The sequence below is a fragment of the Camellia sinensis genome, chromosome 5 (genome assembly GCF_055761805.1).
Source record: "Camellia sinensis isolate YWXY chromosome 5, ASM5576180v1, whole genome shotgun sequence".
Lineage (NCBI taxonomy): Eukaryota > Viridiplantae > Streptophyta > Magnoliopsida > Ericales > Theaceae > Camellia > Camellia sinensis.
Window position 1 is genome coordinate 31,785,114 of NC_138965.1, and position 144,179 is coordinate 31,929,292.

At 37.2% G+C, this 144,179-nt stretch overlaps 4 protein-coding genes and 1 long non-coding RNA gene across 20 annotated transcripts; 1 reads left to right on the forward strand and 4 right to left on the reverse strand.

Moving 5' to 3' along the window:
* Window positions 1-21,616: 21,616 nt before the first annotated feature.
* On the reverse strand, window positions 21,617-36,823 carry LOC114281772 (patatin-like protein 2). Of its 2 annotated transcripts, XM_028224334.2 has the most exons (7): window positions 36,634-36,823; window positions 33,235-33,485; window positions 30,624-30,903; window positions 29,423-29,566; window positions 25,477-25,767; window positions 22,841-23,049; window positions 21,617-21,994 (listed from the first exon to the last, which is right to left on the reverse strand). In XM_028224334.2, exons 1-7 carry the CDS (start codon window positions 36,742-36,744, stop codon window positions 21,943-21,945), a joined length of 1,338 nt encoding a protein of 445 aa, XP_028080135.2. In that variant the 5' UTR covers window positions 36,745-36,823; the 3' UTR covers window positions 21,617-21,942. The 2 variants fall into 2 exon arrangements, with proteins under 2 accessions (XP_028080135.2, XP_082724640.1); XM_082868514.1 differs by lacking the exon at window positions 29,423-29,566.
* A 1,445-nt stretch (window positions 36,824-38,268) lies between these two features.
* LOC145790068 (uncharacterized) lies at window positions 38,269-39,848 on the forward strand. The gene is made up of 2 exons (XR_014328710.1): window positions 38,269-38,308; window positions 38,590-39,848. It is a non-coding gene; the product is annotated as an uncharacterized LOC145790068 (long non-coding RNA).
* Window positions 39,849-45,853: 6,005 nt separating this feature from the next.
* On the reverse strand, window positions 45,854-77,052 carry LOC114281774 (uncharacterized). 15 transcript variants are annotated; one of them, XM_082868518.1, is made up of 10 exons: window positions 51,438-51,784; window positions 51,238-51,279; window positions 51,001-51,140; window positions 50,098-50,158; window positions 48,747-48,807; window positions 47,607-48,087; window positions 46,949-47,055; window positions 46,633-46,732; window positions 46,351-46,447; window positions 45,854-46,041 (listed from the first exon to the last, which is right to left on the reverse strand). In XM_082868518.1, exons 2-5 carry the CDS (start codon window positions 51,267-51,269, stop codon window positions 48,762-48,764), a joined length of 279 nt encoding a protein of 92 aa, XP_082724644.1. In that variant the 5' UTR covers window positions 51,270-51,279; window positions 51,438-51,784; the 3' UTR covers window positions 45,854-46,041; window positions 46,351-46,447; window positions 46,633-46,732; window positions 46,949-47,055; window positions 47,607-48,087; window positions 48,747-48,761. The 15 variants fall into 15 exon arrangements, 8 of the variants coding, with proteins under 8 accessions (XP_082724644.1, XP_082724643.1, XP_082724647.1 ...); XR_014329324.1 differs by lacking the exon at window positions 50,098-50,158 and having other exon boundaries at window positions 46,633-46,827; window positions 47,607-48,111; window positions 51,438-52,990; XR_014329328.1 differs by lacking the exon at window positions 50,098-50,158 and having other exon boundaries at window positions 47,607-48,111; window positions 51,438-51,533.
* A 2,867-nt stretch (window positions 77,053-79,919) lies between these two features.
* LOC145791305 (uncharacterized) lies at window positions 79,920-80,225 on the reverse strand. Its single transcript, XM_082871656.1, has one exon. The coding sequence runs from the start codon at window positions 80,223-80,225 to the stop codon at window positions 79,920-79,922; it is 306 nt and encodes a 101-aa protein (XP_082727782.1).
* Window positions 80,226-80,274: 49 nt separating this feature from the next.
* On the reverse strand, window positions 80,275-80,997 carry LOC145791306 (uncharacterized). Its single transcript, XM_082871657.1, has one exon. It carries the CDS (start codon window positions 80,995-80,997, stop codon window positions 80,275-80,277), a length of 723 nt encoding a protein of 240 aa, XP_082727783.1.
* Window positions 80,998-144,179: the final 63,182 nt, after the last annotated feature.

A 144,179-nucleotide genomic window follows, 5' to 3' on the forward strand; every position in this document is an offset into this window, starting at 1 on the left:
TTTGTTGAGTTTTGTTTGTCGAGTTGTTGTTTTGTTTATCGAGTTATCGTTTTGCTTATCGAGTTGTTTGTCGAGCTGTCGTGTTTCTTGTTTTTGAGTTGTTACTCTTTGTTTAAGCAATTTTTGTTTGAGTTTTGTTTATTGAGTTGTCAACACTATTGTGTTTTGCTTATCGAGTTGTAAACTTGCTAAGGTTTTGTTATACCTTAGAAAGTTAGGTTGTTGTGTCGGTTCACTACCTGACTGGACAAAATGCACAATGCACATTTCCATTCAATCTCATTATGGTGCAAAATGATGCGATATGATGCTAAGAGTTTAAAAATACAACACTTTTTTCAAAAGCTGTTTCATTCTATCATGTCTCGCTTGTTACAACATTTTACAGACTAAGGCACAAGTTTTACAGAGAATAAAACTACCTGATAATGTACAATGTGCTACAACTACTAGCAAAAAGATAAATAAAATAGGAAACAGCCGCATCTGTGCTCTCAAGAGCAGGAGTAAGAGGCCCTCTTCGCCCTCTTCTGCGGGATAGACTCTCTGCCACCATCACCGTCATCATCATCTGAATCGGAGTCGTCATCCTCGGGATCCCCCTCAGCCTTGCCTCCACTCCCGGAACCAAGGCCTGAGCCGTCCTCTCAGTCAGCAGATGTCTCTGACTAACGATCTGTGGCCTCCTCCTCCTCCTCATCCTCATCCTCACCAGGCTCCTCCTCTACAATGTGTGCTCTGCTTCTACGAGACGACCCCCCCTCCAGCTCCTCGAAAAGGCCCGGATGGCCCAGCTCCTCGAAAAGGCCTGGATGGCCCAGCTCCTCGAAAAGGCCCAGACGGCCCAGCTCCTCGAAAAGGCCCAGATGGTCCACCTCCCTAAGAAGGCCCAGGTGGCCCGGCCTGCGGCTAAGCATATACTGGGGGCATATGAAAATAAAGAGTTCAATTCAAATACATCAGTCCAAATATGTACATCAGATGCAGATACAAGAAAACTACATGAAGTGGGTACGTGTAAACACAGTATATAAGTGAGGTGTGTGTCAGATGTGCTCTACACAAATGGCCTATCAATGCAGCAGAAATCAGCATATCATCAGAAGTATGATAAATGCCAGAAAACTAAAGGGTACCTGGAAGTCCATGATGGACAACTGCGCCTCCCTCCGCAGGACCATCCCATCAAGTGAGGCTACCATCTCGAGCACCTGATCCATGTACTCAATAGGGGGCTGCAGATGCAAAGGCAAAGGTATCAGTAAAGGAATGAACGTCCAAGTATCTGAGTAATGAATCAAAAGCCGTAAAACATACCGGTGGTGAGTCGGGGTCTCTGACATATCGATGGCTGGGCATCGGAGGCTCTATCGGGATCGGAATCGGAGAGGTAGTCCCATATTGCCACCCCATCAACTCGGTCGGCATGTCCGGCCATCCAGGATGAGGATAAGTCGGAGGAATCGGAGGAACCAATCCACCCCCACCTCTAGATGTACTAGCCCTGCTGGTGGAAGGGGCGTCTGCAGCCCGAGCCCGGGCCTGGCTCGAAAATGGCATGCTAGCAGGCCTCATCGTCAGAGTACGAACTCCCGTCAATGGAGGCATCAGGTATATGTGACGGTAAGTAGCGTAATCCCCCTCCTCAAGATGTAGCAAAGCATCAGTACCCAGCATAGCACTAACAACATCCCGGGAAGGGAGCCTATCAGCTATCCGCATATCAACTGGGGGTGCTGAGGGAGGGTCCTGAGAAATGTACCCCCAGACCTGACGCAAGAAACGGTCCCCCAAAAACCAGGCCCTACCAACTGGCCCTTCGAACAGGATCCTGTACCGGGAGACACCCCACCCTCCGGCAAACTGGAATCGGAGACCTTCACCTAAAGGCGCCCATGGCTGCCATGTAATCTACAGATAACAGACGCATAAATCAAGCAGAAATCGAAAATGTACAGGAAAAATCAAAGATGAAAACAGAAAGAACTGAGAGTTCTGAAATACCTCCGTCGGCCGCATTGTGTCGAAGTACTGCCGCAGATAAAGGAGAGACTCCCGAGGTCTTGGCCGGTGCTGGCCTTCAAATACAAGTGAGTACGGGGTCACGAGAGGTCCCTCTACCACCAACTCCGGGGTCAATGTCGGGAAATACACATAGACCCACAACTGTGGAAAACAAAGCAGAATACGAAGTGCTGAGGGCAAAGTGCACGATACAGAGTATAAAGTGCGCCATGTGTGCAATATGCAAGTAATGAGGAGCAGAAATGTAAATCAAAGAGGGCGGAAAGTACCTCCCAGGCTCTCCAATAGCCGCCAAGTAAGTCCCCCCATCCGCGGGAAGTCACGCTCATGTAGCAATAAAGGGTAGCCAAGCCGGCGCCACCCCAGTCGTATCGTCTGACCTGTGATAGGTCCACCAAAGCACTCAGCAGATAGAGCCCAACAGTGTTCCCCCTGTCGGCAAACAAAGTGGTCCCGAAGAGGAACATCAGAAAACCGCGGGCATACTGTGCTTCCTCCTCAGGAGTCCCGGGCTCCATCTCCACCCGCTGGAAATGGGAAGAGAACCAAGTGTATCGGACTCTCCCCGAAGCTCTATCAACAGGCGGGCGAACCCCAACAAATATATCCAGGCAGCCTCCCACTGGCCCATGTCCTCGTCGTAAGGGATGGGCCAACCTCCCATGTCAAGACCAGTCAGCACAACAAAGTCAAACGGGGTCATAGTCAAGTCCCCCATGGTAGAAAAATGGAAGGAGTTGGTGGTGTCCCAACATCTCTCCACCAAGGCAGCCATCAGCGTCCTCCTGGCAAGACAACGAGATAGCCCAGTACAGAAGGGCCCAAACCCCGCCAAGTCAACCAAATCCCGAACAGCCTCCGGGAGCTCGGCATACCAATCTCTCGCCGCGGTAGAGCCATATCCCCGCACAGTGAGAGAAGTCACCTGCATTCTGAATGAATACATGTTTCAGCATAAAATAAATAAGCTGCGTGCAAATGAAATGTATAAGCTATATGCAAAATCAAATCAGAAATCCGTGTTTGGGCTGCGTGTTCAACTCTCAATCAGTGTGTGCTGCGTGTTTACCTTCAACTTGGGCTATGTGCTCAGAAAATCCGTGTTTGGGCTGCGTGTTCAACTCTCAATCAGTGTGTGCTGCGTGTTCACCTTCAATTTGGGCTATGTGTTCAGAAAATCAGTGTTTGGGCTGCGTGTTCGGCTCTCAATCAGTGTGTGCTGCGTGTTCACCTTCAACTTGGGCTGTGTGTTCAGAAAATCCGTGTTTGGGCTGCGTGTTCAACTCTCAATCAGTGTGTGCTGCGTGTTCACCTTCAACTTGGACTGTGTGTTCAGAAAATCTGTGTTTGGGCTGCGTGTTCAACTCTCAATCAGTGTGTGCTGCGTGTTCACCTTCAATTTGGGCTGTGTGTTTAGAAAATCAGTGTTTGGGCTGCGTGTTCGACTCTCAATCAGTGTGTGCTGCGTGTTCACCTTCGGTTTGGGCTGTGTGTTCAGAAAATCAGTGTTTGGGCTGCGTGTTCAACTCTCAATCAGTGTATGCTATGTGTTCACCTTCGGTTTGGGCTGTGTGTTCAGAAAATCAGTGTTTGGGTTGCGTGTTCAACTCTCAATCAGTGTATGCTATGTGTTCACCTTCGATTTGGGCTGTGTGTTCAGAAAATCAGTGTTTGGGCTGCGTGTTCAACTCTCAATCAGTGTGTGCTGCATGTTCACCTTCAACTCGGGCTGTGTGTTTAGAAAATCAGTGTTTGGACTGCGTGTTTAACTCTCAATCAGTGTGTGCTGTGTGTTCACCTTCGATTTGGGCTGTGTGTCCAAAAAATCAGTGTGTGAGCTGCGTGTTCAACCCTCAACCGGTGTGTGCCGTGTGTTCACAATCAATTTATGGGCTGAGTGTTCAGGAATTCAAGTGATTGAACCGTGTGTTCAGAGTGTAAACAGAATGCATGAAAAAAATTCATAATATGTTACAGAAAAGGTAAGAACGAGGTAAATACCTCTCGTGCCTCATGGGAGAGGTGATACTCTAGCTCCCGCAGAAAGAGATCCCCGGGTGCTCGCTCGTCGAAATTAGTGAAATGATAGAAAATAGCCCGTAGGAGGATATGAGCCTGAGGGGCGTACCTCTCGGGAATAAAGGGGCGAACCCTCGGATGCAAAGACATGATGTCAGGCTCGCCTCCGGCGCCTGGAGAACCTCCGCTATGGGGAAAGTTACCCGCCATTTCAAGAAATCTGCAAAAAAAGGGCAAAAATGAGCCAAAATTGGAAAAAGTCAACAAAAGTCAACTCTCGGGAAATGAAAAAGTCAACAAAAGTCAACTCCCGAGAAAATCTTCCAAATATTGAGACAAACTCACCTCAAGTGGCGAAAATGAGAAAAGAAGCCCCGAAATCAAAATTTAATCGGTTCAAAGTGCTTAAAACTGAAAGATTTCGCGAAAACAACTTGCGTGGGACGTTGGAAAACGCAGCACAGATCTGAGGGAGAAAATGGTTTGGGAAGCTAGAGAAGATGTTTTCGGAGCTACACTTGTGAGCCCGAAGTGTTTGGATGAATGTATTTAAAGAAAAGAGGCTGAAAAGACAAAACTGCCCCGAATCTGGGCTAAGTGGCCGGCCGGCCACTTTTTCTGGCAGGCCAGCCATTCTCTTTTCAAAAACTGGCCGGTGGCCTCCCTCTCCCAATAAAACTGGCCGGTGGTGTTCCCCACATGCCCTCCAAGGTCCTTGCAAATTTTGGGGAGGATTGGAGTCCCCGAGACCTGAAAAAGTACAAGAGAAGTGCACTTTCTGTCGCGAAATCGCTCCGCCGGAACCTCAACTTCAGCTTCCGATGTGTGTCTCATCATTACTCGTCGAAAGTGAGATGTATCCTTTCGGACATGTTGTAACCTCTCCGGGAGGTGAACCGGAGGTCGCGATCGAGTCGCCCCCGCCGAAACGCGCATTTCCTTGCTCGTTGTTTTGTGACAAACATACATCCTGGTTTACACTTGTTCTGCATTATCATGCACATGACTTGCATTCTCATGCACATACTTGCATTGTTATGCACGTCTCTTTGACATCACCGAGCCTTCGTGCTTAAACTTGCGTTGTCACGCGCGTTCCTTCCCGCATTGTGATGCACTTTTCCATCGACACCGCGATTGTCTGCATTCGATATCACATTTGAACATATGTTGTTAGATATGTTGTGCTTGTTGAGTTTCTTTCTTTTACAGGCACGATATTGTATGTACGGTTCATTTGAAGCTGGTGCGACTAGATGAATCGCGCAGGTATCGTATCTTTTCCGTGTGAGACATGGCGAGGATTGAATAATTCTCCGCATTCTTAACTGCATGAAATGTAGTTGTTGCTTTGTATTCTTGCTTAAAACTGTTGCATCTATTTGTGAATATGTGCTTCATTACAGCTTGCTGCATTTGCATGATCATTAAGTTACCTTCGGCTTCTTACATTGTCGGTTGCATTTTGCCCCTGCCTGCGGGCATGCCTGTGGGCACATCTTTGCTATTTTGTATGTTTGTCTAAGTCTTCGGCCTTGTCAAAAATGGGTCGTCTCTGGGCTTTGACATTCACCCCCGTCACTCATGACTTTCGAGTTCTGTCAAAGAGGGGCAACTGTAGACACCCCATTTTTGACCGACCTTAAGGCTCAGACGTCACCGATTGAGCGCTTGGTGATGTTGCATATCGTGCTCGTTCAGAGGTTTCAGAGTCTCGGCTGCGAGCCTTGCCTCTGGACTTCCGGACTCTTTCATGCTTTGCCTCGGTTTGCGAACCAGGCTCTGTTTTCTCTATTTTCTCTTCCCGAAGGGAGCGAGAGGTCTCGTAGATCATCTCTCAGTGGCCGTAGGCTACATTTCGTGGTCGTAGGCCATTTTGCCCGTTTGGAGTCCGGTTTTCGATTTTTTTTCGGAGCCGTTGGTCGTGTGCCTCGGTTCGGGACCACTTAACCACCTCCGTTTGCTCCGGTTTTTGGCATGCATCTTATTTGCTCCCTTTTGAGGGACACTGATCAGATAGCAGACATTCTCACCAAGCCCTTATCAGTAGTTCGCTTCAAATTGCTTCAGTCCAAGCTATTGGTTCTTCCATCACCTACCAGCTTGCGGGGGAATGATAAACCACCATGTATAGCTCAACCCATCTCAACAACTTCTACAGCTCTGCCATCAAAATAACTGATATAGTTGAGTCTGTTAGGTTGTTAGTTTACTATTGTCAAGAAGTTGTTAGATGTTGAGTTAGTATAAACCATAGTTAGATTAAAGACTCTATTGCACATATATAGATTAGTGACTTCACTGTATTTTACTCAGTGAATTCAATAATACAAAATCTCTTTAAATATAATGATATTAATAAGTATAATAAATCTTAATTAATTAACCTTATTATTTTTATAGCCTAAATTTGAAAACTCTTATTATATATAATCTTAACTCTAACTCATTATTCTTGAAACCTTAGTATATTTTAACTTTTATTTTATTTATTTATTTATTTTTGTTAATTTAGGAATTGAAAAGTATTTATTAAATGGATAGATTGGATATGTTTAAAATGGTGGGCAAATAACTAATTTAATATTTTTATATAGATTAGTGATTATATTTAAAAGTGACTCAAGTTTGAAAGGTCCTAGACCGATTAAACCACACCAAATCAAATTGTTTCAATCGGTTCAGTTCGGTTCAGTGCTATTTGATGGGAGAAGCGGTTTGTATCGGTGTTTAAAATAATATAACTGAAATTTATTGGTTTGGTGAAATTTTTTACCTAAATATCGAACGTACCAAATTGATTACATCTCTACATACTGTGTTCATCGATGATCTACTTGAGTTTATGGAGCCAAAATGACTGTATACACTATTCTCCAACTTCGAAGTTGAAAGATGTGTTCATACCAAAAAAAGAAAGGAAAATAACGAGATCAAGATTTGTATTTGTAAGGTATGATGTCCAGTTGTGGCAAGTATGGCTGTTTAGAAAGAAAATGGCTTTTGCTGTGAAAACAAAGCACTGAAAGTAAAAATAGTAGAGTTTGTTAAGCAAAATAGAGCGAAGTAGAGGTTAGCAAATATACTAGTTGAAAATAAGGAAATGGAAAGTAAAATAGGGGTGCTACCAGTATGGTACAAGAGAAAAAATCAAATGCCCAGGCTGTATGTGGCAAAAGAACCAATGGCCAAAACTAGTATAACCATAAGAGAGAATTATGTGTATGTCCTACTAACTGGACTTATTGTCCAGTATGATCTATGATAATTAATGATATTTTTCAACATACATTATTAAAAATATCACTAGTTGTTAATTTTTAGTGACAGTTTGAAATTTTTGTTACGAAAAATATTACTAATTTTAAGTTTTAGCAACAGTTTAAAAAAATTGTCACAAAAAGTCATTAATTTTCAACTTTCAGCTACAGTTTAAAAAATTCGTCACAAAAAAATGTCACTAATTGTTAATTTTTAGCGATATATGTAAAAAATCATCATAAAAATTTATTTTTAGTAATGATTGTACTAGGACTTGTTTTTAATAGGACTTGATGAGAATTAAGCCCAATTATGAGGATCTATTGATAGTTTACCTAACTATAAAGGCCTATGAAGAAGGAAATGGATGGTTGTATAATAGTGTGATAATACGACTTAAACCAATGTATTACATGGATGACCTCAAAAAGGAGTTTGCAAACAGGGGCATGGGGGATATCCAGATAAGGGAAGTTGAGGGAAGAGACAGTCCTATCATTTGAATCTATGGTGATACACTTAGGATGAAATCTCGACATTGTGGGAAAGTGAGCATAGCCACAAAATGTATGGAATTCATCAACAAAACAATCAATTTGGGTTGCAAGGGGGTGATCTACCCAATGAAAGTTTGTAAGGAACAAATTGTTATTTCAAAGGTGGTGAACAAACAATGCAAATGTCAAGACCATCAAGGGAATGATGATTATCACAGCTCCAATGATGATGAAGATGCTCAAATGTTAGAGCTGGAGAATAAGCAAGGTGAAGATGATGATGATGATGATGATGTAGAGGTCCAGGTGGGTGATGAGCTGGACAAGGCTAGTGACATGGCAGCAAAAGAGAAATAAACAAGATATGATGATCACAATGTCATGGAAGGCAAAGATAGGTAGATAAACACGTCATTGGTGGGAGAAATTGACAGCAACATGGAAATGACAAATATTGAGGGCGTATACGAGAGTAGGGTTGCAGAAAAGGTGGTGAGCTCCTTGCAAGTTCGAAGTGGGAGAAGCCAAATTGTTGATGATGAGATATTTATACCAGGCTTCATGAAGAGCTTGAGTGGATCTAAGCTAAGTAGGCTTGGGCTCAACCTTTAGATAGTACTAAGTAAGGCCCAAAGTTTGGAGTGTGTGGGTAATACAACCTAAATGAAAATTGAAAAAGGTGTCCATTACAACAAAGAAGACTCTATTTAGCATTGTTGTGGTCAGGAAGCTTTATATCATCACGAACAAAGAAGAAATGAAGAAGGAAGGAGAAAGTAAAAAGGAACTTCAAGAAAGCTTTGCAACAAGAAAGGGAGTTTGCAAATGGGTCAGAATATTGTTGGAGCTTTTTTGAATTTTTTTTAAAAAGGCGCTATTTTTAGGTCGATGGTGGTAGCAATATCGTTATATATGGAAAGTGAGTCGAGCAAAGAGCGAAGGCTATTAAATGAAGCTGAAGTAACAGTGCAAATTGGTAGATTTCTTGGGTTGAACTCTGAAGGAAATTAGGAGGAAATAGTTAGCAAGCTAATGGAACTAGAAGCAAATGATAAGGAGAAAATGAGGAGAACGGGTGGTCAGGCTAATTAATTAGCAACCACAGGAGGATTGGAGTGTTAAAGTATGTCTTAATGAAGTTATCTTGGAATGTTAGAAGGCTAGGTAGGCCTCAAAAAAGAAAAAAAAAATTCAAAGAGTTATTCTATGAAAGGAAGGTTGATATGGTGTTACTACAGGAAACCAAAAAATCATCAATGGATGAAGAAATTGTAAAATCAATTTGGGTTGGAGATAGAATGGAATACATGGCAGTTGACTTAGAAGGATCAGTAGGTGGCTTGCTTTGCATATGGAAACCAGAAGTATTTTAGATGGTTGATTGCTGTTGTAACAGGAAATTTATCATTCTGTCAGGTACTCTCTATCATAGTTTTAATTGTACTATTGTAAATGTGTATGGCCCTAATGATCATGCAAGAAGAAAAAAGGGGGTAGAACATTTTGTTTAGTTTAAAATCATTGTATGAGAAACCTTGATGTTTGGGTGGAGACTTTAATGAAATTAGATACTTATCTGAGAGGAAGGGATGCTCTAGGAGACATAGTGGTATGAAGGAATTCAATGAACTGATTGAACAACTTGAAGTGTCTGACATACCAATGTTAAGAAGGTGGTGTAGGATTGACAGATTTTTATTACACCCAGAATGGATGCAAAAATTTAGGTTTAGGCTCTAGGGGCTACCAAGAAGATTGTCAGACCATTGCCCTGTTTTACTGATGGAGGATGAGAGGGATTGGGGTCCAAAGCCATTTAGATTCTTTAATGCTTGGACCCTCCATCCCAATTTTAGAACCTTTGTGGAGAAAACATGGTAGTAAATATTGAGGGGGGTTGAGCTGGTTTTAAATGTTTAAGGAAGCTTAAACATTAAAATTGGCCTTAAAACAATGGAATAATGAAGTATTTGAAAATGTGGAGTATAAATTCAAACTTCTTGAGGAGGAAATTCATTCTCTTGAATTAATAGTTGAAGATAGACCATTGACTGAGGTAGAGGCAAGTAGAAGAAGGGAGGCAAAAGGGGAAGCATGGAAATTAAGTAAAATGGTGGAATGGATATGGGTTCAGAAATGAATAGTTAATTAGGAAACAAAAAGGGATAGGAATACATAATTCTTTCACATTTTGGCAAGCACCAGAAACAACATAAATGCTTTATGCTCAGTTATGGTTAATGGAACTATCATGGAGGATCCTGAAGATGTAGGGCTGCAGTAAAACAACACTTTATGAATTAGTTTACTGATTCATGGTCTAGTAGGCCTAATCTATCTACTCATTTTAAAACCATAGGGGGCATTGAAGCTGTAGAATCATTGGAAACTATTTTCACTAAAATTGAAATTGAAGCTGCTGTAAAGAATTGTGAAGGGAACAAGGCCCTAGGCCCAGATGGCTTTAATTTAAACATGTTTAAAAAATGTTAGTAGGTGATCAAGGCAGATGTGTTTCAATTCATGAGGGTTTTCACCAAAATGTTAAGTTGGTGAAGGGGATTAACATTTCCTTTATTGGTTTGATTCCAAAGAATGAGAATAATTCTTGTTTGAATGAGTATAGGCCTATTAGTCTCATAAGTTCTTTATACAAAATTCTCGAAAAAGTTTTATCAAATAGGATCAAGCTTGTTTTGCCAAGGATAATTAATGACTCACAATCAACATTTTTAGGGGGAGAAACTTCTTGGATGGGGTGTTAATTTCTAATGAGATAGTAGATAGCTGAAGAATATAAAGAGTGGAATTGTACTAAAACTAGACTTTGAAAAAGCATATGACTCAATTAATTGGAATTTCTTGTTCTCTATGCTGTCTAATTTTGGTTTTGGGAATAAATGGGTTGATTGGATGAAGGAATGTGTAACTTCAGCTAGAATATCTATCTTGGTTAATGGTTCACCAACCTCTAAGTTTATTCCATGGAGAGTTCTAAGATAAAGTGACCCACTGTCACCATTTCTTTTGAACATTGTGGTTAAGGGTCTCAATATCTTGTCGGTAAGAGCGATACAGATGAGATTAATCAAAAGGACAGCTATTGGTTCAAGTGATCTCAAAATTACTCACTTGCAATTTGTAGATGACACAATTCTATTATATGAAGCTGATTGGGTGGAGATAACCAATATCAAAAGGATTTTGAGATGTTTTGAAGCCTTGTTTGGGCATGGAATCAACTACCATAAGATTGTGGTGTGGGGTTGGGATCACTGATGAATTAGCTCAAGGTTTTATTGCAAAATTAAATTGCTTACATCAAAGGCTGCCACTAAAGTACTTAGGATTGCCTTTAGGTGCTAGCCCAAGTAGAAGGACTTGGCAGTCAGTGATCAATAAATACAAACAAAAGCTTGCTTTTTGGAAGAGAAGATTCCTGTCTTTTGCAAGAGGATTGACATTGATAAAATCTATGCTATCTCGTCTACCAATCTACTACCTATCTTTGTTCAAGATACCAGAAGGGGTAGCAAAGGAACTTGATAAGGCACAATCAAACTTCTTATGGGGTGGCAATGAGCTTAGAAAAAAAGTCCATTTGTTCAGATGAGAAAAGGTTTTAAAAAGCAAAAGTCAAGGAGGATAGGGGTTAGAAGGATGAGACTCATGAATGATTGTCTTTTATTGAAATGGTGGTGTGGTGATTTGGACCTGAAGAAAAATCCCTTTGGAAAGAGGTGATATGAAATAAGTAAAATATGGTAGGAAGGGGTTGATGCCCACTACTTGTAAGAGGCCACAGAAATTCTAAGATTTGGGATGACATAATGGGTGTTGTTAGATCCAGACTTGAACTGATTGATTTCTTCAAGAGCAACTCTATTCAGTACTTGGGGATGGGAAGAGATCATAGTTTGACATATACTATTTGTTTGGCACAAAGCCTCAACAAGTGCCACTGTACTATCTGTTTGGCACAAGCCTCAACATATACCTTTTGGTATGAACCTCAGCAGGTGTCCTAGTTGCTACAACACCTGCCTTCTCAGTTCAATTTCTAAAAACATATACTCTTAGGACTTATGACCTGCTATTAGCCATACTGGTGTCTACCTCAACGACAGCTCCACCCTTAGCTATCTAACTACAAACTCCCTAGGTTCCTAGTGCGTGGGCCACAGCAAGGGTTGTGCCTCATACCAAGCCTGAGGGGGTCTCCTTGGTCCTGTTTGTGCAACCAAGGCAAGTCCTTAACCTGGGTATATGGAAAGGGAGTCCTTTGCTTTTGGCCGACCCTGCTCCCATCTTCACGAGATCGTCGTGGTATATTGGCATCCTTGGTGTCTGCTAACAGTTCCAACCAGTAAGCTTTGGGGCCTACTGTCAACATTAAGCTATATACGCTTCGGGCCTACTATCAATCTTTTTATGGAAAAACTATTCTCCACCCAAAGCCCAATTCTTTGGGTGGTTGGCATGGAAAGAGAGGATCAAGACATTTAGCTATCTTCAGCGAATTGAAATTCTTAGTGATGCTACCAATGTGAATTGCATTTTTTTGCAATGAAGAGATGGAGAGTGTGAATCATGTGATGTTATTTTGTTGTACTGAAGGTTTGGTCCCATATTATTAGATGGTGGGGTTTGCAATGGGTGATTTATGGTTCTGTGAGTAGTCTTCTACACTGGTGGACTAGTGTTAAACTTAAAAAATTGGAGAACAAGATCTTGTGGACCATCCCTTTGGTTGTGCTTTGGTTCATCTAGAAACAGAGGAATGATTGTATTTTTAATGGAATACAACCAAGTTTTGAAGATCTGTGTGAAATTATCAAAGTAAGGGTTGCAATGTAGGTGAAGGCCACTTGTTCTTCTTTGGAATATTCAGTCAACGACGTTATTTGTAACCTATAGCAAGTTAAGTTATGCATCAAGGGAATAGGTTGATCAGTTCAGAAGGAGAGCAATTTGCCGAGCAGTGGCTATTTGTTTCTTATGAGTTTGGACGAACCATCACTTAGGGAAGATTTGTGGTTCCTTATAGCTGATTGGGGTTTTCCATTGTATTTTAATTTTTTGGTTGGATTCTCACCAACTTTCGATGGTGTGCTAGCAAATGATAGGGCGTGCTTATCGGTGCCAACTTAGTTGGGATTGGTTTGTATCATTGTGATACTTTTTGTACTTATCCTTATTCTTTATTAATGTAATACTTCATTTTCATCAATAAAAGTTATCTTTTTTACTGATTATAAAGATAAAAAAAAAAAAAAAACTCTACATAACATTTATTTTCATTTGGAAATGTAGTTTCTTCAAACTTTTGATGTTTTGTGTTTTATGTTTATTCATGAGAGTAGAAGAATGATGACTAGAAATACCCAGAGGAGTTCATTTTTGTTATTTTTGTTTTTTTCACTTGTTATATTGTTCTAAACATTGTCTCACCTTAAGGTTTATTTTTTTACTGTTATTTTAAAAAATATGTCACTACTACAAAATCATAAATAGATCATAGATTTTAAGTGTGATTGTCATTTAATCACAGATTTTTTATTTTGTCAAAGTGTGATATTTGAGAGTGTGATTATTAAGGGTCATTTTCGATCACACTTTTTTACTGTCATAAAAAGATAATTCCATTACATGTTTTGGCCATGATGTGTGTTTGGTAACGTTTACGTTTTCAGTTTATATTTATAAAAATTTTATAAACTGGTTTTTGTTTATTTTTTGTTTATTTTTAGAAAAACATAAACTATAAACGCGTTTGGTAATTAACAAAATGTTTAAAAAAATTTAAAAATATAAAAAAGAGTGAGAAATGGCAAGTGGCGGCGGAAGACAGTGGTGGAAAGTGGTGACGGTAGGTGGAGGTGGGTGGTGACGGGTGGGTGGTGGTGGTGGTGGGTGGTGGGTGTGTGGGTGACGGTGGCGGGTGGTGGGTGGTAGCTAGTGCCACACAGTTGTTTTGGTCAGCTTCACCTTGGTCTATTTGTTGGTTACCCCACACTATGGTCTACAAGGAGTCCAACGTTTGTTATCTTCCTCTTCAATGTTTACTAAAGTTGAAGTAGCTGTATTGCATATTCACAAAAAAATCCTTTACTCATTAGTGAAGTGTACAAGGAGTAAGGCATATTCACAAAAAAATCCTTTACTCTAAAAATGAAAACTCTTCATGGGTTTCTTTGGAAGAATATACGAGTATACCATCTATAAATGAAGTTGATGATTTGTTGGTTGTGTGTGTTGGTCAAATGGCTGTTATAGCTGGCAATGACCTTCTCTGGAAGCCCCTGAACCATGAGGTGAATGTAGAATTTTTTCAGACTTGACCACATTGCATGTTGTCAATGCTCTTAGCTGTGGACCTCAGCTTTAGGTGTTTAAAACTTAAATAATGAGCTGTTCTTATAAAATACAAAGCAAAAACTTGTTTTGGAATCTCAAACAACAAAAGAACTTGTTTTTATAGCAACTCAAACAATAAAAGAACTTGTTTTAACGGTCTTATTCTTATTATTATTATTATTCTTTCCCCTATATTATTATTATTATTATTATTATTATTATTATTATTATTTCATGCATAGGGTAATTTGTTATTAGTTGCTTTCTTACTAGAGAATAACAATGCAAATGTAGGATTATGCCATGGAGTTAGATGAGACACGCATACGTAATGCAGCACACTTGATGGTTGCAAGTTTGGCTGGAAGTTTAGCTCATGTAACATGCAAGGTTTCATCTCAAACTGGAGATCTCTTTTGCTGTTCTATTGTCCTGTTTTGTTATCTGAAAATATAACATTCCTATTTGATTAGAATCTTATGTTTGTTTGCCTTTGTTACCTGGTGTTTGACAATGATTGTGTGATTGCTGATAGGAACCTTTATGTGGCTCAATATCAAGTCAGCTTAGGAATTCACTTCGGGGTTTAAATATTGCAAGTGAACTTGAACAAGCTGTGCAACTTGTTACTAATGATAACCTTGATCTGGGTTATGCATTGATTGAACAAGCAGCAACAGAAAATGTTAGATTGCTTTCTATTTTCTTTCACAAGAATGCATTTATGCATATATTTATTTATCTATCCATTAATGCATATGTTCACTTCAGTGCTTTTGATTCACATTATGCTAAATTGATAATGCATGCAATAACAGGTAACAGTTTTTACTTTTAATATTTGGAAAAGCTGTTTTAGAAGTTGTATAGAAAATCGAAGAATTTTTGTTGTTGGATAAGGTTCTAAAATGGCCCTACATGTTTCTTCTTGAAATGAAGCTTGCTACACAGGCGAAAATATGGCTTAACAAGTGTGGATTGAGAGGGAGAGTTGATCAATCATCCCTAGAAACTTAGAATTCAAGGTGTTAATGCCCAAAAATCACCAAACGGCGTCGGAGTTACACGAAACTTGACACACACAACTGTCTAGGCACGAGAGACTTGTGGGAGAAGACGAGACTCGAATCGGGTTCCCGGTTTGGGAGTTAGAGCCAGATTTCACGCTAGGCAAACTAGTTCCTTAGAAAACTTAAAATTCGAGGTGTTGATGCCCCAAAATCACCAAATGACATCGGAGTAGCACGAAACTTGGCACACACGACCGCCTAGGCATGAGAGACTTGTGGGAGAGGTTGAGACTCGAATCGGGTTCCTAGTTTGGGAGTTAGAGCCAGATTTTACACTAGGGAAACTAGTTTCTTAAAAAACTTAGAATTCGAGGTGTTGACGTCCCAAAATCACCAAACGGCGTCGGATTAGCACGAAACCTGGCACACACGACCGCATAGGTACGAGAGACTTATGGGAGAAGATGGGACTCGAATCAGGTTTCTGGTTTGGGAGTTAGTGCCAGATTTCACTTTAGGCAAATTACTTCTTTAAGAAACTTAGAATTCAAGGTGTTGACGCCCCAAAATCACCAAACGGTGTCGGATTAGCACGAAACTTGGCATACACGACCGCCTAGGCACAAGAGACTTGTGGAAGAAGACGGGACTTGAATCGGGTTCTCGGTTTGGGAGTTAGAGGCAGATTTCATTCTAGACAAACTAGTTTTGAGGACCAAAGAGTAAGAAGAAGCAAAGGGAGATAATGGCTGATGTTGTCAACTTTTTGAGAACCAAAGAATTCACTGGACACTTTAGAAGTGGAAGGGACTCATCCGCAAGTGGACATACTTCTTGATAAAGTATATTAACTTTAATATAACAAATTTTATAAAAAAATATATGTTTGAAGAATTAGAAAGTAATGGAAACATGCATAGGACATCCAATTTGTACAGGTGCACGGGATGTATAAATTGTGAATTAGTCTAAAAAATATTTCTTTTTCTCTATACTTAAAGCTTCAAAAAAGGCCGCCGAAAGGCTAAATTATCACACAACTACAGATTTAGAAACACCTTAGGAGGGACCAATATAAGTTGTATGAACTTACAACACATTAATGGGATGCACCATTTGTGAATTAGCCTTAAAATTAATTTTTTGTTCTCATAATCTCGAAAAAAAGTCTATTAGATGGATAAATTATATAATTGATCTAATTGTAAATTGATGAGTTACTAATGTTGTAACGCCCTCAAAATAATAACATTAAACCCATTGATATAAACATACATTTATATACAAAAGATCCACATTTCCTCAACTCATCAGAGTACTTCATCGCAAAAGTATTACATGTTAACAACAAAAGTAAATGCCCTACGGGCTTACAGCTTTCCAAGTTAACACTTGGTTACAAAGAGAGTAATGACTCGGTTACACATTAAGCCCTTGGCATTGAATTTACATGTAATACATCAAAAGGAGATAAGAGAACAGAAGTCTGTCCGCCTCTAGCCTCCCAAGCTATGTCCTTGGAGGTGACATGCTACCTGCACCTGAAATGATGTTCCCATCTAGGGTGAGCCACAGCCCAGCAGAGATATACTAAACCAACTATAAACAATGCCTAAAAGATTAGCAACTGAAAGATGGTCAATACTTATACCTCCATTTATATCTTATTTCAATTCCATGACAACCAAGTCTATGTTACAATTCACTTTTCATTTCTTATTCAACTTTGAGTTTGAAAACAAGGCTCAGTACTCTGGCCAAAACATTTGATGAGGTTATAGTTCATCACTAGAACACTTTCGAAATTCATGGCAGATACATATTTTGATGTTATATCAATAACACATAAACTACTTCCATACTTTACAAACGATGATGATATACATTTTAGTGTTATATCAATCAAACCAACTTTTCAATAGATAAGCATATGAGCTATATCAATACCACAACAGATAAGCATATGAGCTATATCAACATTCCAATGGATAAGCGTATGAGCTGTATCCACACTTCACTAGACAAGCCTATGAGCTATATCTACACTTCACAAAGACAAGCATATGAGCTGTATCTTCACTTCACAAAGACAAGCATATGAGCTGTATCTTCACTTCTCTAGACAAGCATAGGAGCTGTATCTACGGAGTTCATCCCCCATCTCCTCCCAATCCTATCCGGTTTAGAGGTACATCCCCCATCTTCCCCTAAACCGCGGAGTACATCCCCCATCTCCTCCTCTACACAAGCAATGCATGTAAACACAAAGGTTCTAGACACAATATAACGTATGTAAACACAGAATCACATACTTAATCAATCAATACATAAAGTTAATGTATTCTACCAACTGTCTACACATAATGCATATAAACACATTGGTCATATACACAATCATTCAATACATACAGTTAATGTATTCTATCAACCGTCATACTCTATGACACATTCCATTGATTAGTTTTTGTTTGCCTAATCATCATGCATTGTCTACAACAATCACGACTATCCTCCACCGGTAGCCCCAAGCAGATATTTCTAAACAGAAAATAAATGCACAAATGGATAATTATCAATATTTCAATTCGGTGAGTGATGAATAATTCAACTACACCGTTTAACCCCATACATTCCCAATCTCAACATTCCCATTTCATAACTTCCTTTCTCATGATTAATTAACCCAATTAATCAAACAATGTAATTAGGTTATTTGCCATAATTAACATTTCAACCCTTAAGGTCCCGTTTTCATCAATGATTCAACATTTATACCATTCCTCTATGCCAAACATGCATCTAGGTTTATTACGAATAAAACCCCAACTTTTGTAAAATTACACAAAAGCCCAAACTCTCACAAAATTACCAAACCAACCCCAACATCTCAAAATACCAAAATTTAAAGACAAAATTCATAGAGAGGAGTAGGATATCCCTACCTCAAATTCGGAGCTCCAAGGGAGAAGATGGCAAAACCCAACGTGCTCCAAAACCCAAAATTTTCAGATTAAAAAGAAGCCCTCGACGATCAACAACTTTTTTGTAAAGGCCAAAGGTGAGCAAATCACTCCTACTAGATCAAAACCTAGAGAGAAGGTAGAGTCTAGAGTGAGAGGCTCAACAATGGTGATTTTGGAAAAGTAAGAGAGAGAAGAGAAAGTGAAAAAGTGATTTGAAAAGTCACAATTTCGGGACTTAAACCCAGTCGCCCGCTCGAGCGTAAAACACCTCGCTCGAGCGTTACTCACAGACTCCCGCTCGAGCGGCCAAACTTCCGCTCGAGCGCCGGATGCACTTCCCCAGCACTTATATAGAACCAGGCCTCCGCTTGAGCGTCCAACTCCCCGCTCGAGCGGCCAAGCCCATGCTCGAGCGTACAACACTACACAGGAAAATACTGGATGGGTGTAATCTCCGCTCGAGCACCAAAACCCCCGCTCGAGCGTACAGGCCAAAATCTGGGCAACTAGTTTTGGTTTCTAAACTCAACCAACCTATAACAAACCCACCCAACACATCCTATAACTCAATTACGAAGTAAAAAGGGATGTAAACAAGATAATAATCAACTACCAACATCCACGGACACATGTCCGGATCACTGTACAACAAGGGTAAACCCGGGATCGCTATAAATGTTTTTAATCTTTTGTATAATTAATTAATTACTAAAGCTTTTAATTTTTTTTTGTATTGCAGATTAGATTGGGGTGGCGTTTTTGACGTGCAACAATGATGTAATTTGCTTGAATGTTCATTTTGTTTGATAAGGATACACATACTTTGTGGAGTTGCACTAGTTATTGTTAGATGTTTGGTGGAATTGTACAAGTTATAACTTTTGGATATTTTGTGGATATTGCACTATTTTATTGTATTATGATGAAATTATTTGTAATGATGAATGGATATTTTTATTTTGTTAATTCGTAAATGTGTTGATGACAGGTTAGGTTAAGTTGTGAATGGAACAAGTTTCAACATGAATAGGGTTATATTGTTGAACTAAAATTCAGATTTTGATAAAATAGGTATATAATGTGGAAAAAAATATTATGAAATTAGTGACAAAATTTTCCATCCCTAAAGAAGGTTTTTTCGTCTCTTATTTGGCTTAGTGGAAGATTAATTTTGTCATGAATTCTTTATTTCGTCGCTAAATGAATTTGTCATGACGAAAAATATTGTCACATTTTGTCACTATTACCCTCAATGTGTGACGATTTTTTTGACATTATTTCATCATTTTTAATGATGAATTTGTTTTTGTCTCTATTGGTAGCTTTTTTGACAAAAATTTTTCGTCTTCGTTTATATTAAACGTGACAAAATTATTTCATCTATATTTCTTATATTTATGACAAAATACTTTCGTCTCTAATTTATTTCTTTAATGACAAAATATTTTGTCGCTAATTACTTATAAGTATGTTCCCAACAGAGTGTATTGGAGACAAAAAATTCGTTACAAATTTATCATTTTTAATGATGAATTTGTTTTTGTCTCTATTGGTAGCTTCTTTGATAAAAAAATTTCGTCTTCGTTTATATTGAACGTGACAAAATTATTTCGTTTCTATTTCTTATATTTATGACAAAATGCTTTTGTCTCTAATTTCTTCCTTTAATGACAAAATATTTTGTCGCTAATTACTTACAAGTATGTTCTCAACAGAGTGTATTGGAGACAAAAAAATTCGTCACAAATTTATCATTTTCAATGATGAATTTGTTTTTTCGTCTCTAAGACCCTTTAGCGACGATGCTTTGGCAACAAAACGGGTGACAAAAAATTTTCGTCGTAATTAGTTTGAGTGACGAAATATATACATTTTTTGACAAATTTGTTTCGTCTTTAAATCCCAAATTTGTTGTAGTGTTTGGTGGATTCTGGAGAACTAGGAACTGAAGCTTTGGTGGATTCCAAAGTGGCTCATCATTGTAAATTCGACATCAGCATTGTGGATTCAATGTTGTGCAAAGCAATTTCGAGGTCAAGACGGTAGTGGAAGAGGCACGACAGGTTTGGTTCAATTCAGGCATGGATTTGCTAGGTAATTAAGGATACTCATTTGTAATTCCTTTTTGTTTTCTTAATGGATTGTTTTGTGGCTTTGCGCTGTGATTTTTTATCCCAATTGAAGGTCCTTCAATTGTGGGTTTTTTTACATTAAATCGTTGTGCCGATTTGTTGTTGATTGTTTGATTAGGATTGATATTCCTTATTTAAAATTGAAACATAATCACGAATCAATATCTCGAGTGTTTTAAGAGTTTTCACACCTAAATATCTGTCTAACAAAATGGAAAATGCATGGCTAAAACTTTATTAAACAATTATAGCACTTAGTTTTATTTTTTTGGATCATGATAGGATATTAGTAGGTTAGTAAATTTGAATATTACAAAAGAGTCGCAATCAATTTATCGGCTTGAATCTTAAATCTCTAACTTTCACTGTCCCAAAAATAACTACATGAACTATTGGGTAAACTAAAGTGTCTGCACTTAGCCTCAATACATAACAATTAACTCATGCAAATTATAATAAACCATTTAAAGCAATTGAAATCCTATATCCATATAATAAGAAAAGGGTTATGCATGATATCACAAAATATTAATAACAATATTTTGTAAAAACTGAACCTTGTATTTTGAAATAAATTTTATTTAAAAATCCCAACAGTCCCTTAATTTCATTAAGTTGATGAATTGAGCCACTACAAGAAATTACACATTCGGCAACTAAAAATGCCTACCAAAAAAAATTTAGTCACCAAAGATACATACTTTCGCTACTAAAAAAAATCTAGTCGTCAAAGATAGCCACTTTAGCTACTAAATAAAAATTGGTTGGCAAAGGTAAAATCATCAGCTACTAAATATAGTTTAGTCGGTATTTCTCTTACTTTTGGTGACAAGGGAATTTTTATTCGTTGAAAATATGATTTTGGGCAACCAAAAACCAATTTTGGTCCCTAATTCATTGTACCTATTAGGGACTAATTTTGGTCCCTCATACAATCTTTAGCTAGTAAGAATAATTTAGTCGGTATTTATTTTACTTTTGGCGACTAATTGAATTTTAGTTGCTGAAACTACGATTTTGGACGACTTTAAAAAATTTTAGTCCGTAAAACCATTAATCTATAGCTACTAAAAGTAATTTAGTCGGTATTTCTCTTACTTTTAGCAACTAAAATGTAGACGGCAATAGTTGAATTCATTATTATGTAAAAATTTTCGGCGACTAATATTTTAGTAGTTGAAAGTTGTAAATTAGCAACCAAACAAATTTTAGTCACCAATACTATTGCCGACAAGGTATACCCAACTACCTGGGCAACAAAACGTTTTAGTCACCATTGACTTTCGGCGACCAAAAGATTGGGCTTTGGCGACTAATATTTTAGTCACCGGATGTGTAATTTTCCGTAGCGATAAACATGAATAAGAAGACATAATTAGAAGAAAGCAATATCTTGTTACACAGATGAATTTTTGACATTCAATTGATAGAGAGGTTATCCATCTCTCTCTCTCGTTTTATTTATGATAATAAAATAATAAAAAAAATACCAAACCAACATCATTAGTAGCTATAGAGATAAATGAATCCAACGCGACTCTTTGAGTCATATGAATCCAACACTTATTTTGAGTCAAACGAATCCAACACGACGAACTCCAATGCAAACCATAAACATAAAACATATCAGTGCCATAATTGCCACCAAAGCTCAATTATTAATGAGGCCAAACACTTCTTAATTAGATGGCATACGACGTCTCCTTTCATCGTACAATCTTTTTGCAAAACTGCAAAGAGTTAGGAAGACTTTGTAAGCTAATAAAAAAATTACAAGTCCAAAAATCAGAAAAGTTATTAGGAATAAGAAGTGTGTGGTGTAAATTTAAATCTAGCCCACATATTTAAGATGAATCTAGTTCACGTACTTTAGTTTTTTTTTTTTTTTTTGGATGGCTTTTCAAGACTATGTAGCATCACTGATAATTTATTATAGAATATTGTTGACTATTCCAGTTGCCGTTGCCTATGGAGAAAGAAGTTTTTCAAAGTTAAAATTGATCAAATCTTACATTCGATCAACAATGTCACAAGAAAGATTGAATGGATTAACTATGTTGTCTATTGAAAATGATTTGGTAAATAAATTAAATAATACAAACTTAATTAGTGGTTTTGTAGTTAAAAATACAAGAAGAGTAGTATTTAAGTGATCATTGGGTCAATTGTAAACTAGATATTGCTAAATTATAAAGAAACAAAACCAGGTTTTAATGTTTTTTAGTTATTGTACTGATTTCTTCCTATCTTAATATATGAAAGTAAGTTTTAGTTTATAATTTTAATAATTATATGTGCAAGTACTTAAATAAAAAATTTGTTGATACTTATCATTTTATGCATAAATTTTTTATTTAAAAAAATATTTATTAGAGGAGTCCTATTTTCATAGTTCACCTTAGTCCTCACAAATCTCAGGGCCGGTCCTGAATTTGTATAAATGGTGATTTCATTGGCACACCAAGCTAATTAATTCACGATTAACATTATATATTAATTAGAAATATATATTCATGAACTTGATCATCATATAATGTTTTGTATGGTAGTAGCTGATGAATGACGATAAGTCTTACCGTTTGAGCTCATCTTGATTTTTTGGGGGAAGATTGTTGGGGGAATGGTTCTTTTCATCTTCTTTAAATATTACGTTAGGCAAACCAGTTTCCGAGTTAGGAATTGCAACATATCTGGAAATAAGGTCACGACCAATAAGTTTTAGAGCATCAATGTTCTTCGGATTCACATTGTCGATCGCAGCATGCTCTGGCTTCAATTCGTAATCCTGTTAAGTCCATTTATTTCATTGTTAGTATCTATCCATGCATGAATTAATATTATTGGAATTCCAACTATATATATATATATATAGGTTTTGCCCTTTATTTCATCTTTATAAGTTATTCGTGTGTTCTAATTCTGTATTGATAGAGTTTTTCTATGTTTTCTTGGGAGAAAGAGTTAGCCCACTTACGGAAAATGCTAGTGAATATAGACTTAAAACACAAATAAAACTCACAAAATGACTAATAGAACATCATACATTATGTGGGCACAAAATCATGGGAGTATCTGTGACCCATCTTAATGGCACTACTCAAAGTTTAAAATGGAAGAACATGTGACTTCTTGTGGTTTGTCTTGTAGTTATAGTACGGCCAATTATAATTCTAAGGTGAACTACATTTTTCACTTTTTTTTAAAGTTTGATTTAAATTTTATTTTAATAATTATTATTTTAATTTGAATAATTTAATCCTTACATATCCAGTTTCAATTTGGTCATTCCGTCAACATTTTTGTTAATTTTTTCTATGTCAACACCTTAAGAGGTTAAAAAGTGTCTTAAATGTTAATTTTAAACTTTAACTTAAATGGATTGACCAAATTGACACTAAACTTAAAATGTAGTAATCAAATTGTTAAATTTAAAATAATAGAAATTTAAATCAAATTACAGAGACTAAAAGTATAATTTATCTAGAAATCTAAAATAACCTCGAAATGATATGATTGAAATAGTAAAAGATAAAATAATAATAATAATAATTTCATTGGTCATATTTTTTTTTTTACCATTTATATAATATAAGATGGTGTTGGACTCAATATTTTATCGGCAACGCAATTTGTGTAGATGAGATTTATTTTAGACGTGGCTTACAATACTTTAATTCTTTATCTACACCACATTATTATTTTCTTCACAAATTTTGGATAAATTATAGTTAGTACTCTATACTTTAATCAAAATTTCATTTTTAATTGTAAATGTCAACTCTCTATATTTTAAATCAAATTCCAATCTCACCATTCTGCTCACCGACCGTTAATAAAGCTAACGAAAATTGAAAGTTGAGGAACTAAAGTGAGATTATAGTAAAATTGTGACAATTAAAGTGGGATTTTAATAAAAATGTAAAGGTATCAATGTGACAACAAAATGTCACATGCTTCAATAACAAATTATGTCAACTTTGTTAACGGTAGATGGATGAAAGAGTGAGATTGCAACTTAACTTAAAATATAGAGAATTGACTGTTGTAATTGAAAATGGAGAGATTAAAATAGATTTTGATAAAAGTGTTAGGGTATTACAAATAATTAACGGGACAATTTTTATGGTTTATAAATGGATAAATTACAATAAATCTCTTTAAACTATGATTCATTTACATTTTGTCCCATTAAACTTTAAAACTCAACAGTTAATCTTATCAAAATATTATCTTATTACATTTATTATTTTTGTAAAAATCAAATAATATGTAAAGCACATGACACATTTAGTTAATCTTATCAAAATATTATCTTATTACATTTATTATTTTTGTAAAAATCAAATAATATGTAAAGCACATGACACATTTATTAAATTCTTAGGGCAACAATGTTATTATCTGGTGACCTCATGTTCAATTTGTCATTAAGATAAGCGAGACAAAGTATAAATGCAATCACTTGATAAAATTATTATTAGTTTTTAATAATGATTAACATGTATTATTATTTTAAAAATTCAATAAATAGAAATGAGTCATAATGTAAAGGGATTTATTGTAATTTACCTTTCATAAATCTAGGACAACAACATTTGGCATATTTCCTCCGTCTTAAAATATTAATTTATTAATTTATTTTTTATTATTTTAAAATATTAGTCATTTTTGAAAAAAATTAAAAATTAAAATAACATGAATCTTTTATTTTGCCATTATTTTAAATTTATTAACAACATAAAAAATACAATTATGACAATTGATATTTTTTAAAAAATATACTCCCTTCATCTCAAAATAATGGTCTCTCTTGGAAAATCTAAAATTTTTTTTAATAGTACAATTATTGCACTTAAAAAAAATTAATTTTCTAAAATTACCCTTTGATATTACATTTTTTAGGAAATATCAATTGTCATAATTGTACTTTTTATGTTGTTAATGAATTTAAAAGAATGGCAAAATAAAAAATTTATATTATTTTTGTCCTTAATTTTTGGAAAAAAGACTAATATTTTGGGATAATAAAAAATAAAATAAGAGACTAATATTTTGAAAGGGAGAAAGAACTATTAAATGATAATTTTAAAAAATTAATATTTTTAAAATGTAATAATTACATCATTAAAAAAATTAAGTTCGCTAAAAAAAATAAAAAGATATTAATATTTTGAGACAAAAAAGTATTAGAGCGAGGGAGGGAGTGGTGTACCTGGATTCTGAGGTAATTACGGAGATTACGTTCTCCGAGGGTGTAAGAAGTCATCATAACTGTAATGTCCTCTGAGACTCTAAATAACATATCCACTAACGGCGGAATTTTCAGGCTGAGATTCTTAATGGATTCTAAACCACAGAACCAATCAAAGATTCCAGCACCAGTTAGAAGAGGCCTACCACCTGAAAGCTTTTCCTTTCCGGTTCCAAGTGATAGTATTAGATAATTACTGTAGTCCCCTGCTTCTGGAAACAACTTGCTTGCTTCTCTTATGGCTAACATTGTCTGCAACCCACCCACATCCACATTGTGTCAGCCATTACACCAAAAATTATAATCAAAATTACATTATTGGTATCCAAAGTAAGAAAAAGGGATGCTGTTGTGCCCCTTTTGTGAGTCAATATTTATATCAGTTTTATCTCGATGATTTAAATTGTTTATATTGTATAGTCTATCAAGTAGATCATCTATTAAAAAAAAATAAAGTCAGTTGGACATATGTAATATGATGTCACTTTTTTTCCCTTGAAGTAAACGGTAAATATGATTTCGATAATAAATTATTTATTTTTAAGGCTTTGATCATGTGGTTACGAATGTCCGATTAACTTGATTTTTGTTATAAATCTTTTATTTTACGAATTCTACAATATGAACCGTTCGAATTATTCGAATATATCCAGTACCGACTCTAATGAGGCAGCCTAAGCACAATCGTATTTTCATTCCCTTTGGTGTATCATGTGGCATTATCTAAGTGGGTCATCCCTAATATCCAAATTATCTAACAAAGGTGAGCCATTATGTTCAGTGATGGAGCTAGAAAATTAAATCAGAAGGAACACTTATTAATTATAATTTTTTTTAAAAAATTTGGTAACCAACAATAATAAGATAATAATAATAATTTTTGAATTAATATCAAGCACTTTTGAATTAATATTAAGCACAAAACTTAAATAAATTATTACAAAAATATTTCATATAAAATTTTATGATTTACTTCGAGAAAGATCGAAAAGATTGTGTTACTTATAAATAGTGTATAATAAACAATATAAAAATGTCATATATACAATATTTAAAATAAATTATATAATGATAAATAAATATTTTGTTCAAAATTTGAATAAAAATTCAATATAATAGTGATATATATGATTATTGACACATGATATTAGCAATCGATAATAAAGTAACACATGATGGGTGAACCCTAAATATCAAATGTAATTAACAATTCAGTTACTTCCACATATATATATAGTGGTGTTAACTTCCACATATTCAGTAACTTCCACATTCAAAAATGATGGGTACTACCTAGGGATGACCATTTTAATCTGATCCGTGAGGCATGTCTATACCAAAATCAAATGAGGCGAATTTTACCTGCCCTGACATTTATGTGGGGCGGGGGTAGATTATATTTTGGTTACCCGCAATGGGGGTGGAACGAGAACAAGTATTGCCTTCTTTAATCAAAACCCGACCTGATATAATAATAATAATATGTATGTAATATAATATAATATAATATAATATAATTAGATATAATAATGGAATAATAACAGTCTATAGTTCTGTTTGAATACAAATAAATAATAATTCTAAAAGTCTCACTGTTTATATGTGTGGAACAAGGAAAATTATTTAGTGTACTAAGGATTTAAATAGTTATCAAATTTTTTTGGCTATTTGAAATGTGGTTGGGTATCTGCAGGTATCAGGTATTTGTGGATATTCGGAAAAATAGGGGTGAGGTTGAAAAATTTCACCCGTAGCAGAGATAGGGTAGGGACGGGGGTAGGAGTGGGGATGGGTTTGTCTGTGGAGGTGAAGGCAGGGAATGGTAAACCCGCTCTGTGACCATCCCTAACTTATTATGATTTCTTTTACTTTTAATAAAAATAACTAGTATTGTTTTCATAATTTTAAAATGTTATTAACATTTCATTCAAAATATTATTTTTGTATAAATATTTTATTTAAAATATTTTATTTGTACACATGTAAAAAAAAATAAAATAAATAAAATAAAATCCAAAACTCGGGAGGCCACGTAACCCCCTTATCCCTATGTACATAGGCCACTGATTATGTCCTACTTAAGATTTTTTGCTACTTCATTAGTTTGCATCACCACTTGAACAATGTCGCATGGTGCTCTAAGAGCACCCAATAATTACTCATCCTGTTAAGTTACATTAGGCTCCGTTTGGGAAGAAAAAAGTCAGGTTTTTTTGGCTAAAATAGTCACAAAAAAACAAAATAGGCTATTTTAGCCACAAAAAATAAAATATCAAATCTAACCCATAATCATTACAATCATCTCTTACAAAAAAAGCCAAAAAAGCCAAAAAGTCAAAAAGTTCTTCCCAAACCAGGCTAGAATAGCCCAGGTTAAAATAGCTAAAAAACCAAAAAGTCAAAAAGCCAACCCACTTTCCAAACGGAGGCTTTTTAGTCTCTAATTGTTTAATTTTTCCGTTTGTGGTTCCCAAAGTTCACAATTTATTTCATTTCAGTCCCTATAACATCAATACCGTTCAAATCAATAACAAGAAAATGCATATATATATGTTATACTTTTTTAAATTAAATGTAACAAAATTGAAAGATTAGGGACAAACAATTGTAAGGAAATGACTTGCATGTTTTAAGGCCTTTTTATTTTAGTTGATGCCTCTTATAAAATTTAAAAAACATCCCTCGTTGCATTTATTGATTTTGAATGGTATTTATATAAAGAACTGAAGCGTAAAATGCTATAAACTTTGGTGATCAAAATGGAATAATTAAAAGTTTAGGTAGAAAAGTGTAATAAAACCTATACTATGTGGTGTTTTGAAAAGTTGGTAAAAAATTGACTTTTGATTTTTTTTTAACCAAAAAAGCTAATTTTTTGGCTAAAAAAGCGAAAAGCTAGCTTTTTGCTAACTTGCCAAAGCAAGCCACCATTAGTGAAATTGACCACCAAAAATAGAACCAAAAAAAAAAAAAACAAGGGCAAATTACACTTTACCCATTTTATGTTTATATCCTTTTTTTTTTTTTTTTTTCATTTTGGCCCTTATAAAGTTTTTTTTTCCCCCATTTTGACCCTTTATGTTTCAAGTCTCTTCTAAGTTATTCTAAAAGTTAATTTATGGCCTCGTTTGGGAACAGGCTAATTTAGTAACTTTTTGGCTATTTGGCTAAAATGATAGGTAAAAAAAACTTGTATGTTTGGGATGACTTTTTGGCTAATTACGAAAAGATGTGCAAAAAATAGAGAGAAAAGAGAATCTTTGACTTTTTGGTATGGGTTGTTGGCTTTTTGGCTAATTTAGTAATTTTTTGGCTAATTGGCTAAAATAGCCTCTTGCCAAACGAGGCCATATGTATAAAATTATAACACATTGATAGTTATGTAATATAAAAAAATATTTTATTATATATAACTTACACATCTAACGCAAACTCAAATCCCAATTTAATAATATATTTTTTATATTATGAGGCAGTTAATGTGATATTTTATGTCTACCTTTGAACATAAGTTAGTTTTTAAAGTAAATTGAAAAAAATTTAAACATAAATGGTTAAAGTGAGAAAAAAATAAATTTTAAAAGTCAAAATAAAAAAACACCAAATATAAATATAGCAATCTGTAATCTACTTAGGGTTCGTTTGGGAAGTGAGTTGGCTTTTTGGCTATTTTAGTCTGGGTCAAAAAACCTCGTTTGGGAAGGATTTTTTAGTTTTTTTGATTTTTTGTGAGAAAAAAAATGTAATGATTATGGGTTAGATGTGATGTTTTGTTTTATTGAGCTAAAAAACCTATTTTGTCTTTATGTAGCTAAAATAGCCTGAAACTCAACCTAACCCTTCTTTCCAAACGAAGCCTTAAAAATAAAAAAATAAAAATAAATAGAGAGAGAGAGAGAGATGTTACAGGATCGTTAGCGACGACACCACCATCAACGAGATTATAGTGTTTGCCGTCAACTTCAAATTCTTTGGGAGGGAAATAATATGGAGCAGAAGCTGAGCTGACAACTACATCTTTCAATTTTATCTTCCAATTTTGATCCTTGGCCTGCATATTTTTTTATTATATATTTATATATGTAATTAGTCAATTTCACATAACGAAACACACGTTGCATTGTTAATGAATGGTGAATAAAATGTCAAAATAGATAAAATCACAATTAGGAGTGTAATTTGCATTGATCAGATCTTGTTGAAGAGTTGCCTAGGCCCAATTTGAGTTGTGATGAGAGTTGTTCTAATCCACTTAGATATGACCTCCAACCCAAATTGCCTTAATAAATTAAACTTGAGCTAGGTCCAATTGCCAAATTTTTTAATTTTTTATTTTGTTTCAACTAGCTAATTAATTTGTTAAAATTAATTTTTTTTTATTTTGGTAAAATCATTAATAAATCAAAACAAATACTTTATGTCCGTTTGGCAAGCTGGTTTGTGGCTATTTTAGCCACAAAAGACAAAATAGGCTATTTTAGCTACAACAAAAAAACATCACATCCAACCCATAATTATTACACTATTTTTTCACAAAAAAAATCAAAAAAGTCAAAAAGCCCTTCACAAATCAAACTTTTTAGCCCAAACTAAAATAGCTAAAAAGTCAACCCACTTCCCAAACCGATAGGATAAGAGAGAGAGTTGAGATTTGAGAAATTGATAAGCCACTACAATAATGTTTGTCATTTTTGAGTGAAACAGAAATAGTAGATCTTGTGTTGTATTATCATTGTACGTACGAATATGTATAGTAAGTATGATCCAAAGGTATATTAACATCATAGTCAATTAATTTGTCATTAAACTCAATAAATGTTTTTTTTTTGACATTTTTGGTATAGCTAGATTGAATATAATAATGACTACAATAGCATGTTTTCGTTAGTTTTGCTTAATGAAAATATATAAATGGATTAAATTAAAAAAATTATAAGTTTTAAGTTTAAAATTATCAAAATTAAAATTTTATATTTTCTTTTATTAAAAGACTCAAATTAGAGATTATTTTTTAAAAAATGATTTTCTCAATAATTATATGTTAGTAAACAAGTAGAGAAAGAAAGTTGGAGTGCCTGTTATGCTTGTAGAGAGATAGAGAGACGTACGAGTCGAGTAGTGAAGACAACTGGAGAATCTTTTTGGACATCATAGGTTGGGATAACAATATTGATTGATAGGTCTTTTAACAGAGTATCTTTTCCCAACACTTTCTCAGCAACCTCATTAAGACGTTCCCCATCGTAAACTGGCTTAAGAATTGCTCTGATCGGTTCCATCCAATTGTCATATATTACTTTTAGACGACCTGCCCGTAGCTCTTTTACAGTCTTCTTTACAGTCTTCTTTGTTTTTTTATAGTACCAGTTGGCCGCTTTGCCTAACATACTTAAAAAAGAAAAAAAAAAAAAAAAAATCACATAAAAGGTTTGTTTATTTAGATAATAGCATTTTTATTTATATAATAGCCACTAGTTTGTTTGGTTCTAATTTTCAAAAAATAATTTTTAAAAAATTCTATTTTTTTTATTTTAATGTTTTTAATTATTTTTTTTAATATTTTAAGCATTTTTTTTAAAATTTTTAAACACACCTAACATAAATACACTGGAAAGTAAAATATTTGTGAAAAAAATCTTTAAAAAATACACTAAATACCAAAAAATACAAAACAAATACGAAAATTCAGTAGATTTTTTATGTTTTTGTGTATTTATTAATTTTTTAAAAATATTTTTTCACAAATATTTTACTATTTAAATATATCTAAGTAAGGTGCATCTAAAAAAATATAAAAAATAACTTAAAATTTTTAAAATATTCTCTAAAAAAAATACATGAAAAAAAATATATTTTAAAAAACTAAATTCAAAAAACTAAAACGAAACACAATAATGTTTGGAAGTTCTAATTTGAGAGTTCTAATAAATTAAAGGGGTACTTACGTATAAGTCGTAATAAGTGAACTTATTATCTAATAGGTTTTATGAGAAAAATTTGTCATAAAAAAAAGTTACTAATTGTAAATTTTAACGACAATTTATAAAAATCATGACAAAAAGGGTCACCAAATTATCAATTTTTAGTGACTTATGGAAAAAATTATCACAAAAAAATAAATTTTTTAGACAATTTTATCAAGACTTATTTTCAATAAGACTTTATGAGAATTAAGTCCAACTATTAAGACCTATCAATAGTTTAGCCTAAATTAAAACTCTAATGGTGTATCCCACATGGTGATTTGATCTTTTAGATTTTTTTTTTTTTTTTTTTTTTTTTGCTGCTTGCCACATTATTAGAGTTCATATTAGAACTCTAGTTTTAGAGTTCTCTATTACTATAAAAAAAAAATTACACTCACACACATCATATCACATATGAGTCCCCGCCCCCATTAAAACTCTTGTAGGACTCTTTTTTTTTAAAACTCTCCATCTTTATTCTTTTAAATCTCCCGAGCCTTTTGAGAATGGACTGTCTCCTGTCCATTATTGTGGACTGGACAAAGTTATTTTGGTTCGTGGATGAATTGATTTGTTCCTTTTATAGGTCATGGCGTGTGGTTCAGTTATTAAAAAAAATTATGGCTCCTTTTGGTTTGTTTTTAGAATCATGATTTTAAAAGTAAAATTTTTAAATTATTTTTTAAAATTTATAACTAAACACACAATTTAAAATTACTCATAACTCAATTTAAAAATTAATTTTAAAACTTATAACCAAACACACAACTCAAAATTCAATTCAAAATTCTTTTCAAAATTCTTTTGATGATATAGTGTTCAAGATGGTTAGTAATGAAATTGTTAATTTATTTTTATAAAAAATCTAAAAAAATAATTTTTATACTTAAAAATATCTAAAACAAATATATATATATATATATATATATATATTCAAATAACAGGTTGCAATTGCAAAAAAGAAAAAAAATTGCACTGTTCCGGTCAACTAGCCGGCCAATCGGCCAGACGTTCGGGAGGATGTCCGGGCAGATGACCGGATAGACCCAATTCGCTCTTTTCACAATTCAAAATTCAAAAATTCATTTCAAAACTTTTTTCAGAACACTTTTTAAAACTCATAACGAAGCAAATTTTTTCTTTTCAAAAATTAACTCACAATTCAACACTTAAATCACAATTCTAAAAAGAGAATCACAATTTCAAAACTAAACCACATGCAATATGTTTTCCTCTAAAATAATGAACAATTTATTTTTAGAGTTTTTGTTTTTTTATAAAAAAAAGGGGATGCACCAATAAATCCCAAATTAATAACTTATACACTGTTTAGTCCTAAAAGTTTTTTTATAGACTGAAAGGTCCCATTACAATGTTTCAAACATCAGATTAATGTTTCGAACATTAGATTTCGAACATCAGATTAATGTTTCAAACATTAGATTGATGTGCAAATGGGACTAAATGGAGCATAAGAAAATTTTTAGGACTAAATGGTTCAACTTTTCAGAAATTAGGACTTATGGATAAATTTTCCTAAAAAAAATTATGATGAAATTAAGTGGTTGAAATTATAAGATCAATAAGAATTTTTTTTTTTTTTTAATAAATGATCTTGACTCGGAAATTTATAAGATTAGCAGATTGAATTGTAGAAGTGAAACATGTGATGAACCCACGAACCAAAACTAGGCCATTCCATCCACAAAAAATGTGGAATAGAAACTATCCCTCCCAACGCTTTGATTTTTACCTGGTTGGTGTGGTGTCGTCTTGTTCGGAATTTTCTTCTATTATATCGCCTGAATTGCTGAAGATTTTAGGGCCTTCCTTATAGAACAAATCAATAATTTCTTCTGCAGTGCGCGGTGATGGTATAGCAAGCAAAGATGTGATAAGTGCCCCTGCACTTGTTCCTGCGATTACATCAAAGTAGTCTGCAAGCCTCGCCTTCTTGTTACTTGCCTCTCCCTCTTGTTTTTGTTTATTGCCATTTTCCAGAATCTACACATTGTTCACATCATAGACATTAGCAGTAGCATTTTAAGTTAGATGTTCAATTTTGGTCTTCAAAATTTACACAAAATAAGGTAGACTTACTTTGGTGCTTTCTGTCACTTAAAACTAAAATTTTATTGATATTATATATTGAAAAATACTTAGTAGCTCGAATATATGTGACCCAAATGTATCAAAACTATATTATTTTTTGGATAAAACGATGTCGTTTTAAGACATTCGAATATTCGGGCAATAAAAATTCGAACTACCAAGCATTGTTGTTATATATTTTTAAGAAGGGAATTACTTCACTCCAATTAAAGTGTGGGAATTTTTAACATGACTCAAACCGTACATGAAATTAGAGGTTAGAGTTGATCATTTTCTGATACGAATATGTATTTGATACGGCGTAATGAGAATATGAATATTACGCAAGGGAAAATCTTTTCCCCCAAACTAGGATGTATCTACATCCTAAGCAATGTGTCACCTTAAAGATTGGCCAAGAGATTGTACATGTATTTGGAATCCTATTTATTTTAAGTAATAAGTTATGTATTTTTTGTAATTAAATTATTATCTAAAAATATATAATTTATTTTTGGTAAATTTTGGATGACCCATCACTAGATTTTTTTTCCTTCTTGCTCTTTTTTTTTATTATTTATTTATTTTTATTTTTATTTTTTATCACGATCAAATTGTTCAGCAATTGTGTTACACAATTAATATCTATTGAAAATCTACATACATTAGACAACATTGTATGTGGAAGAAATATAGAAAAAATTATCAAAAAAAAAAAAAAACTAAAATATGCCATTTTTCGCTTTTAATTTTTATTTGTTTATAGTAAATAATTTTTTTTAGATTTCTTCACAATTATTTTAAAGTACATCACAATTAAAAACTTTAAAAATTTGATTAAAATATGAAAAAGTTACTAAAGACAAAATAAAAAAAAAATTGAAATACAAAAGCTCAAAATTATTTTTCAAAAACAAAACAAAACATACTTATTTTTTTTTAACAAAATTCTACGATACACAATGTTATTTGATATATGCAAATTTTCAAGCAGGATTAATTGTGCAATACAACTGTAAAACAATTTAATCGTACAAAAAATAAACAAATAAAAATTAGCTGATAAGCCCTGCAAATATTACCATATTGAATTTTATATTTTTGGATAAAAAATTAATTAAAAAAACCATAAATAAGTTACCTACGATAAGTAGGATTCCAAACATAACTTTTTTTTGCAGGGACATTTACACACAAGTCCTAATATATAAACTTATACTCCATTAAATTTCAACTAAGATTTTTTTGACCTTCAAGTCTCATTGAATTTTTAAAAGTCAGAATTGTCCTTCAAATAATGATTTTTCATCATTTATGATTATCTATAAAGGAACATGATAATTTGACATTTATTTTGATTTTCAAAAATTTAAAATATCAACTTTCAAATTGAAAAAACTAAAAAAAAAAAATTACATGCAAAATAAATAAATAATTTTTTTTTTTGAAAAAATTGAATTATTTTTTGTGCAAAACTAAAAATTTTGTTTCTATAAAAGAGTATGATGATGGAACATTGATGTGCAAAATTGAAAAAAAAATTAAAAATGAAAAAATTGATAACATTAAAACTGATAATGTTCTCGGTTTTATTGGATAGTTGAAATAAACCAATAAGTAGAAGGGCAAAAACGTTTATTCTCATGCTCTGTTTTTTTATCAGTTAGTGAAACAATTATCTAGAATATTACTATGCAAAATTGATAATGTTCTTGGTTTTAAAAAATGAAAAAAATTGATAGTTCTCAGTATTACTAAATAGGATTTATTGCTTCAAAATATCTTAAATAGAACCTGAGCTACCATAACATTTGTAAATAAGACTTTTAGGTAATTAACTCTTCCTTGAATTGTGTAATCTCTTACCCAATTATAGAGTGACACATTATTTGGGATGTAGGATCTCTTACATCCTAAGTTAGAGGAAAACCTTCTCCTTAGACAAGTCGGGTTGATGTTGAATATGAGATGAAACTACTGCAGATAACTAGCATAATGATTAATAAGTTACATATTAAATATTATTTTCACTTAGTTCTTCTGTAATTTTATCTGGCTTATTAAAAACATATGCCAAAATAAAATTTTAAGGCTAATATAAGGTTTGTTTTTTCTTTTAATTGAAGACAATGCATTTTTTCCATACTATTTGAGTTACTTATTTGAGTCAATCTAGTAAGAAAACATTTTAATATGATATAGTTTTTGTAAATTTAAAAAATAAAATTGAGTTGAAATCAAATATTTTTATAAATAGTTTATTCAATGGCGAATTTTTTTTGACATAATATGTTCACACTATACTAATTGGATACATATAAAAAATGATATGACATGATAAAATGAAATAATAAAAAGATTGAATTAGTGTTGAGCCAAAATGATGCAACATGAATATGACCCAATATCACACGAGGCGCGCACCAATGCTGCAATGGACTGGAAAGAAAAGTTTGGCCTCTAGATTTTGCCACATCAATACTTTTTATAAATAAGTGGACAAAATCTAAACTTAAAAAAAAAATAAAAAAATAAAAATTGTGTTCATATGGCAAAGATAAACTTCTCACACTAGACACCCAGTTCAGAGTTCCGACTTAGAGGAGTTCAATCTTTTTAAGAAAGTCAGTATTACATCATTCTCATATAAAATTAAGTATAAATTTTCTATTTATGAATTGTTTTTCTTAAATTATGCATTCAACGTACTTGCATGTTGAAATCACACAAATAATCCTATATGGGATTGGATTTTTCTCGAGTAATTAAACTATCCAGTCCACTAGAGAAAAGTCAAATTTTAACATATCAAGAGAAATGCTATACATGATTCTATTTCTTACTTTTCCTTTCTCACTTTTAGATATAAAGCAATGTGACTTGCATTCATAAATATATATGTGACTTATTACTTGTGTTTTGGAGTGAGAAAATGGAATAAAAAATATGATCTATATGTAACATTTTTCATAAAATAATATGTTAGATGAATTGGATCTGAATAACAAAATGAAATTATAAGCAAGAAAAAAAATTTAAGAATATAATTAGCTAACCAAACCTCAAGTTCACGTTCAAGGAATTGGAGGACTTCTAGAGGGATGACACCCCTAATACCACCTCCATCAATGCTAAGTATTGTGACTTGCCTCTTGCTAAATCGGTCAGCCATTATTTAACTGTTATTGATAAATGTAACTATGTACTATGCAGTGCAAACAATTGGAGGATTGGCACTTTGTGTTTTGATTGGAGGAACACATCGTACATGGATTATTTATACTGTCGAATTTACAACAATTACAACTCAAGTAAAGAATTTGGGCTTTTTCCCCCCCAAAAAGGAAAGCATATAGTTGCAATAACTTTACGTAATACTGCTGTTTATTCTCATTCTGGTCTTCCTCACCACATTTACACTCTTTTTGGATTTCGAGATGAGAACACTACAACAAAACGCACCTTTGGCGACTAAAATTGGCGACTAAAAAAAATTTAGTCGCCAAAAGTTGTGGAATTGGCGACTAAATATTTTTTTAGTCGGCAAAAGTAAAATATTTAGCTACTAATTTTTTTTAGTAGCTGTATATTGGTTATTGGCGACTAAAAAATAATTTAGTCGCCAAAAATGTCAGAATTGGCGACAAAAAAAAAAATTTAGTCGCCCTACATTAATTTTTGGCTACTAAAACGACTTAGTCGCCGAATGAAAAATAAAAAATTATTTTTTACCTTTGGCGACCAAAATTTTGGTCGTCAAAGGTGTATTTTCAGCGACAAAAAATAATTTTAGTCGCCGTATATAGAGTTTTGGCTACTAAAATCATTAGTCGCCCAATAAAAAATAAAAAATTATTTTTTACCTTTTGGTGACCAAAATGTTAGTCGCCAAATGTTTATTTTCAGCGACAAAAAATAGTTTTGGTCGCCAAAGAACTAAAATTTTAGGAGGGAGACGTTTGAAATATTTTGGAGGGATTTTTAAAATATTTTCAGCGACTAAAGATTTTAGTCGCCAATAACCATCTTATGTAAAATAAAAATATCTCACCTCTTACTCTTCTCTCATCCTCTTTCATCTCTCTTTCTCTCATTCTATAGAGAGCTGCCCCACACCGTCGTAAGGAGCACCCATCTCCGATCACTCACCACCAAACCTGACGTCGGTTCCACCGTCGCACGTCGATGGCTATCGTCGCAGGTCACCGTCGCCGTCGCCATCGCCACCGCTACCGCCGGAAATCACCACCGCCACTGCTGCAAATCCCAGGTTTTTGTCTCTCTCTCTCTCTCTCTCCTCTCTCTGTCGCTCTCGGTCTTCTCCCTCTCTCTCTCTCTCTCTCTCTCCCTCTCCCTCTCCCTCCCTTCCCGTATTTCCCCATCTCTCACACTTCATCTAGGGTTTATTTTTGTGTTGATTTCGTATATGGGTTTCGTTGAAGTGTTTGATTTGTACGAAATTAATTAAATCTTGATGTCCAAAATGGGTTTGATTTTAGTTTTGTGAAATTATGGGTTTATTGTGTTTGAATTGAAATTATAGATTTTAGTTTTATGGGTTCATTGGGTTTTTTGTGGGTTTGATGTTGTGACTACACACACTCTGTCTCACTCTCTTGCAGTTGCAATGACTTCTTCAATGTCCACTGCCTTGCCAGTCAAATGAAGACTCTGTTTCTCAACCTCTTCCTGAGGCATACAATATAGGTTTGCTTTTGGTTCAGTCTCAATTTCAGGTTAGCTTGAGTGTTTGTTTGCTAATTATAATTTGGAATTTTGATATCATTGGATTCAATTAATTTTGAAATTGTAGTTTGTTTATTGTTTTTGAAGTTTAATTTGATAATCTATGAAGCATAAATCACATTGTTGTGTTTGATTTGGCCACCAGACTGGATCCATTGTTTATATATTCTGAAAAACGAAAACAGAAAATGAAAATATTAAAAGCAAACATGAAGGTGTGAGGGATGAGATAATGTGCTTCAATTATAGGATTCATATGTTTATTTTGCAGATCTCTCTCTCAGTGAACGTGCACATGTTTCCAAAATCACCAACATGAAGATGCCACGGTGAAGAAGGCCATAAAATATATAAAAGTCAAAGAGTATCATTTATACCCAACTTTGGTGGTGTGCTATTTATACAGTAATGCTCTGTCTCAGCCTATGTTTCATTTTCCATTTAGGACTCTACTTGTCTACCTAGTATTCCTTATCTAAAATTTATCTTCCTAATTGGGTTGGGTTTAATCGCCTTAAGAGTATCATTTATACCCAACTTCGGAGCCGCGTCCAATGTCACAACCTAAACCATTATCATCCTACCACATGCACCACAATCCGATATCGTACAATATAAATGAGATCTTGAACCAATGTGGTGCCACTCAAAAATACGTTCTCACACTTAATTAAATCAATGTGTTCTGTAAGGAGAACACAAAGGGACTAACAAGAGACCCATGTTTTCTAGTCTTAAATTTTCACAAGATGAACAACCTAATCATTTGCAGCAGCATCTCACATTTTTTAGCCTTGAATTTTCTCATTTCTTTTCTGTAATTCTTACCGCCAAATATAGCTTCCTCTTCTTTTTTTGAATCTGCCCATTCTTGTTGTTCTATGATTCTAACTGTTGTTAAAAAACCCAATTGTTGCATTGAAAATTTACTTAATTTGCAAAGCACTATGTTTGTGAAATTACGGAGTCCAAAGTACTTAAAGGGGATGAATAGGTCAACCAATTAAAATTATTGATTTTAAGTTTAATTTTAGTTGATCAAACAGATTGAATCATGAATAAACAATCAACACATGAATATCATATTTTACATGAAAAACCCAACAGGATTGGCTGAGGACCCCTAGAGTGATGCAGTCTTTAAAAATCAAGGTCTTAACATGGATGTTCTATACCGTACTGGTGAAACACAACAGGTGGGAAATTTTGACATTAAGTTCTTGCAATCTACGGGAGCATTTGGTGGGTGAGATTGATATATTTAATTTTGTTGGCTATATACATGGTGGATTTCTTTATCCTTTCCTGCACTGTTATTATGTGGGTGAGGTTGCATTATTCAATTTGATAAAGCCTCAATTCCAAGTCCTTGTGGCTACAGAATCATCTTCTACCATTCAGCTCTGTTTAGAGACATGTCTCTCTGATACATTGTAGGCAATTATTTTCCTTCCTCCTTTACCATTGTTTGTTCTCTTGTGTAATGGGTATAACATTGTCTATTCTCTAATTTACATATTTAATTCTTCATTGTGGTATTTTTCTTCAAATTTATCAGACATGCACTAGTAGTTTGCTAATTCAATATCCAGTGATTTTGATTTTGATGACTTTCTTCTCAGTTGTAATGTTTTGTACAGATTGCATTCATGTCATGTTGTTTACAATTGAGTCTTAATCATGTGCAGGGAATCCTTACATATACCCCTCGCTTGCTTTTAATTGGTTTTCAAGGTATTTTGACCTAGTTGTAATGTTGAGTCTTTGTTCAAACATCTTGTGTTTCTGCTAGAGTATAATATATCCGAATTATTAATTTTATAATTGTTATAATTTGAAATGTCAATTTTATTGAATAAGTGCTAATGGGTTTTTTTTTTTTATGTTTTACAGATTGCTTTTGCGTGAGCTATTGTGGATATTTATTTTTGTGTACAAAGAGCATTTATTCTGTATATGGCATCTATTTGTGTACAATTCTCTGTTTTGGAAATACAGTGTTTTTGAATGTAATATTTAATTTAGATGAATTATACTTGGTTAGAATGAATTTATATGATACTTGGAATAAGATGTTATAAGTTAAAGTTTTTGGATAGTTGATAATGAAATGGGTATTATTGATAATAGATTTAGATTATAATTGATAGATATATTATTCTGTACATGTACAGGTTGCATTGATAATGGAATGCATATAATTTAGAAATTAATGAAAAATATTCAATTTGTGCATTTAAAAAGAATTAATAAATAGAGCTTTTGGCGACTAAATATTTAGTAGCCAAAAAATAAAAGGGAACTTATTGGCGACTAAACAGTTAGTAGCCAAAAAAAAAAAAAAAAGTTTTTGGCTACTAAAAAATTAGCAGCTAAAAGGGAGTATCATGATTTTAGTGACTAAAAAATTGATAGCCAAACAAGAGTGCCATGTTTTTGGCTACTAAAAAATTGGTAGCCAAAAAGGAGTGAAGTTTTTAGCGACTAAAAAATTGGTAGCTAAAAAGTTGATGATGAAATTTTTTTTTTTTTTTTTGCGACTAAATATTTTTTTTTGGACGACTAAATTTTTAGTCGCTAATTGGTGACTTTCGGCGACTAAAAAAAAAATTTAGTCGCCAATTCATTTGCCGACAATCTATCAACGACCAAACGGGCGACTAAGAATTTTAGTCGGGAAAAATATTTGGCGACCAAAAAATGACTTTTGGCGACTAAAAATTTAGTCGCCAAAAGTGTAATTTGTTGTAGTGGAAAGGAAAAGAAATAATTGTGATTTCTCAGATTTTATTTGGGTGGCAATGATTAAAAAATATTATATGTGCCTTTTTATTTTATTTGCCTTATATTTAAAGAGGTAACTTAGGTATTGTAAATTTTTTGTAAAGACTAATTTTGGTTTCTTACCAAATTTTATCACTTTTGATGAGAAACATAATTTAAGCAAAAATGTTTTGGAACTTTAAAAAATGAGCCCTAAAGGAGCTCTAGGGGTGGGCCCCACTCCATTGATGTGACGTTTTAGCATTTTTTTTTTTTTTTGTTTTTTTTTGAATTTTCACATCATTAGAGTTGGGTTTAGAGTCCTCTGGAGCTCTCTATCACACCCTAACTTAAGTTTAAAGTAAATTTTCTTTTACACCAATACTCATCTCATTAATTATCCAAATAAATGATGAAAAACCTCTTTCTCTTTATTTTTTTTCTTTTCTCACCAAACTTTTTTATCCAATCAAAGTGTTAAGAAAGGCACCTAACAGAATATACACGCAAAATAGTAATAAATCATGAATTGGGCCTTTCTAGAAAACACAAATAACCTTATGGGTTCATCGAGCAGTAAAGACTTGATGAGAAGATTTAATATTTCAAATTTGAGTCTCTTAATCGATTATTAGAGATTTTCCCAATTTTTAATTTCAAAGCCTCTAAAAAATAGTTCTTAGCCTCTAAAAATTGAGTACTCATGTCCAATTGGGCTGAGTTGGGCACAAGATACCTTGGATTATCCAATTATCCAAAAAAAGGGAAAAAAAAAAAAACATAAATTAGGATACAATAGATGCACTGTATGAGTGTCATTATTTTCTTGGGTAAGAGTTATAAATGTTTATGATGTGTTATGCCATTTTACGGTAAAAGTTACTAATGGGAAATCTATCATATGTACTAGTAAAGTGAAAGTTATCGACTATTATAATTATGTTATGAACTTTGCAGTCTTAAGAATCAACTTGATGAAAAACAATTGCTTTATTTGATTTGATTTTCAGAAGTTATTTTCTAATTTTTTTCTTAAAATAAAAAATAGTTTTACAAAAATAAATATTTAAAAGATATTTTTGAATTTAAAAATTATTTCTACCTTTCAAAAAGACAAAAACTATATGAAAATGATGAATATTTTTTAAATTTTAATTTTTTCACTAAATTAATTTTTAGTTTTTAGAAAAAAAAATTGAAAACAAATTCTAAATACCAAACCAAATAAAGAGATTATAATTTGTTGGGGGTATTTGTTATAAAATATTATGATTAGGATAAGGTTTTCCTCCAACCTACTATGGAGGAGCTCCTACATCCCAAGAGATGTGGCATTCTATAATTGATCACTTGTTACACAAATCAAAACCTATTCAATTTCTTAATAGCTTTTTGGTGTGCAACGAAAACATATATTTAGTAAGGGACAATGTTTTCCTCCAACCCACCATGGAGAATCTCCTACATCCCAAGCAATGTGGCATTCTATAATTTATTCAATTTTTTAATAGCTTTTTGGTAGTCAACGAAAAAATGTATTTAATAATTCTAAATATTTTCGATAACTTATATAGTTTTTTTTTTATTAATTTAAATCTTTGTCTAAAATTATATTCTTTAAGTTTCTAAAATAATTTTATTATCCTTGGATTCCTAAACACATGTTTTCTAACATTAATATAAAGTGCAAATGTGTGTACCATATGCACTTTATAACTAAAAAATAAAATGATATAATTTCATATTTTTTGAAGCATAACTTAAAAAAATATATATCATAACTAAATGCAACATGAGACATAGCTAATGAATTCATGAGTCATAAGAAAAATAATGTCACAACTAAAAAAAAAAAAATGGTTATAACTAAGGAAAAAATTAGTATAATTAGGAGTGCATATAGTTCACAATTTTTGCATATTAGAATTTCCCTTAAAGATAATGACAAAAAAGTTGCTAAGAAATTAAATAGATTTTTATTTGAGTAGCAAGTGGCCAATTATAAATTGCCTCATTAGGAACTTCTACCTAAAGGGTTGGAGGAAAATATTTTCCATAAGTAATGGCAATTGCGCAGTCTACATTAATGGTTTTATTATATTTAAGATAGTACTTATAATTTACAATAATAATTTAAAAACGACTTAAAATGCTATTTAATTATGTTTCAAAGTAATCTGCACAAGTAGTTAGTCCATCATATATATCATTCTCATGATATAACATCTCTCAATTTCAAAAGTTCATCTTGGGTTCCAAATATCTTAAGGCTGGTTGCACTCCCAAAAAAGAAAAGCATATGGAATAACTGTCTTTACACAATGAAATTGTTTTATTATCCTTTGATCCTAATCTTGTGTTCCCCACAAAGTATAAGACATTATTACCATTTTAAACAACGAATAATGTAATGTCTTTGTTGAGAAAAAACATTTCTCGCACGCATATTTGTTGTGATCAAGTTTAAACTTCCATCAAACAATGTCGTACACCTGAAATCACAAGTCAAGTAAGTTTATCGACTGGTGTATGTCAGAAAACCCATTCGATGCTTAAGTTAACTCTTAAGATTAATATGAGAAAAAGCTCTAATAATTTAGTGAACAATGTTGCATTACTTCCATTAGGTTTAACTCTTCCGTATGGTAGAATTCTAGTAGGACTCTAATTCATATTCTTAAAGTCGTACTAGGAATCAACTTCTTAAGAATGATGCCCATCCTTACACGCTGATTACACAAATCCAAGTGAAGCATTCTAACTCCTAGGACTGAGCAAACCATCTGTCCGATTGCACAATAATTGTGTAACTACACCGACCAAGTCCTGTTGACTTCAGTCAGGACAACCGAACAAAATGTCTGAGAGTGCTCCTCCTCCTATACCATGTATTGCTTAAGTATATGATTAACTTATCACATTTTACAGACCTATACTGGATTCATGTATTCAGTTTCAGTGATATATCTGTTTCCGTTTTCCTTCCTTATGTTCGTTGTAAATTGTACAACAACTTATTTTATTTTATTTTTATTTTAGTTCTTTTATCAGCAATAACAATAAGACGAAAATGCTAAATTTTCTATGGATAACTTCTATTGTTGTATGGATTAGTTTTTCATTCTTTTTTTATCAGTTCTTTTAGTTGCTTCTTTATCCAGATTAAAAACTGTAAAATATTCATCTAAACATCACATACACCAAAATATGAGAAATTAATTGATACCTAACCCTGTACAGTATTGAACTTTTGGTGAAAGTTTTCTCTGAATAGTTGGGAATGTTCGATCCAATAAAATCACTGATGAAAAACTTCTGGAAACTGGCCTAAGTGTTCTCTTGACATTTCCAGAATTAGCCACCACAACAATGGTAAAGCAATGAAAAGTATGAATTTTCCTTGCAGTCAATTTTGGTCTGGGCACTTAATTCTTGTGGAGTTAACCATAAACATTGTGTGGTCATTCCCTTGTTAAGCTCACCATCTCCGATAGTTTCTTTAAGTTCTTCTAACGTCTTTTACCTTTTGTGTTTTTGTCCAATATAAGTCGTGTAACACTGGTCATGTCCTTTTGAAGCTGATCATCACCTCCGATAGTTGCTTTAAGTTCAAACTCCTTTTGCCATTTTGTTTTTTTGTCGAGTATAAGTCGTGTAACTCTACATAACATTTGAAGGCTGTCAACACTTTGCCCAAGGGAAAAAAACTCATCACAGGAAATGGAGAGCAAGGGTCGCAAAGCGATGGAAGGAGGCTAGATGCCACTAGTGCTTTGCAAGCATGGAAGATAAGGAAGCAACTACAAAGGAATTGAATCTGGCATTCATACTGTTAGGGATATAAGAAAAATCAAAAAAATAGATTGAATCAGATTAAACTTGCTATATTTGGTCTATTTTTTAAACAAGAATCGGTCTGTATGATTTTTAAATTTGATTTTTTATTTTTATTTTTAGTTCGTTATCAGTTCAAGCACTTTGTGCATTGAACAAAACTGAAACCAACCGCTACAACATATATTGTATTTATTATATATATATATATATATATATAATCTAATAATACTGATAAACCACCATGTATAGCTCAACCCATCTCAGCAACTTCTACAAGTCAACCATCAGAAGAATAAAATAACTGATGTAGTTGAGTCTGTTTGGTTGTTAGTTTACTATAGTCAAGAAGTTGTTAGATGTTAGTATAAACCATAGTTAGATTAAAGACTCTATTGTACATATATAGATCAGTGACTAAATACTGATAAAGATCACACTTTTTTGGTGTGATATATGTGTTTTAATCACACCTTTTAAGTTTTATTAAAGTGTGGTCTTTGAGAGTGTGATTAAAAGGGGTCATTTTTAATCACACTTTTTAAGTGTCATTAAAAATGATTTTATCACATCTTTTAAGTATGATTAATAATATTTAGATCACATCTTTTAAGTGTAATTAAAAACATTTAAATCACATCTTTTAAGTGTGGTCTTTGAGAGTGTGATTAAAATGGGTCATTTTTAATCACACTTTTTAAGTGTCATTAAAAATGATTTCATCATATCTTTTAAGTGTGATTAATATATTTAGATCACATCTTTTAAGTGTGATAATAATATTTAGATCACATCTTTTAAGTGTGATTAATAACTAATAAAACCTGCGATAAAAAAAAGAATTTGACATATTTGAAGAATAATCAATATTATTTTTATACGCGCATTTCAAGAATGTAATACACACTATATACTATACTTTGAATCACAATCACATATTGAATGGAATAACGTCATATATTTCATAAATGAAAGTTAAATATGTTCATGTTCAAAAGTATATACAGAGGAATTAAATAAAAAGTTTTTACACTGTGCTTACATATATTAAAAAATGAAAAAACTTGCAAAATTAAGTTCTTGAATTCTTTGACCATATTTTGCATCTCTCCAAGAAATTTCTAACCTGAAAAATGAAAACACAAATTAATTCAGAAACCGCTAGAAGCATATGAATAAACTAACTATTTTTAGAGATTGTTCTAGTCTCACAAAAGATAAAATCCGACTGATCACACCCCTTCAAATGTCTTAACATTAAATACCTCTAGCATGACATGAAGCGTGTAAAAATAAAATGTCACTTTACCCACATAAATTGCAAGTTTAACAGAAATTTTACTATAACCAACAACTTAGTTTAAGAGGCTCTACCAATCTCAAATATTTAATGTTCTACAAAAGAAATGCAATTGAATATTAATTGTGCAAATACCTTGAGTGCATTTCAGATATCAGCGACCATTCTTCATCATCTTCTCCATTTGAGCTCCTAGAAACTTCTAAACACTTGGGAGGTTGGCCAGAGTTTCCTTAGAAAGAAGAAAAACAACTCAACTCCTTGGGTATACACATACTGGTAATTGCACATTTGTAAAAAATGTTCTAGATACCATCATATACAAAGTCACATAGAGATATAATCCTAAAGTATAACTTGGGGGGTTCAAAATTCCCATATTAGAATTGACTGCCATTTGCAAATTAGCACAATTACCTTCCATGAAGAACATTGACATTATCTTTTGTGGAATTCGACCAGATATCCAGTTCAAATACTAACACCTCTCTGCAATGCTTGTATGATCAGGACATCACTGCAGTCACTCCTTAGTTGATTTCCCGTTAGATACAAATTATGGCCCGTTTATACAAAATAGTGAGATAAATGAGCTGTCATATCATGATAAATCTGAAATATTTACAAATAAAAGGCAAACAATAACTATTTAGTCTCAAAATGAAAATTAAATATAGAATACACAGTGATATAATGGCATCTCCTTCTAGGACAAGGAGATGGTCTTGTTCACCTGCAGGACCAGAAAGCAAAATTCTTGGGCTTACAGCGGAATCCTTGAACTCACTATGCTTTATGTGTAGAACAAAGGATGCCAACGGATAATATTTTGTCCTATCACTGAAAGAAATGAAAATTTGAAATTTCCATTACTAGCTTGCAATGAAGTATTAAAACCCATGGAAATCCATAGTAGCCCCTATAAATGAGACTAACATAGTCAAGTAAATGAGCTTAAATTAGAACTACAAAGTACAATTGTCGATCAAACTGTTGCATAGGCAGAAAAGGGAGCATGTAACCGTAACTGGAGAGCATGTAACCATAACTCGAGAACACTTACGTTAAACAAGTTCTTAAAGATGAACAAGCACATTCAGTACACTATAAGGGTATAATGGCATCTCAACACTTCAAGAAAGTTTGCAATAGTCCCACATAGTGAAACCACTACATAGATCAAATGACTGAAGTAAAATAAGTAAAATGCCTTTTTGAGACTATATGTTTCCATTTTGTCTCACATAATATATTAAAAATAATATAAAAAAAAATTGACCTTTTCTTGCCGAGTTTGCATACCTTAAATTTGAGATTTGTTGGGTCTGGCATTTTGATATGCATTGCACCCAAGTTCATGTAATAGAGGTCTAAACTAGACGTACACATACCTTATGCAGTTTTGTCTCAGATGAAGCAGAGTCAACATTTCCCCCAGTCGATGTGGTGGAGCTCCGAGAAGAACCATGAACCATTCTTTTCTTCAGCATCTTTTTCATGAGGTGTATAGCTGATTTATCTGTCACCTTTTCTGTCCGTTTTTCTCCCCTCTCGCTTTTGGCTACATAATTTTCCTCTGCTATTTTTGTCCTCTGAAACAGCTTCCCAAGCGATGTTCTATGTTCCTTCTTTACCACTGTGGTTGTTTCTGGCAACTCAATTGCTGATCCAAACAGATAGCCCTAGAGTGGACAGATTATTGTTCCATTCCCACTGGGCTCTGTGCCTTCCAATGGCTTTCCTCTAAGTGTAATGGTGCTACCATGGCAGCTTCTTCCAGTGCTAACATAAATGTTTCTTCCAGTACTAACATGACTGTTTCTCCCAGTACTAACTTTGGGTAGTACTGTTGGTCATCCAATGATGGCTGCCCTGAAAGACAAGTACAAGAATTCCCTGACAGAAGAAATGTTAAATGATTGGGATAATGGTGAGGTTAATTGGGAGGGATGTCATGTAGGTTTGTGTTTTCAAATGCTTCTCAAAAGAATTAATGGCATATTATGCTTTGCTGTTGTTTTAAATATTATGGATCATGACTCATGGGCTTGTTGATGTTTACCATTATCTCAATTTTTAGTACAGGAATCAGGGACGTGTAGAAATAGCAATGAAGGAATATTGATTGGGAAAACAATTAGCTTTATACTCAAAGGGAATGTCAAGTGTAACAATCTTACAGTATGTAGTTCATTCAGTTGAACTTGAAGCTGTACTCCAGCTATAAATAAGCATGCAGCATGGAGAGTTCCTAAGTACACAGGTCTTATGCGGTTAATTATTTCCAGGTATGTAACAGCTACTTTGCTTTGAAGCTGTCTTTCCTAAACAACACCTGACTTATCGAATTTCCAGTGATCTACTGATTATGCTACTAGATTATATTGGTCTTACCACAAATATTATAATGACTACTCATGATTATGTTTAATACTGCACTTACAGTCTGACTCTAATATGTGCACCAATCTTTTCATTATTGCTTTAGCAAAGCGTTAGCAGAAAAATATGTAAGGGTATACATGACTTACCTACGCTAAAATCCTTCAGTGGTTCATTGGCCCGGAACTTGCGATGCATCCAACCAAGTAACTGCAATCAAGATATATGAAAATATGAACTCAGAAAATATTAAGAACAGTTTTCATCATCCAAATTTCAACATAAATTGGAGTTACATTCATTTTTTTGATCTTTCTTCAGAGTGCTTGATTTAGATCACTTCGGCAGTAGGAGGAAGTGAGAGACGGTGTGCTTTTCGTATTAAGGACTATGACAATTTAATGAATGTGACACCAAAAATGTGTCCTGAAAGGCTCCAAGGACCTCAGATTAAGGCAGGTAGAGAGAAACATTGAGAAAGTTACAAGATTTGGTTGGCTATTTTGTGTCAAAATCGAATAATGTGGCATAATGGGAAGTGGGGTCAAAGGACCCCATGAGCTCATGATTTTATTTGGCTGTGCACTTGTGAGGTTGGTCTCCTGGTTTAGTACATGGTTAGCGGTTTGGTCTGCACCTATCAGAACACATGCCTTCTTATAGTTATGTCATTGGACTTCCCAATTTGAGTGGAGTCCAGAGCTATGTTACATTGATTATTATCATGCTTTATTATAACATTCTTAGTTAGTTATGATATGGTAAATTGTAACATTACTAGATTGCTATAAAAACAATTTCATAGCATTAACAAAATGTTATCCTTTGGTATTTTTAGTAACTTTGAACTATTTCATAGCATTCAAAAATTGTTATAATATATTTACAATAGCGTTCAATGATAACATTCGATAAATGTTATTAAAAATGATACACTTTTAATAACATGGGCAAACATAGCATTCCAACGAATGCTATTACTTACTTTTGATAGCATTCATCGAATGCTATAAAATGTGTTTTTTGTTGTAGTGTGATGAAAAGAAAAATGTTTCTCATCCAATCCAATGTCTACAAGCAAACTGATCAATTGAACTTTTATCAATTTCAGTGTAAATGTGTGCTTCCATTTAGATCATTATATTACCTATCTTGCAGAAGAAGGGAACTAGTCAACATCTTATATAAGAACTAGTTATCAAGTTCAAAAGTACTGTGGAATATGCTAACATATTCAAAAGCTGAATTATGATAAGAGATCTGCAGTGGATGTTAGAACATAGAATAAGTACATAAAATGACTATACAGGAAAGATTACAGTTGTGCGGAAGGCTTCTACCATAAATAATATGGAAAATTGTCAAATGAGATCTGTAGTTCTCTACCATCAATAATGGGATCAAATAGGAAAATGCAAATAAATAAACAATGCTCAAATTCAAAGTGGACCCACCATATCAAATCAATTGGTTCATGCAATTAGAAGAATATAGAAGTACCTCTTAATTTGTGCAAGAGCAATTAATAAAACTTGTCTGGTTGAATAGAGTACAAAAGGAACTGCAAACAAGCAAAATGATCTAATTTTTTTTGCTTAAATAGGCAAAAAGTAATTAAAAAAGACGACCAAACAATTCCTAAGTTAGGAAAGGCAAAAAGATAACATGGATAATTGTATATCTCAAGAAACATGATCACAAATTCCTGAATGCTCCCACTAATGCTAGAAGATACCAAATTACAAAATGTCTATCATAGGTGGGTTTGGGAAGATTCATTACTCATAAATACTTGAGTCAATAAGCCAACTATAATGAAACATTACTTATTAGAGAACACATAAAAAGCTTTCTGACATGGACAATACAATAAAATGAATAATATATTAGCATGACATAATATTCATTCTACTTTGCAGAAAATTTATACACAACTGAGATTAGAAGAAAAATATAACCAGAAGGGCCTTTCTTCCATATAAAATAAACAACAAAATTAAAACTCTCCCCAACTTCAACAACCATGTACTTTCTTTAATTTAAAGGGAAAAAGAAAAAAAGAAAAGACAAAAACAGAGTAGCACTTTGTATCACATCCTTAAACCACATGCATTGTTCAGCAGACATTTATGTTATACAAAATCTTTAACATCAGAAATTAATTACTAAGACTCTCTGTTGTTTATTAAAATTTTGATCAATGAAAACCACTTAAAATTCCACTCTAGTAAACCATATAGTAATAAAAATAACAAAATGACTCTTAACAACATGTATAGCCACAACTGAAGCTAATGGATCATACGCAACTACAATTTTTGAAAACAAGAAAATCAAAATCAAGCAAAAACATATATACAAATCAAAACTGAAGCTTTTGAAAAAGGACCAAGGTGTGTTTACCTCCAAATAAAATGAACACAAGAAATAACAGAACTGAGATGACAAATCTCATCTTTGCAATGCCATTGCGACATTTTGTCGAGCACCTTGCAGACACAAAAAGTATATAGCATGACTCATCTTTGCTATACACAGAGAAACTATATAGATGAGAGAAAAAACAATCCAAAATCAGCAAATAAAGATCATTTTGAAACCCCTTTCAGAAAATAAAATCAGCAAATACAGATGACAAACCATTTTTGAAACGGTGCAATGATAGAAACCATTCCGAAACCCCTTTCAGAAAATAAAGATCATTTCAGAAACCCATTTCAATCATAGAAGAAATTTAAAAATCAAACCATTTCAGAACTAAATTCAAACCTATTTCACTCATCAGATCAGAGAAGAACCAGATTTCAGAAAAATAGAGAGAGAAATGGAAGTTTTCTTACCTGTGATAATGGTGGCCCAGAGCAAGAGCTACGAAACCTAAGTCCAACACCTGGACTGCGGCTGTTCTTCTCCTTCCCCCTCATTCTCACGGCTGCGAAGGTTGTGTTAATAAGAACTTAGGTTTTTATTTATTTATGTATTTATATTATTAACCCTAAACTAATTACTCTCCTTGTTTTATTATTATTATTATTATTATTAGCCTCGTGGACTTTCATAATAAATTTATTTAAAGTTTAAGATTAATTAAATTATCTTCTAACAATATTTAATTTAGAGATGAAAGATTATTTTCTTCATTAAAAGATATGTCTTTTGTGATAAAATTTATTTTCATCATTAGTTAAAGACTCCTTTTGTTGTATGTTCAAGAGATTGATGGCGAGCTTGAGGCCCTTAGTGACTAAAGAGGAGAATAGGAAGAAGCTGAAGGAGACAATTTCGAAGACTAGAAGCTTCTTGCCGGCGACGATGCTGACGTCGCAAGCGGAGGGCTTTTCGAGGCGAGGATGGTTTGGGGTGATAAGAGAGATGCCTCCGAAAACGGCGATCGTAAGAAACACTCTGCCCCCAACAGTATTGAACGCACTCCATCTAGGAATGGCAACGGGGCGGGGCAGGGCCGGGGAACACACTCCCCGTTCCCGATCCCCGATGGTCGAATTTCCCCCGACCCGGCCCCGATCCCCGACGGGGAACCTATCACTACCCCCACCCCCGTCCCCAACAGGGATCGGGTTTCCTCGACCCCGAGCATTCCCCGGCTAAAAAAAAAAAATCAAAAAATACAACAACAACATCATTATCCAACAGATCTGAAACAGATCTAAAAACAAAAAAAAAATTGTGAAACAGATCTATCTGATCTGAAACAAATCTAAAAACAAGAAAAAAAAAATTCAGAAAATATAACAACATCATCATCATCCGAGACAGATCTGAAACAGACCTAAAAACAAAAACAAAAAATTATGAAACAGATCTGAGACAAATCTGAAACATATCTGAAAACAAAAACAAGAAAAAGATCTGATCTGATGAGAGACGCGGTGGTGGTGATGGTAGTGCGAGCTGGATGGCGGTGGTGGTCGGCGACGTCAAGAAGAGAGAGAATAGATGAGAGACGCGGTGGTGGTGGTGGTGGTGGTACGAGCTAGACGGCAATGGTGGTCGGCGACGTCGAGAAGAAAGGGAGTGGATGAGATGAGAGACACGGTGTGGTGGCGGTAGATCTGAGAGAGAGAGAGATAGAGAAGTCAGTGAGCTAGAGAGAGATGAGAGATGGAGACGAGGTGTAGAGAGAGATGAGATCTGAGGTGAAATAAGGGTAAAGTTAGTGGTTTATATATATATATAAGGGTAAAATTGTAATTTAACATCGGGGATAAACCGGGCCGGGGATCGGGGACGGGGACGGCCGGGTACAGGGCTGGGACACTGATTCCCGTCCCATGCCCAAATCTGTTCGGGGATTGATTTTTAAATACCATCCCCGTCCCGTCGGAGGTATTTTTCGGAGAAACGCTCAATTCGGGTCGGGGGGTCGGGTCCCCATCGGGCCGGTTTCAAATTGCCATCCCTAACTCCATCTCTCTCTCTCTCTCTCTCTCTCTCTCTCTCTCTCTCTCTCTCTCTCTCTCTCTCTCTCTCTCTCTCTCTCTCTCTTGCACCTTGTGATGAACCTTAACCTTCTACTTTCCTTTTGATTAGAAGTAGCCAACGAGTTAAATGTATTTTGAATTTTTTTTTTAATTTGTGTTTTGGTATTGGGACTTTTTTTTTAAAAAAAAAAAATGGGAATTGTATATTTTATATACAAATCAAATTGGAATATTTTATACAAACACACCTATTTGGGGAGTGTGATTAAATATATATATATATATATATATATAATCACACTTATTTAAAAAGTGTGATTAAAAAGTAATAATGTATTTAATCACACTTTAATTAGAAGGTGTGATTAAAAAATATATAAATAATCACACTTTAATTAGAATGTGTGATTAAAAAATATATATATAATCATACTAATTTAAAAAGTGTGATTAAAAAGTAGTAATGTATATATAATCATACTTTAATTAGAATGTGTGATTAAAAAATATATAAATAATCACACTTTAATTAGAATGTGTGATTAATATATATATATATATATAATCACACTAATTAAAAAAGTGTGATTAAAAAGTAGTAATGTATATATAATCACACTTCAATTAGAAGGTGTGATTAAAAAATATATAACTAATCACACTTTAATTAGAATGTGTGATTAAAAAATACATATATAATCACACTTATTTAAAAAGTGTGATTAAAAAGTAATAGTGTATGTATAATCACACTTTAATTAGAAGTGTGATTAAAAAATGTATAATTAATCACACTTTAATTAGAATGTGTGATTAAAAATATATATATATATATATATATATATAATCACACTTATTTAAAAAGTGTGATTAAAAAGTAGTAGTGTATATATAATCACACTTTAATTAGAAGGTGTGATAATATATATATATATATATATATAATCACACTTAATTGAAAAGTGACATAAAAAATAAATATTATCACACTCAATCAAATTAAGTGTGATTAAAATATCAATCTAATTTTTTTTATCACACTTCCAATAAAAGTGAGATATATTTTTTTGTCAAAGTGTGATCTTTAACTATTTTTGTAGTAGTGATTGTATTTTACTCAATGAATTCAATAATACAAAATCTCTTTACGGTATCAGAGCTAGATAGCTCCAATGAGCTGCGATCCTTTATGAAGCTTTAAACTAGCTTTATTAATGGAAGAACCTCAACAACCTTCATCAATGGCTGATTCTCAGTCTTTTCCACCAAATTTCTCTCTTCTCATTTCAAATCTGAGTTCATTCGTGACTGTTAAATTGGATTCATCCAATAACATCATCTGGAAGAATCAGTTGCTGTCACGACTCAAATCTGCCCCTATAGGTTTAACGTCGTAACTGGCCAGTAATCCTTGGATTACCAAAAGCCTTTGAATAGAATAACATATAATTAGGGGCTGCAGAAGCAAATATATTAAACATACATAGTCCATTAAGTTGTGCAGATATACATGGAACGAGTAATTTTAAACTTTTAAAAGATACATGTGACGTCACCAAGAGACAGTAATTACACGTCACCCATGTATAGATAAACAGAAATTTGTTCATAAACCAAGAGAGAACAAAGTCTTAAGCATTCACAAAACATGGCCACAAGACTTGACTTAATCTGGAACCTCCTTGGGAAGCACAAAAGGGTGGTTGACAACCCAAAGCTCTTCAAGTAGCAACTTAGGCCTGGTCATGCGCCTGCTTACCTAATACATGATATAAATAGTGAGCGAAAGCCCAGTAAATAATAACAGAGTAAAGGGGTAAATGAATGATGTCCCTTAACAAGGTCCGAACACGGAAAAAGACTCACATTCGTTTTCTTGATCGAGTCATTGATAGAAATTAGATTTCATGCTTGTTCTTACATAGTTTATCCGTTAGCGCTAACAGATCATATATAGAGTATCGAAGATCATACTTGTCAGTTCCTTAAAGGAACCTCTGACCAGGTACGAATAACTTGTCAGTTCCATATAGGAACCTCTAGACCGAGAATAACTTGTCAGTTCCATAAAGTAACCTCCGGCGGAGTACAGATAACTTGCCAGTTCCATAAAGGAACCTCGGAACTGAGAACATATAACATACTTGCGTTACGGAATCATTGCCACGAATACTTGTCAGAAATTGGACAATCATTAATTGTACAGAACATAACATTTTATGGAACATATCTTATTTCATATGCTTCAAAAAATACTTATTAATTGAATGTAGCTTTACAAAGTTATTACTCATAGAAGTTGCCTCCAAAGCAAACAGATAAAGTAGGCAAATCAGATATCTTGTGGTGCGTGACCTACACAGATACAGAACGAATACGTGTTGAATTACACACCCAGAATCATTCACTTAATTCTTTCTTATCTTGGTGTGTTTTTACTTTTATTCTCATTATCGTATCTTAATCTTGGCCTAGAAATGCCTAGGATGCAATAAGGGTGTAAAAATGCACTTGAAAATATTTACCAAAACTTGTTGAAACATGGGTCTCGCTCGAGTGCAACTTTCTTCGCTCGAGCGGATCGACATACAAAAATATGAGTGGTTGCTCGAGCGCAACTTCCTTTGCTCAAGTGGTCTGTAAACTCTGTAAAAGTACTGGTTGCTAGATTTTTTCGCTCGATGCTCGCTTGACGCTTGCTTGAGTGTGAGACTCATGCCTTCGCTCCAGCGCAACTCTTGTCGCTCTAGTAGTTTGCAAAATATGTAAACTTCTGGGAACACGCATTTTATGCTCGAGCCAACCTTTTGTCACTCAAGTGGAGGTGCAAAACACAAAGTGGTCGCTCGAGCGTAGGATTCGTCGCTCGAGCGGAAAGGCAGAATCTGGAATGTCCAGATTTCTCCGCCAAATACAATGCTTAATTTTGAAGTTGCAAATCATGGTCTTTTGGGCCAAAAACTTGAGGAAACTTGAGGAAACTTTTGTAAATGGATAAAACATGGTGGATTCAAAAATCATTTCACAAAATCAAGGCCCAAAAGCTTGCCAATTGTGCAATACAACACTTTTTTCATTGAAAATATAACATGCATGCTTTATCTTGACTTTAAAGGTTCCAAAACATGATCAAATGAAGCAAATTGGTGGAAAACAAGATGAATTCTCAAAACTAACATAAACTTGACAAATGCAAGTGGAAATTCTTTGAAATCAAACTTAAAATACTATGATATATGCATGCATGCATGATTTGAGTTACAATTCTATAATCCTAGTTCATTCTCATGTCATTCCACCTCCTTCACTTGACTTCTTACAAAACTAACTCAACTACATAACCAAAGGTTGGATTTCTTACCTTAGATGCTCAACTATGCTCTCTAGAGTTAATTTATTGAAGTTCCTAGCCAAATCTCCAAATTCTTAAGCAATTCCTTTGTTTGAAGCACTTCTCTCTTAGTCTCTCTCTTTCTCTTCGTTTTTGAGCTCAAGCAAGAGAAAATGAGAGTGCAAAAGTGTATAAGAGGTATTGAGGTGACCTTATATAGGCTTGATTAAAGAAATTAATTAATTAGCTTGCCACTAATCTAATGAGCATTAAATTATTCTAATTTAATCATTCCGATCCGAATTTTAATTGAACCTACCATAAAATTCTAACAATTTCAAATAATACATATCCTAAGTCAATTTCGTGATCGAACGCCGATAAGGCCTTTAATTCATAGAACAAAATAGAAACATAAACAAATATTCCTACGATAAATAGATAAAAGTACAAATAATGCAACACATATGCAATAAATTCAGAATTTCATCTTAATTTCTCATTAGGAATAATTGATCCTAATTTATCACCTAATCATAGGTCAAGGTTGTTACAGTTGCTTAAATAGTGAGAACACCAAAACTTCTCTGTTATGCTGATGGATCGAAGCGATGTCCTCCTCCAATTGTAATCGATTCTAGCAATAAAGAAATTTTGAATCCAGAACATGCATAATGATTAACCATTGATGCACATTTTCTAAGTTGCATCACCGCAACTCTATCCCCAACAATTTTCACCTATGTTTTTCATTGCACAAACAGTTGTCAGGTCTAGTCTGTTCTTGAAAATAAATTTACTTCTTTGTCTCGATCATATATTCATCAATTAAAGAAAAAGCTTGGTCGTTTGAAAAAAAAAAGCTCAACTATGGAGGAATATTTGTCTCAATTCAAAACCATCATAGATCAATTGGCATTGGTTGCTTCTACTGTGAATGATGAAGATTTAGTTCTCTTAATACTCAATGGTCTTCCTGATGAATACAGTGCATTTAAGACCACAATCCGAGCAAGATCAAATCCAATTTCAATGGAGTCCCTGTGCTAGCATGCTCTTAAGAGCGCTCTATACTTTGTTCTGAAGAAATTCATGTTGAACATGCTCTTAAGCATAGTCATGCATCTGCAGTTCCATTTTCCTATGCAGCTACTAGTGGTCACAGTCACAGATCTTATTCTTCAAGTTCTAGATCTTTTGGAAGTACTTTTGGTACTAATTATTCTAGTGGAGGCAGAAGCTCCAGAGGAAATTTCAACAGAAATTGAGGTAGGTTTTATAGAGGTTCTCCAAGAGGAGGAAGACTTCATGGATCTCATCTCCAGACCTTTTCACCTCAACATGCCTCCATTTCTTCCTCAATTGTTGTTATCTGTTAAATTTGTGGCAAAATGAATCACTCTGCCTTAGAGTGTTGGTATAGAATGGATAATTCTTTTTCAATCTCAGTCTAGATCTGCTCCTAAGGCTTATGCTGCCTCCTTTGCCTCACAACCTTCACCACCATCCAACTGGTACATTGATTCAGCAGCCTCGGATCACATTACTAATGATCTGGCTAATTTCTCTATCCATAAGCCCTATCATGGTCTAGATCAAGTCACTATTGGTGATGGTTCCTCATTTTCTATTCACAATACTAGTAAAGGCATTTCCAACTCCTTCTCCTCTCATCCTTAACAAAATTCTTCATGTGCCTTCATTTCTTTTAATAATTTGCTTTCAGTTCATCAACTCAGTTTTGATAACAATTGTTCCATTACTTTTAATGCTAACACATTTACTATTCAGGACAAGGATACTAACAGAGTTTTGCATAAAGGTTGCCATTCTAATGGTCTTTATCAGCTTCCTTTTCTTGTATCTATTACATATCCTGCTACTTGTTATCATAGCACTACTACTTCTACACCTGTACCTAATTGGCATTTCAAATTAGGCCATCCACTATTGAAGAAACTTCAACACATTGCTGCTACTTCCAAACTTCCATCATTTTCACACACTACCACTGGTTGATGTTCTCACTGTTGTGTCTTTAAGAAACATAGATTACCATTTGTTTTGTCTAATTCTACTGTTAATAAGCCCTTTGCTTTAATACACTTAGATGTATAGGGTCCTTTCTCTATTTCTATGACAGGGTTTAAATACTATGTTGTGTTCATTGATGACTTTAGTAAGTTTACTTGGTTATATCCTTTTCATTTTAAGAGTGAAGTTTTTCCAAATTTATGGAATTCAAGGCCATGCTTGAAACACAATTTAATACTTATCTTCAAATTTTAAGGAGTGATAATGGTGGTGAATATTTAGCTAAAGAATTTTAGACTTTTCTGTCCTCTAAAGGCGTATTGCATCAGCTCACATGTCCTCATACCCCAGCTCAGAATGGGGTAGCAGAAAGAAAACATCGTCATCTCATTGAAACAACCATTGCTCTTATGGATCACTCTTCTTTACCCTTGCATTTGTGGTTTGATGCATTGGCTACTGCAATTGTTCTTATCAACAAACTTCCTACTACTAAACTTCAATTTCTCACTTCTTTTGAAGTTCTCTATCATAAACCACCTGATTACTCTTTTCTTAGGGCTTTTGGTTGTAAGTGTTACCCTTGGTTAAAACTCACACTTCTCATAAACTTTAACCTTGCTCTATTCCTTGTGTCTTTATTGGTTACCATCCAACTATTAAAGGGTATAGGTGCTTGGATCCAGTCACCAACAAAATTTACACCTCTCGCCATGTTATTTTTGATGAGCACATTTTTCCCTTTTCTTCTTCTTCTTTGTTGTCTTCTTCATCTCATTCTCTTACTCAGTTACATTCTTTTTTCTAGTCTACTCCGACTCAAACCATCAGTCCAAAGCCTACTCATTCTACAGCTCCCAATGTATCCCTTATAATAAGTCCAGCTGCAGCTGATCCAACTACAGCTACAGTAACTTTATCTGATGCAGCTACAGCAGCTACAACTGTCCCTCTGTCTGTTCCTACTGTATTAGTTCCTTTGTCTGCTTCTCCTGCACCCCTTGTCCCTACCACTGCTATTGCCCATGCTCTGCTATTCCTATTTCTGTCATTACTATTGATTTACCATTTCCACCTCCAGCTTCTCACAATACACATCATATGGTTACTAAATCCAAGTCCTATCTTCCTCATTCTGCCTTTGTTGCTTCCTCTGTTACTAAACCTACATCCTTTAAAGAAGCCTCCTAATCTCTATCCTGGACCAAAGCTGTGCTGAGGAATATCAAGCTCTGTAGAAGTAGTCCACTTGGTCTCTTGTTCTTTTACCTCCAGACAAACAAGCCATTGGATGTAAATGGATATACAGATTGAAGACTAACTCCGATGGCTTCATTGCTCAAGCTGCTGCTGAGCTTAGTTGGTTGGGAATGCTTCTCAAAGATCTTCATATCTCTGTCCCCACCCCTACTCTCTGGTGCGACAATCTTTCCGTCATCGCCATGACTAGTAACCCTGTGTTTCATGCTCCCTCTAAGCACATTGAAGTCAATTATCATTATGTTCGAGATAAGTAGTCTCTAAACTTTTGTTTGTTCAACATGTGGCCTCCTCTGATAAGATAACAGACATTCTCACCAAGCCCTTATCAGTAGTTCGGTTCAAATTGCTTCAGTCCAAGCTATTGGTTCTTCCATCACCTACCAGCTTACGGGGGAATGATAAACCACCATGTATGGCTCAGCCCATCTCAACAACTTCTACAGCTCAGCCATCAGAATAACTGATATAGTTGAGTCTGTTAGGTTGTTAGTTTACCATTGTCAAGAAGTTGTTAGATGTTGAGTTAGTATAAACCATAGTTAGATTAAAGACTGTATTGCACATATATAGATTAGTGACTTCACTGTATTTTACTTAGTGAATTCAATAATACAAAATCTCTTTAAATATAATGATATTAATAAGTATAATAAATCTTAATTAATTAACCTTATTATTTTTATAGCCTAAATTTGCAAACTCTTATTATATATAATCTTAACTCTAACTCATTATTCTTGAAACCTTAGTATTTTTTAACTTTTATTTTATTTTATTTTATTTATTTATTTATTTTTGTTAATTTAGGAATTGAAAAGTATTTATTAAATGGATAGATTGGATATGTTTAAAATGGTGGGCAAATAACTAATTTAATATTTTTATATAGATTAGTGATTATATTTAAAAGTGGCTCAAGTTTGAAAGGTCCTAGACCGATTAAACCACACCAAATCAAACCATTTCAATCGGTTCGGTTCGGTTCAGTGCTATTTGATGGGAGAAGCGGTTTGTATCGGTGTTCAAAATAATATAACTGACATTTATTGGTTTGGTGAAATTTTTTACCTAAATATCGAACGTACCAAATTGATTACATCTCTACATACTGTGTTCATCGATGATCTACTTGAGTTTATGGAGCCAAAATGACTGTATACACTATTCTCCAACTTCGAAGTTGAAAGATGTGTTCATACCAAAAAAAGAAAGGAAAACGACGAGATCAAGATTTGTATTTGTAAGGTATGATGTCCAGTTGTGGCAAGTATGGCTATTTAGAAAGAAAATGGCTTTTGCTGTGAAAACAAAGCACTGAAAGTAAAAATAGTAGAGTTTGTTAAGCAAAATAGAGCGAAGTAGAGGTTAGTAAATATACTAGTTGAAAATAAGGAAATGGAAAGTAAAATAGGGGTGCTACCAGTATGGTACAAGAGAAAAAATCAAATGCCCAAGCTGTATGTGGCAAAAGAACCAATGGCCAAAACTAGTATAACCATAAGAGAGAATTATGTGTATGTCCTACTACCTGGACTTATTGTCCAATAGGATCTATGATAATTAATGATATTTTTCATCATACATTATTAAAAATATCACTAATTGTTAATTTTTAGTGACAGTTTGAAATTTTGTTACGAAAAATATTACTAATTTTAAGTTTTAGCGACAGTTTAAAAAAATTGTCACAAAAAGTCATAAATTTTCAACTTTCAGCTACAGTTTAAAAAATTCGTCACAAAAAAATGTCACTAATTGTCAATTTTTAGCGATATATGTAAAAAATCATCATAAAAATTTATTTTTAGCAACGGTTGTACTAGGACTTGTTTCTAATAGGACTTGATGAGAATTAAGCCCAATTATGAGGACCTATTGGTAGTTTACCCTAACTATAAAGGCCTATGAAGAAGGAAATAGATGGTTGTATAATAGTGTGATAATACGACTTAAACCAATGTATTACATGGATGACCTCAAAAAGGAGTTTGCAAATAGGGGCATGGGGGATATCCAGATAAGGGAAGCTGAGGGAAGAGACAGTCCTATCATTTGAATCTATGGTGATACACTTAGGATGAAATCTCGACATTGTGGGAAAGTGAGCATAGCCACAAAATGTATGGAATTCATCAACAAAACAATCAATTTGGATTGTAAGGGGGTGATCTACCCAATGAAAGTTTGTAAGGAACAAATTGTTATTTCAAAGGTAGTGAACAAACAATGCAAATGTCAAGACCATCAAGGGAATGATGATTATCATAGCTCCAATGATGATGAAGATGCTCAAATGTTAGAGCTGGAGAATAAGCAAGGTGAAGATGATGATGATGATGATGATGATGATGATGATGATGATGTAGAGGTCCAGGTGGGTGATGAGCTTGACAAGGCTAGTGACATGGCAGCAAAAGAGAAATAAACAAGATATGATGATCAAAATGTCATGGAAGGAAAAGATAGGTAGATAAACACGTCATTGGTGGAAGAAATCGACAGCAACATGGAAATGACAAATATTGAGGGCGTATACGAGAGTAGGGTTGCAGAAAAGGTGGTGAGCTCCTTGCAAGTTCGAAGTGGAAGAAGTCGAATCGTTGATGATGAGATATTTATACCAGGCTTCATGAAGAGCTTGAGTGGATCTAAGCTAAGTAGGCTTGGGCTCAACCTTCAGATAGTACTAAGGCCGGCCCAAAGTTTGGAGTGTGTGGGTAATACAACCTAAATAAAAATTGAAAAAGGTGTCCATTACAACAAAGAAGACTCTATTTAGCATTGTTGTGGTGATGAAGCTTTATATCATCACGAACAAAGAAGAAATGAAGAAGGAAGGAGAAAGTAAAAAGGAACTTCAAGAAAGCTTTGCAACAAGAAAGGGAGTTTGCAAATGGCTCAGAATATTGTTGGAGCTTTTTTGATTTTTTTTTAAAAAATGCGCTATTTTTAGGTCGATGGTGGTAGCAATATCGCTATATATGGAAAGTGAGTCAAGCAAAGAGCGAAGGCTATTAAATGAAGCTGAAGTAACAGTGCAAATTGGTAGATTTCTTGGGCTGAACTCTGAAGGAAATTAGGAGGAAATAGTTAGCAAGCTAATGGAACTAGAAGCAAATGATAAGAAGAAAATGAGGAGAACGGGTGGCCAGGCTAATTAATTAGCAACCACAGGAGGATTGGAGTGTTAAAGTATGTCTTAATGAAGTTATCTTGGAATGTTAGGTAGGCCTCAAAAAAGAAGAAAAATCAAAGAGTTATTCTATGAAAGGAAGGTTGATATGGTGTTACTACATGAAACCAAAAAATCATCAATGGATGAAGAAATTGTAAAATCAATTTGGGTTGGAGATAGAATGGAATACATGGCAGTTGACTTAGAAGGATCAGTAGATGGCTTGCTTTGCATATGGAAACCATAAGTACTTTAAATGGTTGATTGCTGCTGTAACAGGAAATTCATCATTCTGTCAGGTACTCTCTATCACAGTTTTAATTGTACTATTGTAAATGTGTATGGCCCTAATGATCATGCAAGAAGAAAAAAGGGGGTAGAACATTTTGTTTAGTTTAAAATCATTGTATGAGAAACCTTGATGTTTGGGTGGAGACTTTATGAAATTAGATACTTATCTGAGAGGAAGGGATGCTCTAGGAGACATAGTGGTATGAAGGAATTCAATGAACTGATTGAATAACTTGAAGTGTCTGACATACTAATGTTAAGAAGGTGGTGTAGGATTGACAGATTTTTATTACACCCAGAATGGATGCAAAAATTTAGGTTTAGGCTCTAGGGGCTACCAAGAAGATTGTCAGACCATTGCCCTATTTTACTGATGGAGGATGAGAGGGATTGGGGTCCAAGGCCATTTAGATTCTTTAATGCTTGGACCCTCCATCCCAATTTTAGAACCTTTGTGGAGAAAACATGGTAGTAAATATTGAGGGGGGTTGAGCTGGTTTTAAATGTTTAAGGAAACTTAAACATTAAAATTGGCCTTAAAACAATGGAATAATGAAGTATTTGAAAATGTGGAGTATAAATTCAAACTTCCTGAGGAGGAAATTCATTCTCTTGAATTAATAGTTGAAGATAGACCATTGGCTGAGGTAGAGGCAAGTAGAAGAAGGGAGGCAAAAGGGGAAGCATGGAAATTAAGTGAAATGGTGGAATGGATATGGGTTCAGAAATGAATAGTTAATTAGGAAACAAAAGGGGATAGGAATACATAATTCTTTCACATTTTGGCAAGCACCAGAAACAACATAAATGCTTTATGCTCAGTTATGGTTAATGGAACTATCATGGAGGATCCTGAAGATGTAAGGGCTGAAGTAAAACAACACTTTATGAATTAGTTTACTGAATCATGGTCTAGTAGGCCTAATCTATCTACTCATTTTAAAACCATAGGGGGCATTGAAGCTGTAGAATCATTGGAAACTATTTTCACTAAAATTGAAATTGAAGCTGTTGTAAAGAATTGTGAAGGGAACAAGGCCCTAGGCCCGGATGGCTTTAATTTAAACATGTTTCAAAAATGTTAGTAGGTGATCAAGGCAGATGTGTTTCAATTCATGAGGGTTTTTCACCAAAATGTTAAGTTGGTGAAGGGGATTAACATTTCCTTTATTGGTTTGATTCCAAAGAATGAGAATAATTCTTGTTTGAATGAGTATAGGCCTATTAGTCTCATAAGTTCTTTATACAAAATTCTTGAAAAAGTTTTATCAAATAGGATCAAGCTTGTTTTGCCAAGGATAATTAATGACTCACAATCAACATTTATAGGGGGAGAAACATCTTGGATGGGGTGTTAATTTCTAATGAGATAGTAGATGGCTGAAGAATATAAAGAGTGGAATTGTACTAAAACTAGACTTTGAAAAAGCATATGACTCAGTTAATTGGAATTTCTTGTTCTCTATGCTGTCTAATTTTGGTTTTGGGAATAAATGGGTTGATTGGATGAAGGAATGTGTAACTTCAGCTAGAATATCTATCTTGGTTAATGGTTCACCAACCTCTAAGTTTAGTCCATGGAGAGTTCTAAGATAAAGTGACCCACTGTCACCATTTCTTTTCAACATTGTGGTTAAGGGTCTCAATATCTTGTCGGTAAGAGCGATACAGATGAGATTAATCGAAAGGACAGCTATTGGTTCAAGTGATCTCAAAATTACTCACTTGCAATTTGTAGATGACACAGTTCTATTATATGAAGCTGATTGGGTGGAGATAACCAATATCAAAAGGATTTTGAGATGTTTTGAAGCCTTGTTTGGGCATGGAATCAACTACCATAAGATTGTGGTGTGGGGTTGGGATCACTGAGGAATTAGCTCAAGGTTTTATTGCAAAATTAAATTGCTTACATCAAAGGCTGCCACTAAAGTACTTAGGATTGCCTTTAGGTGCTAGCCCAAGTAGAAGGACTTGGCAGCCAGTGATCAATAAATACAAACAAAAGCTTGCTTTTTTGGAAGAGAAGATTCCTGTCTTTTGCAAGAGGATTGACATTGATAAAATCTATGCTATCTAGTCTACTAATCTACTACCTATCTTTGTTCAAGATACCAGAAGGGGTAGCAAAGGAACTTGATAAGGCACAATCAAACTTCTTATGGGGTGACAATGCGCTTAGAAAAAAAGTCCATTTGTTCAGATGAGAAAAGGTCTTAAAAAGCAAAAGTCAAGGAGGATAGGGATTAGAAGGATGAGACTCATGAATGATTGTCTTTTATTGAAATGGTGGTGGTGATTTAGACCTGAAGAAAAATCCCTTTGGAAAGAGGTGATATGAAATAAGTAAAATATGGTAGGAAGGGGTTGATGCCCACTACTTGTAAGAGGCCACAGAAATTCTAAGATTTGGGATGACATAATGGGTGTTATTAGATCCAGACCTGAACTTATTGATTTCTTCAAGAGCAACTCTATTCAGTACTTGGGGATGGGAAGAGATCATAGTTTTGGCTCGGTAAATAGGCTGGCAATGCATGTGTAGAGGGTCCAAAATGAACAATAATAATATCGCTTTGAAAGGCAAAGCTATGTTAATAAGTCAATAATTTGTGTTAACTGGAGAGTGAACAACCAGATGAGAGTAGAACAAGTGATCCAAGAGAAGGAATTGGCAATGCAGTTAAATGGGCAGCGTATCCCCCCAATCCCCAAAATATTCTCTCCCGAGCCTTGGGAATTAAGCCCTACGCTTGTTCTTGATACCAGAATATACCAAGTGGCCAAACAGTGCAGCGACACATATCGCGAGATATTCTGTCCTGAATCACCAAACCTTGGTAGACACATGTCCTTTGACATATACTATTTGTTTGGCACAAAGCCTCAACAAGTGCCACTGTATTATCTGTTTGGCACAAGCCTCAGCATATACCTTTTGGTATGAACCTCAGCAGGTGTCCTAGTTGCTGCAACACCTACCTTCTCAGTTCAATTTCTGAAAACATGTACTCTTAGGACTTATGACCTGCTATTAGCCATACTAGTGTCTACCTTAGCGACAGCTCCACCCTTAGCCATCTAACTACAAACTCCCTAGGTTCCTAGTGCGTGGGCCACACCAAGGGTTGTGCCTCATACCAAGCCTGAGGGGGTTTCCTTGGTCTTGTTTGTGCAACCAAGGCAAGTCCTTAACCTGGGTATATGGAAAGGGAGTCCTTTGCTTTTGGCCTACCCCGCTCCCGTCTTCACGAGATAGCCGTGGTATATTGGCATCCTTGGTGTCTGCTATCAGTTCCAACCAGTAAGCTTTGGGGCCTGCTGTCAACACTAAGTTATATACGCTTCGGGCCTGTTATCAGCCTTTTTATGGAAAAACTATTCTCCACCCAAAGCCCAATTCTTTGGGTGGTTGGCATAGAAAGGGAGGATCAAGACATTTAGCTATCTTCTGCGAGATGGTACCAATGTGAATTGTATTTTTTTGCAATGAAGAGATGGAGAGTGTGAATCATGTGATGTTATTTTGTTGTGCGGAAGGTTTGGTCCTATATTATTAGATGGCGGGGTTTGCAATGGGTGATTTATGGTTCTGTGAGTAGTCTTCTACATTGGTAGACTAGTGTTAAACTTAAAAAAATTGGAGAACAAGATCTGGTGGACCATCCCTTTGGTTGTGCTTTGGTTCAACTGGAAACAGAGGAATGATTGTATTTTTAATGGAATACAACCAAGTTTTGAAGATCTGTGTGAAATTATCAAAGTAAGGGTTGCAATGTAGGTGAAGGCCACTTGTTCTTCTTTGGAATATTCAGTCAACCACGTTATTTGTAACCTATAACAAGTTAAGTTATGCATCAAGGGAATAGGTTGATCAGTTCAGAAGGAGAGCATTTTGCCGAGCAGTGGCTATTTGTTTCTTATGAGTTTGGACGAACCATCACTTAGGGAAGATTTGTGGTTCCTTATAGTTGATTGGGGTTTTCCATTGTATTTTAATTTTTTGGTTGGATTCTCACCAACTCTCGATGGTGTGCTAGCAAATGATAGGGCGTGCTTATCGGTGCCAACTTAGTTGGGATCGGTTTGTATCACTGTGATACTTTTTGTACATATCCTTATTCTTTATTAATGTAATACTTCATTTTCATCAATAAAAGTTATCTTTTTTACTGATTATAAAGAAAAAAAAAAAAAAAAACTCTACATAACATTTATTTTCATTTGGAAATGTAGTTTCTTCAAACTTTTGATGTTTTGTGTTTTATGTTTATTCATGAGAGTAGAAGAATGATGACTAGAAATACCCAGAGGAGTTCATTTTTGTTATTTTTGTTTTTTCACTTGTTATATTGTTCTAAACATTGTCTCATCTGAAGGTTTATTTTTTTACTGCTATTTTAAAAAATATGTCATTACTACAAAATGATAAAGAGATCACAAATTTTAAGTGTGATTGTCATTTAATCACAGATTTTTTATTTTGTCAAAGTGTGATATTTGAGAGTGTGATTGTTAAGGGTCATTTTTTATCACACTTTTTTACCGTCATAAAAAGATAATTCCATTACATGTTTTGGCCGTGATAATAAATATTTAAATCACAGATTTTAAGTGCGATTAATAACTAATAAAACCTGAGATTGAACTTAAATAATCCATAACTAATAATGAGATGAGATCACAAGTATATATATTTCTCATTACAGTTAGTGCATGGGATAAAAAAAACAAGAGGTTCGACTACAAAATATGACTATCAATCACAACATATAAACCGTGATTAAAATCTGAACAAAACTAATATCTAAAATATAATTTTTACAAAAGTTTTCTTTGAATCACAACATTGACTACATATGAATAGCTAATAATCTCATATATTTCATAAATGAAAGTCGAATGTTAGAAAAATATTTACAATGAAAGTTAAGGAATAAAAGGGTTTTTTTTTACTATAATTACACAATAAAAATCTAATTAAAAAATGAAAAAACTTAAGAAAAACTCAAAGTTCTTAAATATTCTGTCTTTTTTGACCACATTTTGCGTCTTTTCAAGTAATTTCTGACCTGAATAAAAATAACACAAATTAGTTCAGATGTCACTAGAAGCATAGGAATAAACTTACTCATTTTTTCGTTATTTAAAAACAAAAATAAAAAATTAATGGATATCCCACTTGCAACTATCAAGCCAAGGCTCGAGAGATCTAGCTTATTTTTTTCATTTCAACCACAACAAGAAAGAGAATGCAATCGATAAAATTAATGATCTAGTTGTCCAAACACCTAAAAATCCAAACACCTAAAAAGGCCTCAAGGATATATGTAAAATGAGGTACCTCAAAAATCTTGTCATGCATGCCCTCGCAATACTGTAAAGAATTCATTTTCATAAAGAAAGTACAGAGTGTGCTCTCCATATTCTCTGGAAATATATATGAAAAAAACGTCATCCAGAGCTTTTCAGGAATTACATAAAAGAAAAGAAAGAAAATTGATATGAATTCAACAATTACATAAAAACTAAAGAGTTGAAAATTTTGGTTTCTGCCTTTGGTTACAGCAATTCCCAACAACAGTTGAATGCAAAAGCTCTCACAACCTGAGAAGCATTAGCATTTTTAGAATACAAGAACTCCAACTACCTCTATATCTTAAGAAGAAATTTAGGAAAAATTTGAAGTCAACAATATCCTAAGAAGAAATTTAGGAAAAATTTAAAGTCAATTGTGAATAAAAAAGTTACCTACTTGCCAAGCCTTCAAATTTGCTAGCAAAATAACAATGAATATTTATGGAATCAAATGATTGAAACTTACATGTCATTCATTTCAGCATATCATATTAACAAGTATCAAATTGAGAACCCTCTGGGGCTAAACCAGCCATGTCTGTGATCATTAAGAATACAAATACCAATAAGCATAGCTCCATTGAAAAGCTTTCAGCTCACAGATAAGTCACACCAACTATGGTGATGAAATTGAACAAACACAAGTACATTATTCAATAAAAGCAATTAGCTAGAGTTTATTTTTTTGATCAGCAAAAAAGGAAACTTTATTTATGAAGAAAGCTATACACAAGCAGTGCGAAACTTGGGTGTAGGAGCCAGGCATTTAAGAACCTGAACGGCTTAGGACCCTAGTTTCTCTCATTCTCTTTTAACAACAGAGGACAATGGTCAGATACTAATCTAGGCAAGCCCCATAGCTTGAATATGAACTTTTCCAGCCATCTAGGATCCAATAAAGACCTATCAATTTTACTCCATCTCTCCTCAGCTGAATTACTTCAAGCAAAGCTTCCACCCAACATTGGTATACCCACCATTTCCAATCTGTCCAAAAAATTGTTGAAATCTTGCATCCTTTTATCTCTCCTAGTACATCCTTTTCTTTCAGCAAGAGATCTGATCTCATTATAATCACCTCTCATACACCAAGGCTTTTGGAAAGATGATCTTATACTAATAATAAATCTCCACAGCTGAGCTCTCTTCACCACATCATTAGGGGCATATATATTCACAAACACACACTCAAAAGAGACATTAGAAATACCTAAAAGCAGCAAAAAAATGCCTGTTGCAACAGTAGTCTAATAACAAGAAGACATCTGGATTCCAAATGCTCAGTAACCCCCCAGTACTCACATCCGAATCTATAACCATAAAATCCATCTTTTTCCAAGGCCAAATAGATCTAACAAAAACTTCATCAATATTACTCTTCTTGGTTTCTTGAAGTAGCAACACATCCACTCTTCTTTCCTTAATGAGAAGCTTTACTCTACTCCGCTTATCCGACCTACCCAGTCCTCTAACATTCCCAGACATAATCTTCATTACAACTAGATTAACACCACTACAACCCCCTAACCTTAACCAATTCGGTCTGACCAATCCCATCTCTCTTTTTAATTCTAGCTAACCTCTCTGTATCTTGTTTCTCCAGCTGCACAATTTTTTTGATCACATCTTCCTCCTTACCTTTGCAATTCATACCCAATTGTTTTCCTAACTGCAGAGTCGCATAAGCTTCATCAAGGACCATCTTTATTCTCCTACTCGATCTACTAGTCTGGGACATTGTGTGTGAGATGGCTGCAGCTGCCGCCCTGAATAACGCACCCCTCTTAAATCCTCTGGAGAATGATACTTTGTTGCTGTGCATCATATGCTTCTTCCGACTGGTTGATCCTCCCTTCCTACCGTCATATCTTCGATTACTTTTTTTCATCACTGGTTCACTTCTCTTGGTGACACGATGACTTTGTTCAGTCAGTTGGACTTGAGACAGACCTAAAGGGTGCGGATGGAGCTGGACCAGACCATTTTAGGCTTGGGACACATCTGTGCTATTTAACACCTTATCAGACCCGCCTAGTAATTGGGCCTCTTGTAAGACTACTTCCAGATTAATGCTGGGCTTCTTACATTAGACCTATTCAGACTTTTAACAAAACCTAGTGTGAGTAAATGATCATCAACTACTACCTCCTTATGCTCATTAACCCTTCTTGGTACTTGCATTGGCATGCTAACCTTTCTCTGATGGCAACTTCCATCGTTTGGTTTCTCAATAAGCAACTCCTCACTTGCCACCCTTGTCTCTGATACCCAGCTAGCATTACCTGTTTCTAACCCACTTTTACCTCTTGACGTGGCTTTGCAAGAACCAGCCACCTCCTTACAGAAGTCCACCTCATCCTCCATGTCATCCCTCCCCTTTACCACCTCTTCACTACTTTGCCGGCTACCACTTATCTCGGAGCCGCAGTCATCCTTATCTTTCCCCCACATTACCTATCTTCTCAACAACTTGGTCATACAATTGCACGGAGCCTGCTCCGTTACTGCTGTAGAATCAAAATTCTCACAGACTCTTACTGGATACACTTTTTCCTTGCAAAATAGCTTCACCGTCTGGTGAATGAAGTCTAGACTCTTGGTTATAATTCTAACTTTGCCACAGTGGAATGAGACATTATTAATAGTATAATTATCAAATTGCATGACTTCTCCCCATATCACACCAATGCTTCGAAATGTATCCACACTCCACAAATTAAAGGGTATACCATAACAGGTTACCCATACACATCTTTCATAATCAACTATGTACCCCGGATGCCATTCCTCCATTGAACTACACCATTTAAAGATCCATTCCTTTAAACTCTCCTTACTACTCTTCAAATCCTGAACTGATTGAAATGATAACACTGCTATCCATCATTCCTTTGCTCTGACTTGCACCTTCATCAAGCCTCTCTTCTTGCATTCCTCCTTGAAAGCTGGGAATGAGAAAATTTTATGGAGTTTGACAACTAGGCTTTCATACAGCCACCTATTTCCTACTTCTCTAACCTGAACAATTGCTTCCTCCTTCCCATAGCTGCTGCCATTTCTAACCACCTCGACATAGGATTTACTCCCTCCATAATCTCGCCATCTCTGTATGCCAACCTTTTGGACGCCTATATTGACAGTCTCACTGTCCTTCAGCATCCCTTGAGGATTTCCTCCTGGTTGATGGCTCACTTTATCCCCCTTTGTAATACTTCTCTCCTCTTTGGTAAACTTTACTCGTTCGACCTTTATCTCTTTGTCATCACACCATAACCCATCTGCATTTTGCACTGCTACCTCAGCAGCTACTGGACAATCATACCGAACAAAACCGAATCTCGAACCTGTTAGCTTCCTCATTTTCACTGGTATAAACATGTCCTTAACGACACCAAACTTGGAGAACAAGCCAAATAGACCTTTGGGGTGTATGGACTCAGGGATGTTGTCTACAAAAATTGTAAATAGACCCCCTCCCCTACGATCCCCTGAATACCTGACCGGTCCTTTTCTTCGTACAACTGGTTTCCAGCATCTGTTATCCATTCTGCCCTCAAGATTGTTGCTTATTACTTAATTAGCTAGAGTTTATAACTGCGAATGCCTTTTTTTTTTTCGTTTGCCATAGAAATAAGACTATAATTATGAACAAAATACTGCATTAAAAACAAGTAGCTAAATACAAGCTAATGATTAATTGTTAAATATATATAACCTATCACTCCATCATGATAATTCCATAGAAACCAAGAATACCTGAAAAGTTTCGACCATTAAACCTATGTTAAGTAGAATTTCACTTCATTGTATCTTCTTTAATACGTCGCTTTGAGTGAATTTCCATGATCTATTTGGGAAATGTAATATAGATATGTTTCTATGCATTGAAAATGCCAAGTGCTATGGAAACTTGAAGAATCCATGTTTAAACTCTAAGCAAACACCAAAGTATAGGGCCCACATCAACAATATATATATAAATTTAAAAAAAAAAGAAAGAGAATAACTTGTCAAAAAGCACACTAGCAAGGCCTATTATACACTTCTTAATGCTTTGCGATCCAAAAAAGAAAATAATGAATACCAAATAAAGCACACCAATCAGTGTTTTTTTTTTTTTTTTGTGTGATAAATAGCACACAAATCAGTGTTATGCAATCCCTAAAAATAAAAATAAAAATTAAACACTAAACAATATACACCATCTAATGCTCTGTAATCCCAAAAAAATAAAAATGAAGTTAAACACAATCTAACCTAAGGATACATGCCTTTAGGCACTCAGAACACAATCTAATCTTAATTAAAACCGACCACCCTCCCAAATCAGCACATTATATTGCGTACATGTTAAGCTAAATTTAGCTTTAACATCCAATCTCAAATTAAACACAACCACATCCATGTCATAATAACAAAATTTAATTGATCCATAATTTGTCTTCATAGATATTATAATCACAAAGTTTGCATAGATAGATGCTTTGCAAAAAATGAGTTTTTCTGATTGATAAGGTCTTCTAAATATTTTTGCATCAACATGCGATACATGTTAAATGTTTAGTGCAATACCAATTGACTAAGGCTATCAATTTCCTTAATGGGCTTCCTATTTCAATATTATCACTCATAAAGATAGTACTTTTTCTTTTTCTTTTTTTCTTTTTTTCTTCTTTCTTTTTTTTTTTTAATTTTCAAAACTCGCCAAATAGCATCATGAGCTCCAAGCATGATAGACCTAAACCTTCAACTGATGGTTTTGAAGTGCACATTTTGTTCATCTAATGAAATTAAAATGAACCAAGCAATACATACCAAAACAAAGTTAAAAATTTAATGTAATAAACTTGGATTCAAATTTTCAGATTATATTAAAAGAGCCATAGTTTTGAGTGACCAATCAACTTTCTATGACAATAGATTATTATACATGTGTATAGATAAGTAATATATAGATGGGGATGTGTTATATGGAAAACAAAAAAAAGGTTGCTTAAAAAAAATCAAAGGTAAACAGACCCCATCAATTTCATGAAACAATAAAGCACTCCAAATCCATACTTGGTTCAAATTGCTAGCTAATTGAGAGATACCACAGCAATCAACAATACCTTATATACCTGTGCCACAACACTAAGAAAATATGAGTTTAATTCAAAGATGCCACAACTAGTTCCCCATTGGCATCTCTTGAATGATTGAATTTATGCAATTTTGATCATTGATTAGTTTGATTTTCAAATACTAAAACAGTTGAATCAAAAGCCTTAATTTTCATTTTAAAATGGGAGTGGTTTTAGATAAGGGGAAAAAAATCAAATTGTAGATTCAGAATATTAACTTTATGTATAAAGAAAGAATTGTGTATTGAATATTGTATTGAATATTTCTTACAAGGGGAATGCACTCTCTTTTATAGAGAGAATTTGAGCATTGGATGCCCACCGAAAATGTGATGCATTGTACATTATAAAATATAAAGCTAAAGCTATACACTAACAGACATAATCATACACTAGCTATACACTAACAGACATAATCATACACTAGCATGCTAAAGCTAATCATACACTAACAGCCCCCCTCAAACTCAAGGAGGATAGGTACTAGTCAACTTGAGTTTGGAGAGAGTAACAAAACAGGAAAATATGATAGAAGACACTGTATGGTCGTGTCGAACCGTTCGTGAAGACACTGTATGGTTGTGTCAGACTGTTGTAGGAGCTAACCGGAATCAATGTCGGGACAGTTTACGGGGTCATGTCGGACCGTTGTAGAAGCTGACCGGAATCAATGTCCGGACAGTTTACGGGGTCATGTCGGACTGATGTTGGGACAGTTTACGGGGTCATGCCGGACCGATGTAGAAGCTTGTGGTGGTGCACCAAGGGGGCGACTTAGGGAGTGCGCCATGAGGTGGCTTGAGTGGTTCCCATGGTGTATAACCATGCTCACCATGATATATGTATAACCCCCCCTCAAACTCAAATAGGTGTGAAGATAAAAACCTATTTGAGGTTGAAACAAAGGGATTGAGAAAGTGGAGCAAAACGGCTCAACACAAAGTGGAGATGGTAAAAAAAAAAAAAAAGTTGGTAGAAAGATGTTTTTTTTTTTTTGTGTAGAACGAGGAGCGGGGTGGATCCTGATTTGAATAAAGGACAAGTTTGTGGAATGAAAACGAGGTGGTTGTGAATGGATTTTGAAAAAGATTAAAAATAATGTGAAAGAAAAATAAAGAAAGAAATAATAAGAATATATTTGAAATCAAAACGAAAGAGTGGGGAAAGAAGGAAAGTGGTTCACGTGGTTTCGGGGTCCACGGTTTTGTGAAATCCACGAATGGTGTTTGGAATATTTGTGTTTTGTGTTTTGTGCTTTTTTTTTTTTTTTTTTTTTTTTGTGGTTGTTTTGGTTTTTGTGTAGAATGAAATAAAAGAAAGATATGAAAAAGCAAAGGTGGTTTCTGAGGAGTGAAAAGGGAGTCACCAACTGAGCCTCCTTTTTTTTTTTTTTTTTTTTTTGTAGAAAAAGAGGGAGGTGGTGGAAGGATAGGTCAAAAGATAGAGGAAAAGAGGAAAAAGAGCACATGGGTTGGGTCATGGATACTGAGTGGGTTTATAATAATAATAAGAATGATAATAATAATAAAAGGAATGAGAGTGCAGAGAGCAGAGAGAATGGAGAGGCATGAGGCATGGGAGGTGTAAAGTGGAGGACAAAATAAAAGAAAGAGGTAAGGAATAATCAGCATCACTTCTTTGTCTTGACAGAGTTTTCCAAGATGTTCTTGGGAAAGAAAAAAAAAAAAAGACCACAGATTACAAAAAGACTTTCTGGGTTAGTGTTAGAGGTTGTTTTGTCATCTTCCTCCATGTGGGTATCTCCTAAATCTTGAAAACCTTTACTGCAAAGATTGCTGAAAATAGAGAGAGAAGTGAAGAGAATCAAAATGAGGGAAAAGGAAGATGAAGATCCAGTGTGATGTGTGTGAGAAAGCTCCAGCAACTGTGATCTGCTGGACAAGTCGTTGACCAGGACAATGCTTTTGCAGAGATGATCGATGGAATAGCCACCGAGTATGTCTCGTCGGGCTTCGACACTAAAATCGTAGTAATCGAAGGGGACTCGCTTGAAGGAAAAGTCCCGTACGCCATTGCTGCGAAGGATGGCGGAGAGGCGGGCTTCGGTGGCGGCGGTGGCGTCGATGGTTGCGGCGTTATGGAAATCCAACTACTGTTGTTGCAGAAGAGAAGACAGAGAGGATCAAAGCCGTCCAGATCGTGACGATCATGACGAGAGTTGCTATGATGTTGTTGGTATGGATCATTTCGGCCGATGAAACACGACCTCCTGTTGTAGAATAGCTCCGAAAAGGGGTTGAGGTCCAGCGGGCGGCCAAGGCAAGGCTGCCGCCCGCCGGTGAAGCGAAATTATGAGGTTCTTAACTTAGCTCTGATACCATATTAACTTTATGTATAAAGAAAGAATTGTGTATTGAATATTGTATTGAATATTTCTTACAAGGGGAATGCACTCTCTTTTATAGAGAGAATTTGAGCATTGGATGCCCATCGAAAGTGTGATGCATTGTACATTATAAAATATAAAGCTAAAGCTATACACTAACAGACATAATCATACACTAGCTATACACTAACAGACATAATCATACACTAGCATGCTAAAGCTAATCATACACTAACACAGAACATGAGAAAATAATTCAAAATTAAAAAAAAAAAATGCAATCTTCAAATATATTGTCGTCCTAATCCAATGAAATGCCCTAATTTTGAATTCAAGAAAAGAAAGGTTTCAAAATTTTTTTTTTTTTTGGGGGGGGGGGGGTATGAGAAAAAAAAATCGAAGAAAACATAAAATAAAAATATATATATATATATATATATAAACTAACTTTAGAACATTACAAAACCAGATTTTTCCTCAACCAACAATGGTGGTTTTGAAACCAAAACTCTATATTTCAGTATGTTGATTTTGATTTTCAAATACTACAACAGTTGAATCAAATGTCCTAGTTCCAATTTTAAGAAGGGAAGGGTGTCATAAAATAAAAAATAAAAAATAAAAAATAAAGATTTTAGCTTCAGAACATAAGATAAAAACTTAAAGAAAATATTAAAATTTTGAAGTCAGAAACTTACAAAATTAGATCTGCAGTTCTTCTTCAAGCCAACAATGGTGATGAGACCCGAAGTTGTGAGAGTATAAAGGATTGTGAAGGGTTGCACGGAAGGGAGGAACAACGTCGGTAGGGAAAGATATTTGGTGTTAGGGAAGAGAAGGAGACGGCGGGGGAGGTCATGCGTGGGAGGGAGGGCGAGAGAGAGAGAGAGAGAGAGAGAGAGAGAGAGAGAGAGAGAGAGTTTGTGCAACATAATTCGTTTGGGATGTCTCAGGAGTAACATTTTATTTTAATGATAATTTTGTCGTGGAATATTAGAGGCATGGATAGAGCTGGGAAAAGGCACAGAATAAAGGCAGTTCTTAAAGAAAGAAAAGTGGATTTCGCGCCAATTCAAGAAACTAAGAAAGTATGTTAGCTTTTTATAAAGCTCTCTTTAGAATGAATTATATTTTGTATTGAATTTTATTATTTCTTGATTCATCTAACTTGTCCATAGATTTATATTCTTTTATATAAATAAAATTCATGAACCTAAACAACATTGTAATTAATTAGGTACATAAATATAATCTAGACAATGTACTTAATAAATATAAAATACATGAATATAAAAATACATGAATACAAAGAATGTATGAACTCAATGTATCCAATGCATGCAATGTATCTAATGTAAATATGGCATTAATTTTAACACTCCCCCTTAATGCCATATTGTGTGACACCCAACATTTCTCTAAAAAATTCAAATTTGTCCCTTGGTAGAGCTTTGGTGAAGATGTCCACAACTTGATCTTCAGTCTTGCAATACTTGATTTGAATCTCATCATCTTCCACAGCTTCTCTAATGAAATGATGTTTGATAGCAATGTGTTTGGTACGAGAATGGTAGACAGGATTCTTTGCCATAGCAATAGCAGACTTATTATCACACATAATTGGAGTAGCTTCACCTTGTTTCTCACCAAAATCATCCAAAATTCTTCTTAGCCAAATTGCTTGTGTAGTTGCCAATGATGCTGAAATATATTCGGCTTCAACCGATGATTGTGCCACAGTTTGTTGTTTCTTGGATGACCATGAAATTACACCCGATCCAAGAGAAAATGCATACCCAGAAGTGCTTCTCATATCATCAACACATCCGGCCCAATCACTATCACAAAATCCAATTAACTTTGTATCAAGAAATTTCTCATAAAAAATTCCATAATCAAGTGTACCTTGAATGTATCTCAACACTCTTTTTGCAACCCCAAAATGAATTTGGCTTGGACTGTGCATGAACCGAGACAATAAACTTGTAGCATACATGATGTCCGGTCTTGTAGCAGTTAAGTACAACAAACTTCCAACCAAACTTCTATAACAAGATGCTTCAGCTTCTTTGCTTCCATCTTCCTTTGACAACTTTTCATTCACAATCAAGGGAGTAGCAACTGCTTTGCAATTCTTCATTTTAAATTTCTCAAGTGTTTGAGCATACTTCTTTTGGCAAATAAAAACACCACCATTGTTTTGGTGGATTTCAATGCCTAAAAAATGATGCAATAGCCCCAAATCACTCATTTCATATTTCTTCATCATCTTCTTTTTAAAATCTCCAATCAAGTTTTCATCACTACCGGTAAAAACCAAATCATCAACATAAAGTGAAACAATGAGAATACCGGTTGTACCTTGCTTCTTGATGTACAAAGTTGGCTCACTTTTGCTCCTTCGAAAACCCTTTTCATTGAAGTAAGCATCAATTTCACTATACCATGCCCGGGGTGCTTGCTTTAGGCCATATAAAGCCTTCTTCAACTTGTACACTTTATCTTCTTTGCCTTTGACAACAAAGCCTTGAGGTTGATCAACATACACTTCTTCTTCTAATTTCCCATTCAAAAATGCTGACTTTACATCAAGTTGGTGCAAGAACCAACCCTTTTGAGCCGCCAAAGCAATGATAGCTCTAATTGTATCAAGTCAAGTCACAGGAGCAAAAGTTTCTTGGAAATCAATTCCAGGTTGTTGTGAATACCCTTTTGCCACAAGTCTTGCTTTGTTCTTTTGAATAGAGCCATCCAGATTGAACTTTGTTTTGAAAATCCACTTCACACCAATTATTTCTTTTTCTTTCAGTTTCTCTACTAACTCCCAAGTCTTGTTCTTCTCAATCACATGAATTTCATCTTCCATTGCTTTCTTCCATGCTTCATCTTTAATTGCCTCTTCAAAATTTTCAGGTTCAATAATGCATAAATTGCATCTTGTATACACATCACTAAGACTCATAATATTTCTTGGAGTTGAACTTGGAGATGAAGAACTTGAACTTGAACTTGGAGAAGATTGTGAACTAGCAATTGGTGACAATCTTTGTGGAGATTCAAGAGTTGCAACATCTTCAACTTGTTGACTTTCCGATTCTTCATTGAAAGTAATGCTTTGATCTTGGACTTTATTTTCCTTCCAATCAAAAGACGCCTTCTCATCAAAGAGAACATCTCTACAAATAATCACCTTCTTTTGATCCAAACTGAAGAGTCTATAGCCTTTGGATTTTGAGCTACAACCCACAAAGATGCATTTCTTACTATTTTCATCAAGCTTGTGCCTCACTTCTTTTGGAACATGAGCATAACAAATGGAACCAAACACCTTCAAGTGATTCACCGATGGTTTCCTTCCACTCCAAGCTTCAAATGGAGTTTTGTCCTTAAGAGCTTTTGTAGGACATCTATTCATCAAGTAAACTGCTGTATACACGGCCTCACCCCAAAAAGTTTTGGGTAGCCCCTTCTCATGTAGCATAGACTTGGACATCTCCTCTATGGTTCTATTATTTCTTTCCGCCACACCATTTTGTTGTGGAGTGTACCCAACAGTCAATTGCCTTTCCATTCCAATATCTTCACAAAATTTCATAAACTCATTTGAGTTGTATTCTCTGCCTCTATCACTTCTCAATACTTTCATCAAACAACCACTTTGTCTTTCAATAAGATTTTGAAATTTCTTGAAGATAGAGAAAACTTCACTCTTTTGTCTCATGAAATACACCCAAGTCATTCTAGTAAAATCATCAACAAAGATAATAAAGTATTTGTTACCTCCATGAGTTGGTGTATCCATAGGTCCGCACACATCGGTATGGACAAGCTCCAATGGTGTTTTAGCTCTCCATGCTTTCTCCTTTGGAAATGACTCCCAGTGATGCTTTCCAAGTGCACAACCTTCACAAATATGTTGCACTTCATGAATGGTTGGCAACCCAAAAACCATATTGTTTTATTGTAGATGCTTCAAGCTTTGAAAATTCAAGTGCCCAAATCTTCTATGCCAAAGCCATGAATTATCAATCACATCCATCTTCAAAGCCGCATTTTTGCTATACCGAAAAATGAGAGGAAAACTTCTATTCTTCTCCATATTGATTTTTGCTACAACTTGGCTTTTCTCCCCTTTGTCAAAAATTTTGCAAAAATCGTCTTCAAAGTGAACAAGGTATCCATGCTCCATAAGTTGTCCAACACTTAGCAAATTTTGCTCTAAGTCTGGAACTAAGAGAACATCGGAAATGAATCTTGTACCCATCTTGGTTTCTATAGCAATAGTACCTTTTCCTTTTGTTTGGACTAAGGCATCATTCCCCATTTTTACTTGAGGACTGGAGGAAGCATCCATTTTTAAAAAAAATGCTTTCATCTCCTGTCATGTGATTGCTACATCCGCTATCGAGAAACCATACATCCTTGGTTTGATTCGATGCCTTGTGACAAGCATAGAACATGTGCCCTTCACTTTCTTGCTCCTCAGAAAAATTAGCTTGTTGAGTGCTCTTGACTAGGCAATCCTTCTTGACATGCCCAAATTTGTTACAATTGTAACATTTTGGCTTTCCTCGAAACCAACAATGTTTATCAACATGATTGCTTCGGTTGCAAATTCCACACTTTTGTTGAGTGGACTCTTCATTTTCCTTTCTTTGAAAATTAGACCTTCCTCTTCCTCTTGCATTTCTTACTCTTCCAATTGCATTTCTTCTTCCTCCTCTTCCTCTTCCTTGGGAATTAGAGGTACTAACATTGAGCTTGGATTGAAAGGCACTTTCAATTGACTTTTCAGATTGCCTACTCAACCTTTGCTCAAATGCTTTAATTGAACCCATTAATTCTTCAATACTCAAATTAGCAGGATCTTTAGTTTCTTCAATGACAGCAACAATGGGATTGTATTTCTCCGGCAAACTTATCAAAATTTTCTCAACAACTCTTTGATTAGTAATATTATCCCCATAAATTTTCATTTGGTTTACAAGTTCCATAACCCTAGAAAAATAATCCTTCAACAATTCCATATCCTTCATCTTTAAATTTTCAAAATCTCTTTTCAATGACTGAAGTTTGATGGTTCTTACCTTCAAGTTGCCTCTATACTCTTTCTGAAGAATATCTCATGCCTCCTTCGCTTTTGTTGCATTGATAATTCTTGGAAAGATTGCTTCTGAAACTCCTTGTTGAATAAAAGAGAGAGCCTTTGAATCCTTCTTCCTTTGCTCTTTTAATTGGTTCTTTTGGGGATTTGTCAAAGCTACTTCATCTTCAAGTTCCTCGAACCCATTCTCAACAAGATCCCAAAGCTCCGTATAGACAAAAATAGTTCTCATTTTCACATACCAAAAATCAAAATTTTCACCATTAAAGATAAGAGTGGATACATTTTGGTTGTTGGGATTCGCCATGGACGTCGGTTTGTTCTTCGGGGCTTGTTTTCCCGTATCCGATCTTTACGCCCAGCTTGCTCTTGACCCAACCAAAGCTCTGATACCACTTATGTTAGCTTTTTATAAAACTCTCTTTAGAATGAACTATATTTTGTATTGAATTTTATCACTTCTTGATTCATCTAACTTGCCCATAGGCTTACATCCTTTTTTATGAATAAGATCCATGAACCTAAACAACCTTGTAATTAATTAGGTACATAAATATAATCTAGACAATGTACTTAATAAATATAAAATACATGAATATAAAAATACATGAATACAAAGAATGTATGAACTCAATGTATCCAATGCATGCAATGTATCCAATGTATCCAATGTAAATATGGCATTAATTTTAACAAAGTAGGTATTTCATAGGATATGGTTCACTCAATTTGGCCATGGGAGGAGATGAATTTTTTGGTTATCGATCTAGAAGGAACAACGAAGGCGGGGGTTTTTGTGCATATGGAGGCCTTTGGTGTTCATAATGACTTCTTGTTACAGCAATAGAAACATCGTTCTAGCTTCAGGTATTCTTCTCCTTGAGTTTGAGTGTGTCTTGGCCAATTCTTATGCACCAAATGATGTATCAAAAATAGGTCACTTCTGGAACTCTATTGTTAGATTAGAGTCCAATTTTCAATATCCATGGTGTTTTGGGAGGGGGGACTTTAATGAAATTAGGAGCCTAAGGGAATGAAAAGGGTTCTTAAGAAGGCATAGAGGAATAAAGGATTTCAATGACTTCATTGATTTAATGGAAGTTATAGAGCTGCCAAGGCTGGGAAGACATTTCACCTGGAGCAATGTTGCAGATGGTGAGAAATGGAGTAAGCTTGAAAGATTTTTTCTTTCTCCTAAGTGGGTTCAAAAGTTCAAGTTTAAGTTTTCGGGATTGCCGATCACTATCCAATCGTACTTATGGAGAATATCAGAGATTGGGGTCCAAGGCCATTTAGATTCATTAATGTGTGGGTATTGCACCCTCAATTCCTATATGTTGTTAAGAAATCATGACATGAGTCTACTATAACATGAGGGGCTAGTTTTGTTATTTCTTCAAAATTGAAAGCACTCAAGCTGAACTTAAAACAGTGTAATGCAGAGGTGTTTGGGGACATAAAGCATAATCTAAGGGTAGCGGAAGAGGAATTACATACTTTGGATCTGTTGCAAAATCCAGATTGCTTGATGGAACTGAAAAGGAGAGAAGGAAGGTGTTGAGAGGGGAGGTATAGACGTGGAGTAAAAGGAAGGAGTGGTTGTGGCTGCAGAAATCAAGAATGTCTTGGACATTGAAGGGGGATAAGAATACTCGATTTTTCTACACTATGGCACCATGGAGGTAGAATGGGAACTTGTTTCACTCTCTAACAGTTAATGGGGCTTTGGTAGAGGCCCTAGTTAAGCTAAAGGAGGAGATGTTCAGCCACTTTAAGGCCCTATTTTCTGACAACTGGAAAGTGAGGCCAAAGCTTGATGGGTAGTTCAAGTCAATTGGAGGTACTTCAGAAGCAAAAATGATTGAGTCTAAATTCACTGAAGCAAAAATCTGGGCAGCAGTGAAGGTGTGTGAGGGTAACAAGGCCCTTGGACCACATGGTTTCAATCTGGTTTGTTTTCAAAAGTGCTGGAAAGTGTTCAAAGCTAATATTTTTTGTTTCTTCAATGATTTTCGCAGAAATGAGGGACTGTCTAAAGGTTTAACAAGCTTTTTTGTGACTTTAGTTCCTAACAAGGAATGCCTAGGAGGTCTCACAGATTTTAGATTTATAAGTCTAATTGGTTCAATATACAAAATTCTCACCAAAGTGTTGGCTAATAAATTAAAGTAGGTTGTACCTAAGGTAGTAAGTGAAGTACAATCTGCTTTCTTACAAGGTAGAAACATCTTTGATGGAGTCTTGATTGCAAGTGAAGTGGTTGACTGGTGGAAAAAATCTCACACAAAGGGCTTAATTCTAAAATTGGATTTTAAAAAGGCGTATGATTCGATAAATTGGGATTTTTGTTGTTGTCCGTGCTCACATGTATGGGGTTCATTTCTAAGTGGGTTAGCTGGATGAAAGAATGTATGTCATCTGCTAGGGTGTCCATATTGGTGAATGGATCTCCTATACCTGCGTTTACTCCAGAAAAAGGGCTTAGGCAAGGTGACCTGCTGTCGCCATTCCTTTTTAACATTGTTGCTGAAGGCTTTAATGTCTTGTTGATTAGAGCAAAGGACTTGGGCTTGATTCGAGATGTTAAGATTGGATCTTGTGGTGTTTCCTGAACACACCTCCAGTTTGCTAATGATACAATTATTTTCTGTGAAGCAGACTCGTAACAATCAAGAGAGTACTTAGGTGTTTTGAGCTCATGTCCGGACTTAAGAATAATTTTCACAAAAGTAGTGTGAGTGGGGTGGGAGTGGTTAATGAGTTAGTGTCGGATTTTGCAGCTAAATTACACTGTCTATGTAACAAGTTGCCTCTTACTTATCTTGGGTTCCCTTGGGAGCAAGCCTAAAGAGAAAGAGCACTTGGAAGCTTGTCATTGATAAGTTCAAGGCCAAACTGGCCTCTTGGAAGAGGAAATTGTTGTCCTATGGTGGTAGAGTTACTTTGATAAAGTCAATATTGTTAAGTCTGCCAGTGTACTATTTATTAGTGTTCAAACTACCTGAGAGGGTAGCAAAAACAATTGATAGATTACAGGCTACTTTTCTTTGGGGTGGTTCTATCTCAAAGAGGAAATTACATATGGTGAAGTGGTCGGAAATAACCAAGAGCAAGGAACAAGGTGGGTTGGGTATCAAGAAAATCAAGGAGTTCAATGACTGTATGCTCTCAAAATGGTGGTGGAGGTATGGCATTGAAAATCATGCACTGTGGAAATAGATCATATGTGCCAAGTACCCTTATGTTGGAGAGAGATGGGTACATTTTTTGGATGATATGAGTAGAACTTCAAGGGTTTGGAAGGACATCTTATTTGTTGCTATTAGTAACCCTTAACTAGGGAGTTATTATTTGTCAAATGTTGTGGTAAAGGTTGGAAATGGGGAGAGAATCAGGTTCTGGACTAATAGATAGGTGGGGGGCAATGTTTGAGAGTTGAATTTCCAAGACTTCTTATGTTGGCTATGGAGAATGAGGAATCTCTAAGAATGGTATTTTATAGAAGATGCAGTACTGGAGAGTTGGAGTTCACATTCAAAAGGCCTTTACGGGCATAAGAGGAGGTCGAGGTGTAAAGGTTAATGACTATCCTGGATGTAGCTCCGCAACCAGTAGCCAGCTTTGGGGATTGGCTATGCTAGGTATCATCCTCTTCAGATCAGTTTTCTATTGCGTCCATGTACAACAGGACTGATGATGAGGCTATTTCTGTTGTCCCTTCCTTTATTTGGAATAATCCCTCTCTTCTTAAAACTCAATTCTTCGCTTGGTTGGCATGGAAAGGTAGGATTAAATTAGCTGCTTACTTGCAAAGAATTGGAGTTGTGAGCATAAATGCTAGTGTCTCCTGTGTTTTTTGTAATTCAGAGATTGAAACAATTGATCATGTGCTCCTCTTCTGCCCATTAGTTTTGGAACGTTTGGTCTAATTTGGTTGGTTAGTGGGGTTTGAATTGAGTGATGCCTTGGTCGATTGAGGACCTTCTCATCTGGTGGTTTGGATTTCGGTTTTCAAAGATTGGAAGGCAAATGTGGCAATGTCTACCTCTTGCTATTTTGTGGGCAATTTAGAAATGTCGAAATGAATGCAAGTTTGATGGGGCTCAACCTATCTCCTAGCTGGAATCCTTGCAAGAGGTGGTTAAGATTAGGACTGTTATGTAGGCTAAATATCACTATCTAAGTTGTGCATATTCGGTCCATGATTTGGTCAATAATATTCATCTTCTCAGTCATCCTTGATCTGTGTGGATACTTGGTTTGTTTGTTGCTCTATTGCTTTACCAATGATCTAGCACACCCCTTGGTGGAGAAGGGGTGCTGATGTCTTCGGATTGGTGGATCAAGTCTATATCATAATGCGTTAGTGATAAGGGGTTAAGCTTGCTGTGTAGCTGGGGCTTTGGGTTACTATCAGTGTCTGTTGACTTGTTTGCAAGGGTGGTGTCTGTTATTGTTGTTTTGTTGTGTTGTTTGCTGGAATCTCTCCAACTTGGGCCTGAGTATGTCTGTGTTTTTCTTGGTACCAACCTAGTTGGGATTAAGAAGTAACCCTATGTTGCTCTTGCTCTTATCCTCCCTTTGTTGATGTTTTCTTGTAAGCTTTGTTGTATTTGAATTCATCAATAAAGTTTTTCTTTGCCGATCAAAAAAAAAAAAAAAAAAAAAGTGAGAAGGCTGAGAAGGAAACTAGTAACAAAATGCCTAAGGTTGGTGGTGGTAGGAAGAAAAAATAGTTGAGTTGGCATTAAAGCATTTTAATGGCACTGATGTATCCAATTGTACTCGTCAGGTAAGAATTTTCCTTGAAGAATTAATATTCTTGTGTGTTGTTTATTTACTTGTTCTTCTTTGATAAGATATTAATTTTTAAATTCAGTGCCGCCTCCCAACTGCAACTTATTAACTCAAAATGTTTAGAATGGCGTTATTTCACGACATTACAACAAAATTAATGTATTATCAATTAACATGTCAGCTATGCTTAGGTGTGAATTTTTCCCAAAGGAGTAACTTATTTTGAAATGATTTCCAAGAAAAAGTGATGGGTCTATTACATATGGTTAACTAGTTGGTGAGATTATAAAAGCTATTTACATGTTACGTATTCTTCAAGTGAATTATGAGCGCTGCATTGAGAAAGAGAATTTATTTATTCATTGTGTTGGCGTGGCATTGATTTTGTAGGAGTTCCATCATTTTGTTGAAGAGCAATGCTAGGTATCATGAAAAAATTTTCATGAAAATGATTATGAAAGATTTATGACCCTTGGATTACACCTAAAATAAAGCACCACACATTAATCAAGGTAATCCAAGAGTCATAAATCATTCATGATTATTTTCATGAAAAAAATTTCATGATCCCTACCTTTTCTCTTTGTTGAATCTTGTGAGATGCCATCAAGGGAATAGAGTAGGCTATTCCACTGCTAGTATATTCAAGTTTATTTTGGGTTCTAATAATAATAATGACAATGAAAGAAAAAGCAGGTGATGTAAGCTTTTACCTATTTGATAGTATAATGGCATCTTTTTCCCATGATAAGTGAAAAATTGCAAAAAAAAAAATTGTGTGTGAATATTGTTGCTTATACTGGCTTTGGCTGTCAATGTACTCCTAAGTCCTAATACCGGCTTCCAGACTCTCTGAAATATTAGATTAGATATTAAACACATATGAGTGGGACCAATAATGAATTATAAATAATAATGAGAACAAAACAAAAAGCAGACCTTTTATTTGGGCAGAAAATTTTGTACGTAAAATATTGGCTTAATTTTGCTGTTACCGGAGGCTCTTTTTTTTTTTTTTTTTTTTTTTTTTTTTTTTCTATCATTTTTTTTTGGGTGCCATGTGAGGGACTGGAATTATATTCAAGGCTTTGATGTAATCAGCTCATTTTTGGCTGGGTCATGTTCATCATTTTTGGCTAGCTAGCTCTACTACTTTATTAGATGCGAGGTTATCATTAGTTGCTGTTGACGTTCTTTTGAACTTGTGCTGAGGTTGTATGATAAATAGTGGTGCCTTTGCTATTTTGGAGGATGGTTCGGATTAGGAAATGGTATGGAGATATCTGTCTAATTTGATTGTTTCATCTAATCTGTATCATATTCTTGACAGTTTGACAGTTTTGTGTTCTTTATCCAACTGGAGGAATCAGACAAGGACCATGGATGTGAATTAAACACGTCTGTGATTCCATTTTCTTCAACTAGATTTGTTGCATGTGATCTGGGAACTTTTGTTCTAGGATTTAAATTAACGTTCATGTATACAAAGTCACTGTCTTGGTACATGTTTGGACATAAATTTAACCTCGTGTTTTCCGTGCTTTGATGCATGCAAGTGAATGATGCAAGTTTGGAACAGGCATGAAAATACACCGGGATAGGGAGGATAGTAAAACAAGGGAAAAAAAGAAAAAGAAAAGAGAGAAAGATACATTAACTTAATGCCTTGCCTGTCACACTCTAGATTTCCATGATCCGACCTCTGTGAACAAACCAATTAAATAATAAATGAAAGGATAACCATAGATAGAAATAAAGGATAATCTCTCGTACATGCTCATGTTAATATCTTTCACATCATGAGATAATTTGACTGCACGCATTCTACATACAAAATAAGTTAAATGCCCAAGGGTTTACAAGATAACCGTCTCTGTCCTACTTCAGATTCAGAGAGTAATTGTGATCCCATCATTCAACCCCTCTTCAACGACGATTGAACTGGATGATCAAAAATGTCCCGAGAAGGCAAACAGCATGGTCATGGGAATGACGGAGGTGGATGGCAACCAGTGGTCCGTCGTCATGGTGGCAGGGGAGTGTGGAGCAGCAGGGCAGACGTAGCCACACACTCTGTTTTTGTGGATAATATTCCAGAATCTATGGGGACTAGAGGGTTATACAATATCTTCTCCAACTACGGGGTAGTCATGGATGCTTTTATTCCAAACAAGCGAAGAAAGATGACACGATCTCGTTTTGGCTTTGTACGTTATAATTGCTCTGTAGCAGCGGACATGGCAGTACAAAAAGTACATGGGCTTTGGTGTGATGACAGAGCACTGAAGGTCAAAATGGCGGAGTTTGAAAACGTGTTTGGTTCGAAGCCCAGATCGAGACAAGTGCCACAGACAAGAATGGCTGCAAATGACAACCTCATGGTTACTGCTGGATATCAAAGGGCCAGGTCCTTTGCTGAGGTTGTGAGAGGAAGAGGTATCCAAACTGCTGCTATCCGAACTATTCATGCTGTTAAGGAAGGCAATGGTTGGTTATATGAAAGCGTAGTAGCAAGATTAAAACCATCCTTCTCAATGGTTGATTTTAAGGAGGAAATAGTAAGGCAAGGCTTTGGGGATGTTAAGGTGAGACTGGGTGGGGGAAGAGATATGGTTCTAACCTTCACCTCAGTTGAAGATATGAAGGTCAAATTTCAGGAAATGCAAGAGTGGCTTAACGTATGGTGTGAATCAGCTCATGTATGGCGGCATGGGCTGGTGCTTGAACAAGAACGACATGTCTGGCTAAGTTGTTATGGAGTTCCACTGAATCTGTGGAGTTTCTCTACATTTAGCAGCATTGCCAAGATCTGGGGTGCAGTGGATGCTATAGATGATGATACTCTTCGGCTCAACTCCCTCCACTGTGGTAAAGTGAGGATAGCCATGACTAGTATGGATACTATTAATCACACCATTAATCTGGAGTGCAAAGGTACACTATATCCTGTGCGGGTGTGTGAGGAACAAATTATAGTTTCTAAAACTTTGCAGGATCAATGTGTATGCCAATCAAATAATTGGAAGAATGGAGTGGGGTCATCTTCAGAGGCGAGTGCAGAGGCCCAGATCACGGACAAAAGCAGCAGGTATGAGGAAGAAGATGACGATGTGGAAGTCCAGATGGACAAGAAGTCAGATCTACGGGGTGATGTGGAGGTCCAGCTGGGCAAGAAGTCAGATTCACGGGGTGATGTGGCTGGAGTGGGTACTATTGTTTCACCTATTCTTGTAGATGCACTGGACAGGGATGATAGACTGAGAGATGTCTCAGTGGTAGCTGAAACTGATTTGATGAAGGAAATGTCAACAGAAGGTGGCGCACTCGTAAATCAATTGGCAGAGGTAGGGACGAGCTGCAAGCAGTGTGATGATAGTGTCAGGTGTAGGGTAGATGGTGATGTATATACTCCTGGGTTCATTAGAAGTTTAAGTGGGTCTGAAAGTAATAGGCTGGGTATTCACCTTGAAGTGGCTCTTGATGGGGCCCAAATGGCAGGTGGGTTGGTTGGGTCGGCCCAAAGAACTGAGGGGCTAGTTCAACTTAGTAAGTCTAACTTCCAAGACCCAATTACTTTTCCAGAGGGGCTTGATCAGTGTGTTAACCGTAACACAGTTGGTCCAAAGAGTTTTTTAGCCCATACTACAACAGCATCTGTCTGTCCAGCAAGGAAGGAAAAAATGAAAGGTAAAGCACTACCAGTTTCAACAAAACAGTTTCAGAAGCAGCAAATGAAAGGGAAATTTGATGTTTCCATGGGGTTGGGGGCATCTTCATTGAATTTGAGGAAAGGAGCAGTGTTCAGGTCGGCGGTAGCGTCCATCTCACTGTCAATGGCAAGCGAAAATAGGAGAGGAAGAAGATTATTGACGGAGGCGGAAGCTTCAATTCCAATAGGCAAAGCCCTCGGTCTTGAGTATGAAGGCAAAGAAGAGGAGGTGCTTAGTAAATTGCATGATCTTGAAGCTAAAGACAAACAAAGAGCAAGGCCGGGTGAAGGGGATGCGAGTTAGATTAAAACGATTGGCTGGGTAGAGGGTTTTCATATGCTTATGAAGATACAATCCTAGAATGTGAGGGGAATTGGAAGGCCTGAAAAGAGGAGACAAATAAAGAAAATTCTTGCAGAGAGAAAGCTGGATATTTTGCTATTACAAGAAACCAAGAAGGCAGTAGTTGATTCTACCTTGGTTAGGTCTATGTGGCCTGGGGATCAATTTGATTTCATGGCAGTAGATGCGATTAGTTAAGCTGGAGGGCTACTATGTATTTGGAACCCAGAGGTGTTTTTCCTGAAGGATTGCTGCAGTACCCAGAATTTCATCCTTTTATCAGGTACATTATTTTCCAGTTTTGATTGTGTAATTATCAACGTTTATGGTTCTAACGAGGTGGCAAGAAAAGACACTTGGGATGTGTTAGTGAGGTTGAAATCCAATTTCTTGGGGCCATGGTGTATGTGGGGTGACTTCAATGAAATAAAGAACATTTCCGAAAGAATAGGGTGTTCGAGAAGGGATCATGGGATGAGAGACTTTAACAATATGATTGAACAACTCGAGTTGATAGACATTCCTATGTTAGGGAGGAAGTTTACTTGGTGTAATTCTCAAGCTAGGGAGAAATGGAGCCGAATTGATAGATTTCTTCTTAATTATGAGTGGGTGCAGAATTTTTCCTTCAAATTATGGGGGCTTCCTAGATTTTTGTCTGATCATTGTCCTATTATTCTGATGGAGGATGATAGGGATTGGGGCCCTAAGCCTTTTAGGTTTCTCAATGCCTGGCTTCTTCATCCTAAATTTTTATCTTGTGTTCAACAAAGTTGGTCGGAATCTGCTGTGGATGGATGGGCAGGGTTTAAATGTCTTATGAAGTTTAAAGCATTGAAACAGGTCCTCAAACAGTGGAATGTTGTGGTGTTTGGTAAGATTGAATAAAAATTGAAAAGTGTAGAAGATGAGGCTCATACTCTTGATTTGTTAGCTGAGGATCGACCATTACTTGATACAGAACTGTATAGAAGAAAGGAAGTACGGGGTGATGTGTGGAGGTTACGTAAAATGTTGGAGTGGATTTGGTTACAAAAATCTCGAATGAATTGGGCATCTAAAGGGGATAAAAATACAAGGTTCTTCCATATTATGGCATGTAGCAGAAATAGTAGGAACTCTTTGTGTTCAATTACTGTAAATGGTTCAATGTTAGAGGAGCCTTTGGCAATTAGGGAGGCCGTTAAGAATTATTTTATGAGGCTTTTTTTAGAAAATTGGAAGGTCCGTCCCAAATTGTCTGGCCCTTTCAAGAACATAGGGGGTGCTCAAGTTGTGGCACAATTGGAGGAAGAGTTTACAGAAGAGGAGATTAAAAATGTTATCAAGTGTTGTGATGGTAATAAGGCACCTGGCCCTGATGGGTTTAATATGTCACTTTTCAAAAAGTGTTGGAAAATTGTGAGGGTTGATGTGCTACAATTTATGAGTGATTTTCATCAGAATGCAAGGCTTGTTTGTGGGCTAAATAGCTCGTTTATAGCTCTGATTCCCAAAGTTTTAAGCCCTTCTTGTTTGAATGATTATAGGCCTATTAGCTTGATTGGCTCCTTGTATAAAATTGTAGCTAAAGTGCTAGCGAACAGAATGAAGCGGTAATGCCCAAGATTATTAGCGAAGCTCAGTCAGCTTTTTTGGGGGGAAGGAATGTATTAGATGACATATTGATAGCCAATGAAATAGTGGATGGTCAGAAAAGATCTAATAGAAAAGGCTTGGTGCTTAAATTGGATTTTGAAAAGGCTTATGACTCTATTAATTGGGAGTTTTTATTCGACATGTTAGCAAAGTTTGGATTTGGAAATCGTTGGTTACGATGGATGAAAACTTGTGTTTCCTCTGCTAAGATCTCCGTTTTGGTGAATGGGTCACCAACATCTAAGTTTTGTCCACAAAGAGGCCTGAGACAAGGAGACCCATTGTCACCATTCTTATTCAACATTGTAGCAGAAGGTCTTAATATTTTGCTGAGCAGAGCTAGACAGCTGGGTCTAATTCAAGGGGCGGTGGTGGGCTCTAGTGGGTTAAGAATCACGCACTTGCAATTTGTGGATGATACGATTTTGTTCTGTAATGCAGATAAAGAGGAGGTGGGCAACATTAAAAGAATTCTAAGATGCTTTGAGATTGTATCAGGTCTGAGAATTAATTATCATAAGAGTCATCTGTGGGATTGGGGTAGATGAGAGTTTGATGCAGGAGTTTGCTTCTTTCTTAAACTGTCGCCACCATAAATTGCCTCTAAAATACTTGGGGCTACCTTTGGGGGCTAATCCCAGCAGGAGGAGTACTTGGAAACCTATTCTTGATAAGTTCAAACAAAAATTGTCCACATGGAAGAGAAGGTTGTTATCTTTTGCTGGGCGCTTAACTCTTATTAAATCTGTTATGTCTAATCTGCCTATCTATTACCTCTCACTGTTTAGAATCCCTACTGGAGTGGCAAAGGAAATTGAGAGAATGCAATGTGCATTCCTTTGGGGTGGATCCAATCTTAGAAGGAAAATACATATGGTTCGGTGGGAGGTGGTTTCTAAAAATAAGAAATTAGGTGGGTTAGGTTTGAGGAGGATAAAAAGTTTCAATCAATGTCTCTTGCTGAAATGGTGGTGGAGATTTGGTGTAGAGAATAAATCCCTTTGGAATGAAGTGATTTGCTCCAAGTATGTGTCATTGGATGGAAGATGGACACCATAGTTAATAGGCAGGGAATCCAAGATCTGGTCGGATATTATTCAAACTGTACTGTCCAATCCAAAGCTGCACCACTTTTATATCTCTAATTCTCAGATTGTTCTGGGAGATGGGAGGACAGTTCGATTTTGGAGAGACAAGTGGGTGTGTAATGTATGCCTAATGGAGGAATTCCCAAGGCTGTTTTCCTTATCTAATGATAAAAATGGTGTGGTAAGGGTATTCTTTGAAAAAGGGGAAGAGAATGGTGGCTGGAACATGGACTTCAGAAGACCTCTGTTGGTATGGGAGGAGGAAGAAGCTAACAGACTTTTTCATTTGCTGAATTCTGCACCAATTCTGTGCAATTCCAGATTTGATGAGCTCATATGGGGTGCAGACCCATCTAATCTTTTTTCCGTTTCTTCAGTATATCTTTGGAGTGAATCACATCTGGGACCTATACTACCAGTGGCTGCTTCAATTTGGAATAATTTCGCTCCCCCAAAAGTTCAATGTTTTGGGTGGATGGCTTGGCTGGGTAAGATTAAAACTTCGAGCTTCCTCCATAGAATTGGAATTCTAACAGGGAATGTAAATCTTGATTGTGTCTTCTATCATAATGAGATTGAAACTGTGGAACATATTCTATTGTACTGTCCTTTCGTTTGGTTGCTTTGGTCCAACATCGTTTGATGGTGGGGTATGCAGTGGGTGCTACCAGGTTCAGTGAATGAATTGTTGAATTGGTGGGATGGTTGTAGAATGAAGAAGCTGGAAAAGAAAATTTGGAAGGTTCTTCCTCTGGCTATCCTCTGGTCTACATGGAAGCATCGTAATGATTGCATCTTTAATGGCTCTCAACCAAACTTGGACGACCTGTGTGAAATAGTGAAGGTTCGTGTAGCTATGTGGCTCAAAGCCTCACCAACTTAGGTGGAGTTTTCTATTAATGACCTGGTCTTTAACCTGCCACAGGTGAAGTTCTGCATTAGAAATGGAGGTTGAGTGAAAAAGTGTTTGTTTGGTTGGTTGGTTGTTGGTATGATTGGTGGTCATGGTAGTTCAGAGCTGGCCAGGTCTCATGTCTGTTCTGCTGGTATTTGATGTTGGTGTTTGTGGTTTCTGTTGGTTTTTGTGCATACATTGTAATTCTGCTTCTGGTTATAGGCTGTAGAGCTATTTCTAAATAAAAATTGTGTATCATGCTACTGCTGTAATATGCCTGATGCTGATCTGGGTTGAACAGAAGTGTCTTGCAGTCTAATATTGCAGGTGCTCCTTACTAAAGTGTTCAAGAATCTGCCTTGGACTATTGGGCATGTTGATCCTGATCTGCTGTAATGTAGAATGCTGCCTTGGACTATTGTACAGTCCCTAAAAAGGAGTTATTTTTTCTACCTCTGTCCAACTAGTAGCAGTAGGAAATGTTTGGTAATATGTGGTATATTGGTGTGATATGTGGATGGCTGTTGTGTTATACAGATGGTGGAGCTGTTTGGCATCCACGTGGCTATGTGGCTTGCTGATGGAAGCAAGGAAGAAAATTTCATCCTCATCTGTGCTGTTGTTTGTTGAGTTTGCTGGTTGTTAGTATGATCTGTTAGTGGGCTGGTTACTTGGTTACTTCTCTATTTCTCTTTGTTTTTGGTGTTTTGATCTGAGAATGGCTGCTGCTGGTGTCTACCATATGATGTCTAGCAGCATAGCAGCATTGGTTTGGTGTTTTGATCTGTCTCTCTCGTTGGTTCCTCACCAACTTGGGGGTGCTAGCAAATGATAGGATGGGCTTTTTGGTGCCAACCTAGTTGGGATCATTTAGCTCATTGTGATGCTCCTGCACTCCTCTTTTCTTTATTGGTGTAACTTAATTTGTACCTTGTACTTGTTTTCATCAATTAAGTTTCTTTTTTGCTGATCGAAAAAAAAAAAGGTTTACAAGATAAGATGGTGTAACCCTTAACGAAAATGACTCTCGCCTAAATAAGCAAAATGGCCCAAGGACTGAACATCAAAAGAGCTCCACTAGCTCAAGCATATATCTCGGCACATCACCTCAAAGTCGAGGCACGCTATCAACACTTGAAATTTCAACCACATAGGGTGAACATATAATTCAGTAGAGTACCATTTCAGAAATTAATATATAATCACAAGTGTAGATGATCATGATGCTATATAGGTATATATGCCCAAAACATTTTGTTTAAAAACAATCGTTTTCCATCATCAATACTAAGACCTAGTGAATCCTCTCAAGTACATATATCTATTAGTGGTCATCGCTAAGTACTACCTAAACTAATGCATCATATGAAATTACACTCTGCTAGTGACCATTGCTAAGCATCCCACCCACCAAATTTACCGGTTGCTAACTGGAAGGACCTTGGCACCTTATCACGCAGATTTTCATACTTTTCACCATGAACTATCAAGCCAAATTAACCAATCACAATCCTGACTGAAAAATGGAGATATTGATTTGTGATTATATATCAATTTTAAACAGTAAATAGCAATCACCATCAAACAATCAAAGACAAAATGACACAATGATTTTAACGTAGAAAAACCACAATTGGAGCTCCTCCAATTGTGATAAAAAAAATCACGGGCAAAAGCCACAAAACAATCTACTAAGAAGACAAAAGGAATTACACAAGTGTACTCTCAATTACCTAGCGAATCCACGCCCAAATTGAACCGACCCCTATATGCCTCTTCTACCACAGTCTTCACCTCGGAATCGTCTTGCCCAATGTTGAATCCATAACACCGATGTCGAATCCTCGACGATGAGCCACGCTAGAATCCACCAAAACTTCAGGCTCAAATTCTACAAAATCTACCGAAGAACGACTCTCACTTTTTTGTATTGAATAAATAAAACAAGCAAACCCTTTGATATAATCCACTCAATTCATGATTTAAACTCTCACAAATATCAAAGGAAACAAGCAAAAAAGCTCAAAAAAAAAAAAAAAACCCTAGTACCCAAGAAGAAGATCTGGAAGCCATAACCTTAAAATCTGATAGAACCACATATTTATAGAAAATAGATCCACGATCTCCGCTCAAGCAAAAGAATGGCCACTCGAGCTAAAAAAAAACAACTCTCAGTACTTTTGCCAACGAGTGAAACTTCTGAAAGTTTGTGATCTCTGCTCGAGCGCATGAATGGCCGCTCGAGTGGAAAAATAACTTTGACTGCAATTTAGCTTTTTGCTTCGAGGGCGTTGCCCCTCGACCCCGCCTGGGCGCTGCTCCAGACCCACTAAGAGATGCTGCTCCCTGGACCCCTGCAAGCTGACATAGTCAGCGAAGTGGCAAACATGAAAAAATTAACTTCTAAAACATCGCAAGGCACAATTCAGGCTGGATTTGCATCTAAAAACTCACAGTCTCATTGAAATAAAAGTTGAACAAAAATACAACTGAAAAGAGTTTTGTTAAACGGGATTGCCAATAACAAAAACCTAACACTGACTATACATAACCCGGATTCACCTTAAAAGTTTAATTAAAACCAAATTGTTTTAATAAAAGAAATGCAACAATACAATAATCAATTTTTGATAAAAACATGCTCCATGCACCTCCGTTAAACAACAAATTTTCATTCTCAACAAATTACCTAAATACTTCAAGTCCATAAATAATCGAACAATTGTTTCCAAGTAAGAATATGCATAATCTCATCATTTGTAACCCAAAACTTCTAATTTCAATTTAGTATTTCAAATTCCAATGTAACATCATGACTACCAACGTAATTACCAATTTCATCCCATAATATGGGGCTTTCCAAAAACAAGGATCCCCCCATGCAATTTAATATAGTAAAATAGGTTCGATATGAGAAATTTAGAGAAACAAACCCAAATCATCAAACCCTAACCTAAATCTCATGTTCTTTCAAAACCGACAACAACAACAACAACATGGTAATTTTATATTGAAATTACCATAAGTACATTAATGAACTCTTATTGAATCAATGAAAGGAGACATTACCTCTTGAAGAGAAGAGAATAAGGTATATCCTACTAAGAGGGTTTGAAACAACTTTCTGCCAAAATTAAATCAAAGCCCTCATCGAGCCCTACAACACTAGTGTTTGAGTTGGAGATCAAATCCAAGTGCAAATGCTGCAAAATCAAAGTTGAAGTCCAAGAAACCAAGAGAAACTCATAACAGTGGAGAGAGAAAAGAGATAAGGATGAAAATCGCTTTTTCGCGTACTAAGCTGTCTATATATAGATTAGCCCATTGCAGGCGCGAACTTACCATCACAGGAGAGACCTATACAATTGCAGGCATGATCATCTATTCATGGGCGCGATCCTCAAAGTTGCAGGTGATAGAGTTTCCTGTAGACAAAATATTGAAAGGTGTTTTTTATCACAGGCTCATCGCTAGCACGACCATGCTTGTAGCAGACACTAATTCTAGTTTCTAAGAGAAATTCTAAGGCAACAAAATGAGTTCCAAATCAACAAGATTGAAATAGAAAGAAAATAATCTAAATGACAACACAATTATAATGGTTCCAGTTTAGATCCGACCCTTTCCATGTTCTTTGATCCGAAATTTTCATGTCTCTAATTGTTATCTACACTCTTTTGGATTTGTTGTTAGTTGAGTTTGGCTTTTGAGAGTTGTTGGTTGTGCTTAAAACAAGTTGGGAGTTAGTTTTTCAAAAGAATTGCTGTCTATTTCCGTTCTTGTTCGCTCGAGAAATGCTTTGGTTGCTCGAGCGATCTTTGAGTCCTTTCTGTACTTTTGCAGGTCTGGAAAACTTCTAGAAGTAGAGTGATATGCGCTTGAGTGACATTTCCGTCGCTCGAGCTGTCTCCTTTTTTCTGTAAAACTTCTAGGAGGGGGCCATTGTGCGCTCGAGCCATGGTTTGGTTGCTCGAGCGATCTTCTATTTTTGTGTCTTACGCTCAAGCGGTAATTTGGTTGCTCGAGTGGTCTGTCGTATATCAGATTGGGAAAAAGTAATTTTTAATCACTTTTTAATTTCATTCTCACTCTAAAACTCTCTAAAACCTAAAATCTTGACCTTCTCTCTCTAGTTCATGATAAAACCCTGCCATACACCCAAATCCATTGATTTCTCCACCGTAGTTCCTTGGAGAAAAGTGTAGAGCTCGTTAATAGGATCGTTTTAATCAGAGAAGATTTCGTTTTTGGCTCCATCTAGCTTCAACTCTTGCTTTTCTCTTCTTCTAAACTTGAGGTAGGGATTTCTTGACCTAATGTGTGACTCTTAGATTAGTTCTTTGTTATTTCAAAAGAGGTAGTGATTTTGAGAGTTATGGGTTGATTTAGGGTTTGATGGATTTGATTTTGAAAATATAAAAGAGGGGTTTTTAATATAATTACAGGGTAATGTTATGGAAATGATTTCCTTGTGAAATAGTGTTGAAATCTTAGAAATTTCTTCTTTAAATGCATTATTGAGAGGAAATGGATTTTGATTGGAGATCACTGGGTTTTTTTTTGAAAATTAATAGTAAAGAGAAAGAGGTTGGATTTTTGAAATGAGAATATGATTTGTATTATTGATTATGAGAAAGGAGCTAGATTTGTTCAATCACTCAAATGTTGAAAATCAGATTATAATTGTTGTTGGAAATTATCTATTGTTAGAGATATTTGTTTTGGGCTATTGGTGGAGGATAACTTTGATTATCGTAGAAATTGTATGAGGAATAGGATAATTGAAAACCATTTTTTCATACATCTAGCATTTAACATTGATCATGTCGTTTCATTGAAAATGTATTATTTTAAGAAAAATGGATGCATACCTTGGTGAATCTGATTAGGAGGTGTAGTTGTGGTTTGAACATGTTGGCCTGCGTGTCATTGGTAAAAGTCCAGAAACCCATGCAGTTAGGTGTTGTTCCTTCTAGATATTACCGGTAAAATGGCTTTGATAGTGCTTATATAGCCTACTAGCAGACATGTACCTGGAAATTCCCAGTGTTATGTATCTATTGCCCTGTTTTCTATTTCAAAAGTGATGTTTAATGAATTGAATTAAAATCATGGCATAACATTGTTTCGAAAGAGAAGAATGAAACTTTTGATAAATGGCATGCATTTGCATTCATCTTATGACTTTCTTACGCATCATACATTGTGTTAAAGTATATCTACTAAGTTTTAGCTCACCCTATGTGGAAAACAAATTTCAAGTGCTAATGATATGCCTCGATCAAGGACTTAGCTTGGGAGAACTTAGAGCCGAGAGTTTCATTTTGTTTTTTTTGTGTAATTATTTTATACAAGCCTTTGACTTTCTATGTATTGAGTTTTAATTGACTTTTATTGTAACCAAGTATAGGCTTGGAAAAGTGTAACCAATAGGGCCTAAACTTATCCTAATTTTTTCCCTCTTGTTCTGTATTTTTATCATGTGGCATATGCTATACATTCAAAATCTATGATTTGAGAATGTATACGAGCATATGTCACATTTTGTATTATCTAAAGAGAATCATGAAGGGTTATTCTTGTATAAACTTATGCTTTTCATGGAATATTATGATGTGGGTTGTTGTTATTATTTGGGAGCATCACAACAATCCATTCATTTATAAGCCCGAAAGAGTGTCGGGCATCCATACAAGTGGATTCAAATCGAGTTTTAGAACCAATACACTACATTGACACTAGCTTTATGGCATAATCGGTATCTTGGATTGTTTGTGATGGCCAAAGGACTAGAAGTGTTTTGAAAAAAATAAAAAGAAGTTAAAAGTATTATGGATTCTGTGATACAGCAGGTTCCAGATGGAACGGGTCGGACTGATCCACACTTCCCAAACCGGTGTCCGAGTTACCAAGCCCACCGAGAAACCTGCACAAGAGTTCAACGGGGAATGAGGAGTCCCCCAGCGAACCCTCCGATGAGCAAGTTAGGAAGAGAAGTGGAATGTAGAGATAGATTAGAGATAGAAAGCTTAACCTTTTACTTGTCTTCGACGTCTGCTTATATCCTCTGGTAATCATTTCGTTGTCCCTTCCAACCTGTCACCTTGGCCGAAAGTCTATGTTCTAGCTTACCTTGTTTATAGTGAAGGCGTTCTGTCCCGACGGAGAGGGGTTATCGTAATAAATGCTGTAAGGGGCTTCATTAATGGCGATGTGCAGTGGCAATAACTTTGCAGATCTTTGTCTGCTTATGTGGATTGCCTTTCTCTTGCCATGTGTCTTGATGTCATTGGTTCTTATTGCTACGTGGGGCTTCAGCAATACTGGGCATTAGTATTTGAGTTATGTACTGGGCCCTAAATGGTGGGCTATGATCTTTATGGGCTTACCCATGTCAGTAGTCCCCCATTCCCAAGTGCAGTTTTAGTCCAACGAAGGGAATAATGAAGAAAATGAGGGTTGTGGTAGACTGGCAGGGTGAAGGCCGACCGAGAGGGGTGGTCGACCATGAGGAGGGCCGACCGCGAAGGGTTGCCAAATGGAGGGGCCGACCATAAAGGGTGGCCGAGTGGAGGGACAGACCATTAGGAGGGCCGACCACAAAGGGTGGCCGAGTGGAGAGGCCAACCATGAGGAGGGCCGACCGCAAAGGGTGGCCGAGTGGAGGGGCCGACCATGAGGAGGGCCGACCGCGAAGGGTGGCCTAGTGGAGGAGCCGACCATGAGGAGGGCCGACTGCGAAGGGTAACCAAGTGGCGGTGCGCCGGGCTCGAGGGGTGGCAGGACACGTGGTGATTTGAAGTGGAAAAGACAGGATAGGGGAAAAGGGTAGTGGATCATGAGTGTACACGTGGCGGAATCCCATGATGGGGAAGGCTAGGCGTTGAGCAAGAAATGAAACGATTGGTCAATATAGGGTGTTGAAGAGATAGTTTTGGCGAATTTTTGAAAATTTTCAAACTGACGAAATTTAATTGTGACCCTGGGAATATAGGCAAACCTTGGGCGTTTGGTATTATCCGTTTTACGTATCTCTTTGCAAACAACCAAAATATTCCAAGTGTAAACTCCTTTGTGTCAAGTGATACCCTTTTGCAACATTTTGTGGACTATCTCGCACTAGCATCTGAAGCTATTCGTAGACACACAAGAGGGATGGCCCAAGAAAAAGCAACAATCGCGAGGGTTGATCCACTGGGCAACGACGATGCGATGGATTTGGCAAAACAATACCGGACGGAGAAGCGATTGGGAAGCGAGGGGGGCCGGTGGGGTGACCTCATTCGTCCACAATGATAGCGGCTGCGCAACCAATCAGCCAGGTTGAGCCAGATCACTGGCATACGAAGGCCGACAAGTCGACCGTTACCGCGGAGGAGGTGGTGGGTATACGCGAAAAATACCAGATTCCCACAGAAATAGAGTTAAAGCTACCGACAACGAATGAGAGGCCATCCGACTCCCGACCTGGGGAGTTTGCCCTCTACGAGGAGGCGTTGAAGGGAGGGTTGAGGTTGCCGCTTCCGCAGGTGGTAGTGGATGTCCTAAACCGGTTGGAAGTGGCGCCGGGTCAACTAATGCCCAACGCGTAGAAGATTGTACTGGCCTGTGCAAGCGCGTGGCCGAGGGCAAACGAGGGGGCGACTATGACGGTGGATGAGTTTTTTGCATGCTACAAGGCCTCGGGCCAGCAAGAAACTTGGGTCACTTTGCAGGCGGCGGCAGGGAAGGGCCTGGTGGCAGGGTTGCCGTCATCAATAAAGGGGTGGAGGCCACCGCGGGGTGGAGGCCGCGGTGGTTTTACGTGTTCGCAAATGGAGGAGTTGGAGTGCGCACGGTGTGGAGAGTGCCCACCAAGTCTGTGGAGCCAAAGTTGGGGGCAGCAGCTGAGGAGAGGGTGAAGAAGGCGAAGGCATGGAGGGAGAATGAGGGCGCTAAATGGGACGAGCTCGTTCAGTCATTAGCCTTGTTTGCCGCAAGGTTGGGCCCTCAGCCGACCGGTGGAGACCTGAAACCGGCGGAATTAGAGGCAAGAAGGAAGGCGCAAGAGGCGGAGGATAGGACCATTCTCGCCAAGGCCAGTAAATTCAAAGAGTCACAGGCAGACCGGCTGCCGAAGCCGATCGACAAGGAGAGGATCCGACCGCGCCCCAAACCGCTAAGGGAAAAGGGCTTGGGTGAATTTGAGCCGTGATTGCCCCCAATTGATCCTTTGAAAAAAAGGGCCAACAAGGAGGTAGAGGCTGTAGTGAAGAAGAAGAGAAGGGTAAAGGAGAGGGAGGATGGGCCAGCCCTGAAGATAACAAAGGGGGTGGTGCCAAAAGAGACCTCTGATGTGGGGCGGGAGAAGGGGGCTAAGGAGGGGGAGGGTTGTGGGACTGTCCCTGAAAGACAAATGGAGGGTGGGGAGACTGGCCCCTTGGAGGGGGTGGAGCAGCAGAGCAAGGGGGGTCCTGTGCCCCAAGGAGAAGAAGAGAGGGACAAGCTGAAGACCGCTTTTTACCATGTCCTTGCAGTGTTTGGGCGGCTGGGAGGAGAAGGAATAGAGGCCAGAACCGCTGCAGATCGCTTCCTAAAAATGAGGCGAGACGGAGTTATGACGAAAGAGATAGAAGGCCTTGAAGTGGTGGTTGCTGGTGGTGGTTTGATGGTAGGAAAAATGGTGAGTCTGCATCTTTATTTTGAAATTTAGGGTCAAAATGTAATTTTTTTAACTTTTTCCGTTCCAAATCTGACGGAAGGGAAAAAATTGATAGTAACTTAAATAGTATAGGGGTACGCATGAAAATAAGAATAATCTGGGGGACATTGAAAATCGTAACAAAGTATAGTGGTAAAAATGAAATAATCTCTTGACAAAATTAAAATTTTAAAATTTATTTTATTACAAAAATCAAATTTCGATGTTTTTATTATTTATAATTTTAAAAAATAAAATAATAGATCATAAAATTAAAGCTAATAAACGACATCGTTATAGTGAAAAACTTGTGGTTTATTGGTTATAAGATAAGAATGAACATTATATCGAGAGAAGCAACAATTTATAATTATTCCACATCCGAAATTTAACATTCAATTGCTGCAGAGATTATCGATCTTTCTTCTTTATTTAATTTCATTTGTAATCCAGGTACACAAGATTTACATAAATAAAAATAAAATAAAATAACACAATTTTTTATTGACATCGAACTGACGACATTAGTATATAGAAGGGTCCGATTTTATTCACATATCACACAAGTGGTGTTGACGAAACACACATCCTGATTAATTTAAAACAATAGTTCCATTATTTTAAACAGCACTGATTTAGACCCCCTCAAACTTCAACCTCCACCACCCCACACACACGTGGCGGGTGGTGATTGGAGGAAAAGAAAAAAAAGAAAAAGAAAAAGAAAAAGTGACCAATCAAAAAAGAAAGGGGGTCAAAAGGGGTGGGGGAAAGGGGGTCTCAATCTTTATTCTATTTTAAATGGGTTCAATACACTTTAAAAATAGGGCCCAATTGCTTTAGACTAACCAAAATGTGTGAGTTTCGCATTTATTGGTGTGTGAGCAAAACTATTTTCACTAATAGAGAGAAGAACACGACTGTGAATCAAATGAATCTAACACAACGACACCCAAAGCAAAACATGGCCAGAAAACAGATAACTGCCATAATTCTCACCAAATATGGATTAATGAGCAAAGAAATCTTGTTATACAGCATTCGGCGTCTCCTTTCATTGTACAGTTTTTTAGCAAAACTGCAAAGAGCAAAACTCGTATTAGGACAAGTTGGACAAGTGATTATTTTAGTTAAAAAATTAAATAGACAAAAATATTTCAACTCATTATTATGTACTATATTTTTACAATTTTTTTTTTGGTAAAAAAATAAAAAGAAAATCAATTTTTTTTTCAATTTATATTTTAATAAAAAGCTAAAAGGTTATTTCCTAATTGGGACTTATTAATGAAGGTTAAAAAAAGTCAAGGACTTCGAAAAAGTTATTTGAAAATTTGTCAGCAAATGAAGTGTGGAGTGGAGATTCGAATTAGTGTGATGTAATGTAATGACATGTTACGTATTTTGTGATATTTGTTATACATTTTTTTATGATAAATGTTATGTATTTTTCTGATATAGTTATAATAATTTGTCATTCAGAAATAAAGTTATACATTTTATGATAATATTATGTATTTTTGTGGTAATATCTTATACATTTTTTTAATCCAATCATTTAACTACAAAAACATGTAACATAAACACAAAAATGCGTAACTTCATTTCTAAACGATAAATTATCATAATTCTATTAAAAAAATATGTAACATTTATCACATTAAATGAGCGACAGGAATGCATGTAGGAGGTGTGTACTAAAGGATTTCTCATTTCTTAAAAAGTTGTAAATAATAATGGAGCACAGGATGTTCAAATTTTTTTTAGTAGTGACAAATAACAAGTCAAAATTAATAGACACTACTACATGTTCAATTCAATACATTAAAATGGATAGAGTATTAGTTGATGATGATGATACTTACCGCTCGAGCTCAGCTTGGTTTTTTTGTGGAAGACAAGTATAAGAAAGGCTCTGTTCAACATCCTCAGATATTACGTTAGGCAATCCAGTTTCCGAGTTCGGAAATGCAACATATTTGGCAATAAGTTCTTCACCAATTCGTTTTAGGTTATCAAGGTTTTTCTTATTTGTATTGTCCATCTTTGCATCCTCAGGCTTCATTTCATATTCCTGCTTATTTCATTTATTTCATTACTAGTTAGGATAAAATACATTTATAGTCCTTATATATGCATTTCTTATTACTTTGATAGTTCAAATTTTAATTTTGTCAATTTCATCCTTAAACTTTTTAATTTGGTCCAATTCCAAACATACTGTCTAAATAGTTAAAAGGCATAATAATAAAATACACACATGGTCCTCAAAGTATGCGTTTCATGTCATTTTAGGGTGAATTTGATTGGACGAACTGGATAAGGGAGAATTAGAATCGATCGGACTTAAAACCTGGAATTGTGAATCTCCCGAACTATTTGGCTGGATTGGATGTGTATTCTTGTTTGTTTTCTCATGAGATTAGATATCTAGAAAAGATTATTTTTAGTAAATCCAATGTTTGGTTGGACGGACTGGATAACGATAAATAAGCAGAAGACTACTTTACCCTTTTTTCAATTGTTTACTAAGTAATAGCAATATGAAACATATCTTTAATATTTTAATTATTTTTAGCTAGATTAAATAAAATTTTATTTTACTTTATTTTTTACACAATTAAATAAATTTATTTTTAAAAATAAAATAAATAAAATATCAATAAAAATATATGTTATTTTTTTAATTAAAATTTTAATTAAAATTTAAATAATGAAATTAAATAAAATATAAACAAAATTTTAAAATAAAACATCAATAAAATATCTAAAAAAAATTATTTTAAAAAATTAAATAAATAAAACATCATTAAAAAGTTAAATAAAATTGTTTTATTTTTAAATTGAGACATTTAAATTTTATTGAATTTAATAAATATAATACATAATTAAATAATAGAGAATCAAAATGGTCATTTCACCACCTAATCTCATGAGATTGTTATCCCATGAAAATTGTCCCCCCCCCTCCCGGGGACCACTACAACAAAAAGCAGTTTTAGCGACCAAAAACGTAAATTTCGTCGTTGAAAGTAGGACAATTGGCGACTAAAATTGAATTAGTAGCCAAAAGTGAGTAGCCAAATGTATACTTATTGGCGACTAAAAATCAGTTTAGTCGCTGATTATATGGGTTTTAGTGACTAAAACAATTTTAGTAGCCAAAAGTGAAGGTTTTTGGCTACTAAAAGAAATTAGTAGCCAAAAGCATAGGTTTTGGCGACTAAAAAATGGTTTGGTCGCCGATTGTAGGTGTTTTACCGACAAAAAAAAATTTTGTAGCCAAAAGTAAAGGTTTTTGGCTACTAAAAAAAATGTAGTATCTAAAAGTGGACAATTAGCGACTAAAATTGAGTTTAGTCGGCAAAAGTGGCGGCTTTGGCGACTAAAAATCAGTTTAATCGTCGAAAGTGGTTATTTTTAGGCGGAAATTAATTTTTTTAGCGACTAAATTATTGGTAGTAGCCAAAACTAAGGTTTTTGGCGACTAAAAAAAAAATTAGTCGCCAAAAGTGGCTCTTTTTTTTTTAAATAAATAATTTATTTTTTACATAAATTATATTGAATAAAAATAATTATGTTTATATATATAGTTTAATATTAATACAGGTCAATATACTATATAAATAATATATTTTGCATATATATTCATTTGATGTTATTGTGGCATAGTGGAGAGAGTGCATTGCTAAAGGTTTAGAATGTGGAAGGTTGGTGGTTCAAAACTTGGGAAGAGCAGAAGGTAATTTTTTTTTCCCCTGAAATAAGCTTTTGGCGACTAAAACGAGTGGTCGCCAAAAGCTTCAGTATTGGCGACGAAAAAAATAGTCGGCAAATGTATAAATTAAAAAAAAATAATTCACTATTGGCGACTAAATTTTAGTCGCCAAATGTATAATTTAAAAAATATAAATGAGCTTTGGTGACGAAAATTTTAGTCGCTACAGACTTGGTTTTTGGGCGACTAAAAGTTTGTTAGTCGCCAATACCTTTCGCGACAGTTTTCCAGCGACCAAGCTGGCGACTAAAAAATTTAGTCGGGGAAACTTAAAACCCGACTTTTGGCGACTAAAAATTCACTTTTGGCGACTAAAAATTTAGTCGCCAAATGTGTTTTTTCTTGTAGTGGACAGTGTAATCCCACATATGGGGGATTGTAGACATCCCCGAACGCCCCGGGAGGGAAATCCCCCCCGTTTTGTTCATATGGGCTCACTACAGTTCAGACTCAATTGTCACGGTCCTGTATCTAATCTCGCGGAGTGCAATGCAAGACCGATGAATCATCAAAGAGTCCAAATCCGACAAATTGTTTTTGTAAACAGATTTTTTAAAAGAAGTGCCAAACATGGACTGCTTTGCCAGATACAGAGTCGCCACCTAAATATTTTATTTTGGGAAATTTAGGAAACCCTGACTCGTTGCCTAAGGCCATGTGTCCGTAATCACCAAAGTTGCCTCGGCTCGGGAACTTGGGTACGATTGGGGAAGGTCACTTCGTGAGCACCCCCGCTCGCCCGATCAAAGATCGGCCTCTACTAACCATGATATCTAGTTTTGAAAACATTATACGTTCTTATTCCGATTATTAGCCTAGATTTACTATGTGATGCGCACAGCATACAAGTATAGTCTGGATCGCCTGAATTGGAACGAAACATCTCATGTTTGTTTTGAAAACGGTTTGCTACTCGCAAGTAGGCTAAAATGTGGATTTGCCACCCTCAGGTGGGCTTAGAAAACAAGATTTTGCCACTCTCAAGTGGGCTTAAAACTCGCAATCGATGAATTGTTCCAATCCAAATAACTCAACCTTCACCCACAGGCATTCAGGCAGTTATATCACATAAGCAGTTAGCCTCATGGTAAGCATGCTATCATGGCAGTCACTCACATACATGCAAGGATGCTAAAACATAAAACTTACCGAGTACTCCAAGCCAAAACAGAAGCTATGTTAGAAATCCATCCATAATCCTAACTATACAGAAATGCCTAATGCAACACATGCGAAAATGCAACTACAATAGGCTCGGCTATTGTAAGATGGCATATGATGGTGCTACACCTAACATGTATTCAACTTGGAATTGAAATACAAATACAGTTAGTATGATGTGCCGAGCTCGGTGCATGCAAGACAGATGAATGAATGCAAACATGCTATCATACTGTATGCTAATTGAAACATGCCTTAATCTAACCATCATAAGCTAGTAAATAAAAGGGAGAAAGACGTGGGGTTGGAAGACATACATCACACGCACGCACACTTATTACAATTGTGCCCTCGCTCGGAGGGTCCGAATAAATAATTACAGTCCGAATGAATAATTAAATATTACAAAACCCTAATTAATTAACAAATTAACTAGGAAAGCAAATAAACTTGTATGCAAATTCATGGACCGCCTCAGCTCTGTTCCGAATGATGAAAGATGCATGCTCGAGTTGCCTTGCGCGGAAATCCATTGCAATGCCCCGATTCGCCTCTGTTTGCAATTAATCCCGGAATGCTGTGCGAAGCTCTAGAAGGCTGCTGATTTCTGATTTGCTGTAACAGAGAGCAAGAAAGGGGCACGGCAAAGTATTTTCACATATGTATGCACACATCGATCCTCGTGCCACCAATTATGCATCTCGATGCATGATGGCCAAGGAGTCGAATTGCACGACTCAATGTAAAATTAATGCACATGGAAACACAACAAGGCCCAAACTCCATCATGGGTAATCTAGAGTGTCGGCGACTGGGAATTGAGACACGTTCCGTCACTTGGAGTACGAAACGTCCCTCGTTTCCCGTGCTTGGGCTAACTCCTATCCCAAACACAATGCAAATGAGATGGCATACACAATGCGATTAACATACAACCTAGCGTACGCAATGCTATGAAATGGCATACACAATGCTTGATGTAACATGGCATACACAATGCTCTAACATGCAACCTAGCATACGCAATGCTATGAAATGGCATACACAATGCACGATGGACTTACACCAACATGAGTGGACCTTAGCCACGCTCACATCAGTGGCCATTAGGATGGAAATGAGACAACTGAAACACATGCAAACTTGCACGGATACAAAGGACCGACCCTAAGGCATAACATACCACTCTACCAAAGCATGGCAAGGGATGCAATATGGCATAGAATAGCATAAATTAAAGCTCTGAAACAGCATGCAATATGGTCCCGAAACATGCAAATATGGCACACAATGCACGCTAGGGGGCCCGGGTACCGAAACTAGTGAAGTGCGTTACACTAGAGGTACCCAAAGCAATGCACCAAAGGAAAAACTAACCCCAAACAGACCCTAGGCAGATCTAAAACAATGGGGAAATGGCCTAAAATGGTGGCTCAACATGCAAGAAAATGGAGCTCATTCAATGGTCCGAAAACAAGGCATTCATGCACAACTCTCAAGCACACTTAAGGAGTACAAAACATGGAAATGGCACTAATAGAAGCTCTGAAATATGATGTATAATGAGCCTAAAACATGAACACACCTCAGCACATGTATGCAATGGACCTCAAATCTCAAAGTTAAGCACGGGTATTGAACTACAAGCATGCAAAACAAGTATCATTCAATCATGAGACCCAAAAACAGAGCTAGGGCAGTCCAAAATAAGCACAATATCAGTTTATGACATGGCCAAAAAGTGCTAAAATCAAGGGCCCACAAAGCATGCAAAGAAAGCTAGTGAACCATGAGTTGTTCTACAACTCTATGAAGCATATGAAAGCTCATTAAACCAGCCAAAAACAGATGTATGCCATGCCAAAATATGCCCAAATAACCACTGAAACTCAGTCAATGCATGCAAAAATGATGAGTTCCTTTGGAAGGCCATGCAAGGGGTTACTCTACACCTATATCATGGACATATAAAAGGTCAAAAACACCTCTGGAAATGAGTTATGACAACCTTAAAACTCCAAATAGGCCCTGGAATTGGTCTAGGAAGCATGCAATGAAAGGTCCCTTTGAAAGGCCTTGAATAGGATTGCTCTACGCATGCATCATAGACATAAAATATGGCAAAATGGGTTCCGGATAGAGCTAATGCAGACCATAAAACTCACAAAATAAGTCCTAGAATGTTACTTCACAACATGCAAAATGGAGCTCCTTTGGAAGGCCAACAAAGCTAGTAAAGAGAATAAGGGGTGAGAGGGTCATCCCTCTATGATTTTGGAGCTCAAAGACACATGGATTTTCAGTGGCTAAGATTCCAAAACAAGGCCAATGCAAATGCTCAAATCCATGGCTCAAAGCATGAGGAAATGAAGCATGCAAGGAAGAACATGACTCCAAAAAGAAAAGTAACCTAACGAAACTTAAAGAGGAGGTCAAAACAAGACTTTCTTTAGTTTATGTCGAAGTCCAAAAATGCTTGCAAATAGAGCTAAACTATGGAGCAAAACAATGTCAAAATGGGGGAAATGGAGACTTACCCTTGAAGAGAAGAAGGCCAGCAGCTTCTGGACCAAAATAGTGAGTCTTCAACCTCTGAAAATCAGCTCCAAGGTGCTTAAATGGATGGTGGAGGTGGTAGGCTATGAGGTGTAGTGTAAATGGCCAAGAATAAAGGTCTATGGAGCTTGGAATGTAGAGATATGGAGAGGTGTATGCAAATGCTCCAGCCAAATGTTTTTTTTTTAACCCTTGCAAATGGAGAGGAGGGTTCGTTTTTATAGAGGAAGAGAGCCAAGGCTTCTTGGAGAAGCGTCAAGAAAGGGTCAAACCTTCTCAAAGAAGCTTAAGCAAAAGGGTCAAGCATCTTGGAGAAGCTAGAGCAAAAGGTTCAAGCTTCCTCAAGAAGCTAAAGTAAAAGGTTTAAGCTTCCTCAAGAAGCTAAAACAAAAGGTTCAAGCTTCCTCAAGAAGCTAAAATAAAGGTTCAAAAGGTTCAAGCTTCCTCAAGAAGCTAAAACCGAGGGTTCAGCAAAAAAAAAAAAAAAAAAAAGACCAATCGGCCAACAAAGATGACCGACCGACCATCAATGGCGCCGACCGACCGACCGACCGTCAATGGTGCCGACCGACCGTCCATCAATGGTGCCGACCGACTGACCGTCCATCAATGGGGCCGACCGACCGACCATCAATGGTGCCGACTGACCGACCGTCAATGGTGCCGACCGACCGACCGTCCATCAATGGTGCCGACCGACTGTCCATCAATGGTGCCGACCGACCGACCGTCAATGGTGCCGACCAACCATCCATCAATGGTGCCGACCGACCGACCGACCGACTGTCAATGGTGCCGACCGACTGACCGTCCATCAATGGTGCCCACCGACTGTCCATCAATGGTGCCGACTGACCGACCGTCAATGGTGCCGACCGACTGACCGTCCATCAATGGTGCCGACCGACTGTCCATCAATGGTGCCGACTGACCGACCGTCAATGGTGCCGACCGACCGACGGTCAATGGTGCCGACCGACCGACCGTCCATGGCCGATGGCAAGAAACCAGAACCGGTGGCCTTAAGCCATGGCCGGTGGGTTTAGGGAATGGCAGACAAGCCACTCTCTACCCTCCAAAGAAAAAACCAACAAGTGTTTGGTCCAACCAAGCACAAAACAAACAAGTTAAGAGATCCTGAGGTAGGGCGCTCGGCCGAGGCCTCCGGGAGCGCAAAACGAATGAACATGGATGATCATCGAGTGTTCAAACGATGACGTCCAAGTCTTGAGGACGGTCAAAAATGTGGTGTCTATAGTTGCCCCTCTTTGACAGAACTCGAAAGTCATAACAATGACGAGAGTGAATGTCAAAGTCCAAAGACGACCCATTTTTGACAAGGCCGAAGACTTAAACAAAGCATACAAGCTACAGATAAAGATATGCGCCCGAAGGTGGGGGTAAAATGCAACTGACAATGCAAGAAGTCGAACATAACTCATGATTAAGCAAAGAAAGCTGTAACAAAGCATAACAATGCAACAGTTTTAAGCAATCTAACATAAATTTAACTACATTACAATGCATAAAGGATGCAAGAGAATTATTCAATTCTCGACGCGTTTCACACGGAGAATACAATACCTGTGTGGTTCGTCTGGTCGGTCTAGCCTCAAATGAACCATACATACAATATCGTGCCTGTAAGAGAAAGAAAACTCGACAGTTACAATATTGTTAGCAGTATGCATATTAATGCAATTGAAAGTGCGTGACAACGCAAACCGAGTGAGGAGCATAACAATACAACTCGGGGCAAGCATAACAATGCTATGGAGGCACAAACACATGTAAGTAAAGAACACGTGACAACATGCGCAATGTGTAATATTAGGGACTTGAACACATGTGAGTAAAGCAATACGCGACAACGCATGCAATGTGCATAAAAACGGAACTTGAACACATGTAAGTAAAGCATAACGCGACAGCACATGCAATGTGTATAGAAAGGAACTTGAACACATGTAAGTAAAGCATAACGCGACAACGCATGCAATGTGTATAAAAAGGAACTTGAACACATGTAAGTAAAGCATAACGCGACAACGCATGCAATGTGTATAGAAAGGAACTTGAACACATGTAAGTAAAGCATAACGCGACAATGCATGCAATGTGTATAGAAAGGAACTTGAACACATGTAAGGAAAGCATAACGCGACAATGCATGCAATGTGTATAGAAAGGAACTTGAACACATGTAAGTAAAGCATAACGCGACAACGCATGCAATGTGTATAGAAAGGAACTTGAACACATGTAAGTAAAGCATAACGCGACAACGCATGCAATGTGTATAGAAAGGAACTTAAACACATGTAAGTAAAGCATAACGCGAAAACGCATGCAATGTGTATAGAAAGGAACTTGAACACAGGTAAGTAAAGCATAACGCGACAACGCATGCAATGTTTATAGAAAGGAACTTAAACACACGTAAGTAAAGCATAACGCGAAAACGCATGCAATGTGTATAGAAAGGAACTTGAACACACATAAGTAAAGCATAACGCGACAACGTATGCAATGTGTATAGAAAGGAACTTAAACACATGTAAATGCGTTTTCACGTTATGCTTTACTTACATGTGTTTAAGTTCCTTTCTATGCAATGTGTATAGAAAGGAATTTAAACACATGTAAGTACAGCATAACGCGAAAACGTATGCAATGTGTATAGAAAGGAACTCGAACACATGTAAGTAAAGCATAACGTGACAATGCATGCAATGTGTATAGAAAGGAACTTGAACACATGTAAGTAAAGCATAACGCGACAACGCATGCAATGTGTATAGAAAGGAACTTAAACACATGTAAGTAAAGCATAACACGACAACGCATGCAATGTGTATAGAAAGGAACTTAAACACATGTAAGTAAATCATAAACCTCCAGTCCAACTATCCAGAAGTATGTCTAGTGCCAGTTTTAGAACCGCTCCTAGTCATTACCCTTATAAGTTAGACTATCCAGAATCATCTAGACAATCATATTCAGAACCTCCTGATGCAATTTTTCAAGGAAGACCTTCTAGATCTTATTCTAGACCTGCATCTGATGAGCCAACAGATCCAGATCAGGATCGTATAATTAAAGGAGTCCAATATTCCGAACAACAAATACCCTATGGTATTTATCAAGCCCGAGAATCCAGGAGAGGCTCATATAGCCCTACAGCCAGTGATATGAATTTTGAAATTTAAATGGATTTTACACCAGGAAGTGAAAATCGAAAAATCCTAAATCAGGATTTATTCCAGGATAAATATACCGAATTTCGAAAATGGTATTTTTCTACTCATACTAAAAAACAGGTACAGGATTATAAACTCCAGTATTATACCTATCTTGAAGAAATTCAAGTTTTATTCCCTTTTCCATTATGGTATGTTCAGCATGTCCAAATCCCTGCTGTCCAATTAAATGTTTTAGACAATATCCAGGGAAAATGGTCAACAACTGATGGCCAAGAAATTTATTCTGTCCATCCACCAACACAGCCTTTAGAATTACGGCCTACAGGTAATAATAATAAACCTATGGCGATAGCAGCTTATACAGACATTCCCCATAAAAACCAGAATCGTGACCCAGTTCTTATCCAAGATATTATTCCAGTTCTCAAACAAAATAATTATACTAATCTTTTCTGTCAAACCGCAGGTAAACAACTTACTAGAATTGAAGAAATTGTAGCCCATGTTAAGAAAAGCTGCAAATTAGAACCAAAACCCCCAGACATTGAACCGGTTCTAATTAAACCAACTCCAGTATTAAAAAACCTTAAATTAAAATCCAAAGAAGAAACAGAATTTATGGATACCCTTCTTTCCAAAATCAAGGGTTTACATATTAGTGAACCTTCTCCGACTTCTACGTCTCAAGTTCTTATGTTATCTAGTGATCGTATAGGTTCTTCTGAAGAATCCTATGACTCCTTATCACCTCAACAGATATTTGAAATTCGGCAAAATTTCCAACATGAACCTTCTTCTCTCAATCGGGTTACTTATAGCAATACCACCCAGAAAACATCCATGACTGGTCCTAGCCAATACTATTATCCTTGTCCTAGCCCCATGGATATCCTTTATGAAGAAGATTTTCTCCATACTCAACGTTGTTATCATAGCAACACCATTTATGAATGGAATCTTGATGGTCTTTCTGAATACCAGATGTATGAACTTCTGCAGCATATGCTCATGTTTGCTATTGTTAGCAAACAAAACAATAATTCTGACCACCAAGTTGCCCGTTACCTTGTTAGCGGCTTTACTGGGATCCTGAAAGGATGGTGGGATAACATTCTCACCCCTAATATGAAAGAAGAAATCCTTTTATCCACCAAAACCGTTGTTGATGTAGATACATGTCTTGATCGCCAAGAAAAAGATGCTGTATATACATTAATCAACACTATTGTCACACATTTTGTTGGCAATATTACAGGAATTGAAGACCATAGCAGAGAATTGCTTATGAAGCTTCGTTGCCCTTCTTTATCCCATTTTAGGTGGTATAAAGATGTTTTCCTAATGAAAGTCATGCGTCGAAGCGATGGCAGTGCAGAACATTGGAAAGCCAAATTTATTGATGGCCTTCCTACTCTTTTTGCAGAATGAGTTCGTAAGAAACTAAGAGACAGACATAACCAAATTTCCATTCCTTATTATCAATATACTTATGGCCAGCTTATAGGTATCATTACAGACGAAGGTCTTGCACTTTGCAATGATCTTAAACTCCAGCAACAAATTAAACAACAACATCTAACAAGCAGGAAAGAGTTAGGCGAATTCTGTGAACAATTTGCTTATCATCCTCAAATTCAGTATCCTACCAAGCAAAGGAAATATAAGAGTTATTCTAAACCATATAAGAAGTCCAGAAAATATAGAAATCCAAAATACTCCAAAACTCAAGCCCAGCCTCAAACTTCAAAACCGAGGTATAAATCCAAGGCAAAAGGAAAATCTTTCCAGAAAAATAAATCCTCTATAAAATGTTATAAATGCGGACAAATAGGTCATTATGCTAATAAATGTAAAGCTAAGATCCAATCTAAGCTCAATGAGTTAGCATTAGATGATGAAGTCCAGCAAAAGATTTTACAGTTAATCTCTGAATCCAGTTCTTCAGCAGAAGACGATGCAGACGAACTTGCTGCTATTTATTCTTCCAGTTCAGATGAAGATGAACTAGAAGAATCTCCAGAAAATTGTCCTTGTAAAGGTTCTATTGAACAAATTTCTGATGAACTCAATTATTGGAAATCAATAGTTGAAATGAATGGACTTAATATTGGCCCAAGTATTAATGTCCTAACTGATACTGAACAAAATCTTTTAAATATTGCCGATGAAATTAAGGATCCCGCCACAAAATTAAAATTTCTTGAAATGTGTTATAAACAAAAGAAAGAAAAAACTTTTCCACCTAAGCATTATGACATGAAAGAAGTTTTTAATCGTATGCAGACAACACCCAACACAGAAAAACCCACTACTATTCAAGAATTAAAAATGGAAATTAATGTCTTGAAAGTAGAAATAAAGCATTTACAGACTTCAAATATTGCTATTAATTCTGAAATTAAAAGAATCAATAATAAATTACAGAATACCGATAAAGAAAACATTGTTGAAGAGTCAAATCCAGATTATCTTATGTTATTAAATAGAATAACATTTCAGAAATGGTATATTTGTATCACCTTCATGATTCAACCAGATTATATTATTCGTGATGCCATTGCTTTGGTTGATAGTGGTGCAGATATGAATTGTATCCAGGAAGGCTTAGTTCCAACTAAATATTTTCAGAAAACAAGCCAGTCATTAACAAGCGCCAGTGGTAATAGTTTATATATTGATTATAAACTTCCAGAAGTATTAATATGTAACCAGGGACTATGTTTGAAAACTTCTTTTGTTCTTATCAAGAACATGGCCTAAAACATAATCCTAGGTACTCCTTTCCTACATCTGTTAATGCCCATAGAAAAAATTGATACTATTGGCATTCATGCAACCCTAGACGGTCAAAGGATTGTTTTTGAGTTTATTACTTCACCCCACAGTAAAGAATTAGATCATATATCTGATGATCTAGTTTCTTTAAAACAAAATCAAATTAATTTTCTTCAAAAAGAAATTAGTTTTTTAACTACAGAACAAAGAATACAGCAAACATCTTTTCAGCAGAAAATTAAATTGCTTGAAAAAGAATTTCAGGAAGAAATCTGCAGTGATGTTCCCAATGCTTTTTGGGATCGCAAGAAACATATTGTTTCCTTGCCTTATGAGCCTACTTTTGATGAAAGAAAAATTCCTACAAAAGCTCGTCCCAGTCAAATGAAAAAAGAATATATGGAATTATGTAAAAATGAAATTAGTTCCCTTCTCCAGAAAAAATTAATTAGATCCAGTAGATCTCCTTGGAGTTGTACTGCCTTTTATGTTAATAAAAATGCAGAAATTGAAAGAGGTGTGCCAAGATTAGTAATTAATTATAAACCTCTTAATGAAGCATTACAATGGATTCGATATCCAGTTCCTAATAAAAAGGATCTTTTAGATCGCTTACAAGATGCAGTAATATTTTCTAAATTTGATATGAAGTCAAGATATTGGTAAGTTCAAATTGCAGAAAATGATAGATACAAAACTGCTTTTACAGTACCTTTTGGGCATTTTGAATGGAATGTTATGCCATTTGGTTTAAAAAATGCGCCTTCAGAATTTCAGCATATTATGAATGATATTTTTAATCCTTATACAGAATTTGTCATATGCTATATTGATGATATTCTTATTTTCTCATCTTCCATAGACCAGCATATGAAGCATCTTAATATATTTAAGCATGTTATCTCCAGAAACGGTCTTGTTGTTTCAGCTCCAAAGATGAAACTTTTTCAAACAACTGTTCGATTTTTAGGACATAATATTCATAATGGGACTATTATTCCTATAAATCGTAGTATGGAATTTGCTTCTAAATTTCCTGATGAAATTAAAGATAAAACTCAATTAAAGCGATTTTTGGGTAGTTTGAATTACATCCATGATTATTATCCTAATCTTGCTACTGATGCAGCTATTTTATACAGTCGTCTTCGTAAAAATCCTCCTTCTTGGAGTCCAGAACATACCGCAGCTGTTAAGAAAATTAAAGCTAGAGTTCAAACTCTTCCTTTTTTATGCTTACCTAATCCAGATTGGAAAAAGATTGTTGAAACAGATGCCTCCGATATAGGATTTGGTGGCATATTAAAACAATTTAATCCAAAGACTATAAAAGAAGAACTTTTACGTTTTCATTCTGGTATTTGGAATGATGCAGCAAAAAGATATCCGACAACAAAAAAAGAATGTTTAGCCATTGTTAGATGTGTCTTAAAATTTCAGGATGATTTATTAAATCAACAATTTTTAATTAGAGTTGATTGTTCTGCTGCAAAGAAAATCTTTAAAAAAAAGATGTTGCTAATTTAGCTCAACGACAGATTTTTGCCTCTTGGCAATCTGCACTTTCTGCTTTTGATTTTGATATTGAATATATTAAAGGCGAATCTAATTCTCTTCCCAATTTTCTCACTCGTGAATATTTGCAGCAATCTCATGCAGGGTAGAAGCCGGGGCTCCGCCCGTCGGGGTCGTGGAAGGGGTTCTAACCCTTATCATACAGAATTTCCGCCATTATTTGGCCAATCCAGTAATCCCGGGGAATCTTCTAGCAAAACTGCTAAAGATGTCCTTCTTGCTCCTGAAACATCCTATCTTCCGAATACTATCCGAGAAGAAACTGTTCTTTACATAGATTCTTCTGATATCCAGTGGATGGTTGATCCGTGGGAGATTAAACGCCGTTATCTCGCCACTCAAAATGCACCCTCCCATTTTGACCAATACAGATATGTGTATGAACAAATTCTTACAAAACTTGCTTCGGTCCAATTCCAGCATACTTTAGCTGATCCCAATAGGACTACTAGTCCTATTAATTACAGTAAAGCTACCATCCAGACTATCATCCCTATCCAGGCTTGGGGTATGCATCCTCATGTTACCAGAACTCTCAACATTCGTTCTAAAGAAACCCGATACAACTATTGGGATTATATAGATGCTTTTTCTCAAGCTTTTTACTATATGAATCCTCCTCGCAGCCATTCTTGGTTTTTTCGCGTCCTTCCCGATGTCTTAAAAAATGATCTCCCAAATTGGTACCTCATTTGGTGAGATAAATTTGTACTCCAGATTGATGCTTTTCCAGAACATGTTAGACTTGCATTCAATGAATGGCAAGTAGCTTTCAGCCAAATTCTAGCTAATAAAGATATTTCTATGTCCAAATGTATTGTTCATTTTGTTATCAGATTTGGAATTCCCTGGATATGGAAGTGGGATTTCAAATGTGATTTCCAAAATAAAATTCCCAGACTAAAACGAATTTTCCTGTATAAATGGTGGTCTAAAATGGATGATCCAAAACCAAAGCAGGAATTGATCCAGAAAATCAAAAAACATACTCAAGCTTGTTGGGATGCCTCTCCTAAGTCTATTCCAGCTCCTCCAGTCAACCCTTTCATACAAATCCAGCAAGAGCTCAGAAAACAATTCCCAGAATTATCAGAAACTGAGCTTGTTATTAAAAGCATGGATTATATGAAGCAACAATTCCTCCAATCCATGATTAGTAAAGATTCCAGCATGAAATCAACATCCAATACCCAGAGTGAGGATGATAGAACTCAGTCCGATCCTTACGAAGAAGAAAATGAATTTACAGTCCTTGCAGGAGAGCCTCAAGATCCGACTGATGAACCGACTGACAATGAACCGAATTATGGAGATATTTGGGATTCGGTTACTGAACTGATTGCTGACAAGATTATCCACGACAAAAGTAAAGGTAAAAGCAAGGCGTCATGATATCTTTACTTTTTTCTACCATTCCAGTTCACCAGCTTTACAGCTGCACAACATGACAAACAACTTTCGGTATGACTAGTACTGATTAAGACAAAAGCAGATTCCATTATCTGCTCTCTTTCCAGCTGTTCCACATTACCGACATAAAAAGATAAGTAGATAGGATGATCGACTGCAACCCCCATTCAGCACACGCCACCTATCTTCGTTATCATTACTTTTTGTAATATAAATTGGTAGCCTCTGGATTGTAGTAGGCACCACTAAATTTTCTTTCAAGTTTTATAGTCTACTCTCTCTCTTCCTTCTATTTTCAGTGTATTTTCTTTAAGTTGTAAGAGCTTGAAGTATAATAAAAAGTTTGCAGGTTTGGCTGTAAGTATTTCTTCCTTTTCTCTAATGTATGTCTGTTTATCAATTAGTTCTTTTGAATGATATATTAGAACTTTGGAAAAATAGAAAAATTAATACTGAATATTATATAAGAATTACTCATAGTAATGATCCTTGGGCTTTACAACAATTAAAAGAGTGTAATAATAAAATAATTCAGACTCAGACTTTAATCAACGAACAAATTTGTCTCTTAGCCAGGGCCAATCGGCCTCTTCCTCCAGCATAGTAAATTTATGGACCATATATGATATAATTAATTATAAATAAAACAAAACTATTTTATATCTTAATCCTGGGTTTGTGCCGTATGAGAGGTAGTATAGAGTAATGTTGAGTGGGACGTCACTCAAGTCGCGTAGCTCTGTTTGCCCGTCTTGTGGTTAACAGTTAGGACTATCTGTAGCGTAAGTCGTTGACAGACGTGCTTAGCCTATACCTTGTGTCAAGCACTCTTAATGGTATCAGACAACGCATGCAATGTGTATAGAAAGGAACTTAAACACATGTAAGTAAAGCATAACGTGAAAATGCATGCAATGTGTAGAGAAAGGAACTTGAAGACATGTAAGTAAAGCATAACGCGACAACGCATGCAATGTGTATAGAAAGGAACTTGAACACATGTAAGTAAAGCATAACGCGACAACGCATGCAATGTGTATAGAAAGGAACTTGAACACATGTAAGTAAAGCATAATGCGACAACGCATGCAATGTGTATAGAAAGGAACTTAAACACACATAAGTAAAGCATAACGCGAAAACGCATGCAATGTGTATAGAAAGGAACTTGAACACACGTAAGTAAAGCATAACGCGACAACTCAAGCAATGTGTATAGAAAGGAACTTAAACACATGTAAGTAAAGCATAATGCGAAAACGCATGCAATGTGTATAGAAAGAAGCTTAAACACATGTAAGTAAAGCATAACGCGAAAACGTATGCAATGTGTATAAAAAGGAACTTGAACACATGTAAGTAAAGCATAACGCGACAACGCATGCAATGTGTATAGAAAGGAACTTGAACACATGTAAGTAAAGCATAACGCGACAACGCATGCAATGTTTATAAAAATGCGAAAAATGGGCATATTCAACTAAAACATGGTAAAGACATGCTATTCATGGTGTTGAGACGCAGCCTGCTGGGAATGAGGCATCACTTTGACGCAAGATGCGTAACAAGCGTGCTCTAAAACGAAACAACGTAGTATGACATGATTGAAGCGATTTGTGAAATTTGCAAGATACAAAAAGGATACAGGAAGGGATGCTTCTTGCACGCATCGAGCATCGCTCATAGAAGACACAGCTTGAGGTCAACTCGAAGGTCTACTAACGTTCAGAAGTGCGCTTTCTTGCACTGTCTCGAGTAATGAAGGTACCAAACCAGATAATTGACCCGACCAAGGGCGCGGGAGATACATCGATCCAAAGGGAGGTTACCGGTATCAAACCCGATACTCTGCGGCCCTGCTCTCCTTTTCGCTTTACTTTCCTTTTTTACTGGTAGTTTAAGCACATTGCACTGCCTTAGGCAAGTTTTCGAAACCGTATATTTTTTGCAAAAGATATGATGGAAATGAAACAGCTATTTTGTCCACGAAAAAGGTATTACATTTGCACTTTTCATGCATCGCATTGCATGGCATTACTTAACAATGTGAATGAATTTGAACTTTGTTTGAAAAGCAAGCACTTGCATCGTAATAATCAGGTAGTGAACCGACTTACAACTCGATAAACAAAGAAACTCGATTAGCTAGCCAAGAGCGAGTACAACTCGATAAGCAACACAAAGACTTAAGGAATGTGAAATACAACTCGATAAGCAAATTCACAACAACTCGATAAGCAGATGGGCGTGACTCCGCAAAATTATCGTCGGACGACACTGGAAGTGGTACCAACCACAAGTTCTCAGCATGTTCAACTTCTAAACAGCTGATGGAGCAAGAGGGAAGACCCTCGGCCATAAGGAAAGGACACCGGCCTCGAGAAATGGCCATCGGCCAACAGATTTGACCAATCGACCAAAAGTTGACATCTGTCCTCCACTCACACCTTATCCCCTACAAAAACCACCAGAATGTTGACATCTGTCCTCCACTCACACCTTATCCCCTACAAAAAGCCTCAGCTTCGTAGTTTTTCTCAATCCAACATTGATTTGCTCCAAATGGAAGAGTTTCTTGCCCAGAATCTCACAGCTTGGATTGCTAACTTGGACGGCTCGAAAAAGCTGAATTTCCGGGGCTTCGATATAAACGCACTATTCACTCTAAGTCGTACTCCGCTGCACTTTCCGTTTCTCCATGCCGCGGCAAGGTTTTGGAATCTAGTAACACATGTCTTTAGCTTTGGCGGGCAGGAGGTATGTCCTACTTTCGAAGATTTCCAAGCTTTGATGGAATCTAAGCGCAACGAAGAAGTCTTGCCTCAGCTTCGCTTTGGCCATGCCCAAGCCTTAGGGAAAATGTGTGGGCTCACAATGCACAATGCTCGATCTTTGATTTGTGATGGAATGGTGGATATTCCGAGTTTGATTTGTCAATTTTCTGATGCCGGTGACCGCGATGACCATCATTGGCAAGGTTTTCGGCAACATGCCCTTTTTTTGTGCATGCTATCTCATTTCTTGTTTGCCTTAGGCTCCGGAGGATCTAGTGTCCGACTAGTCGAGGTTGCTCAAGGCTTAAAGGAGGGCAAGAGCTGCATTGCCATGACTCTGGCTGAAAAATTGATGGGCTTGGATGCCTTTTATCACCGAGAGACGACCAGAATTGCGGAGAGTCCACTACTGCTGCAGGTAATGTTTTCCACCCAATCTCACATATGTATTGCTCACATCACTCGGCCCTCAGGTTCGATTTTTCTCACAAAATCCTTTGCTCACTTTTCTCTCATCGTACATCTCTTTATTCTTTATTCTCTCATTTTTTGTCCCTTCCCAGGTGTGGTTGATGGATAAGTTGCAGGTTATGGACTCTTGCCCAGCATACTCAGCTAGCGGGTACTTCTTCCGGCAACGCCTAGTCGATGCCCTTGATGAAGGATGGTGGTTCGATTGGATGTGCAGCTTGTCTGCAGATCACATTGTTTGGCGTTGTCCTTGGCTCAACCTACTGGCAATGAGTTACAGCATGTCCTGACAGACTGGGATTCAGTTGATTGGCTTGACTCACTGTGTGTTTTATTTCCCATTTCGGTTCCAGCACCAGTTTGGCCATGATCAGGTTTGCCCGCTAGAGGAAATAGAGTACCCAGCTGCATTCTCAGTCCGAGGTGCGCAACTTGCTCGGTACACGACAGCATGGAAGACTAGAGAGCTCCTGGCCCCCGCTTCCACATTCAGTTACACTTTGTCTGATGAGTGCATAGATTAGCTCAATGAAGAGGCACAGATTGGGCCTAGCTTGGCATCAGAGGCTTCGACCAGCTTTGGGAGGGGGCTCAGGAACACCTAATTTATCTATGCCCCGGATTTATTGCTTTATTAGTACTTTCAAGCTTTCTTTATGATTGTAATAAAAAGCAACTTCAACTTGTATGCAAGAGCAGGAGAACTCTGTATTGAAATCAATGAAATTGAAGGTTGTGGGTATTGAAAATTTTCCACATTGGTCCAGAAATGGTCTAAGTTGTAAAAAGATTAATTTGAACAAAGTCAACTTTTATCAAAACGTTTCAAAACCATTTTCGGTGTGGATCAAAAACTGGATATGCCTGAGATCTGTCTCTGAGATGCACAACCTCGAATCCTAGCAACTGGAAAGTTGCCCCTAGTTTGAATAGTACCGCAGTACTTCATGGCAACGGAAAGTTGCCCCTAGTCTGAAAAGCACTGCACTGGAGGTCATAACTGAACTCTTGAATGCTGAATAGACAAAGATGACCGAGATGATCAAATGGACAAAGTTGATCGGGGAAAAGTTTATGGCTGAACTTCAGGACGAAGTTGCCTACGTATCCCAAAGATGGGAATAAAGCCTTACGTAGTTCAGGCTTGGGTTCACTCAAGTATTTTCATTCTCCTTTTACGCTCTAACTTTTGCCAAGGCCGCCCTTTGTGGGTTTTCAACCTTGCGAGCTCAGTTTTTATAATTTCAATTTTTTTTTCATGCTCTAATTTTTGCCTAGGTCACCCTTTCGGGTTTTCGGCCTAGCGAGCCTCTCAGGGGTAATATTTCTTCAACTTGTCCATGTTGATCGGTTGTGAGAACTCTAGGCCATCTAGGTCCATTAGAACCACAGCTCCACCTGACCAAATTGACTTGATGATGTAGGGGCCAGTCCAATTAGGTCTGAACTTACCCTTAGGGTCGTGAATGGGAGCTCGGTTGTCCTTGAGCACCAAATCTCCTTCATTTAGATTCCTAGACTTAACTTTCTTATTGAAAGCCCGGGCAATTCTGCGCTGATAACCTTGAACATGGTACAGTGCTTTCAGTCTTCTCTCATCAAAGAGCATAAGTTCCTCAAATCTACTCTGTTGCCAATCTGCTTCGGCAATCTGACACTCGGCCAATACTCACAAAGACGGAACCTCAATTTCAATAGGCAGAACGACCTCCATCCCGTAAACTAACGAATACGGAGTCGCCCCAGTAGAAGTTCTAATTGAAGTTCGGTAGCCCCACAGAGCAAACGACAGCTTATCTGGCCAGTCCCGGTAGGTTTCTACCATCTTCTGCAGTTTGTGTTTGATGTTCTTGTTGGCGGCCTCAACTGCTCCATTGGTTTGCGGCCGATATGTGGACGACTTATGAAAAGCCACGTTGTACTTCTCCAACAAGTCAATCACTTCCTTCTTGAAGTGGGAACCATTATCTGAAATAATCTCGTTTGGGATCCCATAGCCATAGATGATGTTGTTTCTGATGAACTTCGCAACATGTGAAGCCTTTAACACCGCATAGGATTGGGCTTCAACCCACTTCGTGAAATAATCTATCGCGACCAGGATGAACTCATGCCCATTCGATCATTTTGGAGTAACAGCCCCGATCACATCGATTCCCCAAACTGAAAATGGCCATGGCGAAGTCATGTTGTACAGCTTCGACGGCGGAATATTCATGCGGTTTGCATGGATCTGACACTTGTGGCATCGCCGAACAAAGCTGATACAATCCTCCTCCATGGTGGACCAATAGTAACTGTAGACGTCCCCGAACGTCCCGGGATGGAAATCCCCCCCCCCCCCCCCCGCCGTTTTGTTCATTGGGCTCACTACAGTTCAGGACCCAATGTCACGGTCCTGTATCTAATCTCTCAGAGTGCAATGCAAGACCGATGAACTCATTAAAGAGTCCAAATCCAGCAAATCGTTTTTGAAAACATATTTTTTGAAAGAAGTGCCAAACATGGACTGCTTTGCCAGATACAGAGTCGCCATCTAAATATTTTATTTTGGGAAATTTAGGAAACCCTGACTCGTTGCCTAAGGCCACGTGTCCGTCATCACCAAAGTTTCCTCGGCTCGGGAACTTGGGTATGATTGGGGAAGGTCACTTCGTGAGCACCCCCACTCGCCCGATCAAAGATCGGCCTCTACTAACCATGATATCTAGTTTTGAAAACATTATGCGTTCTTATTCCGGTTATTAGCCTAGATTTACTATGTGGTACGCGCACAATATACAAATATAGACCGGATCGCCTGAATTGGAACAACACATCTCATGTTTGTTTTGAAAATGGTTTGCTACTCGCAAGTAGGCTTAAAATGCAGATTTTGCCACCCTCGGGTGAGCTTAGAAAACATGGTTTTGCCACTATCTAGTGGGCTTAAAACTCACATTTTAATGAATTATTCCAATTCAAATAACCCAACCTTCACCCATAGGCATTCAGGCAGTTATAGCATATAACCACATAGACTCATGGTAAGCGTACTATCATGGCAGTCACTCACACACATGCAAGGATGCTAAAGCATAAACACTTACCGAGTACTCCAAGCCAAAACAAAAGTTGATTAGAAATCATGCATGATCCTAAATATACATAAATGCTTAATGAAACACATGCAAAATGCAACTAAGATAGGCTCGGCTATTCTAAAGATGGCATGTGAAATGCTACAACTAACAAGTATTCAACTCGGAATTGAAATACAAATGCAGTTAGTATGATGCGCCGAGCCCGGTGCATGCAAGACAGATGAATGATGCAAACATGCAAGCATAAGTATGCTAATTGAAACATGCCCTAAACTAACCATCATAAGCTGGTAAATAAAAGGGAGAAAGACGTGGGGTTGGAAGACATACATCACACGCACGCACACTTATTACAATTGTGCCCTCACTCGGAGGGTCCGAATAAATAATATACAGTCCAAATAATAATACAGCTAATTATTACACATCCACTAACTAACTAACAAATTAGCTAAGTAAGCTATAAACTGGCATGCAAATGGACTGCTTCGGCTCTGTTTTGGATGATAATGGATGCATGCATGCTCGATACGCTTTGTCGGTAAATTCCATCGCGATGCGTTGTCTCGTCATTGTTTGCAGCTGATTTCAGAAACTTACACAAAGCTCCAGGAAGCTGAAACTCCACCTTGGGAAAGCCACCGACCAGGTATTGGCTTGGAAACCCCCTGCCGACCACCCCTCATGGTGAAAACCAAAAAAGGTGGTCGGCCTACCAAAAAACCTGGTCGGCCGACCACTTTCTTCCCCTGAACTCTGGTTTTTCTGCAACAAAGGCAAGAAGGAGAGAAAGCAATGTATTTTCAACATATGTGCACGTGACCACTCCTCCCCGTCCTTGCGCAAGCTCTAGGGAGTGTGGCCCTCGGTTCTCGAGCCACCAATCACGCATCTCGATGCATGATGGCCGAGAGACCGAATTGTACGTTTTAATAAGACATGAATGCAAGTATGAACATATGAAGCCAACAATTCTATCATAGATAATCAAGAACATCGGGGACTGGAAATCGAGGCACGTTTCGTCACTTGGAGTACGAAATGCCCCTCGTTTCTCGTGCTTGGACTAAACCCTATTCCAAACACCATGCAAATGGAATGGCATGCACAATGCGACTAACATGCAACCTAGCATATGCAATGCCCTGTACTAAAATGGCATACACAATGCACATGATGTAACATGGCATACACAATGCTCTAAAATGCAACCTAGCATACGCACTGCTGTGAAATGGCATACACAATGCACGATGGACTTACACCAACATGAGTGGACCTCAGCCACACTCACATTAGTGGCCATTAGATGAAAATGAGATGACCAAAATGTATGCACACATACACGCAAATCGAGGACCGAACCCAAGGCATTAAATGCCACTCTACCAAAGCATGGCAAGGGATGAAAGATGGCCTATGAACATGTAATTTCCAGCACTAAAATATGATGCTAAATGATCCCAAAACATGGGAATATGGCACCCGATGCATGGAATGAGCCCCGAAACTCAAAACTAGTCCAATGCATTGAACCACAAGTATACAAACCAAGCATTATTTGATCATGAAGTCTAAAGACAGAGCCAAGGCAGTCCCAAAAATGCACATTTCCAGTTTAAATCATGGCCAAAATATGCTAACATGATGGACTAAAATAGCATGCAACATTGGCTAGCAAGCATGGTTTACATGGCATGTATATGAAGCAAATGAGAACTCATCAAACAAGCCAAAAACAGTGAATAAAACATGCCAAAATATGCCCAAATAATCACTGAAATGCAGGCAATGCATGCAAAAATGAGGGGCTTCTTTGGAAGGCCATTCAAGGGGTTGTTAAGCACATACAAGATAGACATGAAGCATAGCAAAACCACCTCTGGAAATGGACTATGACAGCCCAAAAACTCACCAAATTGGCCCTGAAATGGGTCTAGGAAATATGCAAAGAAAGGCCCCTTTGAAAGGCCTTGGATGGGATTGCTCTACACATGCATTGTAGACATAAAACATGGCCAAAAGGGCCTTGGAAAGAGCCAAGGAAGACCCCAAAACTCACAGAATGAGGCCTGAAACATGACTTCGAAGCATGAAAAATGGGGTCCCTTTGGAAGGCCCAAAAGACCACCAAACAAGACAAAGAGAGAGGGGGTCACCCCCCTCTAATTCTGGCCCTCAAAAATACATGGATTTCAGTGGCTTAGAGGCCAAACCATGGCCAATGCAAGTGCTCTAATGCATGGCCCTAATCATGAAGGAATAAAGCATGCATAGGGGAGGATGACCCCAAATAGAAAAATTACTTTAATAAAACTTGAAGAGGGACTCAAAATAAGAACTTTTTCAGTTTATGACAACTCTCGAAAATGTTTACAAGTAGGGCTAAAATATGATGCAAAAATAGCCCTAAAAGAGAGATAGAGGGTAAGGGGAAGTAGATGACCTCAAATAGCAAAGTGTCCTTAAACAAAGTTGAAGAGGGACTCAAAATAAAAACTTTTTCAGTTTATGTAGAAGCCCAAAAATACTTACAAGTAGGGCTAATCAATGGAGCAAAAAAATGCAAGTTTAAGGGAAATAGGCACTTACCCTTGAAGAGCAGCAAAGCTGGAGCTTTTGGACCAAGTTGGTGGACCTTCAATCCTTGCAAATCAGTCCCAAAGTACTGTAATGGATGATGGAGGTGGTAGGCTAGGAGTTGTAGTGTAAAATGACCAAGAACAAGGGTGTTTGAAGGCTTGAAGTAGAGAGATGGAGGGGAAATGGGTGTATATCTCAGTTGGTTTTTCTCACCAGCCCAAAGGAGTGAGAGGACCTCCTATATAGACAAAGAGGTCTAAAGCTTCTCTTGGAAGCTAAAAACAACTTTGAAGATCCTCCATACACGTGTATGGAGGATGCTGTAAATGGCTCCCAGCTGGCACAGCTGGAACACACTCAGAGAGACAAAACAGAGGGTAGCTGGCCGACCAGTTCAAGTGGCCGGCCGACCACTTGCCTTGGTCGGCCGGCCAGAGTTCAAAAGGTTCAAGGTCTAAAGCTGATCGGCCAAGAAGCCCTTGAAGTTAGCTTTCCAATTCCGCAAACCTTGCATTAAAATTCCTCCTGTGTAAAAAGTTATGCCTGTTTTGGTGAAGCCGCGCAGATTCGGTCCGACCGGACTTCAACCAACCATATCTCGCCCACCCGGACTTGGTTTTAGGAGATTCTTGAGTGTGAAATTAAGCCCTGGAAGTCTCCTTTCCAATGGTAATGGCGTCACATCTAAATTCCTCTTGTGAAAAGAGTTATGCCCGTTTCGGTGAAGCCGTGCAGTTTTTGGTCCTCCCGGATTCATGATGAACCACTTTGGACCACCTGATTTTTCTGGCCTGTCATCTGATTTTCTTATCAGCCATGTGGCCATATTGAAGCCCCAGAAGTTAGCTTTCCAATGGCACCAACCTTGCATCAAAATTCCTCATGTGCAAAGAGTTATGCCCGTTTCGGTGAAGTCGCGCAGTTTGGGTCCTACCCGGATTCATGCCGAACTTCTCCCAAACTAGTTTTCCTTTCTTTTCTCCTCTTTTCTTCAAATCCAAACCCCTAGACAAGGTGTTTTGAAAGATTTTTCAAAGATTTCATCTCTCTTTCATTCATTTCCACTTTGTCCTTGCTCAGTTTACCGAAAAGTGCAACATTCGACAAAATGCGAGCCTCGGAACATCGTAGGAACTTTATTTTCAAAACATTTTGAAAGAGAGGGTTTCGAGTCTAAAATCTTTTGATCAAGATTGTTTCGGTCCAAGAAAGGGGTATGAAGTTGAGATTTGACTCTCTCCTTGCTGAAGAAACTGAACCTTTGCCCTGCACACCTTTCTCCATCAAGTAAACCATCAGTCGGGTCCAAGTCTTAAGGGCGGTCAAAAATGGGGTGTCTACAGTTACTCCTCTTTGACAGAACTCGGAAGTCAAGAAGTGACGGGAGTGAATGTTAAAGACCAGAGATGACCCATTTTTGACAAGGCCGAAGACTTGGACAAACAAACAAAGTACAGACAAATAAATGGTTGCGCCCGCAGGCTGCCTACGTATCCCTTTGTAAGGAATCAAACCAGCGTAGTTCAGGGGCAGGATGCAAAATGATATGCAGAAAGATTTTGATAATTGGACTTATACACTACGCGAAGCCGGTTTGAAAATTGGACTTATACGCTACATGAAGCCGATTTGAAAATTGGACTTATACGCTAAGCGAAGCCAGTTTGAAAATTCAGGATTTATGCGATGCACTGTAATGACTAAAATGCAATGTGATAGCTAGGAAATGGGAGGTACCTTATAGGGGCAATTGGCAATGACTTACCTCGGCAATGTCCTACATCATGCTGATGTGGGAATCTTCCTCTTCTTCTTAGTTGAACCACAAGTACTACTTTTCTCCCTGACTATGGTTGCAGCTTTCCCTATTCTCCAACAGGGTGACAGACTAGGTTGATTCGGTATCCAGAATTGAGACACATACATATGCTATCTCAATCTATGGGACTGCCATATAGATTTCAAGCCGAGGATATACCCCTGGGTATTTAAACCAGACTTTAGTCTCGAAAATCCCGAACCTTTGCGTTCTAGGCAAGAGCCATTCGAACTCTAGTTTTCACCGTCTCAGTTGGTCTCCTAGGAACTCACCGCAAACACAGGCAGGTGGCTATATCAGACCACTAGAAGTCGTTCGGGCACGACAAACACCAAAGGAATTGCACCTTTAGAGGATTTAAGGTCTCCTAGACCAAGGAGTGCACAAGGCAGTGCGAATGATGCAAAAATACAATGTGCATAAGACAGTGCGATGCAGAGTGAATGCACAAAACAGTGCTAAGAAGATGCGCAAAATAGTGTGATGCTAAAGGTGTACAAAACAGTACGAGCTTGGTGAATGCACAAAACAGTGCGATACAGATAAGGTGCGCAGGATAGCGTGATGCAATGCACTAACAAGTGCAGGTAAGGTGCGCAAGATAGCGCGATGCGATACGCAAAGCATAAGACAGTGCGATTGAGGTGCGTAAAATAGCGCGAATGTAAACAGCACAAAACAGTGCGATGCGCAAAATAACGCGAATGATAAACTGTACAAAACAATGCAATGCGCAAAATAGCGCGAATGATAAACTGCACAAAACAGTGTGATGTGCAAAATAGCGCGAATGTAAACTGCACAAAACAGTGCAATGCGCAAAATAGCGCGAATGATAAACTGCACAAAACAGTGCGATTGAGGCGCGCAAAATAGCGCGAATGATTTGAAATGCACTAAACAATGCGATACGCTAAACGGCGTGAGTGATTTGAAATGCACAAGACAGTGCGATACGCTAAACCGCGCGAGTGTAAACTGCACAAAACAGTGCGATGCGCAAGAAAGCGCGAGTGATTTGAAATGCACAAGACAGTGTGATACGCTAAACTGCGCAAGTGATTTGAAATGCACAATACAGTGCGATACGCTAAACAACGCGAGTGTAAATTGCACAAAACAGTGCGATGCGCAAGAAACCGCGAGTGATTTGAAATGCACAAGACAGTGCGAGTGAGATAAAATGCACAAGAAAGTGCGATAAAAATGCATCTTCAATGCAAGTACGAGGGCATTTTCTATGCAAGTATGGAAGAGTGCATTTTCTATGCAAAAGATATGAGCATTTTCTATGCAAGAAACAGGAGCATATTCTATGCAATATTGAAAGCATATTCTATGCAGAATCGAAAGCAAGCATATTCTATGCATGAATCATAACGATGCGTGGGACGCATGTAACAGAAGTGTATATGAAAGTGCACATTCTATGCAATGGAAGGGCATCAAACATGTACTCTGGTGCTTCCGATTTACCTTCTAGAGGACTTTGTAACACACTCAACTCGAAAAGGGTACACCCTGTTTATATTGGCAAGAGATAACATCTGCATGTGAAGACCACATGTGCTGCTTGGAGTGCCATTCTGACTTGAAGCAGGCTTACATTTGGGGTCGAGATACACTCATACTCCAGAGAAATGGCGAGGCCTGAAAAGGTGCACCTGGAGTGCAGTCTCGGAATTTGCCGAAGTTGAAACAGACTAAGATGCTACAAATTTTCCCTTTTTTCTTTTGCTTTGCAGTCCGGAACCTATATAGCTTCAGATAGGTCCTTGCTTTACTATTCACACATGACCTGGGTTGAACTCTGCGGTTTTATGAAAGAACCAATCCTGCTTTGCACAAATGTGGAGAACGACACGGCACTCTGAGCACAAAACGATTTTTGAAATTGAAATGAGAAAAGGGTTCTCAACCGGGTATTGAGCCTACAACTGACCACAGCCAAAACGACTCAACAATGGAAAACAAAGGTAGAACAACCTAAACACAACTCAACAAAGGAAAAACAAGGAAAAATGACCTAAACACATCTGTTGACACTCAAATTACTCAAAACAAGAATCGAGACAAACACAAACGCACAAACACAACACTCAGCTGTGTTACAAAGGCAAGAGACCTCTCGGTGCACGAGGAACCAGTTTCTCCGGGTATTGTTTCCCACCCTTTCTTATTTGTGATTCTCACATCACTCGGCCCTCAGGCTCGGCTTTTCTCACAAAATCCTTTTCCTCACTTTTACTTTCAGTGCACATCTCTCTATTCTTTAATCTCTCAATTTTTTTTTCATCCCTCCCCTGGGTGGTTGATGGATAAACAAGAAGTTGCGGGCTCTTGCCTCTAGCATTCTTCTAGATTCTCTTTCTTCTACGCACAGCTAGTGAATTCCTCCCACAGAGGAATTGCACTACAACTGGGTGTGTAGCAAATCTGCAGCTGACATCGGTTGATGATGCTCCGCTGGGGAATTTGGGCGTGATCAGATCTATCCAGATGTGGGAGTGGAATATCTTGCCCCATTCCAATTCGTGCTTCGCACTTGGCTTGATACCTCATTGCTTGGAGGATGTGAGAGCTTTCTACCCTTTTGCGGTCAGCTTCCGCTGTGCCCTTTCTGGCGAATACAGTGCCCTTTCTGGCAAGTATGTTGACAATGGGGGAAAAGACAGAACACCTGACTCAACTGTGCCCCTAGTTCATCATTTTGACCATTTTTTGTTTTTGGCTTCTGCTAAAACAATTTTAACCAAAATGAGGGTTAGATTAACATGCTTGTTCGATTTTTGATTTGAAATCATGCAAGTCAGGTTATGAGCACTGAAAATTTTCCTTTTTTGGATCCAAGAAAAAGGTCAAGTTTTAGAAAAAGATGGAATAATTTTTGAGAAAAACTCAGTCAACCTTAGCAAAAATTCTCAAAAATTGCTTTTGCAAATGGCTACTGCTCAACGAGCATAGAACCCACTCTCGAGATGCACAACCTCAAATTCGAAGGAAAATTGCCCCTTGCTTGAGGGGAGTTGCATGGCAACGGAAAGTTGCCCCTTGTTTGAACGGCACCGCGGCGCATTGAATGGCAACGGAAAGTTGCCCCCTGTTTGAATAACGCCACAGCGCGTTGTATGGCAACGGAAAGTTGCCCCTTGTCTGAATGGCACTGCAGCGCATTGCAATCAATCCTCAGGGTGATGATCACAACCGAATTCTCGGATACAGAGAAGACAAAGATGACCAGAACCATCACATGGACACAGTCGGATTTGAAGTGTTTTACGGCTGGACTTCAGAGTGAAGTTGCCTACGTATCCCAAAGATGGCAATCAAGCCTTACGTAGTTCGGGGTTAAGGTACACTCGGGTATTAACCTCTCCTTTTGCGCTCTTACTTTTGCCAAGGCCGCCCTTCCGGGTTTTCAACCTTGCGAGCTCTGTTTCTCTTTTCTTTCCAATTTTTTTTATTTCTTTTCTTTTTTTTTTTCAATTCAATTTTTTCTTCATTTTTTTTGATTTTTTTCTTTTTTTTGTTCTTTTCCTTCTTTTCTTGCTTTAATTTTTGTCTGGGTTGCTCTTCCGGGTTTTCGGCCCAGCAAGCCTCTCAAGGGTAAAAGTGTAGCTTTTGTCCATATGGAATGGTTTGAGATCTCGAGGCCATCTGAATCCAAGAGAATGGATGTTGTTCGCTGATAATGTAGGAGTCCATCCAATGGGGGGCTTAATTTGCCCCTAGTGTTGTGGATAGGAACTTGGTTGTCCTTCACCAATACTTTCTTCTTTTCTCCCTTCTGGGATTTGGCATTCTTGCTGATCTTCATCTTTGACTCTTCGAGCAAATTTGAAATTCTTTTGCCCCTAGTTCGAGGGGTGCCCTTGATCTAGCTTTGCAAGCTTCTTGATCTGACTTTGTCGACGCTACTTCACAGGCTGCTTTTGATCCGGTCACACAGGCCTTGCATTGTAGTTGACCGTTGAACATTCTGAATCCAAGTTCAAGTTTTGAAATCAAGAGGGGTGGAGTCTCGAGGTTGAGAGCGATCCTAGGCTGCACAATCTCAAGAGAGATTCCATACAGGTCTTCGCAGGACTGCGCAAAACATTTTTTTGAAATCTTTTAAGAAAGCGACCAGTCGCTCGCGCTGAAGACAGTGTAGAACCAATCTGGATCAAGCCAGGATCCTTCCCAGTACTCACACTAACAAGCATGATTTCATTTATTAAGGGCTTAGCATGCCTCTTTTTCTCTCAATTGATCAAATTTTTTCAAAACCCGAGGAATTCCTTCCTCTTCGTTTTCACCACAGTGTTCAAAAAAAGTTTTGAAAAACTTAGGTCAATGCAATAATTTCAAGGCACAAGAGAGCAGGTGGAATGCACTGCCGTTTCATTCAAATCCCGGCACAACTAGCACACGACAGAAGCAAACACAAGAGTGCGAAAATCACTGTTATTTCAATCAGAATCTGTTGGCACAACTGGCTCCAAGGCAGAAACAGACTCAAAAGAAAACGAAAAGACAAACACAAAACAAGCAAGTGATGTCCGAGGTAACACCCCCGAAATCACCCGACTCTAACAAAACAGGACTGACTCAATACAACAAGACAGACCCAAAACAAAAAGACTGACTCTATACAAAACAACAAGACTGACTCAATACCCAAGTTAGAAAGCACAAAAACTGGTGTTTGCATATTGCTCAGAACAGTGCGTGCTATTCCCACGTCTGAAGTTAATCGAGCGCCATCCGCAGGTGGTTCATCCCCTGATCACATACTCACATTATCCCCCAAGTTCACCGATCCAGTGCAGATAGACTTTGCAGAGCTTGGCGGGAGGATAACCCCGTTGTCAAACAGATCTTGTACTTCGTGGCGAAGACGAAAGCAGTTGTCGGTAGTATGGCCAGTTTGCTGATGGTACGCGTAGTACTGGGTAGCATCATGTGTAGCCGGAAGAGGGTTCGGGAGAGGCTGAGGCTCAAGGGGTTTAAGATGGCCTTGTCCAACAAGGATTTGGAGAGCTTTGGACAAAGGCATATAGAGGGCATGGAAGACCCTTCGACCTCGGGGTTTGTACTTCAAGGTTTGTGGATTTTTGCTGGGCGCACCAGAAAAGAGATTGGCAGGTGCTGGCCTGGCTTGCTAATCTCTTCCGAGTGGAGGATTAGAGCTAACAGGATCGTCTCTGGTATGACGGCCCTTCTCCCATTTTTCCCTTTGATTCAGACTGCCCCCACTTGAGTGGCGAAAATGTCATCCACAGTCTTTACAACAACTGCAATCACTTACTGTTTGTTCAGTCCTTCGGCTTTCAAAGCCTCAACAGCCCACATGAGGTGTTCATGGGGATCAATGTCTACCCCTACCTTGTTCTTACCACCTGCTTCCCCTTTGCCAAGGGTTTGGCTTTCTTTAACTGCAGCCAGTCCCAAGATTGGGGAGCCTTTTGTCATGAAATTCCTGATATGTGGTGTGGTCGATGACCGAGCCAATGTCTTGGAGGCTAGATCTGTCACAGTTTCCTGAAGATCTTCGATCATTCTCTTCAGCTCAGAAGTAGTGGCTCACGGGTTTGAGATGATTGGGGTCCAGGTGCATCCATCATGCATAAGTCCATGCTTTCTGGGATGAACACCTCAGGCTTGGATAAATGGACTGGGGTGATGTATATGCTGGGGTCGTAAGGGACGGCCAGTGTATGGATTAGATTGAGATGTGGATGAGTTACTTGGTCATTGGGGTCTAAAGGTGGAGCTATTGTCCGGCTGTCGATGAGATTTTGGACCTCGTGACGAAGGCGGTAGCAACGATCGGTGCCATGACCGCGCTGCTGATGGTACACACAGTACTTGGAGGGGTTATGTCTGGCTGGGAGTGGGTCAGGCAAAGGTTGAGGATCGAGGGGTTTGAGATACTCTCTTTCCATCAAGACTTTTAGTGCGCTAGTCAGGCTCATATAGAGAGGGGTAAAAGTTCTGCCCTGAGCTCGGGCTGGGCCGACGATTTGTAGGCTTGGATTGGCAAAAGGGTTGGCTGTGGTGACTGTATTGATTTCTGCGGGTTTGGGAATAGCGCTACTACCAGCATTGGCACTCCCTAAAATCACCCTCCTTGTCGCTTCACTTGTTCTAGGAATGATCCCACTGTTGAACGCATTCTCGATCTAAACCCCCAATTCATGAAAACTTTTGAAAGTGAATAGCGGAGCGACTATAAACTTTTGTAACATATCATGCTCGAGGTTTCGCACCATCATCTGCACTTGATCCCTCTCAGAAGGGCAACGATCTGTCATTTGTGCTGCCTTTGCTCTCCACCTCGCAACGAATTCCACAAAAGGCTCTGTTGGGTTCTGGCGAGTTGCTTCAAGCTCTTGGATGGTCATTTCAACTTGGGTATTGTAGGAATACTGATCGACAAAGGCCTCAACCAGTTCTTCCCAGTTTTGCTTCACTGTATCCTCCAATTTGGCATACCAAGTGGCTGCTACACCCGACAGGGTTCTTCTATACAGAGAGAGTTTCTGTGGCTTAGTCAGACCCGTCGGCTTCAGGATATCCAAGAAAAGCCGGATATGTACCATAGGATCTCTAGACCCATCGAAACGGTCAATATGTGGCATTTTGAATCTGTTTGGGAGCCGTACAGCAACCTCGGTGTACCTATCCTCAATGTCGAGAATGGAGTTAAGGCCATGTACCTTTTTGAATTGCTTCTCAAGGTTTGCAATTTTCACTGCGGTCAGATCGAGTTCATTAACATCAAGGGGATAAAGCCTCTCATTAGGCTGCACCGCGGGTTTGAAAACTCGGGCTTGAGCCAACCCTTCTCGAGGATCTGGACCCTGCAAATCTTCAGCTGGCGGAAGTGGGTCAAAGTTCGGCTGGGGTCCCAAAGCTGGATGTGAGGCAGATACCCCAGATGGGCGCTGCGTTTCAATACTAGTCTCGGCCTGCATGGCAGTTCCCTGACTTAACGCTGCTATCACGACCACAAATTCTTCCGAACCCTGTGCCATCACGGTCTGCTGATGATCTGACTGGTGACTGACGGATCAGATGAACCGGTGAGCCTTGACTGGCCCTTCTCTGCCTTGCCTCAGCGAAGGAAAACACTGGCTACTCTGAACTGAGTCTCTGACTGGACAAAGTCTATCAGCACTAGTCCAATGTACTCGGGGGATATTGGAACCTTCTGAAGCTATAATTCCAAGACTACCTAGCAAAAGAGAAAACAAGCAGCATCTCAGGCCATTTTTACCAAAACAGATATGAGCGTAGCTGAATGACCGTGCTCTCTACCAAATTCTTCCCAAAAGCCCGCCTGTAAACTGATACCCTCAGGTAAAACTGATTCCCAGATACTGATGCCCGCAGACCTAATACCCAGACTTGCAAACTGTTACATGCATTCCTGTAGGGACACACCCTAAAAACACATAGCAAGCAAGTGAGAGCCAAAACACCCCTATGTTGGGGTAGGGTTTCCCTGTCCTATTTTGTCAGGAGCTAGGGTTTCACTACACACGCAGCGGTTTCAAACAACCTATGATTGGGTAAGCAACCTGTCCTAATTTGGAATGGTCACTATGGATTCCGATATGCACTAGGTCGAATGGTCAAAAAGGGTGCCCCGGTAAAATCGGGGTTTGTGTTCTCGTCGTGGCAGAGCCCGCAACCGGTCAGCCTTATGGCACGCTTCGCAAAGCGAGCCTCCAGCAAACCGTTCAGGAATAGCATACGGCAAACACAGTGTCCTAGGCGCACCAATGTAAATGCAATGCAAAGAAACACATAAGTGTAATCAAAACAAGATATCATGAGTTTGAGTCAAGTTCTCTAAGTCCCCAGCGGAGTCGCCAGAAACTGTAGACGTCCCCGAACGTCCTGGGAGGAAAATCTCCCCCCGTTTTGTTCATTGGGCTTACTACAGTTCAGGACTCAATGTCACGGTCATGTATCTAATCTCTCAGAGTGCAATGCAAGACCGATGAAATCATCAAAGAGTCCAAATCCGGCAAATCGTTTTTGAAAACAGATTTTTTGAAAGAAGTGCCAAACATGGACTGCTTTTCCAGATATAGAGTCGCCACCTAAATATTTTATTTTGGGAAATTTAGGAAACCCTGACTCGTTGCCTAAGGCCACGTGTCCGTCATCACCAAAGTTGCCTCGGCTCGGGAACTTGGGTACGATTGGGGAAGGTCACTTCGTGAGCACCCCCACTCGCCCGATCAAAGATCGGCCTCTACTAACCATGATATCTAGTTTTGAAAACATTATGCGTTCTTATTCCGGTTATTAGCCTAGATTTACTATGTGGTACGCGCACAATATACAAATATAGACCTGATCGCCTGAATTGGAACAACACATCTCATGTTTGTTTTGAAAATGGTTTGCTACTCGCAAGTAGGCTTAAAATGCAGATTTTGCCACCCTCGGGTGAGCTTAGAAAACATGGTTTTGCCACTATCTAGTGGGCTTAAAACTTACATTTTAATGAATTATTCTAATTCAAATAACACAACCTTCACCCACAGGCATTCAGTCAGTTATATCATATAACCACATAGCCTCATGGTAAGCGTACTATCATGGCAGTCACTCACACACATGCAAGGATGCTAAAGCATAAACACTTACCGAGTACTCCAAGCCAAAACAAAAGCTGATTAGAAATCATGCATGATCCTAAATATACAGAAATGCTTAATGCAACACATGCAAAATGCAACTAAGATAGGCTCGGCTATTCTAAAGATGGCATGTGAAATGCTACAACTAACAAGTATTCAACTCGAAATTGAAATACAAATGCAGTTAGTATGATGCGCCGAGCTCGGTGCATGCAAGATAGATGAATGATGCAAACATGCAAGCATAAGTATGCTAATTGAAACATGACCTAAACTAACCATCATAAGCTGGTAAATAAAAGGGAGAAAGACGTGGGGTTGGAAGACATACATCACACGCACACACACTTATTAAAATTGTGCCCTCACTCAGAGGGTCCGAATAAATAATATACAGTCCAAATAATAATACAGCTAATTATTACACATCCACTAACTAACTAACAAATTAGCTAAGTAAGCTATAAACTGGCATGCAAATGGACTGTTTCGGCTCTGTTTTGGATGATAATGGATGCATGCATGCTCGATGCGCTTTGTCGGTAAATTCCATCGCTATGCGTTGTCTCGTCATTGTTTGCAGCTGATTTCAGAAACTTACACAAAGCTCCAGGAAGCTGAAACTCCACCTTGGGAAAGCCACCGACCAGGTATTGGCTTGGAAACCCCCTGCCGACCACCCCTCATGGTGAAAACTAGAAAAGGTGGTCGGCCTACCAGAAAACCTGGTCGGCCGACCACTTTCTACCCCTGGACTCTGGTTTTTCTGCAACAAAGGCAAGAAGGAGAGAAAGCAATGTATTTTCAACATATGTGCGTGCAACCACTCCTCCCCGTCCTTTCACAAGCTCTAGGGAGTGTGGCCTTCGGTTCTCGAGCCACCAATCATGCATCTCGATGCATGATGGCCAAGAGACCGAATTGCACGTTGTAATAAGACATGAATGCAAGTATGAACATATGAAGCCAACAATTCTATCATAGATAATCAAGAACGTCGGGGACCAGGAATCGAGGCACGTTTCGTCACTTGGAGTACGAAACGCCCCTCGTTTCCCGTGCTTGGACTAAACCCTATTCCAAACACCATGCAAATGGAATGGCATGCACAATGCGACTAACATGCAACCTAGCATACGCAATGCTCTATACTAAAATGGCATACACAATGCGCGTAATGTAACATGGCATACACAATGCTCTAAAATGCAACCTAGCATACGCACTGCTGTGAAATGGCATACACAATGCACGATGGACTTACACCAACATGAGTGGACCTCAGCCACAATCACATTAGTGGCCATTAGATGAAAATGAGATGACCGAAATGTGTGCACACATGCATGCAAACCGAGGACCGAACCCAAGGCATTAAATGCCACTCTACCAAAGAATGGCAAGGGATGAAAGATGGCCTATGACCATGTAATTTCCAGCACTAAAATATGATGCTAGATGATCCCGAAATATGGAAATATGGCACCCGATACATGGAATGAGCCCCGAAACTCAAAACTAGTCCAATGCATTGAACCACAAGTATACAAACCAAGCATTATTTGATCATGAAGTCTAAAGACAGAGCCAAGGTAGTCCCAAAATATGCACATTTCCAGTTTAAATCGTGGCCAAAATATGCTAACATGATGGACTAAAATAGCATGCAACATTGGCTAGCAAACATGGTTTACATGGCATGTATATGAAGCAAATGAGAACTCATCAAACCAGCCAAAAACAGTGAATAAAATATGCCAAAATATGCCCAAATAATCACTGAAATGCAGCCAATGCATGCAAAAATGAGGGGCTTCTTTGGAAGGCCATTCAAGGGGTTGTTAAGCACATACAAGATAGACATGAAGCATAGAAAAACCACCTCTGGAAATGGACTATGACAGCCCTAAAACTCACCAAATTGGCCCTGAAATGGGTCTAGGAAATATGCAAAGAAAGGCCCCTTTGAAAGGCCTTGGATGGGATTGCTCTACACATGCATTGTAGACATAAAACATGGCCAAAAGGGCCTTCGATAGAGCCAAGGCAGACCCCAACACTCACAGAATGAGGCCTGAAACATGACTTTGAAGCATGAAAAATAGGGTCCCTTTGGAAGGCCCGAAAGACCACCAAACAAGACAATGAGAGAGGGAGTCACCCCCCTCTAATTCTGGCCCTCAAAAATACATCTAAGCTACTGAAAATCCACTAGATTTCAGTGGCTAAGAGGCCACACCATGGCCAATGCAAGTACTCTAATGCATGGCCCTAATCATGAAGGAATGAAGCATGCATAGGGGAGGATGACCCCAAACAGAAAAATGACCTTAATAAAACTTGAAGAGGGACTCAAAATAAGAACTTTTTCAGTTTATGACAGTTCTCGAAAATGTTCACAAGTAGGGCTAAAATATGATGCAAAAATAGCCCTAAAAGAGAGATAGAGGGTAAGGGGAAGTAGATGACCTCAAATAGTAAAGTGTCCTTAAATAAAGTTGAAGAGGGGCTCAAAATAAGAACTTTTTAAGTTTATGTAGAAGCCCAAAAATACTTGCAAGTAGGGCTAATCAATGGAGCAAAAAAATGCAAGTTTAAGGGAAATAGGCACTTACCCTTGAAGAGCAGCAAAGCTGGAGCTTTTGGACCAAGTTGGTGGACCTTCAACCCTTGCAAATCAGTCCCAAAGTGCTGTAATAGATGATGGAGGTGGTAGGCTAGGAGTTGTAGTGTAAAATGACCAAGAACAAGGGTGTTTGAAGGCTTGAAGTAGAGAGATGGAGGGGAAATGGGTGTATATCTCAGCTGGTTTTTTCTCACCAGCCCAAAGGAGGGAGAGGACCTCCTATATAGACAAAGAGGTCTAAAGCTTCTCTTGGAAGCTAAAAACAACTTTGAAGATCCTCCATACACGTGTATGGAGGATGCTGCAAATGGCTCCCAGTTGGCACAGCGGGAACACACTCAGAGAGACAAAATAGAGGGTAGCTGGCCGACCAGTTCAAGTGGCCGGCCGACTACTTGCCTTGGTCGGCCGACCAGGGTTCAAAAGGTTCAAGGTCTAAAGCTGGTCGGCCATGAATCCCTTGAAGTTAGCTTTCCAATGCCGCAAACCTTGCATTAAAATTCCTCCTGTGCAAAAAGTTATGCCTGTTTTGGTAAAGCCGCGCAGATTCGGTCCAACCGGACTTCAACCAACCATATCTCCCCCACCCAGACTTGGTTTTAGGAGATTCTTGAGTGTGAAATGAAGTCCCGAAAGTCTCCTTTCCAATGGTAATGGCGTCACATCTAAATGCCTTATGTGAAAGAGTTATGCCCATTTCGGTGAAGCCGCGCAGTTTTTGGTCCTCCCGGATTCATGTTGAACCACTTTGGACCACCTGATTTTTCTGGTCTGCCATCTGATTTTCTGGTCAGCCATGTGGCCACATTGAAGCCCCAGAAGTTATCTTTCCAATGGCACCAACCTTGCATCAAAATTCCTCCTGTACAAAGAGTTATGCCCGTTTCGGTGAAGTCGTGCAGTTTCGGTCCTACCCGGATTCATGCCGAACTTCTCCCAAACTAGTTTTCCTTTCTTTTCTCCTCTTTTCTTCAACTCCAAACCCCTAGACAAGGTGTTTTGAAAGATTTTTCAAAGATTTCATCTCTCTTTCATTCATTTCCACTTTGTCCTTGCTCGATTTACCGAAAAGCGCAACATTCGACAAAATGCGAGCCTCGGAACATCGTAGGAACTTTATTTTCAAAACATTTTGAAAGAGAGGGTTTCAAGTCTAACATCTTTTGATCAAGATTGTTTCGGTCCAAGAAAGGGGTATAAAGTTGAGATTTGACTCTCTCCTTGCCGAAGAAACTGAACCTTTGGCCTGCACACCTTTCTCCATCAAGTAAACCATCAGTCGCGTCCAAGTCTTAAGGGCGGTCAAAAATGGGGTGTCTACAGTAACCTTGTCTGAGGATCTTCCGCGCCAGCATTACCCCGTTCATATGTGCTCCACATTCTCCTCCATGGATGGCCTCCATTAGGCGCTTCGATTCTTCAGCTTCTACACATAGCTTATGCATTCCCAGATGACCTCTCTTATACAGCTTACCCCCGCAGATGATGAACTGAACGGCCATTCTTCTGATTGCCCTTTTATCCTTGGCATTTACCCCTGGTGGATATGCTTCCTTCTCCAAGAAATTCCAAATGTTGTAATACCAGGGGTTCTCGTCCTGAACCTCGTCTATGGAAGAAATTGATTCGTATGCCGGCGCAAACATCTGGTCAATGATGACTGGACGCATCCGGACTCCAAACGGGATGTCTATCATGGAAGATAGAGTTGCTAATGAGTCTGCGAACCTGTTGTTCTCTCTTAATAGATGAGCGAAGTTTAGCTTCCCAAACCGAGAAATTAATAAGTCTAAGGTTTGGTGATACATTATCATCTTTTCCTCTTTGACTTTCCAGTCTCCTTTTGCTTGAGACACAACAAGGTTCGAGTCCCCGATGACGTCCAACCATTTTGCCCCTAGTTCCAGGGCTGCTTCTAGATCGGCAATGCATGCCTCATATTCTGCTTCGTTGTTCGAGACTTTGAATCGAAGTTTGAAGGCTAGAGGGATACGGGAATTGTCGGGTGCTATTAGCAACACCCCTATCCCATATCCGTACTGGTTTGACGCTCCGTCAAAGTACATCGTCCAAGTTTCATCTTCGATATGCAAAATGGCCTCATCTGGGAATAAGTACTCAACTGCTTCACTCCCTTTCACTGGATGATCGACTAAGAACTCTGCTACTACTCTTCCCTTGACTGACTTGCGCGTCACGTATTTCAGATCAAATTCAGAAAGCAACAGCAACCAACGAGCTAGCCTACCCGTAAGTGCCGGTTTCTCGAAAAGATATTTGATGGGATCGAGTCGTGAAACCAACATTACGGAGTGAGCTAACAGGTAGTGCCGCAGCTTCCTGGTGGCCCATACCAAGGCTAAGCAAGCCTTTTCCAACGGTGTGTAGCGAGTCTCATACTCTAGCATCTTCTTGCTCAGATAGTAGATGGCTCTCTCCACCTTGTTCTCTGATTCTTACGCGAGCATACAGCCCATTGTAGTCTCAGTTACTGAAAGATACAATATCAATGGTTTCCCCGGCTCTGGCGGTGACAACACGGGCGGGTTCTATAAATATTCTTTGATCTGTTCAAAAGCAGCTTGGCATCGGCCGTCCCACTGGAATTTCTTTCCTTTCTTCAGGAGACCAAAAAGTGGTTCACAAGTCAAGGTTAATTTTGAGATAAACCATCTTATGAATTGCACTTTACCCAGAAAGCCTCGCACCTCCTTTTCAGTCCTTGGTGGTGGCATTTCTAAGATGGCCTTGATTTTGGAAGGGTCGACTTCAATGCCCCTTTGTGTAATCAGAAACCCCAGCATTTTTCCCGCTGTAACACCAAACGTACACTTCTGAGGATTCAGCCGCAACCGAAATTCTCTGATCCTTTGAAAAAACTTTTGCAAGGCGGTGTAGTGGCCCTCTCTTTCTTTGGACTTGACAATCATGTCGTCCACGTACACCTCAACCTCTTTGTGAATCATGTCACGCAATATTGTGGTCGCGGCCCGTTGATATGTAGCTCCAGCATTCTTCAACCCAAACGGTATCACTCTGTAGCAGTATGTCCCCCACGGGGTGGTAAAAGCAGTCTTCTCCTGATCTTCAGGTGCCATCACTATCTGATTGTAGCCTGAGAAGCCATCCATAAACGAAAGCAAAGCATGCCTTGCTGTGAAGTCCACCAACTCATCGATATGCGGCAAGGGGAAGTCGTCCTTCGGACTAGCTTTATTCAAGTCCCTGAAATCCACGCATACCCAGATCCTGCCATCCTTCTTCAGCACTAGAACAATGTTGGCCAACCAAGTCGGGTATTCAGATACCAGTAGGAAACCTGCATCAATTTGCTTGGTGACCTCTTCCTTAATCTTGAGAGCCCAGTCCGGGCAGATCCTTTTGAGTTTTTGTTTGATAGGTCGGGCCTTGGGGTCAAGAAGGATCCGGTGTTGTACAATCTCAAGATCGATTCCAGGCATGTCTTCGTAGGACCACGCGAAAACATCTTTGAAATCTTTTAATAAAGCAA

Bases quoted from the DNA above. Each gene is read 5' to 3' on its own strand.
- LOC145791306 (XM_082871657.1), bottom strand. From the start codon at position 80,997: ATGAAGGATATGGAATTGTTGAAGGATTATTTTTCTAGGGTTATGGAA.
- LOC145791305 (XM_082871656.1), bottom strand. From the start codon at position 80,225: ATGGGTACAAGATTCATTTCCGATGTTCTCTTAGTTCCAGACTTAGAG.
- LOC114281772 (XM_028224334.2), bottom strand. From the start codon at position 36,744: ATGGCTGACCGATTTAGCAAGAGGCAAGTCACAATACTTAGCATTGAT. The intron at 30,904-33,234 runs GTAAAAATCAAA...TTCTTTTTTAAG, and splicing joins GACGACACCACACCAACCAG to TATGTTAGGCAAAGCGGCCA. The intron at 29,567-30,623 runs GTACGTCTCTCT...AAAAATATGCAG, and splicing joins TTGTCTTCACTACTCGACTC to GCCAAGGATCAAAATTGGAA.
- LOC114281774 (XM_082868515.1), bottom strand. From the start codon at position 51,521: ATGAGGGGGAAGGAGAAGAACAGCCGCAGTCCAGGTGTTGGACTTAGG. The intron at 48,808-51,437 runs GTAAGAAAACTT...TCTTGATTGCAG, and splicing joins CTGGGCCACCATTATCACAG to TTACTTGGTTGGATGCATCG. The intron at 48,112-48,746 runs GTAAGTCATGTA...TTCTTCTGTCAG, and splicing joins ACTGAAGGATTTTAGCGTAG to GGAATTCTTGTACTTGTCTT.